Here is a 144,179-nt window from a genome sequence, read left to right as displayed (position 1 = left end):
CCTCTGGGGGTATGGTATTGTCCCTAACTGAAGCAGAGTCATTGATACAGTGCAAATTTGAGACATTCCAAACTCTCTCCTTCTCCTCTCTATATCTCTCCCAATGAATTATAGGAGTCATACAGGGCTTCCCTGGTGGCTCAGATGGTAAAGAATCTGCCTGCAATGCGTAAGATCTGGGTTTGATCCTCGGGTCGGGAAGATCCCCTGAAGAAGGGAATGTCTACCCACTCCAGTATTCTTGCCTGAAGAATTCCATGGACCGAAGAACCTGGTGGGCTATGGTCCATAAGGATCACAAAGGGTCAGATACGACTGAGCGGTTAATACTTTCCCTTTTCACTTTCAGAGGGCATCTCACTTGCGCACATGAAATTGACCTCTCCTCTGCCACATGGCCGGAGAAGGCAATGCACCCCACTCCAGTACTCTTGCCTGGAAAATCCCATGGACTGAGGAGCCTGGTAGGCTGCAGTCCATAGGGTTGCAAAGAGTCGGACACGACTGAGCGACTTCACTTTCACTTTTCACTTTCATGCCTTGGAGAAGGAAATGGCAACCCACTCCAGTGTTCTTACCTGGAGAATCCCAGGGACGGGGGAGCCTGGTGGGCTGCCGTCTATGGGGTCACACAGAGTCGGACATGACTAAAGTGACTTAGCTTAGCTGCCACATGGCAGCAGCTAATTTCCTTCTTCCTGCTCCAGCTTTCTGCAGTGATGTCCATCACATCATTACTGGTACTTTTTCCTGTGACAGTTCTTTCCATTTATACACTGGTACTGCTTGCTTCCTCCTGTTAGTCGTGAACTACACTGTTGCGTAAGCTAAGAATGTTGCCGCGATCAAGTCACCACATTACAGCCATCCTGACAGTGAGCCCTGAGGGCATTCAGGTTGGAGGCTGAATTTGCCTGCCATCTAGCAGTCAGCTTCTGCAGCACCCCTCCCAGTGCACCCCGCGGAGACTCAGGATGAGAAAGCACAAGATACTGGCCCCAGAGAGTGAGGTGCATGTCAAAGGAAACGTCAGTGAGCCCAGACTCTTTCATCTTCTGATACATGGAAAAGCGCTAAAATATTTCTTAACTTGAGATCTCTGGTTTTAATTCACAGTAATCTTTTGATGTTCGTCTACCTGGTCTTTTGTTACAAAAGCTCTTATACATTCTGGCTCCCCACTTGCCTCTTTGGAACAGTTTCTCAGCATTATCTGAGATGCTGTCTCCAGGTTTGAAGTCCTCAGAATGCCCACCTAATAAAACATAATTCTCAATTTTTTAGGTTACCTTTTTTTTTTTCATTTAATATAGTATAAAGTGGGTTGAGTGCTATATGCCACCGTTAGTCTCAGGGTGAGGAGGATGAAGCTGAGAGTTCTAGCCTCTCATCCCAGAACCTGTGTTCAACACTCTCCTCCCTGAGAATGAGTTACTTTCCCAAGAATATCTCAGCACCTACCAGATTGTGGATTTAATGAGAGCAGGGACTTCTGGGAACAAAACCTGGATCGTTGCTGGTGTCAGATATTTAGAGCTCAGATTCATCTTGAATTCATGTAGTAAGTTTCCTGAACTAAGCCGCAGTCTCTGCCAGACCTCTAGATAGACTTAAAAGTGTCTCATCCAAGGAGTCCTATTTAAACTCCCAGGTTGAGGGACCCCTCTATAATTTTATCTTTTACAAACTCAGTTAAAATCTTAACTGTGTGCTCATCTCCTGTTTCCAATTGCTTATATTTTTTCTGTAGTCCCAAACTCCTTATGTTATCTTTCCTGTCAAGTGTGCCAGAAAGTGTTTCCAACTTCTTTAAATTTGTGGAGGAGGGGAAAGGAATCAGTATTATAATCATACTTCCTGAGAAGCTTTGAGGTAATTTTTGACTCTTCTACTTCCACGTGTGTGTGTGTGTGCGCGTGCGTGCACGTGTGCACACGCACTCAGTGGCTCAATTGTGTCTGACTCCATGCAGTGTCATGGGCTGTCAGGCTCCTTTGTCCATGGAGATTTCCAGGCAAGAATACTGGAGTGGTTGCCATTTCCTACCAGGGACTGAACCCTCATCTCTTGTGTCTCCTGCATTGGCAGGTGGATTTTTTACCACTGCACCACTGGGAAGCTATTCTTATTTTTATTAGATACTAACTATGCTGTTAATAATTCTTTTTTAGTCATCTAATATGTCACTTATTTCAGAGGTCTTTATAAATATTTTCTTAATTCATCTATTTATGTTCTTTTCACATTGCCATAACACTTTTTTCAGATGTTTATTGCCTTTGAACTAGATTAATCAACTACTTTGTGATTCAGTTTCTCCTGATTCATTCTTTTTATTTTTCTTTTTGGCCACATCACACAGCATGCAGGGTCTTAGATCCCACAGGGATCAAACCTGTGCCCCCTTTAGTGGAAGCTCAGAGTCTTGACCACTGGGCTGCCAGGGAAGTCTTTCTCCTTGATTCATTCTGCTTTCTAACCTATAAAAGTTATATACCTCTGTATCTACTTGGTCAAATATGCCTTGATGTTACTCATTTTACAAATATTTATTAGATGCTTATTATGTACCAGATTGTGCTCTTCCTTCCTTTATTAAAAAAAAAAAAACTACTTATTTAATGTAAAATTTATCCTGGTTACTTCAATCTACATAGTTCTTTCCTTTCCCTTACCCTACAAGAGCTCATAGTCAGAACTACAAAGTTGGAATTTTATTGAAAATCAATTGTCTTCACAATCACTTATAAATCCTTGGAAGACCTAAATCATAGTTTATTTCATTTGCATATCTTTATATTATCTATTACAGGGGCTAGGTACATTACAATTGCTTGTGAATAAATACTTGTTCCTATTTTTACTGAAAGCTTAGATTTTCCCAAGATAGGCCTGATTCAAAAATGAGCTGGCTGGGATACAGCGTATAAAATCCACATTCATTGATCTTGGCTGGTTTCCTACAAGCTGTGATATTTCGTGTTTTTAAACAAAATAAAATTGTGCTAATTAAATTTTTTTAGGATAGATGTTACAGAGTTAACTCATTCCTTAATCTTCTACCAATCCTTTGAAATAATTTAATAATGTTTTGTGCAGACTCAATGTTATAGAAAAATTATAATTAAAGAAAGTACACCTGCAGAAAAATTTTATTAAATTGCTTTTGTGAAATGTGTTAAGTGAATTTAAAATTTACACAAGGGACTTCCCTGGTGGTCCAGTGGTAAGGAATCCACCTTCCAATGTAGTGCTTAGTCCCTCAGTTGTGTCCAACTCTTTGCAACCCCATGGGCTGTAGCCTACTAGGCTCCTCTGTCCATGGGATTCTCCAGGCAAGAATACTGGACTGGGTTGCCATGCCCTCCTCCAGGAGATCTTCCCAACCCAGGGATCGAACCCAGGTCTCCCGCATTGCAGGCAGATTCTTTACCGTCTAAGCCACCAGGGAAGCCCCCTTCCAGCGTAGAGGACAGGGATTTGATCCCTAGTCAGGGAACTAAAACCCCACATGCCACAGGGCAACTAGAGAAGCCTGCACATCACAAGTAGAGAAAGCCCATGCACCACAATGAAGACCTAGTGCAACCAAAATAATAATAATAATAATTAAAAAAAATAAAATTATACAAAAGAGCAAAACAGCGAGAATAGCCAGGGAGAAAAAAAGAACAGCCAATGTACTGTTGAAGAAAAAATGTGCCATAGGGAAATGAAGAGAATATACTCACCAGACTTTGAGGATTCTTTAGTTTCACCAGTGTGTTAGTAGGGCAGAGATAGACCAATATACTACTGCAACAAAAATAGGAACCACACCTCAGAGAGAGATCTTCCCATATGAATAAGACAGAAGCCAGAGCTGCAGTTTTAGAGCAGTATGGAAGGAACAGATGTAATAAATAATGCCTAGAGAGTTTGTTTTCTATATGGATCCACATAATACTTAACCAAAAAATAAATTCTTGGTGGATTAGATACATATAGATTTCTAAACTTTCTGAAGAAAATATAGATTATCTTTGCAAACTTCTGTCACAGAAAGGATTTCTTTTTAAAAAGGCAGAATTCATAAACTAAAAGAGACAAACGGAAGTCTGCCAAAATAAGAACGTCTGTGTATTGGGAGACACTATTTTTAAAATGTAAAAACACAAGATATAAACCAGGGTAATATAGTTCCAACATATATTAGTTAGAATAAAGTATTAGAATCATATACATCTATGAAACTTCAATTAAAAAAGTGTGGACCAATTTTAAAAATGGGCAAAAAAGATAGATACCCATTACATAGAAAAGGAAAAGCCAATAATGAGTACACATATAAAAACATGTCCAACTTCACTTGTAATCAGGAAAAGGCGGAAATACCCTTTTGCACACAAAATATTGGCCACAGTTTTAAAGACTGACAGATCAATGTGCTTATGAGGATGAAGGAAAACAGAAATTCTTAAATATTGCTCTTGAGAGGATAAATGTGTCCACCCTCCTTTGATAATAATTTGACATTATCTAGTAAAGATGCACCCACCTAATAGCTAGTGATTCCAACTCAAGCTAAATATCCCAGACTAGAGAAACTGTCATATTTGATCAACTGTCATATTTGATCAACAGAACACTAAAATATTAAAATATTTACTGGTACTAAAATATTATAGGTACTAAAATATTCTCTGCAGTACTGGTTTTAATAGTAAAACTGGAACCAGTTCACAGGACCATTGACAGGAAACTGGATAAATAAATTGTGGCAGGTACATAAAGTGGAATGCTTAATTTATAGCAGTGAAAACAAATCGACTAGAGTTTTATGCATCCGCATGAATGAAATGATACTGATGCAGAAAGAAAGTGACAGATTACATATAGTTCCATTTATAAAAAATGTATATAGAAACACATACAAAACCTCACAAACATGTTATTTAGTGATGCATAAGTTTTTTGAGGGCTTCCCTGATAGCTCAGTTGGTAAAGAATCCGTCTGCAATGCAGGAGACCTCGGTTTGATTCCTGGGTTTGGAAGATCCACTGGAGAAGGTATAGGCTACCCACTCCAATATTCTTGGGCTTCCCTTGTGGCTCAGCTGGTAAAGAATCCATCCGCCTGCAATGCGGGAGACCTGGGTTTGACCCCTGGGTTGAAAAGATCCCCTGCAGAAGGGAAAGGCTACCCATTCCAGTATTCTGGCCTGGAGAATTCCATGGACTGTATAGTCTATAGGGTCACAAAGGGTCGGACATGACAGAATGACTTTCATTTTCAAGTTTTTTGAAACTAGAAAGAAAAATAAAAGAAATGACAACCCATAATTCAAGATAATGATTACCTAGGAAGCCAGGAGTAGAGTAAATTGACAGGCTCGTGATGCTTGGTGATGCCAGGATCAAAAATATGTAATGATTTTCATTCTTAAGCTGAGTGGTGGATAGAGGCATGATTATTCTATTTTTCTTATTTATACTGTTCACTTCAGTTCAGATCAGTCGCTCAGTCGTATCTGACTCTTTGCGATCCCATGAATCGCAGCATGCCAGGCCTCCCTGTCCATCACCAACTCCCGGAGTTCACTCAGACTCATGTCCATTGAGTCGGTGATGCCATCCAGCCATCTCATCCTCTGTCGTCCCCTTCTCCTCCTGCCCCCAATCCCTCCCAGCAGCACAGTCTTTTCCAATGAGTCAACTCTTCGCATGAGGTGGCCAGAGTACTGGAGTTTCAGCTTTAGCATCAGTCCTTCCAAAGAAATCCCAGGGCTGATCTCCTTCAGAATGGACTGGTTGGATCTCCTTGCAGTCCAAGGGACTGTCAAGAGTCTTCTCCAACACCACAGTTCAAAAGCATCAATTGTTCAGCGCTCAGCTTTCTTCACAGTCCAACTCTCACATCCATACATGACCACTGGAAAAACCATAGCCTTGACTAGACTATTTATACTGTACATATGTATATTATACATTCTTTACATATGTGAAATAATTAAATGAGCTTGCTATCATATGTAGTGAGTGTTTACCTAAACGCCCCTAGTTTGCATCCTGATTCTAAAGTGGCTTTGTTGGCCTAAATTGTCTGGATATGCACCTTTAGTAGTTACTTTAAGCACAATTTCTGCTTTGTATGCATGGTCCCAATAACAGCGTAAAGAGAACTTGCTCTTTACAGCTCTATCTTCCTTCATCATGAGTTCACACCCAAAATCTATGGAGGAAGACTATCAATGGGAACACGAAAAAAGTCAGGGTAGGTGTAATGAAATGACGCACTGGGATTATTTGTATTCACTCTGTATAGGAATAATTTGGGAGATTTCCACTTTGCTCTACACTAAGTGGTGACAAGCTGCTCAGCACAACAATAACAATTTCGAATTCTCTACAAGTTTCAAAGTAACGTTTTCAAAAATAATCCCCTTCCCATTCTTCACAACTCTTCTCCACACTCCAAATCTTTAGGAACATATGGCAGTTCCCAGAAAAAGCCAAGTGGCTATCTGAAACATTAATACACTCTGCTGCTACGATCACAGGAATAAAGAAAACCGGGACTCCAGCAATCTCACACAACCACTGCTGCCTGCCAGCTCTTATATCAAATAAAAACCATCACTTTGGGGAAGGATGGTTGCACGGTGACTAAGCAGACAGATGGCAGGTGTGAGTCAAAACACTCTGGGGTGCTAGCTCAAATCATCCTGCACTACTCACTGCTAGAGAAAGAGGGACTCAAAAACCTATCACCCAGTGGTCAAGGAGCGAAATGTGAAAGCCCAATCGAAACAAAAGGTGGAGGAGATAACCAGGGTCTTAAGTGTCGTACATACAAATGAGTTCTCATCCGAAAAGGAGTTTTTAAGTCCAATTTGTAAGTCTCACAAAGTTAGCATAGGTACCCAACTAACACAGTCTGCTATATAGTATAGTTCTATGCTATAATAGGAGAAGGCAATGGCACCCCACTCCAGTACTCTTGCCTGGAAAATCCCATGGGTGGAGGAGCCTGGTAGGCTGCAGTCCATGGGGTCGCTAAGAGTCAGACACAACTGAGCGACTTCACTTTCACTTTTCACTTTCATGCCTTGGAGAAGGAAATGGCAACCCACTCCAGTGTTCTTGCCTGGAGAATCCCAGGGACGGTGGAGCCTGGTGGGCTGCCGTCTATGGGGTCGCACAGAGTTGGACACAACTGAAGCGACTTAGCAGCAGCAGCAGCAGCATGCTATGATAGGTTTATAACAGTTTTCACACAAATAATGTATTAGAAACACACACACAAAACCAAATATTTTTAATCTTGCAATCCAGTACACAAAAGCACAACCTCTCATAGAGGATGCACTCACATGACAATACACTCCAGATGCATGAACTAACTTACATGATTGGACAGGGGAACGCACGTTCGCATCTTTGAAAGTTCTCAACTTGAAGGTTCGTGTGTAGGGGACTCCTTGTAACTTCTAACCAAATTCTTCAGGCCTGCCCTTTGATCTTTGTCTGCTTTGTCTGACTGAAGTTTCTCCCACCTTCCTTGCTGGTGTTCCCTGTGAAGCACAAGGAGGTTGTTTCTCCACTTGACTACTGCCCCAGAACCACCACCAACCCCCCGCCCCGTTACCCCCCTGCCTACACCCGCCCCGGCCTACTCCCCCACCCCCAGACTGGACCACCTGTTACACAGAGGTTAGCCAGCTGCATTCCCAGAGGGCACCTTCCCAAGGCCAAAGGTAAGATGCTAACCACTTCCTCACCTGGGCAACATCTTGTGGCCATCAGAGCCTCGGCCTTCACTTCCTGGGAGCACACGGGGAGCGTGGGGCAAAAGGAAACCAAATCTAATCTGTCTGTGCTGGATGCTCAGAACAAAACAAAGACTCAACCACTCTCTAATTTGCATAATTGTTTTCACTAGTGCCATCCTGAAGATTAGCGTTCATGAATATGGATGTAATTACACAAAAGGGCCCTAGGTGGAGCCTCAGTACTGGTGGCTACAAATGCAAGAACAAACGGAAAACAACATAAATCAAAGTCCTCTAAAAATGCGACAAGGAATGATGTGACGGCATCTTTATCCCCGCATTTGTGTGTTGCTGATGTTGTGTTTCTGGCATAGGAAAAACATGAATATAGAAGCGCATGTTTTGCTTAAGAATAACTCTCAAAAGAGTGTGTTCCCTAATAAAGAATGAAAGCATATTATTGTGCGGTTAGTAGATGTAAGCTATCATATACAGAATGGATAGACAAACAAGGTCTTACTGTATAGCACAGGGAACTATATTCAACATTCCATGAAAAGCTGTAATAGAAAAGACTATGAAAAGTAATATATATAAATGGACCTCCCTGGTGGCTCAGATGGCAAAGAGTCTGCCTGCAATGCAGAAGTGCTTAGTCACTCAGTCATATCCGACTCTTTGAGACCCCATAAACTGTTGCCCGCCAGGCTCCTCTGTCCATGGGGATTCTCCAGGCAGGAATACTAGAGTGGGTTGCCATGCCCTCCTCCAGGGGATTTTCCCAACCCAGGGATCGAACACCTGGTCTCTGGCACTGCAGGCAGACTCGTTGCCATCTGAGCCATCAGGGAAGCCCAACGCGGGAACCTAAGCAGGAGACCTGGGTTCAGTCTCTGGGTTGGGAAGATCCCCTGTAGAAGGGAATGGCTATCCACTCCAATATGCTTGCTTGGAGAATTCCATGGACAGAAGACCCTGGCGGACTACAGTCCATGGGATCACAAAGGGTTGGACACGCCTGAGGGACTAACACACAGATATGCATATATATGCATAACTAAGTCACTTTGCTGTACAGCAGATATTAACACAATACTGTAAATCAACCATACTTCAGTTAAAAGAAAAGTGTATTAACACCGCTGTGGGTATTCTGTCTCTGAGATAGTTTGGGTAGGAAGGACTGTCCCTAACCTCTTAGAACACTCTCCTCATCATTTCTCTTCTCTTCTTAGAGGGATACCACCACTAACTTACCTATTTTAAGTGTAAAAAGTCTAACATTATAAGAGAAATAATTAGAATTATTTTTTAATGATTTGCTGTTATTAGATTACAAACAGAAACCACATGATGTCAAAATTAACTTTTTAAAAAAATATTTGTCACTATCGTCAAAGAATGAAGATAGACTTATTCAATTTTGAAACTTTTTATTTTAAGGGATCTACGTAGCGCTTTTAAAAATGTATTAATATTTGTTGTCACATGTCAAGATTATTAATGCAATAGTGAAATTTGGAAGACTGCCAACCAGTGACAAATAAGTGGTGGAAAAGAGGCAAAGTGAGAGTGTGTGTGTGTGTGCGCACGTGTGTGTATGCACATGTGTGTCCAACTTGCGCATGTCCAACTCTTTGTGACCCCATGGATTGTAACACACAAGGCTTCTCTATCCTTGGGATTTTCCAGGCAAGAACAATGGAGTGGGTTGCCATTTCCTCCTCCAGTGGATCTTTCCAACCCAAGGATCAAACCCATGTTTCCTGCGTCTCCTGCCTTGCAGGTAGATTCTTACTGCGGAGCCAGGAGGAAGCCCCAAATGAGAATGCCTGCCCATAATGCATGAATTCTGTATTCTGGGTAGAATTCTTGCAGTTGAAATCCAGGACATTCATACTGATCCTCTCTTAATTTAAACTCTTGATATTTTGCTCATCATTATTCTTTTTACCTTAATTTTTATTAAAAAAAAGTAAAAAAAAATTTTTTTTTTATTTATTAGGGACTTCCCTGGTGGTCCAGTGGCTAAGACTCCATGCTCCCAGTGCAGGGGGCATGGGTTCACTCCCTGGTCAGAGAACTGGATCCCACATGCTGCAACTAAGACCCGGCTCAGCTAAATAAACAAATAAAATATTTAAACAATTTTTTGGATTTATTAAATATATTAAAGATTTGTTAAATAGCTTGATAGTGGAGTTCTTTGGTGCTCCTTAAATTTCACAGTTGAGGCAATGGCTTTACTCACCTCACCCTGGTTGTAGACCTGATCTATACAGGTTTATTATTTTCACAAACTTCTAATTGAAACTTAGCATTTTCTTTTTTAAAGCATTTCCTTTAACTATAAGCTTAGGCAACAAGCTGTAAAAGTATGAGTATTATCTGTGACTTGAGGCCCGTAGAAATTACTGGTATTTTCATGCGACATTATGACTGCCGCAAATATCACCAAATATTTCTGTTCATCACAACTTTCAAATTATGGTATTTACATCTGCAGTATATATTGTTATTCAATGCCTTAATAAAGAAGCACACATTAATATGCCACAAATTTCTTTTTAATAATGTATAGCTATAGTTTAATATAATTGCTTTATTTTATAATCTTATGAAATTTCTTTTATTCATTAATGAGTTATTCTGAAAAGGGATCCACAACCTCACCAGACTGTCAAAGGATCCTAAGTACAATAAAGGTTAAAAACTCCATATAGGATAGCTACCTGGCTAGCTAATAATCTCCTGGCCAAATTATCTCTCAGCTGGGACTACTCATTAATTCAGGTAACCTATAAATCATATATATATATACATTCATACTCACATAAAGTATACATAGGTAGGTAGGTAGATAGACATAGCTAGATTATATATAGTGAGAGATATAGATAGATAGATAAAACAAGTTTTTAAAAAATTAATTCACTCTGAAGTAAACCAGATCTGTCTAATAGTATAAGGACATGCTGTTGTTCAATTGCTAAGTCTTGTCTGACTCCTTGTGACCCCATGGACAGCAGCACTCAAGACTTCTCTGTCCTTCACCACCTCCTGGAGCATGCTCAAACTCACAGCCATTGAGTTGGTGATGCCATCCAACAATCTTATCCTCTGTCATCCCCTTCTCCTCCTGCCTTCACTCTTTCCCAGCATCAGCGTCTGTTCCAACGAGTTGGTTCCTCGCATCAGGTGGTCCAAGTATTGGAGCTTCGGCTTCAGCATCAGTCCTTCCAATGAATATTCACGGTTGATTTCCTTTAGGATGGACCGGTTTGATCTCCTTGCTGTCCAAGAGTCTCCTCCAACACTGCAAGGACATAAGGACACTTAGTATGATACAAGTTCAAGTTCTGGAGCTCAAATCTTAGGTTGAAATCAAATCTCTTGGAGTCTTGGACCTAGAATCAAACTTTCACATGAGCTTCTTTGAACTTCTGATTCAGATGGCTGTTGTCCTAAATATGCCTCAAACTCCAAACCTTAAAGGTTACTACAAGAAGTTGTTAAAACCAGTTCTCAATGAGACTTCCAAACCATTCAGAAAAAACTTTCATTTTAAAACTCTCTGTATTTAGAATTGCTTCTCTCCTTTCAACCTTCTCTTTCTTTTTCCCTCCTTCCCTTCCTTGCTTCTTTACTTTTAGAGAAATTGGCTTTTTATTTTGAAATATTTCAAATAATTTAAAGGAAGAATTTTTTTTAACAAAATCTGTGTGTGTATACACTATCCAGCTTAAGAAATTAAACACTGCAAATAAGGTTTAAATTCTGTTATTAATTTCTGATCATATGATACTCCCTCACCGTCAAGAAATAATTAATATTCATAATTTGGTATTTATTATTCAGATATACGGAGAAGGCAATGGCACCCCACTCCAGTACTCTTGCCTGGAAAATCCCATGGATGGAGGAGCCTGGTAGGCTGCAGTCCATGGGGTCGCTAAGAGTCAGACACAACTGAGCGACTTCACTTTCACTTTTCCCTTTCATGCATTGGAGAAGGAAATGGTAACCCACTGCAGTTTTCTTGCCTGGAGAATCCCAGGGACGGGGGAGCCTGGTGGGCTGTGGTCTATGGGGTCGCACAGAGTCGGAGACGACTGAAGTGACTTAGCAGCAGCAGTAGCATTCAGATATATGTGTTGAAAATTACAGTACATATGAATGTATCATTAAATGACAATATTATACTAAATACTTTTACATTTGTATATTTGGTTACATACTATGCTTCATCTTGAACTTGATATTTTCTCAGCACTATGTTTGTGAGATTTATCTATAATGATACAAGTAACTCTAGTCATTTTTTTAAAATAATAATAAACTTTTTATTTTGAAATAATTTTAAACTCACAGAAAAGTTAGAGGGTACAGAGACAACTCACACATCACCTCCTCAACTTTCCCCAGGGTCAACATCCCACACAACAATGGTACTTTCGTTCAAACTAAGAAATGAACATTCATACATTACAAACAACTAAACTACAGACTTTATTTAGAGATCACCAGTTATTCTACTAATACTCATTTTCTGTTCCAGAATCTAATCTGGGATATCATATTGCATTCAGTATTCACTCTTCTTTTTCTACTGTATTATTATACTAAAATTTATTTTTCTATTCTTCTATTTATAGGCAAGTTGCTTCCAGTTTTTCATCAATATACCTGATGATATCTTTGGGGACACACATGTTATCCTTGTGCACGTACATGTAACATGTATTCTTCAAAGCAGTTATAACAACATGTATCTCACAAATAAGTTAAAGTTCCCAGTGCTTCAAATTCTTCCCAACATGTGGTATCATCAGACTACATTGTTACCAATTTTACGGGTATAATATAGCATCCACTTTTTCTTAAATTTACATTTCCTTTACTACTAGTGAAACTGAGCATTTTTCTTGCATTTCCTATTTTGTGAAGGGTTTGTTCACATCCATTGCTATTTGATTTTTTTGATATTGATTTGTAGATACTTATATTTATACATACATACTCTACGGCTCATGAAACTGAAAATATAATTTACTAAAATTGATACATATTTCAGTACAAGAAATAATCTTTAACCATGAAGGAAACTGAAGCAGTAATTTAAAATTTTTCCCTGAAAAAAATGCTAAGACCCATAAAGTTTACAGGTGAATTTTATCATATAATTCCATCTTTATGCAAACTCTTCTGCTCATGAACATAGCTGCAAAATCTTGCCAAAGTATTAATGAACTGGATCTAAGTAAGTATTATATTTATGATATATTATGACCCCAAGTCAACTGAAGATGAATTGGGGGATATATGATAAAATTAAAAATGAGTGGTATTCAATTCTAAAAGACACAGGTACGCCAGTGTCCACTGCAGCACCTGCTACAATAGCCAGGACTTGGAAGCAACCTAGATGTCCATCCACAGATGAATGGATAAACATGATGTGGTACATATATGCAATGGAATATTACTCAAGCATAAAAAGGAATGAATTTGAATCAGTTCTGGTGAGGTGGATGAACCTAGAGCCTGTTTGTTATACACAGTGAAGTATGTCAGAAAGAGAAAAGCAAATATTGTATATTAGCGCATATATATGGAACCTAGAAAAATGGTATTGCTGAACCTATTTGAAGGGAAAGAATGGAGACACAGATGTAGAAAATGGACTTGTGGACACAGTGGGGGAGGGAGAAAGTGAGACGAATGGAGAAAGTAGCATCAACATATGTACATTATCATGTGTAGAATGGATAGCTGTGTAACACAGGGAGCCCAGTCTGGCACTCTGATGACCTAGCTCAGTGGGATGGGTGGTGGGGGGAGGCTCAAGAGGGAGGGGGCAAGTGTGCAGTTGCGGCTGATTCATGTTGTTGTGCAGCAGAAGCCTACACAGCATTGTAAAAATTTTTTTTCAATAAATAAATAAAGCTGATGACCACAAACCACCAAAAAAAAAAAAAAAGAGTGGTATCAGTAGAGCTACACAATAGATCAATGGAACAAAATATACACTTTTGAAACAGGTACATTCAGAGAACCCTGATTTATGATATAACAGGCATTGCAGGTAAGTGAGTAAAGGAAAGTCTAAGATAATTATCTTATCCTGGTTTTCTAGAAACCAGAGCCTAGGGAAAAGCTTAAGGTCTTTTATGTTACTGGGAGATCTAATTTCTGGGGGGCAAAAAGTGATTAAAAAGGGAAGGGGGCATTGAGACTATGAAGGAGGGGAAACATATTTTTGAGCTAGCCACAGCTTCACATAAGGACACAGTTGGCTGCTCACTGCTCAGTCATGCTGGACGTTTTAAGACAGGGTGTTCAGATGCATCATGTTTCAGGTGGGGGGATGGGCAAAGACTTGATCTGCTGGTTCACTCCTGTTTTCTGTTCCTCTTTGGGTCAAAGTTTGTCTCCGAAAGCATGACCCCCAGCACAGTTTCAGGCAGTCTCTCTTTGGGCCACCTCTAGGTAGTATTGGATTTTGTCCAGAATGGGCAGAGGCAGGAGGAGCCAGAGACTCCATGGGTCCATTCAGTTTGAGCCCATGTTGGGCTGCACCCAGCAGGCCTGCAAGCACTGTACCTGTCCAGCCTCACAACTGAAGGAAGAGCTCAGAGTCAGGAAGCATCAGAGACATTAATGGTTTAACGGATGGGGGACCTTACATGTCTAAAACAAGATCCTGGAGCAACACCCCACCATGTGCAGCACATGGCAGGCAGGACGTGGTGATGGTCTTTGCCATGGGGGTGGGGACAGGGGTGTGTATAGAGGGAACTGACATCCCGTTTGTTCATCTGTTACCAAGGAAACCAGCAGAGGTGCATGCCCTTCACCATCCCTTTGATAAAGCTATCGTGGTGAAGATGCTCTGATCAAAGTTTAGAACAATCACTATCTGGGATGGGGCAAGTATGTACTAAGAGGGAAGGTCGGTCATGTGAGTAGGATATAGGTGGAGCAAGGACCAGTCCATCAGGGGATGTACAGAGAACAAGAGAACAGCCATCTTGACTGACCTGACCATACAGCCTGGATTCCAGACCCATTGAGGTTCCCACAGCACTAGACATGATGGGGGCAATGCTGGACTTGCTGCTTTCCATGGGCAAGGTCAAGACAGTGGCAGCGCTATAGATGAGTGCCGGGGTCCAGCCCCAGCTGATCCAGGGTATTCGAAGGAGAGACGGCGTAGGCGAGGGTCAGGAAACAACTGCTTAATTAAACGTTAATTAAGGATATAAAGAGTAATAGAATGAGGATAGCTCAGTAGGAAAATTCAGTGGAGAAAAGAGGCTGAGTAGCTTGGTTTACGCGGGAGACCAATAAAACTTCAAGACAAGAAGTTTGCACCACTTACATAGGCCGCAGGCGTCCTTCCATTCTCCCGAAGGAGAGGAGACACTGAGGCCTCCCCGGTTGGATCTTAGAAGCCCAGGCATAATTAGCAAGCATGGCGGGTTCTGCGCTCCAGATGGAGACTCAGCCAGAATTTGAGAGAGAGAGAGACATGGGGAGACCAAGTTTCAGTGAACAAGGCCCGCACTTTATTTTCCAAAGTAGTTTTTATACCTTAAGTTGTGCATAGAGGATAATGGGGGAAGGGGTGGAGTCATGCAAGGACAGCAGTTCCTGGTCCTAATCGAAGCCAGGCTTTCAAACTTATCATATGCAAAAGTTCAGGTGAATTACATCATCTTCTGGCCAGGAGGCCTGTTAACATTTTAAGACACTTATTTTTCTCTAAAGGTGATTATTCCAAAGTCAGGCACCAGCCTCCAAAAAAGCATTGGACAAAGCTGCATTTTACATTTCTATACACCCTATACATTATATCAATCAATACACTGCCAAGGACACAGTAGGTAAGGAGTATGGAGACTTAGCAGCAAACATTGGCTCAATAAGTGAAAAACCCTTCACCAATACAATTTCTAATCAATCTTTTAACTACTAAAAAGAATCTGTGTTTAGACAGTTTAGAACATCTCCTGCCTCTCACAGTTGGGAGGCTCTGAACAATCACATGTGGCCGGAAAAACCTATTCAGGCAGGCTAGAGGATTTCCAAAAGAGTTTGTAGGTTAAACACTGTCACACCCAGGAATTATTAACTGGAGCTGTAAGCTAATTCTTTTTTCAGAGAGAGGTAGTGGGGGACAGCCCCCCGTAAAGTCAGAGGTGTAGGTGAAAGCACAAAGCAGAAAGTAGGCAGACTCTGGTTTTGGGGGTAGATGCTCGAGAATTTCCAGGGGGACTCCTGAGGCTCGATCCCGCCTTTGCGTATGCCGAGCCTCCTTCCTCATGACCTTTGCCATGGGCGGAGCTCCTGCTCCCGGTAGTGATAAAATTCCAGTTGAGCTATTCCAGATCCTGAAAGATGATGCTGTGGAAAGTGCTGCACTCAATATGCAATATGCAATATGCACTCAATATGCAATATGCCAGCTCCCGGCAGATGAGGCATTAGCAACAGCAGCCACGGAGCCATCAGGAGCTCATCAAGAGTAATCAGCAGAGGACCCTGAGCAAGGTGAGGCTGAGTGAATCTGAGGAGCCACATTAACTGTGTCCAAAACAACTGGACATCCACATGGGAAAATACAACATCTGATCCTACCTCACATGTTAAAAAAAAAAAAAAAAGCCCTAGTTGGGAGTCAAGATCTAACTGTGACTGGCAAGACATTTCAGGAGAATACACTCATTTCCTGAAGAAAAGGAATTTTAAAACAGATCTCCAATACAATGGACACAAACTATAAAGGTTTTTAAATTGTATAACATGGTTAAGAATCTACTGTTCATCAAAAGACTTCATAAAAAGAAAAGACAAAAAATTTGGAGAAAATTTTTGCTAAATTATAACTGATAAAGATATTTAGGCTATATAAAAAAGTATTAAAAGTGGTATGAAAAGGACAAGCAACCAGCAGAAAAAAAGGCAAGTGCTATGAATAGTATTTAACAGAACACAAATGGCCTGTAAGCATATTTTAAATGCTCAAACTTAACATCAGAAATCAATCAGTGTAACACATCAAGCAAAAGAATAAAGGACAAAAACCACACGAACATTGCAATAGATGCAGAAAAAGTATTTGACAGAATTTTAACCTTCATGATAAAAACACTCAATAAACTAGAAATAGGAGGGAAATTCCTCAATTTGATTAATGGTATCTATGAAAAGCTTCTACCAGATGATGAAAGACTATATACTTTCTCCTAAAGAGCAAGAACAAGAAAAGGATGTCTGCACCTATCACTGGCTGTTTTAAGCCAGGGCAACTAGGCAAGAAAATAAATAGAGGACTAGATTGGTAAAGAAAAAAAAATTAGCTGTATTTGCAGATGATATGATCATTCCTATATACAGAAAATCCTTAGAATTCTACTAAAAAACTATTAGAACTAATAAATTAATTCAGTTGGGTTGTAGGACACAGATTTATATACTACAGAAGTCAACTGTACTAATTGTACATTGGTAGCAATGAACAAACCATAAATGAAATTAAGAAAATAATTCAATTTACAATAACATCAAAAAGAATAAAATATTAAAGAACAAATTTAATAGAAGTATAAAAATTATACTCTGAAAACTAAAAATCATGGTTGAAAGAAATTAAAGAGGACCTAAAATAAATGGAAAGACATCATGTGCTCATGGGTGGTGGTGGTTTAGTCACTAAGCCGTGTTTAGCTCTTGTAACCACATGGGTGGTAGCCCTCCAGGCTCCTCGGTCCATGGGACAATACTTCTCCAGGCAAGAAATTCTTCTCCAGGCAGGAATACTGGAGTGTGTTGTCATTTCCTTTTCCAGGGGATCTTCCTGACCCAGAGATCAAACCCGGGTCTCCTGCATTGCAGGCAGATTCTTTACCAACTGAGCTACGAAGGAAGATTGGAAGACTTAATACTGTATAGATGGAAATACTCTCCTAATTGAGCTACAGATTCAATGCAATCCCTATTAAAATCATAGTCGGCTCTTTGCAGAAACTGACAAGCTGAATCTGAAATTCATATGGAAATACAAGAAACCTAGAATAGCCAAAGAAATGTTTAAAAAGATCAGAGTTGGAGGGCTCACACTTCCTAATTACAAACTTACTACAGTCCTGCAGTAATCAAGAGAGGTGATATTCGAATATAGTCAGAATCAATTGATTTTTAGTAGGGCACCAAGAAAATTCAATGGGAAAAGAGTGGTCTTCTTAAGAAACAGTGCTGGGATAACTGGGTATCCACAGCAAAACAATAAACTTGGAGCCCAACGGTATTTGTTGTTCAGTCCCTAAGTTGTGTCCAACAGTTTGCAACCCCATGGACTGTAGCACGCCAGGATTCCCCATCCTTCACTATCTCCTGGATTTTGCAGAAACTCATGTCCATTGAGTAATGATGCCATCCAACCATCTCATCCTCTGTCACCCCCTTCTCCTCCTGCCTTCATTCTTTCCCAACATCAGGGTCTTTTCCAAAGAGTCATCTCTTCGCATCAGGTGGCCAAAGTATTGGAGCTTCAGCATCAGTCCTTCCAATGAATATTCAGGTTGATTTCCTTTAGGATTGACTGGTTTGATCTCCTTGGAGTCCAAAGGACTCTCAAGAGTCTTCTCCAGCATCATAATTTGAAAGCATCAATTCTTCAGCCCTCAGCCGTCTTTATGGTCCAACTCTCACATCCATACATGACTATGGGAAAAACCATAGCTTTGACTATACAGACCTTTGTCAGCAGAGCGATGTCTCTGCTTTTAAATATGCTGTCTAGGTTTTTCATAGCTTTCCTTCCAAGTAGCACATGTCTTTTAATCTATCAAACATCATTCTATCAAACTCCTAAAAAACAATGCATCCTATTATTAGGCCAGCATGAGCCCAGAGTCATAGAAATAATGAAGGTAGAGAAAATGAGGGCTTTGTCCACGGAGTGTTTTCAAAGAGTCAAGATAGGACTCTATGCAGGTGATGGCCACCCTCTGTCTTGCTACGAATAGAGGAACAGTAACAGTAGGTAGAAGGCAGCACTCTCTCCCTTTGTCCCCTGGCTACACTCCCCTGCCCCAGAGAATCAGGATCAGAGGAAGCCACTGGCCCTTCTTTCCATTCTTGAGTTCGTTCAGTTCAGTTCAGTCACTCAGTCGTGTCCGACTCTGTGCGATCCCACGGACTGCAGCACGCCAGGCTTTCCTGTCCATCACCAACTCCCGGAGCTTACTCAAGCTCCTGTCCAGAACCTGCAGTAGCCACACTCACCACCCACACCCCCATGCCAGGGAGAAAAGCCACACTGACCCGTTCCTATCCCCTGAGGCACAGAAGCAGATGCTATCTGTCTTCTTGTTGCTGAGGAAAGTTATTCTTCCTTTCACCTGAAATGGGTTCCCAGCTTCTCTTGCCACAAATCATTTGTTTTCTAAGTGTGACATTTTCCCAGTTGTCCTTTCTATTAATAGATCCTTACTTGTCACACCACCTCCCAGGTGACACTGATGTCATTGATTTGCTCCGTCATCACAGCTTCCTCTTCTGACCACAGACACTGAAAAGCATCTCAGGAGACTCCTAAAGCTCAGTCTCTTCCCCTCCACCAGCTGTAAACAGATCTCAGTGTCAGCTGAAGGTTTTTACGCCCTGAATCTGCAAACTTCGATCATCTGGCAACCCTATTTACCCAAGGTGGTAAAACCCATGAATCATGATTTTAAGGCAAATTTTTCTTCCCTAAAAAAAGGTGGCAGGGAACCCAATGGGCCACAGAGACAAGGAATTTTAAATGGGTCTGCAAGGAAAAAAAAAAAAATATATATATGAACTTTAATAAAGTATTGCCTCAGCAATGCAAGTGGATTTTATCCTTAAAAATTCAACTCTTTCACAGATAAAAGTGATCATTTTTTTAAATGAAATGTTTACTTATTCTCACTCAATACTCTTTGGCATAGCTTAAGAGTAAAAAGGCCTTTTCAATTTTCTACCAATATATTCAGATTCTTTGGTCACTGCTCATGTCAACATTTAAGGGCTAACCATTCACACTATGCAATATTCTCTCTGTGAGATTCCTGAAAAGTCATTCTGCTCTGAAGACCCCTATCCTTATTTATTTATGATTATATGGTACTTGCCTTCAAGAAGATTTTTGAGGTGGCTTAAAATAGAAAATATAAAAACAATATATTTTTTACTATGCAACTATAATTATAATAAATAAATAAAAGCCATGAAAAAGAAAGGAAATAAATATATACAGAAGGAAGTACATACAGCTACACCAATTGAGCCTTACCTTGAGCTTCCTAGCAGCCAAAGGAAAAGGGAAATGGAAGTCATGCCAATACGTCAAATTAGAAAAACGGGTTTGGTTTCATTTTACAACCAAATCTAAAAGGAGTTCACCCAAAAGGAAACATTCATTCATTTATTTGGAAAGTATTTAATACTTAAAATGAGCCAACTCCTACATGAGATAATAGGAAAACATTATTAAACAGTTCAAACATGGCCTCTTCTCTCAAGAACCATAGAGCCTATTGGGAGACAGACAATAAGCAAGTATAATCAAGCAAGTCAAAATAAATCACAACTAAAGATGTATACAGGGAACTAAGAATAGCCAAGATTCTGTCAGGAAAGCCTCCCTGAGGGGTGGCAGGTGAAAAACAAGAAAGAGGTAAAATGTAGTCTCTGCACAGAGATAAGTTTCAAGGCAGAAAAGACCCTAAAGTAATCTCACAGAGGACCTAATTTTTGAGAGGCAGAAACTCAATGTGTGCTTGTCGACTAATCCTGCTTAGTGATGTTACAGAGGGGCAAGCTGAAAGGCTCCAGATTTTTAATTAATATACCAAAATATATTTTACTTAACATACCTAAACCAGGTAGTTCTCAATTATGTTGATAGAGATGAGTGGAGAAGGAAATGGCAACCCACTCCAGTGTTCCTGCCTGGAGAATCCCAGGGACAGGGGAGCCTGGTGGGCTGCCGTCTCTGGGCTCGCACAGAGTCGGACATGACTGAAGCGACTTAGCAGCAGCAGCAGCAGAGATGAGTGAAGTTATTGTCAATGCTTTCTAAAGGGGCCAATAAAGCAAATGTTTAGTAATCATTATAATAAATAATGAAAGTTGTGAATAATTGTTAAACTATCTAGATATGACTGAATACATAAAATAATCATGTTAAATGTGCTCTACAATATACAATGTTGAATAAAAATGTCTTGAATTATGAAAAAATATACCTAAATATCCGAGAAGGCAATGGCACCCTATTCCAGTACTTTTGCCTAGAAAATCCCATGGACAGAGGAGCCTGGTAGGCTGCAGTCCATGGGGTCACTAGAGTTGGACACGACTGAACGACTTCACTTTGACTTTTCACTTCCATGCATTGGAGAAGGAAATGGCAACCCACTCCAGTGTTCTTGCCTGGAGAATCCCAGGGACGGGAAGCCTGGTGGGCTGCCATCTAGGGAGTCGCACAGAGTCGGACACGACTGAAGTGACTTAGCAGCAGCAGCGTACCTAAATATATTTTAATTAGTATATCTAATCTTTAATGAATATACCTAAAAATGGGATGGAGAGTTCAGGGAGACTTTTAATGGAAGGATGGCTGGAAGTTAGATTTACCTAAAGAAGACACAGAATCCACTTCTGAGAGTCCTGAGGGGACATGTTTGCCTATTTGGACTTGGGTGATTTTTGCCTGAACTCAAAGGTTAAGAAAAATGGTTTCATTTCAGTAGCTTCTCTTCTTATAATTGCTTTTCTTGCCTTATCTCCTATTTAAGTAAAAGAGAGATAAGTAAGAAATGCAGTCTTAGGATGGAAACATTACAATTCAGATTCATATTTAAGGTTTGAATAGAGATGGAAAAACTAAGAGGAAGCAGTATAAAATGTCTTCATCGTTTTTTAGGCTGCTGAGAGAGCTGGGTCAGAGGCAGAGAGTGCAGAGGAGAGGAGAAAAGGAGGGAAGTGTGTGTGTGAGAGAGCGAGCCTCTGCTTTAGAAGGAACATGATGCTGAAAAGAGCTGACAGGCAGAAAAGAAGCCTAAGTGGCGTTGCTATGGTTACCGTACCATCTGTGTTCCTGCCTACCCCACACCAAAGGGTTATATAACCTTGTAACGAGATAAATATGAAAATGGACTTCACAGTGAAAACCCGTTATTTCTGTTATTTTTTAAAAGCGTGGTTCTAAATCAAAATGAAACACGGCACAACTGTTTTTTAGGTCTACTTCCGCACGAAACACTCCAGGGGGCAAGCACAATTCCCCTGAAGGCATCATGGATCTCTGAAGTATTGCCGTCCTCCCGGTTTTCCAGTCTTTGAGAGGCTATTGTGCTTATTTAATTTATAATTAGGTGATGTCCCAGCAGTTGATATATTTACATGTTTTCAATTGCAGTTGATTTACAAATAAACCAGTGGTAAACTAAAACACAAGAACTGTTCTCCACAAGGAAATGAGGCTCTCCATGGACCCCAAATCCAATTTTCCTCAAATGTGGGAGCGTGCAAAGAATACACTCTCCTGGACACAGAGAGGAGAATATTCTAAATTCATATCTCTGACTAGAAACAGCTTTCTTGTGCAAGTTTACAGGAACTGAGATCCAAATTATTGTATCACAACGGGCAGAAAACTGAGCCCTGACCCACCCACCCCCTTACCCATAGCCCATAACATGATATATTAGAAACACCAGCCACAGAGGAGCAACTTGCAACCATAACGAGCAAGAACTGGGCAGCTGTTGAATTTTGCCCACTTCATCCCCAAGCTGCTTTTCTGGGAAGACTCGTGTTAGGGTCCCATGAAGGCCAATGATTCCTAAGTCTGTGTTTCTAACCTTCAGCTCTTCCCCACTGATATCTTGCAGGGACCTCAACATTCATACATCCAAGGATTAATTCAACTTTTCCATCTCCTATCCCTTGTTCTGCTTTTGCTATTCTGGTTAATATCCAAACCAGAAAGTTCAAAGCCACCTTCAACTTTCCCACCTTTAAATACTTTAGCCATAGAGCTTAGGTAAGTTATCTCACCTGTCACGACTGAGCCTCGATTCCCAAAAAGGTACCTTTTTTCTCAAGTTAGCGAAGAAGGTTGAATGAGAAAGTGTGTGGAGACTGCTCAGAACAGTGCCTGGCCCTAGTTAGCGCTCAGGAGATGGTGGTGGTTTCACAACTACGACCAGATGACTGCGCACGATTCTAAGCCATCAGCCTGAACACAGAACTTCCCCACTTTTTCCACATTTACTCTCTGCTCTCTTCAGGGGCCAGGAGAGGCAAAGTATATAATCATTTACCTATTTGCAACTTTCCTGTCTTTGTGTCATTACTGTGTGTTGAGTATAGAGGGAGGAGAACACTTGTCTTCTATTTTAAATTAATTTTTATTGGAGTATAGTTGATTTACAATGTTGTATTAGTTTCTGGTATACAGCGTATTGATTCAGATATTTATATCTATATATTCTTTTTCAGATTCTTTCCTATTAGAGTTTATAACAAGATATTGAATACCATTCCCTGTACAAATAAACAGTAGGAACTTGTCTATTTTATATCGTGTATATCTGCTTTTTTTTTTTTTTTTTTTTGCCACACACAATATACTAAATGAAAAAGGACAGGTTATAAAACAGTATGAACAGTATAATCCATTTTTTAAGTTTGCAAATAAACATGCATACAGGAAATCTGAAAGGATATATGCCAAATGTAAAGCGGTTATTGCTCATGGAATGGACTGTGGGAGATATTTTTCCCTAATTCGCTGTGATTTCCTAAAAAGTCAGTGTGGTAGTGTCCCTGGGCTGCTGCAGAGGAGAGAAAAGAGGCTCTGCCTCTTGGGGAGAGTGGCAGAGTCACCTTGAAGAAAGCTGCTCACCCAGGTCCTGCTCACCCGAGTCCAAGTCAGGCTGAGGCCACCGGGCACCCAGCCCCGGGAGACCCAGGCCGGGGTCTCCTAGACCCCCTCTGAAGCTTCCCTCCCCTTCTTCTAATTGATCCCTCCCCACCCGTTGGTAACCAGAAGTTTGTTTTTTTATGCCTGTGAGTCTCTTTCTGTTTTGTAAATAAGTTCATTTGTATCTTTTTTTAGATTTCACATATAAGTGTTATCATATGATATTTGTCTTTCTCTGACTTACTTCACCTGTATGATCATCTCTAGGTCCGTCTGTGTTGCTGCAAAAGGCATTCAGTTTTTTCTATGGCTGAGTGATGAGCCATGGAGAAAGGTGGTGATGAGTGTATTTGGTGTGTGGCCAGAATGTGAACTGTGTTAGGAGGTAGAGTAAACAGTTTCCCAAAATGCCAGCATCAGTGTCTCCCATCGCACAAGCTTTCTTCAAGGTGACCCTGCCACTCCTCTCCCCAAGAGGCAGAGCCTCTTCTCTCTCCTCGTGGAGCTGAGCTGGCTTCACGACTTGCTTTGACCAGTAAAATGTGACACCAGTAGGTCTTATAGCTTCATTTAAAAGCTGTAGTAGGGGCTTCCCTGGCTGTCCAGGGTGGAAGGCTTTGCCTTCCAGTGCAGGGGGCGCAGGTTCGATTGCTGGCCAGGGAGCTAAAATCCCGCATGCCTCTCCAAAAAACCAAAACACAGAAGAGAAGCGATATTGGAACGAACTCCAAAAAGACTAAAAATGGTCCACATTAAAAAAAAAAAAAATCTTAAAAAAAAATGTATAAGCAAAAAAAAAAAAGATTTTACAGCTCTTTTCCCACTCTTAGCAACTTTCTTCTGAGAATGTTGCCTAGAGCCCCTCACGATGGCAGCAACATGGAGAGGCTACCTGCGGTTAAGATCAATGTGCCTTGGCCGACAGCCCCCGCTGAGCCCAGGCCCCAGCCAATCTGTCACATAGATGCAGTCCTATGAATGATGCTGGGAGAGATGAGTGGAATCACCCAGGCAACCCATGGAATCACGAGACAAAAAATAAGCTGTTGAACTATTAATCGTGTGAATGAATACCTCCATAATCTTGTTCCCCTCTTCTTACAGGTTAATTTCCTATTCCCTGCCCTTGACACGGCATGAGGAATTATTGATACTTAGACAAATATTAAGATCATAAGTGTCTTTACAGAGTATTATCCAAAGCCACCTTGAATTCTCCATGTTTTGGTAAAGCTGTAATATTCAAAGCGAATTTTCAAATGTGGGGAATTGAATCAATGAGTACCCAGATTCAAATATGAAGTGCCGTGATGAAATCTGTGGTGTGGGAATGCAAGCAGCTGAACAAGCAGAGTTCTCATCCATTGACTGCTGGCACCCAGGAGAGTCAAAATGCAAGTTGCGTAAAGAAAACTATGAACACGTGTGGTTGATTACAGTCAGTTTGATTAAACACACTCAAAAGAGAGATGATTCCTGCTGAGCCAATCACGAAATGAAGACAAGTGTCTGAAAGCGTGATGACAGAGTTGGTGACAAGGAAGCAAATTTCACCTTGAGATATGATCTTGGTGGAAAATTTTATTTTGGTTACTTCTTCTCCTGGACATCAAATTGCTGACTTAATCATGTTCATCCCCAGTGGAAAGAAACCAGAGGCTTCTCCTTTAAAATAAATAATAAGGTCATGAAACTGTAGAGTACTATTCAATTGGTCTTCTGAAGCTGACTTTCCAAGGGGAGAAATTGATGCTGCAGGGCCTTTCCAGAGGTGTGAGCTGAGCGGGCAGGCAGACTGGCTGAGGAACTGCTCACAAATCCCTAGGGCATCCTGTAGATCCTGGGTGGGGATTGTAAAGTGTCCCTTTTGCCCTTGGAGAGGGCAAATCTGCCCTGCTTAGCTCTCCAGGGATCCATCCCAGAAGCCTTAGGACAACCTTCACACAAGATTTTTAGCTTGTTTTGCTTGTGTGTTTTTTGGCTGTGCTAGGTCTTCACTGCAGTGTGCAGGCTTTCTCTAGTTGCAGAGCAGGGGCTCTAGCATGTGAGATCTTAGTTACTTGACCAGGGATCAAACCCACGTCCCCTGCATTGGAAGGAAGATTCTTAACCACTGGACCCCCAGGGAAGTCCCAGCGTTTTCAGGTTTTAGCTGGTGGGCCATATATTTTGTTTTTCTAACTCTTCTTAGCCATATACTCACCTACGTGTGTGCTCAGTTGCTCAGTCGTGTCTGACTTCTTGCGCCCCATGGACTGTAGCCTGCCAGACTTCTCTGTCCATGAGATTTTTCAGGCAAGAATACTGAAGTGGGTTGCCACTTCCTCTTCCAGGGGATCTTCCCCACCCATGGATCAAACTCACATCTCCTGCCTTGCAGGCAGATAGATTCTTTCCTGCTGAGCCACCAGGGAAGCCCATATACACACATATAGCTACCTTCTTTCCTATTCTCAGGTCTCTGAAAACGTATTTTCTTCATGTTGAGCATTAGACACCCTTGTTGGAAGAACTCAGACTTTCTGCTATCACGCTAAGGCTTACACTGCATTTCCTTGCCATGCTGAGCGCTGCTGAGTAGTTATAGCTGAGACGGACATCAGTGCATCAGAAAAACAGTCTGACACTAGGTGTCTGGCTGGCAGACCCTTTAGAGGTCATTTGCTTTCTGGTTAAAACATCACAAGTTACTGTGTCAAGGATATTTGATCTTTGACTTTTTAGAAATCAGAAACCCATGTTCTCCCTTCTTTTTTTTTTTTTTTTTTTTTACACTAAATGCCATATTTTGGGGCCATTCAAGCTCCGGAAAAGTCCCTTTTTCAGATCAGTGTACATAAATGAATGTCTCTTGTCATTGACTTACACACTAAAATCTGGATGGAAAGTTCTGCTAGGGTTAGGGTTAGGGTTAGGGTTAGAATTCTCCCTGCCGGTTCAGAATTCACACGCCAAGGCAGGGACACGGGTTCCATTCCTGATCCGGGAAGATTCCACATGCCGCGGGACAACTAACTTCATGTGCCACAACTATTGAGCTGCAGCAAGAGAAGCCACCACAATGAGCAGCCCTCACACCCCAACTAGAGAGTAGCCTCCGCTCTCCACACCTAGAGAAAGCCCATGCAGCAGCAAAGACCCAGTGCAGCCAAAAATAGTTAGTTCTGCTAATAGTGAGCATTGTATAAGAAATGCCATTACCTACTATGAACTTAGTGGCATTACCTACTATCACATTCTTTTAAAAAAATGAAAAACTATTTATGTTTTGGACATTCATTATTTTCAGAATCAATCTTTGGGCTCCAGTTTTGAGATAAACATAAATATATTTTTTTCTAGTTGTTTAAAAGGAAAACACACGTTGCTTCTTTATTGAAATAACCAGCACCACTCCATAGTACATCTCTAGAATTCTTCAAATCTTTAAAAGAGACTTAGCTACTGAACTTACTCCAGGATCCCATCCACATTTCCCCAGCACTCATTTTACAAGAATGTAAATAAACAGGGGCCTACTGTACAGCACAGGGAACTATACTCAATATCTTACAATAATCTCTAAAACAAAGTCTGAGAAAGAATACATATATATACACACACACACACCTGAATCACTCTGATGTACACCTAAAATTAACACAACATTGTAAACTAACTATACTTCAATTTTGAAAACATGGTTAAAAATAAGTAAATAAAAAAGAAAATAAAACAAGAATGCAAATAATCTTGTTTCACAGACACGCCCTTCTGCATAGAAGCCCGGGTTACTCCCCGACTCACTGTGGTCTCCAATGATACAGTTTGGTTCTGTTGGTCTTAAAATTTTCTGCAGTTTGGGGCTGCCCTCCTGCCCCACCCTGCCCACCCCCCAGCCTCCCACCCCCGAGATGATTCCGTGCAGTTTCATAACCACAGGGAGAGGGTGGGAAGATTTGGGAGAATGGCATTGAAACATGTAAAATATCATGTATGAAACGAGTTGCCAGTCCAGGTTCGATGCATGATACTGGATGCTTGGGGCTGGTGCACTTGGACGACCCAGAGGGATGGTGTGGGGAGGGAGGAGGGAGGAGGGTTCAGGATGGGGAACACATGTATACCTGTGGCGGATTCATTTTGATATTTGGCAAAACTAATACAATTATGTAAAGTTTAAAAATAAAATAAAATTTAAATAAATAAATAAAATAAAATAAAATAAAGCTACTTATAGTAAAAGAAAAAAACAAAACAAAACAAAAAAACCACAGCAGTAGACCTCTAGCCTTGCAACAGACCATGCATAAACAAGAAAACCAGCAACCTGACGGAGAGACCCCAGGACGGAAAGCTGAGGGTTGGATCCTTAGGCTCAGAACTCACAGCTGGGCAAACAGCACGTGCTGGGTTCCCAGTGTACCTGGCAGAAGGCAGAATTCCTGGCTCTTCTGATTCCTTTCTCTCTTTATTAGCATCATCTCTCTTTTTTTAAACCCATAGCCTCATTGAGCACTTCTCCCATGGATCTATGGACAGACCGGCTATTCCAGCCTTTCTTCAATTCTTTCCTTAGAGGCTGGGAGGTGCTTCCATTCAGCTCAGTCCTACGCTTTTTGGGACAGCTGTACTCAGCATGCAGACACTGCATCCTTGAGCATTCCATCCATTATGAGAAAGAAAAGCAGCAGGCGACTGGAAAAGAGTCCTCCCTGGCCTCTGAGCTTCCCCGATGGCTCAGTGGGTAAAGAATCTGCTTGCAATGCAGGAGACGCAGGAGACATGGGTTCAATCCCTGGATCGGGACGATCCCCTGGTGAAGGAGAAGGAAAGGGCAACCCACTCCAGTATTCTTGCCTGGAAAAATCCCATGGACAGAGGAGCCTGGTGGGCTATAGTCCATGGGGTCACAAAGAGTCATACACGACTAAGGAGGCACGGCTCACTGGCCTCCTAGGAAGATCGTGAGCAGCATCACCAGGATCAAAGTGAGCCAGGACCAGCTCCTCAGTACCTCTGGCTCTTCTGATCTGCAGCTTATCATCTGATGAGTCATGTATAAGAGTCTCATCTTCCACAGTCTAGATTCAGTGTCAGCTTCCTGTGAACAGTAAATAGGTCTGACCCACTGAGTTGCCCAAAGGGCTTGGCACATGGTAACTGTTCAAAATGTTTGACTTAACAGGATCCAAAGCCTCCTTCAAAAAGATCACAGTATAAATTGAGGGCAGGACCATAATTGAACAGGGCATCATAACAATAGATTTTATAAAGATTCCTAAAGTGTCTCAGCAGTTATTATTCAGGGGGGAAAATCTTATGACTTACAATATTTCTCCTTTTTTTTTTTCTTGGCTGTACTGTGCAGCATGTGGGGATCTTAGTTCCACCACCAGGGATCGAACTTGTACTCCTTGCACCGGGCATGTAGAGTTTTAACCACAGGACTGCCAAGGAAGTCCCCCAAATCTTTTTATTTTACTTTTTTTTGGTCCTTTTTTTAAATTTTTTAATTTTTTTTTAATTTTATTTTATTTTTAAACTTAACATAACTGTATTAGATTTGCCAAATATCAAAATGAATCCACCACAGGTATACATGTGTTCCCCATCCTGAACCCTCCTCCCTCCTCCCTCCCCATTCCATCCCTCTGGGTCGTCCCAGTGCACCAGCCCCAAGCATCCAGTATCGTGCATCGAACCTGGACTGGCAACTCATTTCATACATGATATTTTACATGTTTCAATGCCATTCTCCCAAATCTTCCCACCCTCTCCCTCTCCCACAGAGTCCATAAGACTGTTCTATACATCAGTGTCTCCTTTGCTGTCTCGTACACAGGGTTATTGTTACCATCTTTTTTTTTAAAGAAAAAACTGAAGTATAGTTGATTTACAGTGCTGTATAAATTTCAGGTGTATAGCAAAGTGATTCAGTGTTATATATATTCTTTTTCAGATTCTTTTCCATTATAGGTTATCACAAAATATTGACTACAGTTTATTGTGCTACACAGCAGGCTCTTGTTGGTTATCTATTTTATGTATCTTTCTTTTTATTTTTTCCCCCAGAATTCAACCTCGGAATGTCTTCCCACCCTGGCTGTAGATCAGAACCACCTGGAGTGCCCCCTGACCCTACAGCTGCCCCGTTTCAACCCTACTCCTCTCACCACCAATTTTGAGGCTTTAGACGTGGCATGCATTTGGAAAACATGCATTTATTTTAAGTTGCCCAGGTAACTGTCTCACGCCTGGCAAGGTTTTGGTCCACTCCTCCCAGAGAACGCTGAAATGCAAGCCTTGTATTAAACTTTCCACACCCTGCAAAATTGCTGGGCGGGCTGGGGTGTAGCACTCTTAACCATTAGCTTCTTATCAGGGCTGGAAGATGCAGCGGTGGAGATTTAGGTTGAGCATTTACACTAAATACACATTTACTGTTGGCCCTTGAGGTGCATCCTCACTGGTAAGCAACAGAACTGTCTCGTGTAACAGGCACCTTTCGAGCTCATGATGTTGGACATTAGGATGTATTTGAAGCTGCTGTGCTGAAAGTCAAAGGAATGACGTCGTGTTGGCAGCAAAACAAAAGTTCTATGAGGAGAAAATGTATATAAAGGGCAGGAAGCATGTACTATTTGAAAAGTCTTTGTTTGCCCAAGGTCATTGCTTAGGCACATCCAGATAAATTTGACTAGGAGACAAAGAATGGCCGTACCCCATACTGCCTTTGCTTTCACAATATGCCTGCAGTTCCAGGCCCACAGTCCTGACCCACAACCCTGCTCTCTCCCTGCTGACAGGTATCTCTTCCAGTTAGAGGAGATACCTGTCTTTCTTTCCTTCTTCATGTTTCTGTCCATCCCCAGCCCCATAGCATGGTTAAGTCAACAGAGCCATCAGAGATGGGGCAATGCATTTTCTATGGTGATTATTAACCATTCATTCATTTGCAGTTGATCCAATATATTGATCTAAGCAGTCATATAGCTGTATTTCTATTAGCAGTTAGGATTCTCAAACACTGAATCAATTTTGCCTCAGCCTGGTAGCCTTTATTATAAAGACAATCTTATTTTCCACTAACGCAGCAAATATGCTTGTGAACACACAGTTAGAAAAGTCTAGGGAGAATCTTATTATCCATTTATCCAACCAAAAACGGCAGGCCAATCAAGTCTCATTTCTCCTGTGGCCCAGGAAGTGGAATTGCATTTCTGCACAGGAAGGCACATTTCCAATGTCAAATTGGAGAAATTTAGAAATGTCATTATGCAACCTGTTATAATTTGAGATATGCTGCCTGAGCTAATGCCTGCCTTTCTAAACCCTAATTTTACATCTGCTTCCTCAAGGATTGCAAGACGTTCTGCTGACGTTCTTACTCTGGAGCAAAGGAGGGCACAATATCACTACTCTTTTTTATAGTGTTGAAAGAGTCCAAAGAAGCTAACTGGTAGAATGAAAGAGAAATTGGATGGAAGCCTCCAGTCCAAGTGTTACCAAGGCCAAGCTCATACTGCTTACAGTATGACAGGCCAATAAATCAGTGTGTCAGGTCAAGGGATAGCGACTTTATTTGCAAACTGGATACACTGAGAAGACAATGGATTAGTGTCCCAAAGAACCATTCTGCCTGAGTTAGAATTCAGACTTGTTTTATACTAAAAGGGAGGGAGTAAAGTCAAACATTTCCTGGTTCTGGTCAGTTTCTAGATGGGATATGTTAATTTCTTCCTTCCTGCAGGCATTCACAGGTGAGCCTGGTCATTATGTTTCCTAAGAGCTAAACAAGGGTATATTAGCCTCATACTCATTACCTGGGAGGCAGGATTACCTGGGAGGCAGGGTTTACACTGATGGGCCATTAAGTATAATCTAAGCTTACAGGCAACATTCCTTTAGTGATTAACTTGTAGTAGAATACAAAGGTTCTTCCCTATTATACAAGTTTGCTGCTAACTAGTTATTTAACTTTGGATAGTTACTTGATTCTTTGACTCCTGACTTTTTCAGTCATGCATAGTTTTCATTCAATACAGATTTCTTAAATTATGAGCAAATATTTAGAGCCAAAAGATCTCATAAATAAAGTGGTTCAAAGGTTCACACTTTCAGCTTGAAAAGACACAGAGGATCTCATGCACTTGAGGTCAATGAGGAGACTGCACCCTTGGCCTGCCTTGTGCCTGGTGAAAGTGAAACTGTTAGTCGCTCAGTCATGTCTGACTCTGCAACTCCATGGACTGTAGCCCACCAAGCTCCTCTGTCCATGGAATTCTCCAGGCAAGGATACTGGAGTGGGTTTCCATTCCCTTCTCCAGGGGATCTTTCTGACCCAGGGATTGAACCCAGGTCTCCTGCATTGCTGTCAGATTCTTTACTGTCTGAGCCACCAGAAAAGCCCTTGATGGGGCCACTCCTACCTTCAAAAATGTTCCCAGCAGTTTACAAGTCATGAACTTGATGACTATGGCCTGCTGTTATTAAAAAAAAAAAAAGATGCTTTTCTTTATTAACTGCATTGAAATACATCATCCAATGAACTTCCAGTCAAAATGCTTGGACTTCAGTTTGTGGAGGACAAGTAACTCTAAAAATGTCACTGGGAATGGTATTTTTGACATTCAGTCTTAGGATCAAGTGATACTTGATGCTGCAGCTTCTCTCTGGCTTCACAGCAGGTTGAAAATTTTTCTCACCAATTATGTCTCAGTCCCATGACTTGGAGTTCATGTCTTGGCCACACACAACCTTCTTATACAATTCTGACACATCCTATCTTCTACACAAGGTCTGACAGCGTCCAGGAGTTATGTGCACGTCTGTCATACTTCATAGTTCAAGAAAGGACTGGTCCCCAGTATACAAGTAGGTCCCCAACAGGGTGGATAGTATGAAGGAGTGGATGAATGAATGAATGGACACAGTTCCTGCTTCAACCCATCATCACTTGTTTCTTTCCTCTGCAGGTCACAGGATCCTCCCCTGCAGAAGGAGGGGTGAGCTTCACGATGTTGGGCCCCATGTCCTGCTTCCACACAAGGTCTGACAGAAAGGTCCTGGATCTGGGAGATGGGAGACCTGGCCATGCATAGCACATAGTAGGCATGCACATCAAAATGAATTCACTGAATGGAGCCTGCATTCTTGTCTTGAATTTGTAACTAACTAGATCAAATGGTGGGAGTAAGGATCTAAACCTAAGTTTTCCCATATGTGAAATAGAGGAGTTAGACAAGGTCACCATGACTCTATCTTTTGGTTCTCAGATTCTATCATTTTATTATTTTATATCCTATCTACCCAGAGCTTGATCTTCCTGTATGAGGCCTGATTGTTAGTAAACTGATCCATGAAAGGGTGCTGGGGAACCTGAGTATCATTGTTATCTACAAAGGCAGACAATATATCCTAGGGCTGTTTTGTGATTTGAATGAAAGAAAGGAATGAAGTTCCTAAAAATATTAACGACACATGCCCCCAAAACGATAGTTGTTGCTATTTTCATCATTAAATAACAACTTTTCCTCTTTTAGTTAATAGAGCTTTGCTAAATTGTTTGTGTGTGTGTGCGTGTGTGTACGTGTTCAGTCATTCGAGTCATGTCCAGATCTTTTCGACCCTGTGGCTCCTCTGTCTATGGGATTTTCCAGGCAAGAATACTGGAGTGGGTTGCCATGCCCTCCTCCGGGGGATCTTCCCAACCCAGGGATCAAACCCCATGTTTCTTATGTCTCCTGCGTTGCCAGGTGGATTCTTTACCACTAGAATCACTTGGGAAGCCCTTGCTAAATTAACTGGCCTTAAATTAACTAGGGTATGTAGCTCTGCTGCTGCTAAGTCACTTCAGTCGTGTCCAACTTTATGTGACCCCATGGACTGCAGCCTACCAGGCTCCTCCATCCATGGGATTTTCCAGGCAAGAGTACTGGAGTGGGTTGCTATTGCCTTCTCTCGTATGTAGCTCTAGTCTCTACCTTAAAACAGTCTGTCATGGAGACTTCCCTAGTGGTTCAGTGGCTAAGACTCCACACTCGCAATGCAGGAGGCCTGGGTTCGATTCTTGGTCATGAAACTAGATCCCACATGCTGCAACTAAGATCTAAAGCAGCCAAATAATGTTTTTAAAAAATAGTCAGTCATGGACTCCAGTGTTGGGCAAATCCAGATTCTTACTAGAATTAGCCACTTATTAGCTCTGTAACCTTAAACAGGTCACTTAACCACTCAGAACCTCAGTCTCCTGTAAAATATGGATCATTATGCTTCTTTTGAAGGTTTTCTGTGAGGATTAACTGTATGTAAAAAATCTGGCATAGGAGTGGCTCAAAAATACCAGCTATAATTACAAGTCTATGGTGTTAGGCGAGACAGGGCTGGGTTTTTTTTTTAATAACTTTATCATCCATGGGAGAAAATAAGTGTAGTCTGTTAAATTCCATTCTTCCTGCTGCAGCCTGCAATGATTTCTGCCAGCATTCCCCATGGTGGTTTTAGTCCTCTCACCCCACCTTATCTGGAAACTTCCAGATTATTGTCAAGGATCTGATAATAAGTAGGTGACAAAATTTAACCAATTCCAACAATAAGGATAGTTAGTGCCACCTACTCCCTGTTACAGGGCTACTAAAATACCAGCCCAGAAAACATAAGTAACCCAAACAGTGAGTAATACAAAATATAATCTTGATTTGACCTTGACATGAAGCTTGGATGTTATGGCAACAAACTTCCTCTCTCATTAAGTTCTGCTGGGGATAAAATCAACAGCCATTTCCTGAGTTCACAGCAACTGAAACAAGCAGTTCAAAAACCTACTTGGTTTCAGAGAAGCCCAGCTTGTTCCATGTTAAATATTTGCTACAGAAATCCTCCAGCAATCCACAAAAATGCATAGAACCAAAAACTGTCTATTCATCAAGTGGGAAATGCATGGAGAATTGACTCTATGAGTTCCGCCAGCACTGGCCAGTCCCACTAACTTGCATGTGTTCTTCCTGGTTATCTAGGGGCCTTGGCCAGCCCTCCAGGACATCTGACTGCAGCCCTTGCTGTTAGTGGCGTTACCCAGGGTATCTAAGGCACTCTGCTGACAAAGGCCAGACTTAGTGGGACTTTCTTTAGTGGCTCAGTTGGTAAAGAAGCTGCCTTCAATGCAGGAGACTGGGGTTCGATTCCCACGTCAGGAAGATCCCCTGGAGAAGGAAATGGCTACCCACTCCAGTATTCTGGCCTGGAAAAGCCCATGGACAGTGGAGTCTGGCAGGCCACAGTCCATGGGGTCCCAAAGAGTTGGACACGACTGAGCGACTAACACTTTCACTTTCTTTATCTGAGAGGCAGGTGTGGGGACACCTCTGCAGGGCTGTTAACCCAAAGCCAAGCAGAGCGCTGTTTAGCCCACAGCTAATAAAAGATCAACCAGACTGTCTTCTTTTAGAATCAGAAATGGAAAGAATTGAGGACATCTCTCTCCATTCTTATTCCAGCATCAAAACCCATATTAAAACCCAGCAGTTCAAGTGCCAGAGGAAGGCCTTCAGTCCCCAAAGTGCCTGAACTAGATAGAAAAAGAAAGAAAGAGCCTAGAGAAAGAAAGAGCCACATTGCCTGCAGTGAGTGAAACTGATTCTTTTAAAAAGAGTACGGGGACGGAGGAGGGAGGAGGGTTCAGGATGGGGAACACGTGTATACCTGTGGCGGATTCATGTTGATATATGGCAAAACCAATACAGTATTGTAAAGTTAAAAAATAAAATGATGTATAGAACAGTCTTTTGGACTCTGTGGGAGAGGGAGAGGGTGGGATGATGTGGGAGAATGGCATTGAAATATGTATAATATCATATATGAAACAAGTCGCCAGTCCAGGTTCGATGCACGATACTGGATGCTTGGGGCTGGTGCAATGGGACGACCCAGAGGGATGGTATGGGGAGGGAGGAGGGAGGAGGGTTCAGGATGGGGAACACATGTATACCTGTGGCGGATTCATTTTGATATATGGCAAAACCAATACAATGTTGTAAAGTTAAAAAATAAAATTAAAAAAAAATAAAGAGTATGTTTTTAAAAAATAAAGTTTTAGTTTATAGTATATTAAATTATAATCCATGATTTCTGGGGATATTGGAGGGAAATAATGTAGAGAAGGAGTTATACTATTTTTTTCTTTTTTTTTTTTACCACCTGACAGTATTTGTATTCTAGAGATAAAGTGAAAGTGAAAGGCGCTCAGCCGTGTCCGACACTTTGCGACCCCATGGACTATACAGGCCAGAACACTGGAGCAGGTAGTTTTTCCCTTCTCCAGGGGATCTTCCCAACCCAGGGATCAAACCCAGGTCTCCCGCATTGCATGCGGATTCTTTACCAACTGAGCTATCAGGGAAGCCCTATTTTAGAGATGAAGCTTTCGTGTAAACTTCAGAAACAATATTTGCATGAACCTTGGCGTCACCAGCTGTAGATCATTCTACTTCAGTGACTCCTGGAAAGCAAGTTATTTTGACCTGATTCGTTTCATGATGTTATTGCACCTTCCCTCAGGAAGATGGGTTTGAAGCATTACCTGATGTGAGACAGGGCAGCTGGAACCTGGGCATCTGACCGCAGTCCCAAGCCAGGGCAGTGAGAAAGGAGAAGCCACGTGTGCCACCTCAGGGTCCAGAAGACACTCCATGCATGATTCTCAAGCCACTGTGGTGGGTGACAGTCTGTGCTGTTCACTCAGTTTTTTGTTTTTTTTTTTTCTTCACTAACATTCTCCGTTCTCTCCTTCTGCCCACGTTTCTCTGACACTGGGCGAGATGGGAAACACAAAGTCCAGGGTTTGTTTTTCAAAAGCCAAACACACAGGAGACAAGGTTTGAGGGAGAGGCAGAGCCCTGGAGGACATCAGAGGGAGGCAACTGGGCTTCCCAGGTGGCACTAGTGGTAAAGAACCCACCTGCCAATGCAGGAGGCATAAGAGACGCGGGTTGGATCCCTGAGTTGGAAAGATCCCCTGGAGGAGGACATGGCCACCCCCTCCAGTATTCTTGCCTGGAGAATCCAGTGGACAGAGGAGCCTGGTGGGTTACGGTCTATAGAGTTGCAAAGAGTCAGACATGATTGAAGTGACTTACCAAACATGCGGGTGGTGAGTTGGAGCTCTCCTAATGGGACTAATGCCCTTTTAAGAACAGGAAGAGAGGCCATAGACAGGACCAGCGCTCCCATAAAAGAGTCGCCCCCATCCCCATCCCAGAGCTCCCTAGCCCCTTCCACCACGTGTGGACACAGTGGGACGTCTGTGACCCAGAAGAGGGTTCTCACCTGACCTTGCTGACACCTGATCTCAGACTAACAGCTTCTAGCACTGTGAGAAAGAAATTTCTGTTGTTTGTGAGCTACCCAGACTATGGGAATTTGTTACAGCAGTACAAACAGACTAAGTGACTTTCTATTTTCAAACCATCCTGAATTTTAATTTTGAGAGTCCTATGATTTTCACTGACCAGAAGTAATAATAAATGGGATTCTACCCTATCTTTTGTATTTTACTGAAAAAAAAGTCACATTCACCTGCAGCCAGTGCTCCAGCACTTTACTGCTTTTTGTTTTTGCCTTTTAAAAGACATACAAGGTCTAGCAGTTTATTTAACCTGGACGGAGGAGCCTGGTAGGCTGCAGTCCATGGGGTTGCTAAGAGTCGGACACGACTGAGCGACTTCACTTTCACTTTTCCCTTTCATGCATTGGAGAAGGAAATGGCAACCCACTCCAGTGTTCTTGCCTGGAGAATCCCAGGAACAGCAGAGCCTGGTGGGCTGCCATCTATGGGGTCACACAGAGTCAGAAACGACTGAAGCGACTTACCAGCAGTAGCAGCAGCAACCCTCTAGGGGTCTTCATATATGTCTATATGAACCCTATATGTGTCTTGATCTGCAATACTGAGAAGACACTGATTGAACTGACAAAGAACCATGCACAAAGTGAGGTGCTGATCTCCCATCTCTGGCTATTTCACACCTGGTCTCCATGGCTTTGCCACCATAAATTATTTTCTTTACCCATGTTTAGTCAACGCTGAGTGAACGATGGGTACTTGGCAAATAAAGTGTGATAAAGAAACTCCTTCGTGATAATCATGTCCTTGAGCATGTGTCAAGTGTTTCACGGTTCACAAGGCAGGTCCACATATTCAACGGGGTTTGATCCTTTCAGCAATTCTGTGAAGTAGGTATTGCTCTGTGCTTCTGGCACAGGGAAGAACAAACCTGACTCCATAACAGAACTGCTTTTTTCACTCTAACCTTTGTGCTCTGTTACCTGTGCTTAGTCTTGCTGACTCTACCTTTCGTAAAAGAATGTTACCTATAGCCTGAAACATACAAGATAGCCTATTCTGAAGGCGCTGACCTTTAAGAAGATAACATTTTTCCAGTCACATAGAGATACAAAGTTACAGAATGGAGAAAAACATTTCTTTTGTTGGAAATATACAGAAACACCCTGAACTGACCTACATGGACAGCTGCAACAACAAAGGAGTTGCACATCAACAAACCATGCCCTTCCCTCACCTTGCCTTCAAAAGTGCTGTGCTGAAACCCTTTGAAAAGTTTGGGATTCAGGGGGCATGAGTCACCCATCTCCTTGAATGGACCTGTAACAGACCTTCCTCTGCTCCAGACTCTGACATTTCAGTTTGTTTGGCCTCACTGTATATACAGACTGGGTTTGGTGACACTTCTTATAGAAAAAGAAATGCAGGACTTTCCTGGTGGTCCAGTGGTTAAGAATCCATCTTCCAATGCATGGGATGTGAGTACAATCCTTGGTCCGGGAACTAAGATCCTACATGCCACGGAGCAACTAAGCCCATGTCTCTCACCTGGAGGAAGTCCACCCGCTGCAACGAAGACCCAGTGCAGACAAAAGAAAAACCAAAGCAGAGAGCTAGAGCAACAGGGCGTGGTGAAGGGCCCAGATCATGGCCTGTCATCTTGCACAAGTTCCATAAAAGTCTGGGTTGTTTCCACAGTGATGCAGAGCTTGTTTCAGGGCCCATCTTCATACTCTATGAGTTCTGAATTCTTCCTTGATGACAGAGGCACTTCTTTTAACCAGAAATTGGAAATGGAAATGGAAATGTTGTGTTCCTCATTTTGCTTCATAATAAACATTACATAAATGTGTCTGGTTCTTCGAACTCTCTCAAGAAGGCTCTTGATAGAAAACGCTAAGATAAAAGGATATTTGTAGTCAGTAGCCCCAGGCTTCCTTCTCAGACTCATTTCTTGCTCTTTGTCCTGTCTTCCTTCTTCCTTGTTCTCTTGTGCTACTGCTGCTGCTGCTGCTAAGTCACTTCAGTCATGTCCGACTCTGTGCCACCCCATAGACGACAGCCCACCAGGCTCCCCTGTCCCTGGATTCTCCAGGCAAGAACACTGGAGTGGGTTGCCATTTCCTTCTCTAATGCATGAAAGTGAAAAGTGAAAGGGAAGTCGCTCAGTCATGTCTGACTCTTCATGACCCCATAGACTGCAGCCCACGAGGCTCCTCCGTCCATGGGATTTTCCAGGCAAGGGTACTGGAGTGGGGTGCCATCACCTTCTCCGTCTCTTGTGCTACTTGGCTTCTTTTCTTGGGCAAGGAACAGGTTGTTGCTGGTGGGGACAGTGGAATCACACTGCCTGGTTCAAGGCTTTGCTGCTTACACGCCGCACAACCTCAGTAAGTTCCTCAACCTCAGACTTGTCACTTTTATAACATGGAGACGTGGAGTCATTCACTTTGTAACCTGACTGCAATGAAACGGGCCCACATAAAGAACCTAGCATAGCACCTGGCCGTTAGAAAGTGTGCTGTACGTGTCAGGTGCTGTGGTCTCTCAGGAAGGCCCTTTCATCAGCTCATCTGGACTGAAGTGTATCAGACTTTTTGTTGTTGTAGGCTTCTGTCCATTTTTGTTTAATGATATGATCCTTGGAAGAAAAGCTATGACCAACCTAGACAGCATACTAAAAAGCAGAGACATTTCTTTGCCGACAAAGGTCCGTCTAGTCAAGGCTATGGTTTTTCCAGTGGTCATGTATGGATGTGAGAGTTGGACTGTAAAGAAAGCTGAGCACCAAAAAATTGATGCTTATGATCTGAAGTGTTGGAGAAGACTCTTGGGAGTGCCTTGGACTGCAAGGAGATCCAACCAGTCCATCCTAAAGGAACTCAGTCCTGAATATTCATTGGAAGGACTGATGCTGAAGCTGAAGCTCCAATACTTTGGCCACCCGATGCGAAGAACTGACTCAGTTGTAAAGACCCTGATGCTGGGAAAGATGGAAGATGGGAGGAGAATGGATGACAGAGGATGAGATGGTTGGGTGGCATCACCAACGTGATGGATATGAGTTTGAGTAAGCTCTGGAAGCTGGTGATGGACAAGGAGGCCTGGCATGCTGCAGTCCATGGGATTGCAAGACTCGGACATGACTGAGCGACTGAACTGAACTGATGGTCCTCAAACATGGAGACTAAACCAGAACGGCCCCGGAAGCTAACCACCCTGCTGGGTTCTGAGTCAACAAGCCTGGATGGGGCCGGGATGCTGACCTCCAAGCAGGCCCGAGGGGGCAGGTGTTCAGACACCAGAAGTGTAACGGGAAGAGCAGAGGCTTTGGAGGCGGAGACCAGAGTGGGTTTCAAGTCATGTGACCTGGGACCTATCACTCAACACTTCACACCACATCCAAAAACTCGGCATAAAAACACCTCTGCCGGGCTTTCCTGATAGCTTAGTGGTAAAGAATCCACCTGCCAATTCAGGGGACGCAGGTTTGATCCCTGGTTCAGGCAGATCCCACATGCCGCAGAGCAACTAAGCACCAGGCCACAGCTGCTGAGCCTGTGCTCTAGCGCCCTTAAACCACAACTACTGAGCCCACATGGCCTAGAGCCCATCCTTCCAACAAGAGGGGCTATCACGACGAGGAGCCCATGTGCCCGCCGAGATCTGAGAGTAGCCTCTATTTGCCACAACTAGAGAAAAGCTTGGGCAACAACAAGATACGGCACAGCCAAAAAAATAAAAAATAAATACGTAAAAGTTTTCAAAAATTAAGAAAATATGTCTGTCATGGGGTTACCATGCGGGAAAAAACAGTAGAAAATGTATAAAGCCTCTAGCACAGTGGGATCTCAGTGCCGGAAGGTAGTGTATACAGAAGGAACCTCAGAGAAGTTCTAATTAAGCCTCTTTATATTAGGAAAGAAAAAACAGATTTATGCAGTTAATAGATGCTCAGAAGATACAGAAAGGAGACCAGACCTGGAACGTCAGTGCTGGAATCTGAATTTGTCTTTCCTGTGAGAGTCAAACTCAAGACCTTAACAAGACTCCAGGCTCTGCGGAGCTCACACTCACGTGTCATGTTATGAGTTCCGTAACCCTCTCAGGAGGGATCTCTAGGAGGAGGAGTGGTGACCACACAGCACTAGATTGGTAATGGTGGAATTTTATGCACCAGGGAGCGAACCAGTGAACCAGTGAAGTTGCTCAGTCGTGTCCGACTCTTTGCGACCCCATGGACTAGAGCCTACCAGGCTCCTCCATCCATGGAATTTTCCAGGCAAGAATACCGGAGTGGGTTGCCATTTCCTTTGAAGTCTTACTTAAATGTAGCATGATATGGGAGAAGGAAGTATGAACCCCTCCTCCCGTTTCTCCTCCTCTTCCTGCCCTTCTCCTGCCTTTCATCCTTTGGCAGATACTCGGTGTTCAACGCAGAACTGTGGCCTAAGGGGAAGCAGAGGGCTTCCTCCTTACCCCTCAGGGTGACATTCTGAGCTAGATACTATGTTACCCTAGCAATCTGGTGCCTGCAGTCCCATTATCACCAACAGTTTCTTGAATAGAAGAAGCAGAGGATAACTGCCTTGTCATCCAGCACAACTGGAAGCTGCGGACTGTTGTCATGAGCACTTCTTCCTTAAAAACTGAAATTCTTCTTCTCATTTCCAACCCTCAAAGTTGCATAGGAAGGTTGGAAATACATGTTTCGAATTTCAAAGTGGAAAGGGATGTAAAGAATCATGCTTTCAATATTTTTTGACCGTAACACATAGTAAGAAACACATTTACACATGACTCAGGACACACACACACACACACACATACGCATTCTATTCTATTTCACATTTTAACATCTCGTTGACCTATTAAATTGGTTTCTTGACCCGTGAATGGGTCACGATGTGAAGTTTTAAAAATACTGCGGTAGAGATCACAGTTCAACTTCTCCATGTTGTGTGGAGAAAAAAAAATCAAAGGCCCAGAAGAATGAAGTGACTCGTCCTAGGTCAAATAGCCAATAGATACAGAGAATAACAAGTTCTGAGGCAAAGAGGGCTGAAATAGGATGTAGGGGAGATTGGCGAGATAAGGGAGTAGGTAGAGGTCAGTAAGCCAATGAGTCAGCATGAAGCTTTGTGTGTGCTCACAAATACGTCCTCACACGTACAAACGCCACGAGCTATGGGGGCTTGGGCAGGATTCTGAACAGGCAGCCTGCCAACCAGGGCCATGCTTTTAAACTTCTGGTGGCCAGGGCACTCAGGATGTAGTGGGGGTGAGGCAATCCTTCTCCTTATGCCATACCTTCTCTTGTCCTTTGCAATAGCATCTTTCCAAACCTTGGGCACATTCCCATCTGCTGCAAGGATCTCACCCCTGGGACTCCTGTCTTCATGTCCTGATACCAGCCCTGGTGATTTCAAAACATACCCAGATGCCTCTAACATCAGGATTCATAGTTCTATGCTTCCTTGACTCTGATGATGCCATTCTACCTTCATCATTTGAAACAAGACTTCACCTTAGACCATACTGTCCCTGGACACTGTTCTCAGATCTTATCCTATGGAACTGCCCAGATTCATCTCCATCCACCCACCTTCAATTCCAGCAAGCATTTATTTAATGCTACTAATGTTCCAGGAAATTCAGGAAGGGTGGAAAATACCAAGGCATGTAATACACAATCCTGTGCTCAGGAAGACCCTAATCTGGAGATAGAAAGACAGACTTACAATCCAGGGTGGGTATACTCCACGCTGCTGGTGGTGGCAATAATGGTAGTAGTTAACGATCATAACTAACACTTGTTTGGTGCTTCTTATGACCAGGCATTATTCTAAGTGCTATGTGGATACGAATTCAGTTGTCTTAAATAAGTAAAGGTAATTTGGCTGGCAGGTGTCAGAGCCAGGATTCACAGTCAGATAGTCTAGTTCTAGAAGCCATGCTAAAAACCATCAATGATGAAGACAGACACATGCTGCTGTGGGAGTCTACTGGGAGGACCTCACAGAGCATATCCCAGAGAAGGCGACCCCTGACATGAGTCTTGAAAGGTGATTAGATTTAGCCAGTTGGAGGTTGTGGATTGGAAGGAGGCGATCCATGTAGAAAAAGTAATGAATTGGAGGTGAAAAATGATGGACAACATTATGGGTAAAGCAATCAGTTTAGCTTGTCTGGAATGTAGGATGCATGTGTGGGGATGGCAAGAGATAAGGTAGGTGAGATACAAGTTTCATTTCTTTCTGTTCCCTGGCACACAATGTTTGGGGCTCCAAAATGTTGGAAGATGGTATGGCCTCTTTGAAATCTTTCTTTATGCCTGAGGCCCAGAGGTTTTCCTTCTCCTACTGTTTGTCTACGCTTGTTCCTACAGCATCTGCATTGGGCCTCACACCGTCTCGGCATCTGCCTTGTCTTGCCCTCTGCGGGCTCTTAAGCAACAGAGCTCTGCATGTAGTAGATACTTACTTCCTCATCCAACTAGTTCCAGGAAGGATTCAGGGGAGCTTTCAAGCACCTATTTGACACACACAAAAACGCCTCTGATTCTCACTGAGACAAAGCCTGACTCAGGTCTGGTGATGGAGACGAAGTATGGGTTTCTTGGAGGTCAGTGGTCACAGGAGAGGGAAAGGGGGTTTTAGGAAGGGCTAGGCTATAATCCGTGACAGATAGCAGGCCAGTCCATGGAGCAGAGCAGGCTAAAGTCACTTCCTGATGTGGTGGAACTCTAGGAGCAGAAACAGAAAGAGCCACAGAAGTGACCCAAGATGACCTGGAAGTTTATTCCCTTGGTTTCAGTCCAAGAAAGCCACTCCTGGTCCCCTCTCAGGGCTCAGCCTAAAGACTGCCTGGACAGGGACTGGCAGGGGCAGTAACATCACCGGGGGACGGTGGGCTCAGCACCAGTGCTCAGACATTCTTGGGTTGGCTGGGCACAGCCTCTGCTTGGGAGGCCATGAGGCCCACGGATGCCATAGGTTTAGGAGCCTCACAGTGGGGATCACATGCTCCTGGCCTGAGAGAGAGGGGCTCAAGCACAGCTGCAGTTTCAGACAACAAGTCAACAGGGGTGGACCAATTAAGTGATGAGTTGACTCCCGGATTATACTGCCTGACTGATGTAGTTAGAAAAAAAACAGCGGTGAAGAGTCCAGTCAAATGGATCTTATCACCACAGTGACCTCCATGAGGCTACTTTGGGGCAGGATAACTCTGCAGCTGGTGTAGTTTATTGGTGAATAAAAGTACCGGCTTTGGAGCCGGGCCTGGATGCAAATGAGGCTCTGCAGCTTATGAGACAAAGCACTTAACCTCTCTGAGACTCCATGTCCTCGTCTGTAAAAGAAGAAGAACATCTCTCTTAAAGAGTTGCCACGAGGATTAAGTGTAAGCATACTTATAAAATGTCAAGTGCAGTAACTGATACTTATTAAAAATTCCATGCTGCTAAGTCACTTTAGTCATGTCCGACTCTGTGCGACCCATAGACGGCAGCCCAACAGGCTCCTCTGTCCCTGGGATTCTCTAAGCAAGAATACTGGGGTGGGTTGCCATTTCCTTCTCCAGTGCATAAGTTGTGGTTATTATTATTTTTTTTTGGAGTATAATTGCCTTAAATGTTGTGTTAATTTCTGCTGTACAACAACATGAATCAGTCATATGCACACATCTGTCCCCTCCCTCTTGAGCCTCATCCACCCTTTTAGGTCGTCACAGAGCACCAAGCTGAGCTCCCTGTGCTATACAGCAGCTTCCCATTAGCTATCTGTTTTATACATGATAGTGTATATATGTCAATCCTAATCTCCTGATTTGTCCCACCTTCCCCCTCACCCACTGAGTCCACATGCCCATTCTCTACGTCTGTGTCTCTATTCCTGCCCTGCAAAGAGCTTCATCTGCACCATTTTTCCAGATTCCACATACATGCATTAACATACGATATTTGTTTTTCTCTTTCTGATTTACTTCCCTCTGAACGACAGCCTCTAAGTCCATCCACATCTCTACAAATGACTGTATTTCACTCACTGCAGCACTATTTACAATAGCCAGAGCACTGAAACAAGCTAAATGTTCAATGACAGATGGCTGGATAAAGAAGATGCTGCTGCTGCTAAGTCACTTCAGTCGTGTCCGATTCTGTGCGACCCCATAGACGGCAGCCCACCAGGCTCCCCCGTCCCTGGGATTCTCCAGGCAAGAACACTGGAGTGGGTTGCCATTTCCTTCTCCAATGCATGAAAATGAAAAGTGAAAGTGAAGTCACTCAGTCCTGTCCGACCCTCAGCGACTCCATGGACTGCAGCCTACCAGGCTCCTCCATCCATAGGATTTTCCAGGCAAGAGTCCTGGAGTGGGGTGCCATTTCCTTCTCCAAAGAAGATGTGGTACGTATTAATATATACAATGGAATATTACTCGGCCACTAAAAGGAATGAAATGGTTATTTTTACTTCAAGACTCATTGTCTTTAAAAAAAAAATCTGGGTTGGGTGATTGTAATCAGGTGGCAGGTAACTTAACTTTGTCAGCAAAAAGTTTGTTGTTTTGTTCTTGTCTTGGGTGGTAGGACAATTTTGCTTCAATGATAATAGCCTTTCTGTTGTGTGGATTTAATTGGGGATGCTTCCAAACATGGTAATTATCTTGCTAAATAAGAGACAGGAGGGTTCCATTCACATTTCTTCAAAGCACATACTTACCAGGATGTGCATTTGCAAAGCATTTCTTGAGAATGACATGAAAGTAAATATCATAAGATATCATAAGTCAATACCATGAGCATTTTGAAAAGTCTGGCATGCTTTGGCATTATAAATTTTTTATAAATTTAAAAATAGATATGTCAATGCTATTTCTGACTGTATACATATGTACTTTCTTTACAATAAATAGAAAACTGAATGCTCTCTGCTCTGTGTTCTACTCTTTAGAAGAATTATGAATGACTGAAGGGAAAGAGTAGCGTTTTAATAAACATACCCAAAAATCAATCATGAAGAGTCAAGATAATTTTTTTCAAAAGCCATTGTCTCCTCCTGTCTATGAGTTGAGGCACACAACAAACTGTCCTCGTCAAAGGGTTTCTGATTTATATTTTTATTCATATTTTATATTTCTTTGTATAAAATCTGTTTAAAGCCACCCTTGATTTCATCACAGTTTTATTTTATAAGAAAGTGGGCTGGAGCCACCTTGTTTGGCCAGGTTTGTGGGCAGGAGGCCCTAAGGGCTTCAAGACAGTTCCTTAACACAGATGGGGGCACGCACAGCCAAAGCAACACACAGAAGCCCACTTGTACCGTGACCCTGCACCTGGCCTTGCTTGTAAGAGCCCAAAGAGATGGGTGCTGAAGGGGCTGACTGTAGGAAAGGCCAAGGGAAGGAGAAACAGAGAGGGTGCTGAGGAGTTGGGGGCAGGAGTAATAAAAACCAGCGTTTCCTGGCATTCTTGGCTCCGTGGCAGTTCTGCCTGAGGCTCTGCGCATATTTTTCTCACTTCATCCTCTAATGACTATGTGAGATGAGATGATTATCCTGTTAGGAGGATGTGGGAGGCAGATAAATCTCAAGGACATCAAGTGATCCCTGCCTGAGATCACACAGGGGCTTTGCATCCCGTCTTCCTGATTCCAGGGCTCATTCTCTCACTGGAAGAACAACAAAGCCTCAGGGAGGCTGGTCTTAAATGTGCACCGATCTCTGAGCTCAGGGACTCCTGGTAGTCACATTAAGGGGTTGGACAGGTGATCTCCATAGTCCTTTCCACCTCTCACATGCTGCCCCTGTCACTTTGGGAAGCTCTGCTCAGTGATCCAGGGAAGCAAAGAGAAAATGCACGGAGTATCTATTTATTAAGTGCCAGATATTGTCTCTCTGTTTAATTTGTATATAAATTATGAAAACTATCAAAATCTTGGGACTTCCTTGGTGGTCCTATAGTTAAAAATCTGCCTTGCAATGCAGGGGACAGGCGTTCGAGCCTTGGTCAGGGAACTAAGATCACACATGCTGCAGGGCAACAAAGCTCACAAGCCACAACCACTGAGCCGGAGCACTCCGGAGCCCATGCTCCGTGGCTAGTGAGTCCGTGGACTGCAGAGAAGATCTCACATGCTGCAACTAAGGCCCGATGCAGTCAAATAGAAAAATAAATATTTAAAAAATATCAAAACCATTAAAATTTTGCCACCTTTGGTTCTTCCATACCTATCTATCTACCATCTATTGAAGGAAAGTTACTTGGCTCAAAATAGCCTGGAGTTAAAACTCCCCTCCAGGTCCTCCCTACCATTCTATGCAAAACAAAGAACTCTCTCACCCAAAGGTGGAAAAAAAAAGGACATTAGGTTGATTACTCCCAGCTCCCAGCCGGTCCAGCCTCTGGCCGATCTCTAGAATTCCTTGCCCCAGCCTTTTGCTGCTGGGCTGCTGCCTATGGGATCACACAGATCGGACACGACTGAAGTGACTTAGCAGCAGCGCCCCAGCCTTGTAAGAGAGAACTAATCCGAAACAATCTTGGAGAAGAACATGCCCCCTTAAAACATTAGCTTTCCACATATATGCCTATATATACTTACTCTTTTCTTGGGTTAGTGCAGCAGATCACTAATCTGACTGCTGCCCCTTCTCACCTCATGAGAGGTGATCTGTTCCCGTAAACTGCCAATCTTGTTCTTTTTCCGAACCTCGCCTTCTCTAACTCCCTTACCCTACATCTATAATCTATCATCTATAAGAATTTTTGAAACAAAGTAACAGGTGAACATCTCAAGATTTTGCCCCCAAATATTTCATTCTGTATCTCCTTAAGAATAGGGATATTTTCTTACGTAAGCATAAAGCACCGTTATCACACCTCAGAAAATTAACAACAGTTTCCTATTTATACCCAAGTTTAACAGACAGTCCAGATTAAAATTTCCTTGTGCCCAATTGCATTTGTAGATTTTACTTGCGTTTTTGAACCAATATTCAATCAAGCTTGACTCACAGTATTTGGCTAAACAAGGTAAACAAAAACAGCTCCTCAAACTCTGCGGTTTGTTTTGTTTTATGATGTTGACTTTTAGAAGAGCACAGGTCAAAGTTTGGTAGAATAACCCCTATTCTGGATTTCTCTGATTGTTTCCTTGTGCTGTTACTTAACTTTTCCTTCTGATTTTTCCTATAAACGGGAGGTTAGGTCTAAAGACTGGATTGGAATTATGTTAAACACGTTAGATGGGGATACTTCAAAGGTGATTGTACTTCACATTACCTCAGTCAGGAGATACAATGCCGGGATGTTAAATGAAGTTAAATATGATTACTTGGTCTTTCCATTGTAAAGGTGGGATTCTCTTGAAAATCTCTATGGCAGAGTGTGGATCATCCATTCTGTACTCGATAGTAAACACACCCTTTGTTATTTAATTGTATATATTGTTTAACTGATAGTTACAAAATGGTGATTTTCTAAATTTTCATTTCTTCTTCCTTTATTTGCAGGCATATCTTTGTAAAAGAAAAAAAAAAAGAGCTTTTCCTTACCTACTGGGAATGAATTACAGTTTCTTTTTAAAAGGCAGGGTAAGTGCCCCCTTTTCTTTGCTAACTTTCAGAATAAGAAATAGCCATAGTTACTTTCAATGCTGGTAAATTGGGTTTTTTTCTGTCTCTCTTTAACAGTGATATGGACTTGTGGCTTTTTATTGATTCAATTTTTATAGTCAATTGCAATCATTTTTGGTTCAAACCACCCCAAATTTGGCCAGAGGGAGCTCCTTCAATTAGGCTGGATCCTGTGTCCTTTGAGATGTCCCCATGATTCTTCGAGCACTTCCTTGCTTTTTAGCACAAGAAAATGTCCTGGACTCACCTTGCATTTTCCACATCCCAGGTCCAGAATAAGGAGCCTTGAGATCTTTTACTAGAGAATAGTATCTAAAATCCCAAATCTCTGAACTCGGAGAGTTCATTGTCATTGGAGTGTTATTGCCTGTAAGCTCTCTTCGTGGTTAAAGCTAAGACATGTATTTAAATCATGAGTTCAACTTTAAAAATTTTATATTGTACCTCCTCCCTCATATCAGTTTCTGTGTGTGTGTATGCAGTTTCTAATGACATTAAAATATTTACCAATTTCCTTTAGTTTATAAAAGATATATAGAATGGCAGAAGTTTAGATTTTTTTAAGAGCATATTTCTTTTTGTCCTTAGAATATACTCAATTAAAGATGAATAGTAAGGGTTTCCCTAGCAGTCCAGTGGTTAAGAATCCACCTGGCAATGCAGGGGACACAGGTTCAATCCCTGGTCCAGTAAGATTCCACATTCCAAGAGCCACAACTACTGAGCCCACGTGCAGCAACTACTGAAGCCCACTCACCCTATAGCCTGGGCTCCAAACCAAGAGAAGCCACCACAACAAGAAGGCTGTGCACCTCAAGAAGAGCAGTCCCTGCTCGCTGAAACTAGAGAAAGCTTGCCCGCAACAATGAAGACCAGCATAGCAAAAAAAGAAAAAAGATGAACAGTAAGAGTATTGTATTCCAAAATCACTTGAAAGAACTATTTTCTATATTTACTATGTTATCCGTATGTAACCGGGAAGGGTTAATTATGACTCCATGACAAATCTGTTCCTCTTGCTTTAAGTTTTGCTGCTTTTGTTGTTATAAGCAAATATAATGGTTTGCCTTAGGGAACCGTGCCCTCCTCTGCCTGTTAAACTAAAGTGCCTTTGTTCATAACCTTGTCCACCTGCAGATGGCAGGAAGAAAGAAATTAACGCATCCCCCTGCCTGACTGAGTGACTTCACTTTCGCTTTTCACTTTCATGCACTGGAGAAGGAAATGGCAACCCACTCCAGTACTCTTGCCTGGAGAATCCCAGGGACGGGGGAGCCTGGTGGGCTGCCGTCTATGGGGTCACACAGAGTCGGACACAACTGAAGCGCCTTAGCAGCAGCAGAAGCTGCTGCCTGAACGTGCCATTCTAGGAGTTATTTGCAACAATTAAATGGTCTTTATACCTTGTTTCCTTACCTTCCTCCATCTCTGATTAATAAAAGAACCTGGCATCCATGCCCCAACATGATGGTTATTTTGAGACATTAGTCTGCCATCTTCTCAGTCAGCCAGCTTTCCAAACAGTCATATTCCTTGCCTCAACACCTGTCTCCTAGATTTATTGGCCTATTGTGCAGGGAGCAGAAGGAGCTTGGACTTGGTAAATAGAGTAACTTGTTTTGATTTCAAATTTGGTTTGCTTTTGTTTTCTTTGTAAGTTTTAGTTTTGAACAGGTAAAACGCATTTGAGCCTTTCTGTGGCTCAAATTCAAACTTACATAAAAATATAGTTAAAGAAATCAACTTTTTTCATCCATATCCCCCTCCACCTGCCCCTCCTCTTCCTCCCTACCTCCAGGTAACTAATACTTTCATTTCTGTTGGTTTGATACTTTGTATGTGTATGTGTGATTTCCTCTCCCCTTTACACAAAGGAAAGCAATCTACATTTACTGCTCTGTGCCTTGTTTTCTTCCTAACAATATTAACAATGCATGCTGAGAATCCATCTAGTTCCTACATACCTTCCTCATTGCTTTTTGTTACTGCATCCTTTATTGTGGTCCTACATTTTTGTTGCTATTTGGTCTGAAGCAGTTTTGCTTGTACTGTTACTTAGTGGCTCTTTTTGCCTTTGTTCATGCTCTTCTGGTCCTCACAGGCATTTGAGGTCTTGACCTCTGCTAAAGTTTTCCAGTGGGACAGAAGCAGGGAACACAAGTCCAGTCAATTCCCAGATTTATCCCATTAATTGCCTTTGGTGGAGATAAGGGTAATGAGGAACCTAACTTGGCTGTTTTCCCTCAGAAACAGCCCCAGGCACCCTGGGCTTTTTTCTGTTTCCATGGAGGGCTGGGGGTTAATGACCAAGGGGAGGGTGCTGATTTAATACAGCTTGGAATTAACTTCCATGGTTTCTTTTTTTTTTTTTTTCCCCCTTCCCTTTCCCTTCTCTGCTATGTACAAATTGGAATCATTTTCCTCTTGTGCTAACTTACAGGCAATTAAAAAAAGAAAGAAAACAGAACACAAGATTTTACTAACATTCAAAAGACACATCATTAGATTGAAGAAAGATTTTACTGCACACTGGAGTTGGAGCTTTCATCTTCAAAATTCATGTCTTGGATTTCTCAGAATAACTTTAAATATTCAGTATGTGAGTTTTCTTAATGCAGACTTTTTTCTGTGCTCATCTCCAAAGCTCGTAACACACACATTCTCTTATTTTCTTTTTGCTGGGTAATTCTTTCGCAGGTACATTCTTTCAACATTCATTTCTTAAGTCATTTGTTTCATTTCTGCCCCACTCATTAAAAAAAAAAAAAAAAGATGGAAAGGCCATTTTGGTGAAATTAAAAGCTTTTTGCCTTTCCCTGCAATGATTTTCTTCTGATCTTTGAGTAATATGGCAAAAAGAAACTAATGCAATACAGCGTGCTTCTCATCTAATCCACCCATGCTAGATGCATGACTGTCGCCTGGCTTGTGAATTACTCTAGCACACACAGAATAAATTAATCAAGCTCTGAAGAGATCACCTATTAGTCCTTGAAGGATAACTGTCTCATAGGAATCTGAAGCCCTGGCTGAGGGTCAACATCCTTTTCAGCCTTGCAGTCAGGAGCAGGGGCAAAGCAATGATTACTTCCTGGCCTGAAAGGAAGAGAAGGGAGAAAAGGGCGTGAGTGGGAAAACATGGAAGAGTAGATGTGAGGCAAGGAAGGAAGAAAGAGGGAGGGAAAGGAGAAAAGAAGAGAAATGGGGGTTACTGCAGGCAAGAACACAAAGCTCTAAATTATTGGGCTGGCTAAAAAGTTTGAGGTTTTCTGAAACAATGTACCGAAAAACATAAATGAACTTCTGGGCCAACCTAACAGGGCCAACTTTTTGGCCAACAGACATATTTCTGGTGGAAAGAATTCTCTGAGGGTTGGAAACCATGTTTTCCAGTTCAGTATCTTCTGCACATGGTGCTATCCAAAGAATCTGAGGAACTGGCTTGTACACAGAGCATTTGGGGAAATACAGCACCTCTTCTTTTTAGTAGCTAATATTTACAAGTGAGTTGGTGATGGACAGGGAGGCCTGGCGTGCTGCAATTCATGGGGTTGCAAAGAGTCAGACATAACTGAGCGACTGAACTGAACTGAACCACGTACTTATTCAAGCACTTAGCATGGGTTATGCCATTTAATCCTTACCTCAAGCCTAGGATTTAGGCTTTATAATTACCTCAATTTTACTAGTGAGGAAACTGAGGCAAGGATGCTAATTAACTTACCCAAGGTCACACTGAGCAAATGACAGTCACTGTCATGCCCCCCTCCCACCTCCACTGTCTTCTTTGCTAGCAGAACCCCAGGAGTTTAGGTTGACTGTAGGCCCACACTCCACCCCAGTCCCTGGAGAAAAAGACCTACACCCACCTTGCCTCTGGCATGCTCCTTCCTGATACACACTTTCCCAGTCTCCCTTGTAGTTCGCCATGTGACCCAGTTCTGATCAAATAGGTTTAGACAGAAGTCCACTGGAGGGCTTCTGAGAAAGCTTTTCCTCTGTGATGTGCGTGCATGCTGCGTCACTTCAGTTGTGTCAGACTCCTAGTGACCCTATGGACTGTAGGCCACTAGGCTCCTCTGGACATGGGATTCTCCAGGCAAAAATACTGGAGTGGATTGCATATCCTCCTCCAGGGAATCCTCCCAACCCAGGGATTGAGCCCGCGACACTTAGGTCTCCTATTTTGGCAGGCAGGTTCTATACCCCTAGAGCCACCTGGGAAGCCCTCCTCTGTGATAAAAGAAAGCATTTTTTCTGCCTGCCTTCTTCCTCCTTAGGATGATAATCAATGACAATGTCATCCTTTTGGCTCAGGCAGCCACCCTGCAATGATGAGGCAACAAGCCCAAGGATAGGCATGGCTACACTGAGGATGGTAGATTGAAAAGTGGAATGTGTCATGCATTTTGAGGATACTGCTAGATGTTATGATAAACCTGGATTCACCTCCCTATCCTCTTCTTCTTATGTGATATTTCACATCAAATGTAAACTATTGCTGCTGGAAATTTGTTGTTACATTTAGCCAAACCTACAGCTGCATGTATGTCAACTATAGTTATGGGAACAGAAGTGGATTTTGGACATAGGAAGCCTGTTTCTATTTTAGGCTGATAGTTTGCTATTCAGTATCCCAGAATTTCGTCTCCAACAGCACTTCCTACCCTCAACCTTGACCTCACATCAGTTCAGTTCAGTTCAGTTCAGTCGCTCAGTCGTGTCTGACTCTTTGCGACCCCATGAATCGCGGCACGCCAGGCCTCCCTGTCCATCAACAACTCCCAGAGTTCACTCAGACTCACGTCCATCGAGTCAGTGATGCCATCCAGCCATCTCATCCTCTGTCGTCCCCTTGTTATTCCTAAGTGAGGAACAAAGGCAAAATGTAGCAAATTGTAGGAAACTACATACTGATGAGATTTTTAACTACTGAAAATTTACTCTACTAAAACCAGAACACTAATGATACATATTGCAAGTAAACATCAGTTCAACTACAGACATTCTTCCCAAGGACCCATAGTCTTTGTCCCTGCATTGTTCACACAGAGTCACATGCTTACCCATGCTCACAGCTGTGCTTCTATCTAGGACTTTGTTGTTTAGTTGCTAACTTGTATCCAACTCTTTCACAACCCTGTGAACTGTAGCCCACTCGGCTCCTCTGTCCATGAGATTTGCCAGGCAAGAAGACTGGAGTGGGTTGCCATTTCCTTCTTCAGTGGATTTTCGTGACCCAGGGATCAAACCTGAGTATCCTGCACTAGCAGGTGGATTCTTTACCACTGAGCCATCTAGGACTTTAGTTTGTGCTAAAACTGTTTCTTTCTGTCCCCAACACACATGCTTTGTTTTAGGAATCTTCATATTCCCAGCATCTAGTAGAGTGCCTGATGTCTACCAGGATTTTGATAAATACCAGTGGTATGGAAGTAAAATTGCATTATATCCTCTCTATTAAACAGTTATCAAAGTCACATGCATCTCAGGAATTACAAATATATTAATATTTTCCAGATCCTGAGAGATGATTTATTTAATTTTGAAACATTTAAAGAAATGCAAATTGCTGAGGAGAGGAAGTTTGATAAGTTGCTAATAGACAGCCAATGCTCAAGTGCTCAACAAACTAAACAGATTGGCTTTTAAAAAGCTACATGTTAACCATATGATCCAGCAATTATTCCTGGGCATATATCTGGAGAAAACTATAATTCAAAAAGATACAGGCACCCCAATGTTCATTGCAACACTATTTACAATAACCAAGACATGAAATGTCCACCAGCAGAGAAATGAATAAAGAAGAATACTACATACATACGATGGATTACTTGGCCATATAAAAGAACAAAATAATGCCATTTGCAGCAACACAGATAGACCTAGAGATTATCAAACTGTAAGTAAAGCAAGTCAGACAGAGAAAGATAAATATATCACTCACATGTGGAATCTAATTTTTTTTAAATGATACAAATGACATTATTTACAAAACAGAAACAGACTCACAGATATCACAAACAAACTTACCAAAGGGGAATAAAATGGGGGGGATAAATCCGGAGCTTGAGATTGACATATACACACTATTATATATAAAATAGATAATAAGGACCTACTGTATATGACAAGCACCTCTACTCAATATTCTTTAATAACCTATATGGAAAAGAAATCTCGAAAAGAATGAATATATGTATATGTATAACTGAATCACTTTGCTGTATACCTTGAAACTAACACAACATTGTAAATCAATTATACCCCAATAAAAATTTTTTTAATAAAAAAATAAAAAGCTACCTGCTCTGGGAAGTGTAAATTTGGTTCAAGTAAAATCAGGCATTTCCACCACATTGTTCTCAGGGCAAGAAGAATTTAATGGATTTTTCAAATAAGTTTAGCTTATAACCAGAAAGCAATTAACACTAGAAGGACTAGAGCTTCATTACATTATTAAGTGCTTCATTTTGTCATAAAGTTAGTGATACCTGGACCAGATCACAGCTCCCCAGTACAGTGACTACATTCACAGGGAAGTCTAGTTCCCTGACCTCGTTGTTAAATGGAATTCCACTTAATGCAAAAAAATGCCTTCCCTCTCAAAGATGCTATTTAAATCCAACGGCTCTCATTGCAGTGGAGACCAAGGTAGAGTGATGCCTGCAACTTAAATTGCTTCTAAATAAACTAACTTGAGAAGGATGCAAAGAACTGAGGAAAAGAAATGGTAACCTAATAAAGTACTCTATATTTTTTTGTTGCTCTTTAATTTTACTTTCAGGAAAGAGTTGCAAAATTTAAAGGTAAAGACCTCATCATTCTTTTTAAAATCATTATGGCTCAAGGTATTTAAAAGTACTATAAACAAATGTTAATCATTTCCATTCAGTAGACCCTTCAGAATCCTAGGGAAAGTAATAATAAAAAATAACAATTGCTACAATACCACTTTATATTTGTTTAAGCTGACTTTTTCATTTTCTCTAATTATAGCTATATATAAACATTTTCTTATACTTGCTCTGTTGCAATTATTCTAAATGGCCTTTATGCCTAGCATAATGAGAAATTATAATGAACTGAAAACTCATTAGCAATGTATTCATAAGGAATCAAAATAATTTCAGAATTCAACAACAACCTACATGTAAATTTTTGTTTATTACCATATGGTATTCATTTATAAAGTAGCGAGCTAATAACCAAAACACTAGTGTATTGGGAGTTCCTCTAATAGTGCTGCCTAGAATTACTCAAGCAATATCAACTTTAACCTTTATTTTGTTATGGTGATATTGTCTCCTGATCTAGAATGTAATCTTGAGGGGTGGGGTGGGGTTGGGGTGTGTGTGTATATCTATCTATCTATCTATCTATATGAAAGTGAAAGTGTTAATCACACAGTGGTGCCCGACTCTTTGTGACTCCATGGACTATAGCCCGCCAGACTCCTCTATCCATGGAATTCTCTAGGCAAGAAAACTGGAGTGAGTAGCCATTCCCTTCTCCAGGGGATCTTCCCAGCCCAGGAATCTAACCCAAGTCTCCTGCATCGCTGGCAGATTTTTTCCCATCTGAGCCACCAAGAAAGCCATATCATTTTAAAAAGTTGATTAGGAGAGTCTTATAAGATTATATAACAAAACAACACAATGAAAAGATTCTTTTCATCAAGTACCTAGCATACTCTTTTCATCTTCCTGATTAGCCATAATCTCCATGAGGGTAGGGATTGTGTTTGATCCACTGCTGAATCCTTAGCAGCTAGCATAGCATCTGACACAGAAACGAACTGCACGTAGGTTTTTAGTCCTTCCTGTGGTTACCAGCAGACCTAAAGCTTCCTTGGTATAGTTCTAATAGTGCTCCAAGATGCTGCCTTGTGCCATTCACCTCTCTTCTAACTTTTTTCAGATTCTAGTGGGAATAAGGTATTGGGGAAATGAAAGTGTTTTCTCCTGTTAGAGAGGCTGGGGAACCCTATTCATGTGGTTGAATATTAACTGATTCAAGAATAAGTCCTGGTGTGGAGGAAAAGGAATACTCTAATACTGTTGGTGGGAAAGTGAATTAGAATAGCCAACATGAAGGACAGTATGGAGGTTCCTTAAAAAACTAAAACTAGAATTACTATCAGTTCAGTTCAGTTCAGTCACTCAGTCATGTCCGACTCTTTGCGACCCCATGAATCACAGCACGCCAGGCCTCCCTGTCCATCACCAACTCCCGGAGTTTACTCAGACTCACGTCCATCGAGTCAGTGATGCCATCCAGCCATCTCATCCTCTGTCGTCCCCTTCTCCTCCTGCCCCCAATCCCTCCCAGCAGCACAGTCTTTTCCAATGAGTCAACTCTTTGCATGAGGTGGCCAAAGTACTGGAGTTTCAGCTTTAGCATCATTCCTTCCAAAGAAATCCCAGGGCTGATCTCCTTCAGAATGGACTGGTTGGATCTCCTTGCACTCCAAGGGACTCTCAAGAGTCTTCTCCAACACCACACTTCAAAAGCATCAATTCTTCAGGGCTCAGCTTTCTTCACAGTCCAACTCTCACATCCATACATGACCACTAGAAAAACCATAGCCTTGACTAGACAGACCTTTGTTGGCAAAGTAATGTCTCTGCTTTTGAATATGCTATCTAGGTTGGTCATAACTTTCCTTCCAAGGAGTAAGCGTCTTTTAATTTCATGGCTGCAGTCACCATCTGCAGTGATTTTGGAGCCCCCAAAAATAAAGTCTGACACTGTTTCCACTGTTTCCCCATCTATTTCCCATGAAGTGATGGGACCAGATGCCATGATCTTCGTTTTCTGAATGTTGAGCTTTAAGCCAGCTTTTCACTCTCCACTTTCACTTTCATCAAGAGGCTTTTTAGTTCCTCTTCACTTTCCTATATGACCTAGCAATACAGCTCCTGGGCATATACCTGGAGAAAACTATGATTCAAAAAGATACATGCACCCTAATTTTTATAGCAGCACTATTTATAACAGCCGGGACATGGAGGCAAACTAAATGTCCATTGACAGATGAGTGGATAAAGAAGATACGGTGCACACATGCACACACACACACACACACACACACACACATATATATATATATTTATGGGATGGAATATTACTCAGTCATAAAAAAGAATGAAATAATGCCATTTGCAGCAACATGGATGGACCCAGAGATTATCATACTAAGTGAAGTAAGCCAGAAGAGACAGACAAATATCATATGATATCATTTATATGTGGAATCTAAAAAAAAAAAAAAAAACTAAAGCATACAAACAAACTTATTCACAAAACAGAAAGAGACTCATAGACATAGTAAACAAACTTATGGTTACCAAAGGGGAAAGAGGTGGAGGAGGGATAAATTAGGAGGTTGGGATTAACATATACCCACTATTACATATATATATATATATATAAAACAGATAAACCTACAAGGACCTACTGTATAGCACAGGGAACTATACTCAATATTTTGTAATAGCCTCTAACAGAAGAGAATCTGAAAAAGAATATATGTGTATATGTATATATATATAAGTATAAAAGTTATATATATAAATAACAGAATCACTGTGCTGTACACCTGAAACTAGCACATTGTAAATCAACTGTACTTTAATTAAAAAAAAAAAAAAGAATATGTCCTAAATGTTGGTTTCAAGCCTAATTCCTTGCTTTGTGATTTACCTCCCATTCCTAAACATGAGGGCTGAAACTTTCATCCAATTCAGGGATTGCTCAGTATGACTCTGTTAATTAAGATTTTATTTTATTAAGAATAGACAGAATGGTCCTGATGAAGCCACATAAAAGCACCGGCTGAATTCTCTCATGAAATCCAAGCTGCCTGATTTGACTTTATGCCTGCTTCATTTCTCTAATATTCCTTTTATCTTAAGCATGGCCTCTAAACTTCATTAACATCAAAAAGATTTTGTTAAGCACTTTAATGGAACATGGCACTGTACAAAGAGTCTTATAAGAACCAGATTCTTGTTATTTAGCAAGTTCAAATCACACACTTAAGACAGAAGTATTTATAGGACTCACACGCTTTATGCAAATACAGGCCATTCCTTGATTTACTTTGCATGATTCATAACAGCTAATACTTCCTGAGTCCTAACTATGTCCCAGGCATTATGTGAAAAGCACTTTCCTTAATCTTCTCCATGAAGTCCCCTAAAAACAATGAAGAAGGGGAGACACTGGCAAGTTACATAAACCTTCCTCAGTTAGTTATTAGTGACTCGGTCATGTCTGACTCTTTGCAACCCTATGGACTGTAGCCCCCAGGCTTCCCTGTCCATGGAATTCTCCAGGCAAGGATCCAACCCAGGTCTCCTGCATTAGGAAGGTCCTTAGGAAGGTCATATAGCTGTGACACCAATCCAGGTAGGACTCAGAGGCCAGGCCGGTTCTTTAACCACTCTGACCTGCTCCTGCCCTTTGGCTTATAACCTCCTCTCCCACAAATCTATTGCCTACTAACAGCCAAATACGCTCACTCAGCATTCACGGCAGCTACTGCCTGCAGCGGGGGCACGGATTGTGGTAGGCATGGTGTGGTGACCGACTTTCCTTGAAAAGTGAAATTCTTGGGTAGCCAGATAGTATTGGATTAAGTATTGGATTAAGTATTGTTAAAACCAGGGCAATCCTTGACTTCCCTGGCGATCCAGTGGTTAAGATTCTGTGCTTCTAATGCAGAGGACGTGGATTTGATCCTTGGTCAGGGAACTAAGATCCCACATGCCTGCCACATGGTTCACCAAAAAAAAAAAAAGAAAAGGACAGGGCAGCCCTGACAACACAGAATTATCAATCAAACGCAATTCTACTCTAAAAATAAAATCTGGACAGTTGGGACTCCAGACTGTTTCAAAGAGCTCTTCATTTAATCTGTAAGGAAACCTTAATGAAGAGTGTTTCTGCTCCCTGGCTCCCCTGCAAGCTTCTGTCCTCACTCATCCCCTATTACTCTTCATCCTCCAATTAGGATAGACTAGATTGCTGCCTCTACTGCCTCATTAACCATCAGGGCTCCGGACTCTGCCATTTGACTTCTGCCTCCACCCTTCTGCTGGAAGTGCTCTCCCAAAGGTCAGCAATGATAACAGACCACCATTATAATAATACCCAGTGGTTCCCGTGGATTTACTGGGCTCCAAACCCCATGGTTGGAGCTTTCTTTACACTGGAAAAACCAGGAGAACCTTAGGGTTGTACTGGATTTGCAGATGGTTTTGGCTTGGTTGGCTCGATTTTTAAAAATCAAGTCAGTATTAAAAGATCAGAATATCTTAGACAAAAGTCTGTATTTTGAGCGGTGCTGCCCAGTGTGCTATGGTCCTCACGGTGAATATATGTACATGTGGAGCTATCCGACCTCTCTCATTTATGTCACCTGCCTGACTCCCTATACGAGCAGTATTTACTCTCAGTGCTTTGCATGGATATTCTGGTCGGGACTGTGTAGCTGCCAGGAAAAGGGATATTATACACCTTAAACTTACAGAATGTTATATGTCAATCATGTCAATAAAACTAAGGAAAAACCCACATTCGCCAGATGGTCTATCATGACTTGTAAAAACCATCAAGTCCTAGACAATGCATGAGCACCTTCTGTGATGTCCAGTGGCCTACTCCATTTTCTGAGCTGTCTTTATGTTTCAGCCACCTGCTCTATTTGCAGACCTGCCTTGTCAGATCAGCAGTGTATCCTCTCTGTGCTAGGATACCCTGGGGCTGATCTTGGACACTTAAATTATATCCCAGATTGCTTTTTACTCTCTCTGTCACTCTCTGGGCCTCAGCTCCATCCTGGCTACTGTGGGTTGCTGGACTGCTGACACTTTGTCCTGCATACAAGCTTTGGAGACAATCTTCTTCATCGAGGGTATTTAAAAACAGAGTGAGCCGGGACCAGAATAACCTTCTCAAAGTATAGTTCTGATCGTATCCTTCTCTGCCTCAGAATGCTTGCAAATTAAGTATAAACTTCTCAGTTAAGGCAGCTAGGATTGTAAAAAAAAACAGAACCCTACTTGGGGTGACTGAGGTCAGATTTATGACATGGATACAGGAATATTACACAGGCCTCCAGAGCAAAGATCAGGAACAGGCTGAACCATAAAGAGACTGGCAAACTTTCTCTGTAAAGGACTACAGAGTAAACATACTAGGCTTTGCAAGTTATCTGGTTCCTGGCACTCTGCCAGAGACAATAGGAAAAGTAATGTGCTCTAATAAAACTTTATTTACAAAATCGACACCCAGCTGGATTTGACACACAGGCCAGAGTTTTAGGGTCCCTGGGCTTAAGCATTATCAGAGCTCACTGAAACATCTCTGTCATCCTCCACACACCTGCTTTGTTGTTCTCTTCCTGCCAACTACCATCCTTAGCATCTCTGGTGCTCATGTTGGAAAATGGCTTCTGAAAGCACTGACCTTTCAGGTCACAAGCTAAAGTTCAAGTGTTCTCATTGTCTTTCTTAGTCCTCATTCTAAATTCTTCGGGCAGAGATGTGGCCAGGCCTTTCTTGAGTCAGATACTTACCCTGAGACTAATCAGCTGTGGCCAGGAGTTTGGGTCTTGCTTTATGAACCAGAAGGGTGTTGGCACCCCCACCCCCAAAATCTCTTAGATCAAAGCAGAAGAACAGATTCCAGAAAAGGGCAAGGAGTTGGGCATACAAGTCAGTGAGAGTCCCTGTCTGCATTCATCCAAAGCTGTATTTTCAGCATTGTCCCCTATTAGAACCCTGATATTTCTTCTTGAAATAAAACGAACCCCTTGCTGTTCCTATGGACCCTGCATATTCCATCCTGGATGTGTGAACTCAGTCGCCTCCTACTCTTTGTGACCCCGTAGACTGCAGTTGGCCAGGCTCCCCAGTCCACAGGATTTTCCAAGCAAGAATACTAGAGGGAGTTGCCATTTCCTTCTCCAATATTCCATCCTGTATCCCTTCCATTTGCTAGCAGAAATTCTACTCATCTTTAAAGTCTCTTCTAGAAGGCCATCTTTGCCCTCGCTTTCCTCTTTATATCCACACAACTCTATTGGTACAGTGTGTCTTGTCTCATTGCTATTTCTGTATCTGACTTTTTTGTTTTGCAGTCAATAGATGCTCTGCTGACTGAGGAAAGGACTTACTCAGCATTTCATGCACTCTGGTACCTGTCAGAGCACAGGCTTGGAGTTCTCATTTGTTGAGTTTAACTACATCCTCAAAGCTGAATAATTCCAAATGGAAGAAATTTAGATTTTATAAAATTGCATCAATACAGGAAATACGGTATCTACGTTTAAGAAAATATTTTCCAAGATATAAACATTCATTTCTACATTTAGGGTAGCCAAATTAAAGTACATGTGGAGACAGAGATTATTTACAGCCAGCAAAATATATGTTTAAAAATGGCTAATAATAAGAAGAAATAAAGTCCCATTAGGATTGTCTTTTCTGTTACCGTAATAAATTAAAAAATGGAATACTACAGACATGACGTCTGATAAATAATAGGGAGGGTTATACACGTGAAGTAATCAAAATCGCTCTAAAAAACAAATGCTCCGAAACCAAAATGCTCCAATGATTATGCAAGAATTTTACCAAAGAGCCAGAGACCTCATCATCTAATCTCTTTCTTCCTAGAACTATTAATTAACATTGTTCCCAGAACTCTGCTAAAACTCCCCTGCTGAAAGGAAGAAAGTAAATACAGTACTGCAGAGAAAACTGGTTCATTCTACAGGAACTGTGAGAGGCTTGCGCTTTTGCGAAACAGAAAACACTTGCTGAAGAACTATTCCTAAACTATTAGAAACTACCTAAAAGCTTTTTTATTGTAACAGCATCCTCCTTGGAGACTGCGCTGGAATGTGCAGCAGGTCTTAAAACAGCACAGATTTGGCTCAAATCTGTAAATATTAGATGCACAGAGCCGAAGCCATTGTGTAGGGAATCGGGGTGGAGCGGGCGGGGTCCTGATTCTCGATGTTGATTAGTAGAATTCTAATTCCGTTTAGAATTTTTTTTTCCCCTACAACAATTATTACAGTTTCGCTAGAAAAATAAAATATCGGTTGTGCTCTCACCTGGGTTTCTAATTTTCAGCGTCTACCGGAGGAAAAAAAAAAAAAAAAAAAACAACCACCTCGTATTTATTCCCCAAGAATCACCCTTCTGCAATCTGCTGAGCCGCTGAGAAAACAGGAGCGCACAGCCCCACCGCGCCCCCCGACCCCGTTCCCACCGCGGCCACCTCCCAGCCGCCCAGCCCACCCCGCGAGTCACCCGGAGACGATGGGTCTCCGAGGCATCACTGTTGTCTGTTGACGTTTCTGGGTGTGGGGAATGCTTCAAACCAGTAAACCACTACACACAGAATCCCAGCTCGGACACCGAACCAAGCTATCCTCGCCTAGCTTTCTTTTCTCCCCGGCCTCGTCTCGCCAGGATCCTCGCCACCCCGGCATAGCGTCTCCCCGCGGCCTCGGGTGGCCCTCGAGGCACCTGCGCGCGCCCAGGACTCAGTCTCAGGGACGAGGCGGCGGGAAGGAGCCCGGCGGCGGCCACTCCGGGAGCGGCCCGGACTACAACTCCCATCACACCCCGCATCCGACTCCCTCCCCGGCCCGGCCCCGCCTCCCTACCTCGGCCGGCGGTCGGGCAGCGCCGAGCTTTTATCTGCAGACCGGGCGGCCGGGCGGACTCCGGGTCCTTGCCGACTACCCCCTAGACGCGAGCGCTTTGCCGGGCAGCAGCAGCGGCGGCGGCGGCTCCCAGCCGAGTTGTGCCTCCGCGTCCCCGCCAGCCCGGAGCCCGCGGGGGGCGCAGAAGGTCCGTCCCGACCCGGCGAGAGGATGGTCATCCGCGTGTTCCTCGCCTCCTCCTCGGGCTTCGTGGCGGTAAGCACGCAGGGGACCGGCCGCGGGCCGGGGTCGGGTCCCGCGGGGAAAGGGGACGCGGGTCCCGCGGGGCGCGGGCGGCGCTCGCCCCTATGCGTCTCGGCGCGGCGGGCGGCGGGAGCCAGCGCCCGGCAGGTGATCCATCTCCCTCGGACGACAATGAACGGGGCGGGGAGCCAGGGTGTGTGTGTGTTGTGGGGGGGGACCCCGGACTCACCCCACATGTCCACCCTGCACGGTCCGAGAGGGAGACCGGAAAATTGATTCGGCGGGAAGCCCCCGGCTCTAGTTGCGAGGCTCGGGGATTTGGAGAGGAGTGGTCAGAGAGCTTCGGTCGGGGGGCGGGGGGGGGGTCCCACTTTCCTTGATGAGCTTGACCGATTTGGGACATTCAGCCTGATTCCATTTGGTACGGGAACTTGTTAAACTGCTTGGTTTGCTCACCTAGCTCCTGAATGGAACAAGTTTAAGTGGAACTTGTTCTCCACCCTCTGTGCCCCGGCGCCAAGCACTTTACTTCAGTTTTATACCTGCGCAGAGAGATTCGTAAACCAGGTTTGTCCTGTTGTGCCAGGGGTTTTTGTTTTTTCTTTTTTGCATAAGGTGCTATAAATATGTTTACATCTATATGTAAATATGGTGTGTTTGGTTCATCTTCCTCTATGTGCTTAATTTCATCTTGGGGGTATGTAAATTGTGGTCTCTTTAATTATTTTAAGCTATTTTGTTTGGTCCGATGTTCTCGAATTTTTTTTTTTAGGGAGAAGTTACATAGCTAGATGTCAGACTTTAAGGAAAAATTCAGTAATAATAGCTCACTGAGTAAGACATGTAGCAGTATGTTTTACATGATTATTAAGATTTGGTTACCTTTAGCTGATTTAAACTGTAGATTTCAGGGGCTCTCTAGTGAGATATAGAGTTAAATACATCAAAAACTACGGTATTGATTGTTTCAAATTTAGCCCGGCCAGTTGATTGCCCGCCCGGAGACTCAACTAGGTTTTCCCCAAATTGGTTTCAGAAGGCAGGTTCGATGGAGAATCGAAGAAAATGTCGTTTGCAACATAACTCTGAAGTTTTTTATTTTAAAAAGAATTAACTTGTGGTAGAAAAAAGGCCCCCTTTTGTATTAGTAACAGGAGGTGGGAAACTCCAGTTTATCTTTATATGCAGGGATGTTCCTGGTCCCCAGACTCCTGATAGTTTTAGTGTTGCTTGCTCTCTGGGGCTGCTTAGTCATACCTGCCTTTTATAGATCCCTCCACCGCTCCACCGAAGCTACACTTCATGTGTTTGGGAACCCATAGAGTTTGTGGATAGATTTGTTTCACAGTCACTCCTTCATAAGTTCTACAAAGCTTTTGGTTTCACCGTCAACTTCCATAATTATTGCAATAGTATTTCATTGACTGGGAAGGGATGCTTTATAGTATTGATATTAAGAAACCTATGTTATCTATGTTGGACAAGTCAGAGTCAAAATTCTGAGGTCATCACGTGGCTTACCCTTCAGTAGGTAGTATATCAAGAGAGTTCTGGAACCCTGCATCTCTGTTTACTTATTTCCATTAACAGATATTATTGCCTGTCTGCTATGTGCCTTTTTAATTTTTAAATTTAATGATGGGTGTTTTGCACATGAAGCTAGACCTGAGAGAACCCAGGCAGGCTCTGATGAGCGGAATGAGCTTGGTTGAAGTACCTCATCTCTGCCTAAGTTTCTCATCGACAGAATGAAGAGTTGTGATGAAAAAGTTAGCATTCCACTCTAGCTTTAAAGTACTTTGGCTTAATTAGTTGGATAAATGCAGATAAATCCTCATAACAGCTTCTTTCACATTGACAATATACATGCTAGTATCAAAGTGAATTTTTTTTCCCTTTGGTGTTTCACTGGGATTCCCTCCCTGCCCCACCCAGTTTGTGTTCTAACAAGATAAGGTTTGAGCTGGAAGACATACTCTGTTATCATGTACCATATGTACAGCCCATGAACACTATTTTAGTGTACCTGATCTTTTTGGGTCTCAGACAATCCTCAGTCACTGAATCTCTCCACTTGTAATATCTCCTGTATCCCTGCACAGTTTTTCTGTAATTAATATATCATTGATACTTTTGGTAATGATAAGTTTCTGCTTGTATGCAAGAATAGTGATTTCTAAGAGATAATGAAGTTGTTTAGGTCAGCTACTGAGCAGTAGAGGCTCCCTGCTGGCATTATGCTGTGTTGAACTGTGAGGGCATAGCAGGGTTTTCTCTCCAGCAGTGTGGTACTGGCCATTGGCTCTGTTTTATCCAGTGGCCAACCATGACCAGCAAGTGCAAGGGAGAAAGAATATTCCTAAGTCAGTTTGGTTTTAGCTGAAGTTGATTAAACCACACGGAAGTAATGTGACTGGAAGTAGACTTGGCTAAGTAAGTCCCAGAAATTTCAAAAAAGATGCTCTGCCCCAATCCACAATAGATTTAAATAAACTGTTTAGGGAAAACCCTCATATCTTGTTCTGATTTCCCTGAACTCTCCAGCTTCAACACCTAACAGTGGTAATTGTAATAATTAACACCAAAAGGTGATTGCCCTTTTCTCTTCCTCAGCTCTGTGTAAAATCTGCTTTTATAAGAAATAAATGCAATGCCACGTTATTATGCTGTGGCTACCTGATAATAAGATTTCTTATCCAGCTGTCATCCATCTCATAGCAAAGGGCATTTTATTTCAGTCCTAAGAAAATACTGTAGTCATAGAAGTGCTGTTTTAAGACGTCTTGATTTATTTTGGTTGTATACCCAGCAGGGGTGATCTTGGTAACTTTATCCAGGAAATGTATTATTAATATGACTTTTTAAAAAACTCTATTTTGTATTGGAGTATAGACAGTTAACAGGGCCGTGATAGTTTCAGGCGGATGGCAAAGGGACTCAGCCATACATATACATGTGTCTTCTATTGAAAAACATTGAAATCAGCCCGTTATTTCATAGTCATTATTTTATTCATTCAGCAAGCATTTTATTCATTCATCTAAGTGTCTGCTGCTTGCCCAGCTCTGTAAGGACACGAATTGCCTGGGCAAGGCAATTCTTATGGGAATTGGAGGAGCGCAGAGGGTGTGGTTTCTGTGTTCTCAAAGAATTCCGGTGGGGATCATGCCGGGAGATAAGATAGGAAAGGTGAAACCACCAGTAATAAAGTACAACCCAAGGACACTTGCCTCTTTCAGGAACATTCTTAACAGAGATAGAAATAATATAGGCGGCAGAGGGATGCGTTGCAGGATGTCAGATAAGGAGATGTGCCAGAAGTCATAAAATATGCATGTGGGAGCCTCAGGCAGATGGAGGAGAGAGGGACTGACTTGGATTTGGAAACGAGGGGAGAGTGCCCAAGCCCACCTTGTTCAGGCTGGAAAGGGGGCGCCTTAGATGGGAGGGGGCAGGCTGCAGGGTTCCCTGTGGACATCTCTTGAGGACAGGGCAAACTCTGAGTCCATGAAGTGTTCGCTGCTCAGTCGTGTCTGACTCTGTGACCCCAAGGACTGTGGCCCACCAGCCTCCTCTGTCCATGGGATTCTCCAGGCAAGAATACTGGAGTGGGTAGCCATTCCTTTCTCCAGGGGATCTTCCTACCCTGGGATTGAACCTGGGTGCATTGCAGGCAGATTCTTTATGCCTAAGCCACCAGGGAAGCCCATGATAACAACGTCCAGAGTGCTTAGCGTCTCAGAGATGTCTTCAAAATCTGCAGCTGATGTGCTGTCTGGACCTTTGGCCCCAGGGAGGAAGGTGTGGTCTGATGGGGAGGGACCCCTGGGATGTGATTTCAGAAGAGTCTTTACCTTCCTGCCTGTCTTGACTGAAATTTCTCCAAAAGGAAGGAAAGCTTTTCACTCTTTGTTAAAGTCCTTGGGCTCCAGTGTTGGGGCTGGCAGAATACCGAGAGAGATTTTCTCGTGAAGTCCAACCGCCTCATGTCACAGAGAAGGAAATACGGCTGAGAGAATAAGTGACCTGTTCTGAGGTCATTTATGTCAGTCAGTGCTGAGCTGAGGGTTAAATGGAGTCCCGGTCACCTGACTCCTGAATGTGTTCATTCCTGTGTTCATTCGGCCCCGTGTGTATTCGTGCCTTGATGGACTCATTCATACATTAATCATTGAAAACCAACTGAGTACCAGGCTCTGTCCAACAAAGGTCTGTATAGTTTTTCCAGTAGTCATGTATGGATGTGAGAATTGGACCATAAAGAAGGCTGAGTGCTAAAGAATTGATGCTTTCCAACTGTGGTGTTGGAGAAGACTCTTGACAGTCCCTTGGACTGCATGGAGATCAAATCAGTCAATTTTAAAGGAAATCAACCCTGAATATTCATTGGAAGGACTGATGATGAAGCTCCAATACTTTGGCCACCTGATGCAAAGAGCCAACTCATTGGAAAAGACCCTGATGCTGGGAAAGATTGAAGGCAGGAGGAGAAGGGGACTACAGAGGATGAGATGGTTGGATGGCATGACTGACTTGATGGACATGAGTTTGAGCAAACTCTGGGAGATGGTGAAGGACAGGAAAGCCTGGCATGCTGCAGTCCATAGGGTCGCAGAGTCAGACATGACTGAGCGACTGAACAACAACCAGGCTCTGTGAGGTGCTATTATGTACTGGGTATATACCATGGTCAGGAGAACAGACACAGACTGCCTTCACGGCATAAATCAGTGCTGAAGCCCCACAGCTCAGACTTGGACTGTAAACCATTTCACCAAAGAGAATACAGAGCTGATGCTGGCCTGGGGGATGTTTCCATGGGACAAGGTGAAATGAGCCAGACAGCAGTAGTTTGGATGTTGGAGGGGACAGTCACTGGGAGGAAAAGATACAGAGAAATGGGAAGCAGAGTTGGAAGACGTGGACCTTTGCCCACAGCTGCAACGCTGTTTTCAAGAGAGGTTGGGAGTGGAGAGGAAACGGAACTGTGCTCAGAGTTGTCTTGCTCTTTTGAGCTTAGAAAGGCATTTTATTTTGCCTGATTTATAACTATTTGAAACATGCAGAGATCTGTTCCATCTCCACAGAATGTATCGTGAAGCTTTATTTGTGTAAGGCAACCTCCGAAAGGAATTCCAATGTAAATCAGAATGTGACCATGTAAAACAGACTGAGCATGAATTCTTAAGTGACTCTAATCCCAGAAAAAGCTGGTGAGGGTAAGCCTGGACTTGCTAGGATCTTTAATTCAATCCTGAGCCACATGGCAGGGTTGATTGCCATCTTGCAAGTGCAGAGGCTGAAGGTAACTGACCTGATTGAGATCATTTGCAGTTGAGGGTGAGACCTTGAGTCAGAGTCTGGCTGGCAGGTGGCTCTAAAGCTTCTGGAGCCAAGTTTCTGCACTGTGGGCACTGTCATGTCCTTGATGGAATGGAAGTGCCAGGGATGCTCGACATCCTGCAGTGTCCTGGACAGTCGCCCAAAAGAGCTGCTCCATGCAAAATGCCAGTGGTGCCCGACAAAAAATACTGCTGAAGGCCTTTGGTGGCGGGAGGTGTGGAATGACTTTAGGGAATTGGTGGGAGCATATAAGAAGATTAGAAGATAAAAGAATAAGGCTTCCCTCATAGCTAAGATGGTAAAGAATCTACCTGCAGTGCAGGAGACCTTGGTTTGATCTCTGAGTCAGGAAGATCCCCTGGAGAAGGAAATGGTAACCCACTCCAGTATCCTTGCCTGGAAAATCCCATGGACAGAGGAGCCTGGTGGGCTGCAGTCCGTGGGGTTGCAAAGAGTCGGGCGTGACTGAGCAACTAACAGACTAACATGGGGACAAAGTTGAAAGAGAATGTCAGGCTGGGAAGACTTGTGTGTTGTTTTTCTATGGCTGCCATTACCAAAGTACCAAAACTGTGGGGCTTAGGCAACAGACATTTGTCTCAAAGTGCTGGAACCTGAAAGTCAAGATCAGAGTGTTGGTCTGATTGCTTCCTTCCAAGGGCTGTGAAGGAGACTGCGCCATGGTTCTCGCCTACCTTCTGAGGGTTTGCTGGAAGTCTTTGGTGTTCTTTGGTGTGTAGATTATCTCTTATATCTGTCTTCATGTCCGCATGGCATTCCCCTTGGTGTATGTCTTTGTCTACCTTTCCTCTTTTTATATTGAACTTCAGCCTACCCTTTCACCTAATTTTGACTTGATCATTTGCAGAGGTCCTATTTCCAAATAAGGTCACATCACAGGTACTATGGGCTAGGACTTCAGCATCTTTTGGGGGAGACACAATCCAGTTCCCATAACAGCATGCAGGTTGAGAGTTGAACTAGAAGTACTAATTGATGGCACTTCCAGCCTTTAATTGGAAAGACTACGGGCAAATTTCCTGAATCCTAAAGTCAGCATCAGGGTATGAAATTTTAGTCATTGTATACACTAAGGTCCATCACTAGCGAGGGAGATTCTTCATCATCCCAAGTGAAGACCTGACCTCAGTTTTTCTAGTTCATTCTAATTTTTCCCAAATTTGACATCTTTTTTCCATTCTGTGATATTTTAAATTTGTAAATATAATCAAGGGCATGGACCCCTTTACAAAATTAGGGACTTTTAAAAATCTGTTTGCATTAGGACACTTTAAATAAATATTCCATTCTATTTGAGGAAACTAAATTTTGACAGCTGTTTATAAAAGTATGAGGTGGTTTCCACGTTGCAGGAATGTAAGTCTAGTTGTCTTGCCTTTTTCTGTGTTTTTCAATTTTTTGATCAAAACCAGAGAATAATGGAGAAGGCAGTGGCAACCCACTGCAGTACTCTTGCCTGGAAAATCCCATGGATGGAGGAGCCTGGTAGGCTGCAGTCCATGGGGTCTCGAAGAGTTGGACACGACTGAGCGACTTCACTTTCACTTTTCACTTTCATTCTTCGGAGAAGGAAATGGCAACCCACTCCAACGTTCTTGCCTGGAGAATCCCAGGGATGGGGGAGCCTGGTGGGCTGCCGTCTGTAGGGTCACAGAGTCAGACATGTCTGAAGAGACTTAGCAGCAGCAGCAGAGAATAACTGTTGTGAAACTAACCCCAAAAGTTGTGCAGGAAGCAGTGAGATACTACCACTAAAGAACATTTCTTCCTCAGATTTTTTTTCATGTTTAAAAAGTTGCAAAATGAATTACATGCTTTTTTTTTGTCAGTAAAGTTATAAATGGGTAACAGAGTAGAAAAAATCTAGATTAGCTGTGACAAACCTAGAGAGTATATTAAAAAGCAGAGATGTCACTTTGCCAACAAAGGTCCGTATAGTCAAAGCTGTGGTTTTTCCAGCAGTCATATACAGATGTGAGTTGGACCATAAAGAAGGCTGAGTACCGAAGAATTAATGCATTTGAACTGTGGTGCTGGAGAAGGGTCTTGAGAGTCCTTTGAACAGCAAGGAGCTGAAACCACTCAATCCTAAAGGAAATCAACCCTGAATATGTTCATTGGAAGGAGTGATGCTGAAGTAGAAGTTCCAGTATTTTGGCCACTTGATGCAAAAAGCCGTCTCATTGGAAAAGACCCTGATGCTGGGAAAGACTGAGGGCAGAAAGAGAAGGGTTTGACAGAGGATGAGATGGTTGGATGGCATCATCAAGTCAATGGACATGAGTTTGAACAAGCTTTGGGAGATAGTGAAGGACAGGGAAGCCTGGCATGCTGCAATCCATGGGGTCTCAAAGAGCCAGACATAACTGAGTGACTGAACAACAAGATTCTTAGTGAATGTGTCATTTTAAGAAAAAAATTATTTTTTGCTGCACTGGGTCTTTGTTGCTTTTGCATAGCTCTCTTTAGTTGCAGTAAGCAGGAGCTACTCTTCGTTGAGGTGGGTGGGCTTCTAATTCCTATCCACTGTGCCCCTTTTAACATAAAAATTTATTATGATTTAATGATTTTATGTGAAAGTTTAGAACACTTTTTTGAAATGTGGGTTTGGAAAAAAATGGGATCAAGAAATTATTAGTTTAGCTGCCAAATGTTAATTTTTTAAAAATTTGTGCCCCCAACTCTAAACTCAGAAGGAGACCCTTTTAGGTTTCATATGTTTTTCAGTACAGACTGCTTTAATAGGTGTTAGTTTAGCTGCAGGGTTAGTTAGAAACTTAAGTTATCATTTAAATCACATTCCTGTATTTGTTATTTTTCTGTGGTCAACTTTATATTCTTTTGTTTATCCATTTTGCAGGGAAGGAGCTTAGCTTTCCAAATTAGAAATTTATTGAAAATTTATTCTTTCTGTAAAATGGTGAATGTTTGTTAACCTGTGAGGGAAATCCTCCCCTTCTGATGATGTACACTTGTCTTTTGGGGTCCTCTTGTAACAAGAAGTCATCGAACTCTTCTGTTTGGTGTTTTTAAACCAATAGGGATCAGTTCTTACCATTGCCAAGTTTCTGATTGGTGGTTGGGATGGCTGGGGTGGGGCAAGGGTGGGGGGAGTCCGAGATTGGAAATTGACACCTGCAGCAGCTAAGCGGCTAGGTTAAAGCACTGGTTTCCCTTCTGTCCTCTTCAGAGGCTTGTCTGGGTTTTCCTGCCAGTACAGGCTAGTCCCTCAGGACCGGGATTGTGGCAAATATTTTCTCTTTTTTTGGCCATGCAGCAAACCTTAGTTCCCCAACTGAGGAGGGTCATACCCACTCCCCCTACAGTAGAAACACAAAGTCTTAACCACTGGACCCTCATAGAAGTCCCAAGACTATAGCAATTTAAAGTTAGTGCTGTTATTTCTTTTACGTTTGATTTTTTTTTTTCCCCGCAAATGCTAAAAGAGAAATCAACCCAGGAAAAGTACTTCATTGAATGTTTCCGTTCCAGACTCATGACAGCTTTGCTGTAAACTGACAGCTGAACTAGGTGCTGGCAGAGGGGGCCCCCCACCTATAACCCCAGGGCCCTTTAGGCTGGTATGGCCCCTGGGAGGTGCTGGAGCAGTTTGATTGGTCTCCTACATCTGATCCCTTGTGTTAGCTTTGACAACTTATTTATTCCTGAGAGGACCTGACTCCTTTGTAACTGGCAAAACCCCAAAGGGAGTTTCCTGGAACTGACCCCTGACAGTGGAAGGATAGGAGTGGAAGGATAGGAGCGGTCTGCCTTGTTGTGGGACCTTTGTGAGCTCCATGCCAGCATTACAGCCTGGCTCTTGAAACCGGAAATGGAGCTTGGCTCTGACTATGGGCAGAGAGTTCTACTGCTTCAGGATGCGTTTTCCACTTCCTACTAGTAGTCCAGGGGGTCGCTAGGAGTCGGACACAACTGAGCGACTTCACTTTCACTTTTCACTTTCATGCATTGGAGAAGGAAATGGCAACCCACTCCAGTGTTCTTGCCTGGGGAATCCCAGGGACGGGGAGCCTGGAGGGTTGCCGTCTCTGGGGTTGCAGAGTTGGACACGACTGAAGTGACTTAGCAGCAGCAGCAGCAGCAGCAGCAGCAGCAGCAGCGGTGATTAGCCCATATCTGGAAATGGCTTGTTATCAGCTTGGCTCTAGTGCCTTTGGGAGTGGAAGGCTAAGCGTGAGAGGTGACTTGCCTGACAGGTCAGTTCAGTGGTGTTTAGTAAATGGAAATACATGGAGTTAAAGTCAGTAGCTGTTGCTACATACCGATCTAGTATTAAAAACAAAGCAACCAACAAGGTTGCTTGTATAGTTCCCTGTATAGCACAGGGAACTATATCAGTGTCTTGTGATAACCTATAAGGGAAAAGAATCTGAAAAAGAATAGAGATATATGTATGTATGTATAACTGAATCACTTTGCTTTACATCTGAAACTAACACAGCATTGTAAATCAACTATACTTCAATTAAAGAGAAAAAAAGTAAATTAAAAAAATACACCACCTGTTGTGCATGTTAAGTTGGGAAACAATTTGTGGCTATATCTGATTTAAATCGGTTTATGAATACCATCTGATTTCAAATAGAACACGTTCAAATGAAAAACAAGACAACAAAGCAAAACAAAAACCCTCAAAGCAACGCAACCAACATAACTTTTGAGTCAGTTTGTTTTCCTTCTGTGGGTTGCCCGAGGAATGGAAGTATGTCTCCATTCATGACATCCCCACGTAGATTGACGCTTCCAGCTTCTCTGCTTTAGTAATCATGTTCCTTAGGACAGATCCTTTGCCTAAGAATTGGCCATTTCCATAAGCGTGGATTCCCCCCTTGACAGGAGGTTTGGGTTGCACTATCCCTTTATGACAAAACAACATATTTGCCAAAGTAGATCTTTGCATTGAATATCTGCTGATTTATTTAATTTATTTAATTTAAATTAAATTTATTTAATTCTCCAGAATTAAATACATTCAACTCAAGAGTCTACTTCTGCCTCGTCTTTGGATTATCTACCCTTGGGTAGATATCACCAGTGCAAGCACATTGGCTACATTGATGTAGCCTCATGGTTAAGGCGGGACTTGGGCCAAATCCTAGTCTGCGATTGGTGAGGGATGTGGCATTAGGCAAGGAGTCTCTGCCTCTTCATTTGTAAAAATGGGACTGGAGTGGTACCTTCTGTATAGGATTGCTGTGAGCATCAAAGATTTCTTCAATGAAGTATTCCATATAGAGTGCCAGGTACACAGAAAGTATTCAGTACCTGTTATCTATTATTTTCATTGTATCATCATTAACAGCAGCAGTAGTAATAACAGCAGTAATAAAAACATGAGAAATTATAACCCTGGATCGTACAAAATCTTTAATCATAAAAATATTGTGTTCAGTACATAGTACTTTACTAAACCAAGGGTACACACTGGTATAATTTTTAGAGAGCTTTTAGTAAATTTAAGTTCAGTTTTTGACTGAAATTTAAATTAAGAGCATTATTATTTGAGGTCAGTCCCCAAGCAAATCACTTAATTAGAGTTCTTCTGTAATGTGTGAGCACCATATAGGGACACAGCAGGCTGTGTGCGAGTCATTAAGCCATGTTTATTCACAGCCCACGAAGTGCTTACTGTGATGCAAATGGGCACTGTCCTTTGCTGTACATGGTATGTGATTTTAGAGTCCTCATCTGATTTAAGGCTTCCTAAACTTCACAAGTAGGTTTCATCCCAAATGGCAGCCCTGCCCGATGGATGGTGGCTGTCTGGAGAGCTGGGAGAGGGTTTGGGAGCCTTGTCTGGGATGAGCTGGGAACCACACAGTGTGATTGATTGTTGATGTCTGCTCTGGCACCAGAGAAGGCGGCCTGTACCGGGGCTCGTCCCCGTACTTGGCAGCCCTGTCTCTGCCTCTGTGCACATTTCAGATTCATGTAACTGAATGTAGAATGTTTTCAGTCTGTGAGTAGGAGGGAATAGAAATATTCGACAGTGGATCGAATTGATGGATTGTATCCTTTGCAAACATCTACTCTTAAATAAGGGGGTGGCAGCAGAGAAAGGTCAGGATCTCCGTGTTTAATGAAGATGAGTGATACTTTCCAGAAAAGACCATCATGATTCTTCTGACTGTGAAACTGAACACCAAACCTTGATGTGGTGAAAGATAGGCAGGGTTCTTTCACATCTGGCAGATGGGCAGAGGGATGGTGGTCAAAGAGAGCAGGGGCTTTGTGGAACAAGGTGGTGGAGACAGGAGAGGGAGAAAAGCACTGGAATAGATGAGGATCAGCCTGCGCGCCCTGCTGAGCCTTGAACATTGAAAGATTGGGTGAGTGATGAGTGTTTACCCATGCCTAGCAGTCTTGGACAGTTTTTTCCTGCAGGTAATTCAGTCCTTACAGTCACTCTACAGACTACAGGCTATATACCCATTTTGCAGATGAGAATATTGGGGGCACAAGAGTGGTTAAGTCACATGCCCAGCATCATTTAGCTCAGTGAAACCCATGTCTTCTGGTTTTGTGTCTAGTCCATTTTTTGTTACCCCACGTTGCCTACCAGAAAAGCCCCTGATTGGAGGCCAGTGAGAACCTGGCCATGCTGACCCAGAAAACTTGCTAGGATAACAGTGTGTGAGCCCAAGCTAACAAAGCAGGAGGGGCAAGACTCCACAGAGCCATTCCAGGGGCCTCCACTCAGCTGTGGAGCAGGTCATTTTAGGGACAGTGTCCTCAGGGCTTGTTTAAACAATGGCTTTGCTTCTTTAGAGACTGATGAAAGCTATCAGGAATGCTATAGATTGAGGGACCTCCCTGATGGTCCAGTGGTAAAGAATCTGCCTTCTAATTTAGGAGACGCGGGTTTGATACCTGGTCAGGGGACTAAGATCCCACATGCCACAGGGCAACTCAGCCCTTGCACCACAATGAAGGCCCAGCACAGCCAATATAAAAATAAGTAAGGTTTTAAAATAAAAAAAAATTTTTAAGTACTGTTGACATGGAAAGCTAGTCTTTCATAATAATAACTGTCATTCACAGCATGTGCAGGAAGTACTCAGGGCTTTGTGTTTGTTATTTGTATTCCTTAAAGGAACTTGGCCTGGTAGCCATTGGAAGCGGAGAGAATGGATTTTCAGCGCAGAAAGACCTGGGTTCAGATTATGCTTCTGGTTCCCCAACTGGCAGTAGAGTTTAGCAGGATAGTTTAGCAAGTCTTTTTATTCCTCTGGACCTCAGCGTTCCCATTTGTAAAGTTGTTGGGAGTTTCAAGAAATGGCAGCTGTCAATAATATTATGAGTTCATTTAAATTTAAGTTAACAGTAATTCTGTGGTCTTTGGTAAATTTTCAACTTCAAGTGAAACTATTAAGATTTAAAGAAAAGAAATTGTTCTTATAACCAAACAATAAGTCCTATATTCGATGGAACACATTCCTAGGAGGACCTGAATTTGACATTGCTTATTGTGGTTAACATGTGCTACCTCATGGCCTGTTTGCAGAGGCTGGAACCCCCTTTTTAAAAAATTTTTTAATTGGAGGATAATTGCTTTACAATATTGTTGGTTTCTGTCACACATCAACATGAATCAGCCATAAGTATACACATGTCCCCTGGCTCTTAAACCTTCCTCCCACCTACCACACCTCTAGGTTGTCACACAGTACCCGATTTGAGCTCCCTGTGTCAAAAAGCAAATTGCCACTGGCTATGTATTTTGAATACGGTAATTTGTAGATTGCTGTGCTACCGTCTGGATTTATCCCACTCTGCTTCCCCAGCGTGTCCCCAAGTCTGTCCTCTGTCCACATGTCTGTGTCTTCATCACTGCCCTGCAAATAAGGTCCATCAGTACTATCTTTATAGATTCCATGTATATATGCGTTAATATACAATATATGTTTTTCATTTTCTGACTGACTTCACTCTATATAACAGGCTCTAAAAACTAGGAATAGAACTACCACGTTGTTGCTGTTGCTCAGTTGCTCAGTCATGAGCGACTCAGTCATCTCTTTGTTGACTTCATTGAATGCAGCACTCCAGGCTTCCCTGTCCTTCACCATCTCCTGGAGCTTGCTCAAACTCATGTCCATTGAGTCGGTGATGCCACCAACCATCTCATCCTCTGTCGTCCCCTTCTCCTCCCGCCTTCAATCTTTCCCAGCATCAGGGTCTTTTCCAGTGAGTCAGCTCTTCGCATCAGGTGGCCAAAGGACTGGAGCCTCAGCTTCACCATCAGTCCTTCTAATGAATATTCAGGGTTGATTTCCTTTAGGATTGACTGGTTTAATCTCCTTGCAGTCCACGGGGCTCTCAAGAGTCTTCTCCAACATCACAGTTCAAAAGCATCAGTTCTTCGGCCTTTAGCCTTCTTTATGGTCCAAGTCTCACATCTATACGTGACTACTGAAAAAACCATAGCTTTGACTGTACAGACCTTTGTTAGGAAAGTAATGTCTCTGCTTTTTAATATGCTGTTTAGGTTTGTCCTAACTTTTCTCCCAAGGAGCAAGTGTCTTTTAATTTCATGACTGCAGTTAACATCTGCAGTGGATTTTGGAGCCCAAGAAAATAAAGTCTGTCACTGTTTCCATTGTTTCCCTATCTGGGAAGTGATGGGACTGGATGCCATGATCTTAGTTTTCTGAATGTTGAGTTTTAAGCCAACTTTTTCACTCTCCTCTTTCACCTTCAGTTCTTCAGTCTTTCACCTTCATCAAGAGGCTCTTTAGTTCCTGTTTGCTTTCTGCCATAAGGGTAGTGTCATCTGCATATCTGAGGCTCTTGATATTTCTCCCGGCAATCTTGATTCCAGCTTGTGCTCATCCAACTGGGCATTTCGCTCATGTACTTAACCTATAAGTTAAATAAGCAGGGTGACAATATACAGCTTTGACGTACTCCTTTCTGAATTTTGAAGCAGTCCTTTGTTCCATGTCCAGTTCTAATTGTTGCTTCTCGACCTGCATACAGGTTTCTCAGGAGGCAGGTCAGGTGGTCTGGTATTCCCATCTCTTTCAGAATTTTCCACAGTTTGTTGTGATGCACACAGTCAAAAGGCCTTGGCATAGTCAATAAAGCAGAAGTAGATGTTTTTCTGGAACTCTCTTGCTTTTTCGATGATCCAGCGGATGTTGGCAATTTGATCTCTGGTTCCTCTGCCTTTTCAACATCCAGCTTGAACATCTGGAAGTTCTTTGTTTACATACTGTTGAAGCCTGGCTTTGAGAATTTTGAGCATTACTTTGCTAGTGTTTGAAATGAGTGCGATTGTGTGGTAGTCTGAACATTCTTTGGCATTGCCTTTCTTTGGGATTGGAATGAAAACTGACCTTTTCCAGTCCTGTGGCCACTGCTGAGTTTTCCAAATTTGCTGACATACTGAGTGCAGCACTTTCACAGCATCATCTTTTAGGATTTGAGATAGCTCAGATGGCATTCCATTACCTCTACTAGAAGTGAAATACCACATGACTCAACAATCCCACTACTGGACATGTACCCTGAGAAAACCATAATTGAAAGAGATACATGTACCCCAGTATTCATTGCAACACTATTTACAATAGTTGGGACATGGAAGCAACCTAGATATCCATCAACAGATGAATGGATAAAAAGTTGTGGTGTGTATATACAGTAATATTACTCAGCCATAAAAAGAACCCCTTTGTTTTTATCTTAACAGTTTAAATTTTTTTGAGCAAAGATTTTAAATCCTGGGGGATGTCTTTCTCACTCCGACACATGATCTGGATTTCCCATTCTTGAGACATCAGAAGATTTTTTGGCCTCCATCAAGGCAAAGATTCACTGAAGATGGCTAGTGGTGGCCCCTTCTTCATCAGGGCATATACCCCTGGGGTCTCCAAAGCTCCCCATCATTCCTGCCATCTTTCCAACTCTGAGCCATTTGTTCTTGAGCTCATGCTGTTCTTTTTTATATTTATTGTTGTTCAGTCCCCAAGTCATGTCCAACTCTCTGCAAACCCCAAGGACTGCAGCACGCCAGGACTCCCTGTCCCTCACCATCTACTGGATTTTGCCCAAGTTCATGTTCATTGAATTGGTGATGCCATCCAACCATCTCTTTTTCTTACACTAGAACCTATTTCTTGGCATCCATGACTATCAAAGTAGGTAAAGCTGAGAGTCTGTGAGAAGGTTAGATATGTTTCATGAAGAATGGATCTAGTGAAAGTCTTTTTTGTGGAAGGAAGGACGTAATAGTCCTAAATGGTTATTAGGTGTTTGCGGGCAGTGGGTATGTGATGGAGTCTCACTATGGTTTTGATTTGCACGTCCCTTTCAACCAATACTGTTGCTATTATTTCTTAAGAACTGGTTCAGATCTTTTTTTTCCCAGAGCTAACTCTAACTTTTTAATTCAGATGTTAAAGAATCTGTCTGCAATGCTGGAGACCCGGGATCAATCCCTGGATTGAAAAGATCCCCTGGGGAGGGGAATGGCTACCTACTCCAGTATTGTTGCCTAGAGAATTCTGTGGACAGAGGAGCCTGGCTAGTCTGCCCTCTGTCCATGGGGTTGCAGAGAATCGAACGTGACTAAGCAAGTAACACTTTCACTTTTTTTTTCTTTTATTCCACACTTAGACCAATATGACAGAATTGAGTCATTAAAGGATCTCTCTCTCTCTCTCTCTACTTATATATATTAGGCTTCCTGGTGACGCTAGTGATAAAGAACCCACCTGCCAATGTAGGAGACACCAGAGATGTGCTTCTGATCCATGGGCAAGGAAGGTATAGATTTAAAATTAATTGAGTTAATCCTTTCCCATATGTTCATGAGTACTTTTTGTTGCCCAGTGTTCACCCATGTTCAGGACACAACATGAATACATGGCATGATCCTTTCCTCCAGATAGCTAGTCATCTGATTGAGCAGAAAAGATGAGCACAGAAAACAGAGTCCTAGGGAATATAATGCTAGAATGATCTGTCCTGTTAGTAAGCCTCCAGGACAGGTAGATTTATCTGGATGAGGGCAAAGAAAGCCATATTCTGAACTAGCCAGAAAGATAGCGTCTCTTCAACTGGGAAGATGACTATTTTTAAGATTCTAGAAAGTGTTACTTAAATAAAAGGCTTTAGAGGAAAACTGAGAGACTTTTTTTTTCCAAAATATTTTGTACGAGCTTGTGAACTGGAACAGATATCACCTTTCCTATTCTCTTTTTGTCAAAGAGATGGATTGGATTGTGTGCCATGCTGCCTGGTGTCTTAGCCTAGATGATTCCTTTTCCACTGGCATGCGTTTCGCACTTGTAGAGTGAGAGCATGACACACACATAAGCTGTTGTGAGTTCCACAGTAATATTTAAGTGGTGAGCTTGGTTCTAAGCGATGATTAAGAGAGATGAGATTAGTACTTCACCTTTTAAAATTCCTTTTCCATTAAAAATGGGAAACTAAGCATCTTCCTTATAACAAGATGAAGTCTGTGTTCAGTTCAGAGAATGTAGGAAAATCTCATTGTCTGCTGACACCTGCTCCCTTCAGGGCCTCACTTCTTGGGCTGGCACCTTGGGCCCTCTGATCCAATCCTGACCTACCTCTGCAGCATTTTCTCTACTGTATATATCAGTTCAGTTCAGTTCAGTCGCCAGCCATGTCCGACTCTTTGCAACCCCATGGACTGCAGCACGCCAGGCTTCCCTGTTCATCACCTATTCCCGGAGTTTACTCAAGCTCATGTCCAGCCAGTCAGCGATGCCATCCAACCATCTCATCCTTTGTCATCTCCTTCTCCTCCCGCCTTCAATCTTTCCCAGCATCAGGGTCTTTTCAAATGAGTTAGTTCTTCGCAACAGGTGGCCAAAGTATTGGAGTTTCAGCTTCAGCATCAGTCCTTCCAATGAATATTCAGGACTAATTTCCTTTAGGATGGAGTAGTTGGATCTTGCTGTCCAAGGGACTCTTAAGAGTCTTCTCCAACACCACAGTTCAAAAGCATCAATTCTTTGGCACTCAGCTTTCTTTCGGAGAAGGCAATGGCAACTCACTCCAGTACTCTTGCCTGGAGGATTCCATGGATGGAGGAGCCTGGTGGGCTGCAGTCCATGAGGTTGCTATGAGTCGGACACGACTGAGCGACTTCACTTTCACTTTTCACTTTCATGCATTGGAGAAGGAAATGGCAACCCACTCCAGCATTCTTGCCTGGAGAATCCCAGGGACAGGGGAGCCTGGTGGGCTGCCGTCTATGGGGTCGCACAGAGTTGGACACGACTGAAGCCACTTAGCAGCAGCAGCAGCTTTCTTTATAGTCCAACTCTCACATTCAGACATGACTACTGGAAAAACCATAACTTTTGACTAGATGGACCTTTGTTGGCATGCGTATGTGCTAAGCAGCTTCAGTTGTGTCTGACTCTTTACAACCCTGTAAACTGTAGCCCTAAAGGCTCCTCTGTCCAAGGGATCCTCCAGGCAAGAATACTGGAGTAGATTGCCATATCCTTCTCCAACTATATACACATACAGGCTTTTCTCTTTATTAGAGGCTACACAGGCTCTTAGTTGTGGCATGTGAGATCTAGTTCCCTGGCCAGGGATCAAACCTAGGCCCCCTGTGTTAGGAATAGGAATCTTAGCCACTGGACTACCAGGAAAGTCCCCACACCAGGCTTTTTTAATCCTTTCACTCTGGGCCTTTTCTCACGGCGCTTTCTTTCCCTTGATTGTGCTGACCTTGCACTGGGACTAGGCCTCCTCCTTCTTTGAAGCCCGTGCCAGTAACATTTCCCAGTACATCTGCCTCACAACCCAACCTGTCTCCCTCTTTCACCTTCTAAATCAGGAGGACTCTGTTTCCCCAGCCCCGCAAAGTCCAACCTGGGGAACTGCTCTCCAGCGGCCTCAACACATGTAAGCCTTGTGCGTGTGTGCTCAGTCTTGGCTGACTCTTTGTGGCCCCAAGGACTGTGGCCCGCCAGGCTCCTCTGTCCACGGGATTTTCTGGGCACGAATACTAGAGCCGATACTAGTAGCCATTTCCTACTCCAGGGGATCTTCCCAACCCAGGGATTGAACCGGAGACTCTTGCATCTCCTATATTGGCAGGCATATTCTTTACTGCTTGCGCCACCTGGGAAGCCCATTTCACACTTGGTTACAGTGATTTTGTACCCAGGTGATTTGAACTCTTAAGTTCTAAATTCACTGAGGTCAGGTTCTGTTCATTTTTTTTTTTTTTTAAGGAAAATATTTATGTTTTACAAGTGCTTTTATAGCGTTATTTTCTCAAGAGCAATTTTAGGTTGGCAGCAAAAGTGAATAGAAAGTAGAGATTTCCCATATGTCTCCTTCCTCCTCATATGCAGTTTTCTAGTCATCCTTTTATTCACCCCACGCTTCCTGTCATAGCTTCCCAGGTAGCGCTAGTGGTAAAGAACTCACCTGCCAATGCAGGAGACTTAAGAGACTCAGGTTCAATCCCGGGATCAGGTAGATTCCCTGGAGGAGGGTATGGCTACCCGCTCCAGCATTCTTGTCTTATAGTCCATGGGGTCGCAGTGTTGGACATGACTGAGTGTGCACGCACACATTTCCTGTCAGAGAACTTGGCATGTTGTATTTATTGAACAACATGGAAAAGAAATATTGTTTCTGTAGCTTCCACATCAGAAAGGAAAGCTAATAAGAGTTTGTGACCTTGCCAGGGGGTGGCTGGCGTGGAGTAGGTAGATTGAAGTCTGGTTGGAAAACAGAAAGGCTGCGAGGGGCGTGATTCATTTCACTGCTTCTTAAACAGATGGCGTGAAGAATCCACGTCATTAGGGATAATTTTATTACAGTATTACTTCTCTTATCCTGATACCAGGATTCTAGAATCTTCATTTGGAAGGAAGCAGGGAGACCTCTGAGAGGCAGTTGGCTGGTCTCCATTCAGCCAGTCGAGGGGCAGCCCTCTTCCAGACGACTGGGAATGCAGTGGGGTTCTGCAGTCCTGGCCCCATGGGGTGGGGATCGGGGTCACCAGGGGAAGCTCTGAGAAGGGGAGTTGCCTTCTGAAGGCAGACATGGAGCATTCCAGAAGCACAGCTTTGGTCTGTTTGGTATAAAATAAGCCAGCAGCCTCTGACATGTAAGTGGGCTCTGAGAATGTCAGCATACCACATCAAAGGACAAAAATGGGTCAGCAGGATAACGCTCAGTCCAGGAGAGATCAAATCGGAGTTGGGATATTTTGGCTTGATGTACACTGCTGAACAAGGCAGGAACACGTGTGGTGCATTTCAGAAAGGTGTCTAAAATAAAAGTGGCTTAAAATAAGATAGTAATAAATTTGTGCTTAAAGAGCCGGGTTTCAGTTATACAGAAACCCTCAGGTTCCAATCCCAGGAGAAAGTAACTTTGGTTGTTGTTAGTTAGTTGAAAAGTCGTGTCTGACTCTTTGCGACCCAATGGACTGTATAGCCTGGCAGGCTCCTCTGTCCATGGTTATTACCAGGTAAGAATCCTGGAGTGGATTGCTATTTCCTTTTCCAGGGGATCTTCCTGCCCAGGGACTGAACTTGCATTTCCTGCATCGCAGATGGATTCTTTTCTAGCTTCCCTTGTAGCCCAGGGGCTTCCCAGGTGGCTCAGTGGTAAAGAATCCGCCTGCCAATGCAGGAAACATAAGAGATGTGAGTTTGATTCCTGGATCAGGAAGATCCTGACTCTGACTCTGATGCTGGGAGGGATTGGGGGCAAGAGGAGAAGGGGACGACAGAGGATGAGATGGCTGGATGGCATCACTGACTCGATGGACGTGAGTCTCAGTGAACTCCGGGAGTTGGTGATGGACAGGGAGGCCTGGCGTGCTGCGATTCATGGGGTTGCAAAGAGTCGGACACGACTGAGCAACTGATCTCTGATCTCTCTCTTGTAGCTCAAATGGTAAAGAATCTGCCTGCAATGCAGGAGACCCGGGTTTGATCCATGGGTCAGGAAGATCCCCTGAAGCAGGAAATGGCTAACCACTCCGGTATGCTTGCCTGGAGAATCCCATGGACAGTGGAGCCTGGCGGGTTACAGTGCACGGGGTCTCAAAGAGTCACACACTTCTGAAGCAACTTAGCACTTGCACACTTGGAAAAAGATAGTAATAAATTTGTGCTTAAGGGGCTGAGTTTCACTTATACAGAAAACCTCACTCTCCAATCCCAAGAGAAATTGACTTGCTTACTCTTAACTCTGTACCCATATGGCACCTGCTATTCACTTCCCACTTTTCTGTCTGTCTTTCAACATTATAGATGTTGACTCTTTTTCCTTATCATTCTCAGAGTCATTTGTTTTATATTCCTTCTTTCTGTAGCTCTCATGCTGTGCTTCTGTTCCCATGCACACATTAGCTGTAGTGTGATAGTTCATCTCCAGTGCCCTACAGAACACCTGCCTTTGGGCTGTCCTGAGCCTGTGGGCACTCCTGTGTTACTGCCAGTTTCATAAGGAAGTTGCTTGTTGACAAGCCCTGACTCTGTCCTCTCGCCCCAGTGACTATGCACCGCCTCAAATTGGAGGCCTTGTTTTGTCACCTGTGCTCTCCTAGTTCCCATGGCAACGTTTACAACCTTTCACGGTCCGCACAAGGGCTTGTAAAGCCTGTTGAGTGAACCATGGCTCCTTGACCTTTTAAAGAATTTGGTTTTCCTTTGTACTGCCACCCCCTCTCACTGAATTTTTTTTTTTTTCAGTTATAATATTTTTTTTTTTACTTGAGCTTCCTTGATGGCTCAGATGGAAAGAATCTGCCCATAATGCGGGAGATCTGGATTCGATCCCTGAGTCAGGAAGATCCCCTGGAGAAAGGAATGGCAACCCACCCCAGTGTTCTTGCCTGGGAAATTCCATGGACAGAGGAGACTGGTGGGGTACAGTCCGTGGGGTTGCAAAGAGTTGGACATCACTAAGCGGCTAACACTTTGACTTTTCACTTTCCTAGTTGATTTACGGGGTTGTATTAACTTCTAGTTCTTTGTTAATTTCTTCCACTGACTCTTTGAAGTCAAGACGGAATTCAGAAATGACACGGTTGAAGATAGAAATTTGAGGACGTTTTTCAAGAATTTGGAGACATTCTTCCAGACAGACTTTATCTCATCTGGGCTGCAGGAATCAGGGTCATCTGAGGGAAGGGTGAGTGCCTCCGGAGATATGAGTAGACTTTGAAAGCTCCTCATGGTGGTTTTTTGGGGATCTAAACAGAACAGAGTGTCCAACTGAATGAAGTTGGTGGTGGTTTAATTGCTAAAGTCATGTCCAACTCTTTCGACCCCATGGACTGTAGCCTGCCAGGCTCCACTGTCCATGGGATTCTCCAGGCAAGAATACTGGAGTGGGTTGTCATTTCCTTCTCCAGGGGATCTTCCTGACCCAGGGATCGAACCCGGGTATCCCATATTGCAAGCCAGTTGTTTACTGATTGAGCCACCCACCCAGGAAGCCCGTGAATGAAGTTTGATAGTTGGAATTTTCAGCAGAGAGGGCGCCCTAGCCTGGCTTTGTAGCCCACCGAGGGAGGAGAGAGCTGATGGGACCTGGCCATGGGATGTGGGTGAGAATGCCCAGAATGTCTCTGGGGCATCAGTGTGTGCCCACTGTGGAAAGGTGAACTCATTGTGTGATCTCCCATGAAATGTAATTGTGAGAACAGTCTACTGTCCCCATACTCTTTTGTCAAATGTGAATAGTTATCATTTCTAGATTACCTCTTAGGATCTCTTTATGCACATCTGAGAATGGACTGGCATAGAAATGGGAAGACTGTGTTGCAAAAACACTGTTGCAGTGTAGCACCCTGGCCATTGATAAAGGCTTGGCTTTTGGCTGCAGTCCTGTCATATTTGGTGGAAAATACCCATCGTCAGCATGATTTCCTCCTTACTGCAGAGGATTTGGACTATTGTAGTGAGTTCTGCTGGAGCAGCTTTTTCTACAAAGTATCCTCCAATTAACAGGAAACGTGTGTGAGAACAGTAGTATATAATTTTTGTAGATAGTCTTGTAAAATAGTGGCATTCTAAGTTGGTATTTTATACTTGGCTGACTTTTTCCTTTGAGGAAATAAACATGTAATCTTGACAGAGAATGTAAAACAATAGCATCAAACCACCCACATCTTTCATTCCAGGTTTTTGCTAATGTTTTTTATGGCTTCACATTGCTAAGTAACACAAGTTTGGTGGTTTTTTTTTTTTTTTTTTTTTTGCTAAAGTGCAGAGTAAAAGTAGTTTAATGCATGAGTTGATAGAGAATTAGTTAGAGCCGTATATATTGCATAAAGCAGGTGGGAAAGGAGACAGATCAGCTAACAGGTATGTGAGAAACAGTCCTCAGAGTAACCCTCCCACGTCCTAGGGGGACTCAGAGTGATACACACATGGTCTTCATCCTCCAGAGGAATTTACAGTTAAATTGGGGAAAGAGACACACACACACGACTGTTAATAAACAGTGCCAGGCTGTATATCATTAAATTCTAGGTTGCTGGTGACCGTGGGTATAATGGGAGTTTGGTTAGGAGACAATCTGGGAGGGCAGTGGTTGGCATAAGTCAGGATTCCTCAGAGTCATCACTGTTGATATCCTGGGGGTCTGTCCTGTACATCAGAGGATGTGTAGTAGCACCCCTGGCCTTTGCCTCCCAAATGCCAATTGTATCCCTTAATTGTGACATTCAAAAACGTCTGCAGATATTGACCACTGTTTCCTAGGGGGAACAAAGTTGCCCCGGCTTTGAACCACTGGGTAGGCATAGTTGAGCTCAGTGTAGGTTTAGGGCTGAATCTTGAAGAATAAGTAGAACTTGGATAGGAAATGTGGACTATTTGGAGATGATTTAGTTACCAGGCGCCATTATGTAAAGACCCAGTCAAGTTTTTGTTTTGATTTTTGATTTATTTATTTGAGTATAGTGAATTTACAGTATTGTGTTAGTTTCAAGTGTACAGCAAAATGATTCGGTTATATATATATATATTCTTTTTTTTAGATCCTTTTCCATTATAGATTATTACAAGATACTGAGGATAGTTTCTCATGCTATACAGTAGGTCCTTGTTTAATCTGTTTTGTATGTAACAGTGTGTATATGTTAATCCCAAACTCCTAATTTATTCTTCCCCCCAACCCCATCTCCCCACCCCCAGACCCAGTCAATCTTGGAGCAACCTGCCCACAGTAGCATCTGTGGACTGGACCTTGTTGCTGATATAAGTACTGCAATCGAGGGTAAATATTTAGCAACTTCTGTGGTAGGTTTCCAACCGGTCCATTCTGAAGGAGATCAGCCCTGGGATTTCTTTGGAGGGAATGATGCTAAAGCTGAAACTCCAGTACTTTGGCCAACTCATTCGAAGAGTTGACTCATTGGAAAAGACTCTGATGCTGGGAGGGATTGGGGGCAGGAAGAGAAGGGGACGACAGAGGATGACATGGCTGGATGGCATCACTGACTCGTTGGACGTGAGTCTCAGTGAACTCTGGGAGTTGGTGATGGACAGGGATGCCTGGCGTGCTGCGATTCATGGGGTCGCAAAGAGCTGGACACGACTGAGCGACTGATCTGATCTGATCTGATCTGTGGCAGGTTTACAGAATTAACTTTATGGTTTTCTGACTACAATCACGAAAACTTTAGGCTTCTGTTTTGTATGTTTTTAATCATTTCATTTTTCTAGAAATTCATTTTCTGACAGTCTCTCAGAACATTAAAGACCACTGGAAGGTTGAAGTATGAGAACAGTAAAACAGTAAGAACAATAGCAGAGTGGTCCTTTACCACTGACGCTCTAGAAGCATCGCGACTCTGGCCAGACTGGACTTAGGACGCACAGTGTTAATTAAGATGGGCTAGGTTTGGCCCGTGTGGACCATGGAGTTGGACTGGATTCTGAGCCCTCACTGGGTGCTTGCCACGTCTTAGACCTGATGACTCAGTATTTTCAGGATGACTGAATGAATGCATGCCTGGAAAGCCTCCACCCCAAGCGCAGTGGATCTCGGCGGGGGGACACAGTGGATATTTTTGAGACAGGAGTGATGTTTAGGAGGGTGTTTGTCATTTGGCCCGTCTCTGGTTTTAGTCTTCAGTCATCTGATTATTCCCGCTTAGAAACCTTTTCTAGTTGCTTGCCCTGGGACCATGATTTTGAAACTTTCATTGATATATTTTATACTTGGTGTTCACCTTTTGTGTGTCTTTCCCTCTTGGGATCTGTAAACAATTTAGTATCTTAGGCAGAAAGTAATATTTGTGATTATTTGCCAGTGCTTAAGGCCATTCCGTAAGGAAAGAAAGGAGAATGTGTTTTGTGAATTTGCATTTTCTGTGAGTGGAGAAAGGTCTGTGCTCTTGGCACTGTTTTTATAGTGGCGTTGGTGGGTATGTGCCTCTCTAGTTGTAATTTGGATTCCTGTTTGGACGTGTGGATGGTGTGGGTGTGGGGTTGTGAAGGCCGATTGCTTAGCCTAAGGCTGTGGTCCTTTGCTTATGTCTTCCCAAGAAGCTTTGAAGAACTTTGAAAGTTTGCTTTGAAATTCCACCTGCTGCTTGAACTTTTTTTCTTCTTAAGTTTTATTGAAGTATAGTTGATTTACAATGTGTTAATTACTGCTGTACAGCAAAGTGATTGTTTTATATATATATATATTCTTTTTCATATTCTTTTCCATTATGGTTAATCATAGGATATTCAATATGGTTTGCTGTGCTATACAGTAGTACCTTGTTGTTTATCCAGAGTCTATATATAATATAGTTTGCATTTGCTAATCCGACTCCCAATTCTTCCTTCCCCCAACCCACCCCCTTCTGCCACTTACTTTTAAATTACCCCTCTTTTCTTTCTTTGAACATATTGCACTTACTTATATTCCATATCTGATAATTTTAAGATCTAAAGTGTTCATGGTTTTTTTTTCTTCCCTTCTTTATTTTGCGTCCCTGACTCGTGGTGCATTGTGTGTTTCTAGAACGGTTCAATTTTGAATATTAACTGCTTCCTTGCTTGAAACTAGTTGCTTGAAATCATGCATAGAGCTCAAGGCTTTGTATTTTCATTTGGGATAATAGTCTGGGACAGGAATTCTCAGTTTCCCAATTCCTGAATGTAAATTACTTGGCAGGACTTCCCTGGTGGCTCAGCGGGGAAGAATCCACCTGCAGTGTGGGAGACGGGGGTTTGATCTACGGGTTGGGTAGATCCCCTGGAGAAAAAAATGGCAACCCACTCCAGTATTCTTGCCTGGAGAATTCCATGGACAGAGGAATCCAGCAGGCTGCAGTCCATGGGGCCGCAAAAGACTCAGACACAACTTGGCAACTACACAGCAAAAATCACTTGGCAGAGTGGGGAAGCGGATGTGGGGCTGCTTATTAGGAGATGTGGATTCCAGCCCTGTCTACTGGGTAAATTACTTAACTAACCTGTGTTTCTGTTTTATTATTTTGTCAAAAGCGTAGGTTGACGGATCATTGAATAGATGTAGAATAAATGACTCATTTCAAGATCACAGTCATCTAGGCATTGGCAATTTCACGTCCATTGTTGCCACAACTTCATCATTTGCCGAGGCAGCATGCAAGGTACTTTAAAGTCAAAGAGATATAGCATAAGTTCCCTGCCCTCCAGGATCGAAGGTTCCTTGACTCGACAGGACCCAGTAACTCTTAGACATTCAATGAATGTGGGTCATGTTCTCTGGAAGTTCAGGGGAGGTAAGTGGAAAATATTCTGGACTGGGGTGGTCCTGTGTGACAGAGGTAGGCTTGAAGTAGAGCTTTGTAGGGGGTAGGAATTCACTGTTGAGAAGGCAAGAGGGCATTCCAGGTATGGAAAGCAAGGGTTATCAGTGTGGTGAGGACGTAAGTGTAGGAAAGAAGAGGTGGTTGACTGCATGGAGAAGTTGAGACCACGAATGCCAATCCCACACCCCTTACCCACACCTGCCATCCTCCCTACTCCAGCCCTGCACAACCACTCATCTGCTTTCTGTCCATAGATTCATCTATTCTCTGGACATTTTATTTAAATGGAATTATACAATAGATGATCCTTTATGACTAGCTTTTTTTCACTTTAGCGTAATGTTTTCAAGGTTCTTCCATATTGTGGTGAGTATCCATACTTCGTTCATTGATGGGTATGAAGTGCAAATTCTTTTTTAAAAATATTTATTTCTTTGGCTCTGCTGTTACTGCTGCTAAGTCACTTCAGTCGTGTCCGACTCTGTGCAACCCCATAGATGGCAGCCCACCAGGCTCCCCCGTCCCTGGGATTCTCCAGGCAAGAACACTGGAGTGGGTTGCCATTTCCTTCTCCAATGCATGAAAGTGAAAAGTGAAAGTGAAGTCGCTCAGCCGTGTCCGACTCTTAGCGACCCCATGGACTGTAGGCTACCAGGCTCCTCCACCCATGGGATTTTCCAGGTAAAAGTACTGGAGTGGGGTGCCATTGCCTTCTCCTACTGGGTCTTAATCGCAGTATGCGGGATCTTAGTTGCAGCATGTGGAATTGAATTCCCTGACCAGGATTTGGAACTCCGGGCTTCCTGCATTGGGAGTACAGAATCTTAGCCAATGGATCATCAGGGAGGTCTCTGAAATGCAAATTATTGAGCCCCACCCAAGTCTTACCAAACCAGAAACTTTGGAGTCCTTCAGGACAAGCCCTCCAGGTGACTCAAGTGTACTTAGGGGTGGAGAGCCAGGGCTCCCGAGGGATGGGGGAGCTGGAAAGGTGGGTTTTGTGGGCGTGGGCAGGGATTTCTACCTTCATCTCAAGGCTAATGGGAGGTTTCTGGAAGGTTCTTAAACAAAGGTATAAAACCCTTAGGTTTATGCTTTTAAAAAATTTCATTTTAAAGAGGATGTTTGGCAACATTCTTGTGGAGAATTCCATGGACAGAGGAGCCTAGCATGTTGTAGTCCATGGAGTTGCAGAGTCAGACACAACTGAGCAACTAACTCTATACACTGTACAAAATGGGCAATATAGCCAATATTTTGTAATAACTGTAAATGGAAAGTAACCTTTTAAATTATATAAAAATAAAAAATTTTTTTCAATAAATAAAAAAATTTAAAGTCTCGTTTTAGCTCCTGTGTAAAAAGTAGCTTCAGGGGAAATCTAGCTAAAAGAAGATATAGGAAGACCAGAGATGATAGCTTGGCATGGACAAGTCAGGGTGAAAATGGAGAAACATGGATGGATTCAAGAAAAAATTTGAAAGCAGAAACTTGATGATTAATTGTATCACTGGGGTAGAGTCAATGATAGAATCCAGGTTTCTGGGTTGGGCAGATGTGTGGGTGTTGGTACCCTCACTAGATGTTCTGAATTTTCTAGTTTTCTAATATGTGGGTAAATCGTAGTCTCCTTTCCTCTCCCTGGAATCTACGCTTTCAAGCAACCCCTGGGGACAGTGTATCAGATGACATCTGAGTACATACTATGCAGAGAATACTCTCGGGAGACACACCTACACATCTAGAACCATAATATTAATACTATTGTGTATATATAAAAATAATATCTGAGAAGTTAGAAAATAAAGGTGTAACCAAGGTGTTTGGACTCAGGTGTGTGTCTTTGCAAGCACATGAGGTGAATTTCCATAGTTTAGAGAGAAGAGATGGGAGTGTTTGATGAGTGGAAAGAAGAGATCTGAAGTTCTGGTCAATTCTGGAAGGGCCTCCGGGGTGAGGTGAGGTGCTTGGCTGTTAGGGATGTGATCCAGGATTCTGAAGGTGAGATGGAGACAGGGCATGGCTGCTGAGAGGCCTGGGAATCTAGGGGCAGGAGACTGTAGAACTGTCTGAAAATTTTTTTCAAAGTCAAGAGCCAGTGAGGAATTGTGAAAGTCTGGAAAGGTGAGTAATGTGTGCTTGAGAAGAACATTCTCATGGGCTTTTGGAGGGGCGTGGGTAAGATAATAAAACCACTAGGGGTAAGGCTGAGAGCAGCATAATCACTGTGGAAATGGGGGGAAAATCAACAAGATGAAGGGAGTGGTAGAATTTTCAGCAGCTATAAGAAAAAGCAAAGGAACAAAGAGAAGAAGGAGGTGACTTCATGGTTTCTAGGAAGCTGAATGATCTTATGCCCATCATAACTTGTGATGGAGGACTTAGGAAGGCTGAGACAGACATTGATTGTCTTTTAACATGAGTGAGTGCTCACATGGAATTAAATATATTTAAGTGTGGTTTTGAAAAATAAAATCTTTAAAAGTTGAGGTAGCAGATTTTATTGACTCTTTTATCTTTTCCATTATAATTTGGTTTTCATATGGTCCTACTAGCCTATCTTTTAAAATTATACCAAGAATTAGAAGCAGATGTTGTTTCAGTAACCTATGATGTAGAATGTGAAAGGACTTGCCCAAGCTATTCTGAAATGCCAACCCACTCCACTATTCTTGCCTGGGAAATCCCATGGACAGAGGAGCCTGGTGGGCCACAGTCCCCGGGGTCACAAAGAGTTGGACACAGCTTAGCAACTAAACAACAACAAAGCTATTCTGAGAATACCAGTTCCCAATCAGAAAATACATAAGTTTTCATTAGTGACAGATTAGATTCAAGTTCATGGGAACAGTCATTTTGCCAGCCTCAGGGCAGCAGGAACCTCCCTTTGAAATATTTCTTTAAACTCAAGAACTGTAGACCATAAACTCCAACACCCACCAAAGCTTCAGTCAGGGAACTAAATGAAGTGATTGGATTTAATTCCATCTTAACTTTTTGATCTTAATCTTCGTTTCTAAAACTGAGTCTGACTCCAAATAAGCAGGTGTTTAAATTGATCTTGGTTATCAGTTTAAAAATATGCCAGGATGGACTTTTAGTCTTAGAGGACAGCTCTGGAGACATTTGTTAATTACTCTTTGGTGGCTAAGTTGCTAAGTCGTGTCTGACTCTTGCAATCCCATGGACTGTAGTCTTCCAGGCTCCTCTGTCCATGGGATTCTCCAAGCAAGAATACTAGAGTGGGTTGCAATTTCCTTCTCCAGGGGATCTTCTCGACCCAGGGATTGAACCCTGGTCTCCTGCTGCAGGCAGATTCTTTACTAACTGAGCTACAAGGGAAGCCCTTAATTACTCTTTACTTGTCTGATATTTGTGGTTCTCTCCGTTCCACTTTCCAGTTTTGTTTTTTTTTTGAAGTCTAGTTAATTTACAGTGTTGTGGTAATTTCTGCTATACAGCCAATTGATTCATTTATACTACTTAAACATTCTTCTTTATATTCTTTTCTATTCATTCCACAGGATATTGAATATGGTTCTACGTAGTAGGACCTTGTTGTTAATCCACTCTCTATATAATAGTTTGCATTTCCTGACCCCAAATTCCCAATCCTTCCCTCTCCTCCCGCCCCCACTTTCTTGTTTTAACTCTAGCATTCTTTTTTCTCAGTCCCTGTATGCAGCAGAGGTAGGGAAGTCTAAAAGGTTATTCCTGTGAACAGACAACGAGGGACAGCACCTGCCTGTTCCCGGGTTTGGTGAGTCTGGCCAGGGCAGCTGAGCTGCATTCTGCTGTGACAAGCTCTTTGCAGGGACGCCCAAAGGAGACCCCTTCCTGCCCTCATCGCCTTCACGCTGCCCTAGCCTGCTTCCCGGGATGGGAACATGGCAGTGTTAGCATGAGAATACAGCCTCACAGAATCTAGGCTAGTGTGACAGCAATCACGCTTGCGTCTAAAGAGAAACCTATTTTTACCAATGGGTATATTCAGTGCAGGAGACCCAGGTTCGATCCCTGGGTTGGGAAGATCCCCTGGAGAAGGAAATGGCAACCCACGCCAGTACTCTTGCCTGGAAAATCCCATGGATGGAGGAGCCTTGTAGGCTACAGTCCGTGGGGTCTCCAAGAGTCGAACACAACTGAGTGACTTCACTTCACTTCATATTCCCAGGGAGTGGATCCTGTTGACAGAAATAATGAATATAACTGTCAGCTATAAGAATAGAAAGCAGCTTTATTTGAGCCAAACTGGGGACTAGCCTAGAAGCCTGCTTCCCAGGCAATTCTGATAAACTGCTCCGGAGAAGCAGGGTTTTCAGCGCAGTTTTATTTCCTGTTAGAACAAAGAACATTAAACAAGTCAGGAATACATTTCTTCAAGGCTTCAAAAAAAGAACAGTCCAACAAGTTCACAGCAAGTCAGCATGGCCTTGGTCCCTGAGAAGGGAGTCTTATCCTCAAAGGAGGACCAGCATTGGTGTCCCAGGAAGAGAGGCATTTAATCTTTATTTTTAACATGGGCAGTCTTTACTTTTGGTCAGTGTCCTCTTCTCTAATAATTAGAGCAGATGTACAATGTATATTTGATAGACCATAAACAGGCTGTTTCAGATAGCATGAAATTCAAGTTAACTCGTGGATACGCCACAGTGACTTTCCTGTCTCTCAGACATGAACATTCCTGTCATCAGTCCCTTCTGCATTATCTAGTTTTACAGTTCAGGCACTGTCGGTGCTCTGACTGGTGACCCCCTGTAACTCCCAGCTTTCTTGGGGGGGCGAGCTGAAGGAAGGCAGGTGCATCCCCCTAAGCCTAGTACAGTGCCTTGCACCTGCTCAACCCTCAGAATGCCCTTCTGGAAAGAACAGATGAGGAGCTCACTGAATGAACGGTGTTGCGTCCTCAGTGACTAGTGAGAGCGGACACTTACCGAAGAACAGAACAGCTAATGAGGTTTGTGGCCTTGGCCCTAGCAGTTCAGTGGTTGAGACTGCGCTGCCCATGCAGGGAGCACGGGTTCGATCCCTGGTCAGGGAGCTAAGATCGCACCTGCCACAGGGCACGGCCAAAATAAATAGATACAGCAAAATAGCCTTAAAAAAAGAGTAGCAGTAGTAGTTAACTAAGTGTGCTGAGCTTTTTCAGGGGGTGCCTGCTATGGCTTAACTGTGAGTATTGATTGCGTCATTTAAAATTTCATTGCCACTGTCTGCCCTACGTTTTGATCTGCATTTTACCAATAAGGAAACTGAGGCTTTGATAGAAGAAGTAATTTGCTCAAGCTGACACAGATCCATCCCTTGCTGGTTATCCAGAACTAGAACATAAATCAAAGTTAAGTGGCCCAAGTGAGGATCAGGCCACTGCCCTTGACATCATCATCAAATGTTCTAACCATCAAGGAAAAAGTCATAGATGAACCAGGACCCCTCAGAGGCACTCTTCCAGTACCTTTTCTACACCATTCCTATTCTATTACTGCCACATTGAGCTTGGAGACAGTCTTCCCAGAAAGAGAAAAACAAATATTGTGTAATGTCATTTGTATGTGGAATCTAGAAAAATAGTACATATGAACCTATTTGCAAAACAGAAATGGAGGCATAGATGTTGAAAACAAACTTATGGATACCAAGGGGAGAAGGGGGATGATGGGGTGAATTGGGAGATTGTGTTAGACATACATACACTGCTGTGTATTAATGTAAAATAGAAAACTGTTGAGAACCAACTGTGCAGCACAGAGCACTCTGCTCAGTGCGCTATGGTGACCTAAATGGGAAGGAAATCTAAAAAAGGGGCTATATGTATATATATAATGGATTCACTTTGCTGCAGAGCAGAAAATAACACAATGTTGTAAAGCAACTATATTTCAATGAAAATAAAAAAAAGGGGAGAGAGTGTGAGAAAGCGAAGGCTGTCATTTAGGTAGATTGTTAACGATAAGTGTTGGACTGATAGGCAGGTCTGTGGTCGTGCTGAGTCGTATCCTAAACAGAGAGACAAGTTAGGAGGAGGTAGATTGGTAGGTAAATCTTGTGATAACAAGGCTTTATCATTTTTGTTGTTTCGTTTTAGCAGTCAAGTTTGAGATGATGGTGGGACATATGAGCATACACTTTGAGAAAGGCTTTGGAACTGTGGGTTGGCCATTTGTGAAAGAGGCTGATTTTGAAATGCAGATTTTAGATGTAGTTTCCATAGAGGGGCTAGTTGAAGTTGTGGAAGTGTTTGATGTCTTCAAAATAGTAGTGTGAAGAGCAAGCAGATTATAAAGGACATTGTAAGATGTTGGGATGATTCGAGCATGTATTGCCTGATTCAGCTATATTAGTATGTGCTTATATTCCTGTCTTTCCTGCCTCTAGATTTATTACCATGTCTCAGTTATGTTAACTCAACATAAAATATATTAGCAGGATAGTATATTTATATATTTACAGTGAAACTCTGGTTAGTTTTTTGAACTTTTAGAGAATATGGTGGGATTCATCTCCCTCCATTTTTGCTGGTTTTGCAAGATAGGAATTTATAAGTTGACCTTCAAACATAGTCTAAGAAATAAGACACTAAAAGATTAGAATAATAGAATTTAATGTTTATCGAATGTCTGAAAAAGAGATTTGCCTTCTGACTTGGAAGCTGTTTAGACATGTTATTTTATATTATAAAAAAAAATAATGTAAAGTCCTCTGATTTGCACGTTCACGTTTCTCGTGGTCTGCAAAGTTTTTGATCACATATCCCAATGATAAAAAATTCTTTGAGCATATTTCCCCAATATGTATGTATTTTAAATGAATTTTATGTATACATTACTATACTAATAAAGTACATGCATTTTTAAATGTCAGTTAAAGCAATTATAGAATAATGGGATACAGTTAAAACTGCATTCTTAATTTTATTTTTAATGATAAAAATCTTTCATCAAAAATTTTTTTCTTAATGAGAACAATGAGAGCTAAAGATCAGTACTACAATTTGAAAGTCTGCTTTTAACAGTGGTCATTTTTTTTTAATTAACTAATTTATTTTTGGCTGAGTCTTCATTCCCGTGCAAGGGCTTTGCTGGTTGTGGTGCATGGGCCCCTCATTGCAGTGGCTTCTCTTGCTGCGGAGCAAGCTCTAGAGCGCCAGCTCAGTAGTTGTGGTTCGTGGGCTTAGTCGCCCCGAGACATGTGGAATCTCCCCTAACCAGGGATCAAACTCACGTCCCCTGCATTGGCAAGTGAATTCTTAACCACTGGACCACCAGGGAATTCCAGCCATTGTAACTCCTAAAAATATGTCAATGCAAATGGAGGATAAGCATCATTAGAATTAAAGGGCAGTGATAATCATTTTTCTGATCCCATTCATCAATAGTGCAGAAGTGGTAAACATGTTGTCATTAAAATCATACTGTCTTCCCTGATATCTTTTCGTTGTTCCTGAAAACTAATTGAAAGATGTTGTTAGATTTCTACACTTAAAAAAAGGCACTGAGATTTTTCATTTGAAAGACTTAGTAGATTAGAAAATTATGTTTCTAGGTTTTCATAGTGACAGTTTTTATAGATGACGAGCTCTGTTTACAGTAACAGAATAAAAATATCAAACATTTCCTAAAATCCATTTTGTGAGACACTTACTTGACAAAAGTATCATCTTTAGTTTGAAGGAACAAATAAAGAAAGAATAGGGTCTGTGTGTACGTGTGAGTGACTCTTGTGTTTTAATATCTGTTAGGTGGCTTACTGTTGATATCATTTGTCACCATGAAAAATGTCAGCCCATTTAGAACTTTTTTTTTATATAAAAGAAAAATATCTCTAGTATATACTTAAATTTCCAGTGGTAGGATAGTGTTCTAAATATTAGAGTAAATAAGAGAATGCATCATATGGTAAGATAACTGTGAAGATTCTAAAAGCACAAAATTTTTGTAATACATCTGGAACATTCTATCCCAGGTATATATGTTATTGTGGCAGCATATAAAATCTATTTATGAATGTTGAATCCTTGGAAAGTAACATGAAAAATAATTACTTCAGGATGATACTATGGGGTTTTTTTTTTTATTAAAAAGATGACTTAACATTATAAACATGGGGGAAAGAAGCCAATGCAAGGAAACAGGATCCAAAATATTTACCGGTTAAAAAGAAAGTATGTTAATAGTATTTATTCAAGCTCAGTAATGTTTATTTGTTTAATGCAAACATATGGAGTGCTTCATAAGTACCAGGGAGTTTGCTAATGATACACAGATGAAAAAGCATGATCTTTTCCATCACTGAAAATGTGTTGCTTTAATTCACAACATAGAATAGTGATTCTTTCAAACATTGCCCTGTGGTTCACAATTCCCCTTTCTGACACTCTGATTCGCTGAAACTCAAGTTTCAGTCTCTTGCAGGACAGCCTCTCTCGTTATCTCTGGCGTGGTGACCTGGTGTTTGCTTTCTAGTAAGACAGACTGAAATAGACACCGGAGACACAGCCATTTGTGTGTAATCGCATGTGGAGTTAGACAGCGTTTGAATGTTGCCAGTGAGTTGATGGCTTGTTGGGGTGTAGTCTGCACCCCTGCCCTGCTCTCCAGAAAGGAGACATACCAATGGCTGTTTCAGGAAGGAGTATGTCTCTCTGAAGGTAAAACCTGAGTAACCCGAGCTTAAATGAGCAGGTGTTTTGGTCTCTGTTGGTAAATCAGGAAACTGATTTGTTCAGACCTGTGTTTCTGGGATTCTCTTGACATTTTCCTGACGCCTGCTGCCCAGCAGTGGAAAGGTGGCCCCTGCACTTCCAGCCCTCATGCGTGGTGTTGAGCAAAAAGAGGAAGGAAGGGCAGCTACAGCAGGGAAGCAGAGCCTTGTTCAGAAGCCCTGCCCCGTGGACTTCAGCCCCTGCTCAGCTGTGGCCTCTGGGTCCTATGGCTGCCCAGCTGCAAGGATGGCTGGGAACTCGGGGCTTTCACTTTCCAGGCTTCACGGGAGAAGTAGAGAATAGCTTTGGGCTAACTAGCATCTGCCATTTGCATCCTCTTTACGAGAATATAATGCCTAGTGAGTCCCACAGTGTGGTATTAGTTAAAGAATTTGCCACGAAATGATTGATCTTTGAGGCACCCTACTTAATCCCGGGAAAGTTCCTGGGTCTCTGACCAGGGAAGGGTCATGAGCCCATTCCTACCTTTTTGATTGGAAGGAGGAGTTGGCCTCACGCCCCCTCCGCTTCCTAGTTTAGTCCAGCTCCTTCTCTGTAGGTCTCATCAAGTTACAAGAAAATATGTCTTCTCTGCCCTTCCTCTGCCTTTGACTGTTTCCTCATGAGAGACATAAAAGGCCCTAACCAGCCTTACATCTGCCTCAAGTCAAAAGAAAGAAATCTGTGTATTTGAAGTGCAGAAGGAGGTGAAATGAAGAACTATGGCATCCAATTCCTAAAGCCTTTGAAAATTCTCAGAAGTTACTTTGTATTTTTTGCCAAAGGCTGTATGTAGGGTAAAGGAAGAAAAGTTAATATGCTTGAATGAATGAAATAATTGAGCAATACCCCTTACTGTTTGCATGCATGATAAGTTGCCATAGGCCTGTCCCACTCTTTGCGACCCTGTGGACCATCACCCACCAGGCTTCCCTGTCCATGGGATGTCTCAGGCAAAAATACTGTTTAGCTCTTTTCTTACTTACTCCTCCCAATAAACCTATGAAAAAAGATACTGAGTCTATTTCACAGATATGAAAACTAGGGCTGAAAGAGAAGCTTAATAATATCAGGAAGGCTCCTCAACTGACAGGGGCAGGGTTAAAACCAGGACAGTCTAACTCTAAAATACTTATTTTTCCTCTAGTTTTTCCTTGTCTTCCATCTGTGCTTTGTCTTTTTTCTTTTTTAATTTCTTCATTGAAGTAGATTTGATTTACAGTGTTGTGTTAGTTTCAAGCGTACTGCAAAGTGTTTCAGATGTGTACAAATACATATGTTCTTTTTCGGATTCCTTTCCTGTATGTGTATATGTATGTTAGTTGCTCATTTGTGTCCAGCTCTTTGTGAGCCCATGGACCTGTAGCCCATAGGCTCCTCTGTCCATGGAATTCTCCAGGCAAGGGTACTGGAATGGATTGACATTCCCTTCTCCGGGGGATCTTCCCGACCCAGGGATCGAACCCAGGTCTCCTGCATTGCAGGCAGATTCTTTACTGTCTGAGCCACCAGAGAAGCCCTTTTTCCCATATTGATTATTACAAAATATTGAGTATTCCCTGTGCTCTAGGTATTTGTTGTTTATGTATTTTATGTATAGTAGTGTGTCTGTGTTCCTTCCAAATTCCTAGTTTATCTCCCTCCCTCTTCCCCTTTGGTAATCATGTTGGTTTTCTACGTCTGTGACTCTTTCTGTTTTATAAGTCAGCTCATTTGTATCTTTTTTTTTTTTTTTTTTTTTTAGATTCTGCATGTAAGTGTTATATTTGTTTCTGTCTGACTTACTTCACTTAGTATGACACTCTAGATCCATCCATGTTGCTGCAGATGGCATTATTTCATTCTTCTTGTGTTTCTGTGCTTTTTCTGTAAACTTGCTTTCCCACAATTGCTCACATTAAATCTTAGTTAAAAAGCAAAAAAAAAAAAAAAGCCCTCTCTTGTTCTAAATGATAATATTTTTATTTACTAGTAGACTCCCAAGATCCCAGGATATAGCCTTGGCTGTGTTCAGCCTGGAATTCAAACATGACTAGACACGTCTGGAAGGAATCTGGCAGGCGCTGCTTAATTATGTAAGTTAACTGGCAGCCTTCTGGGAGAGAACTAATCCTACACAAAGAGAGAGTGGAGGAGTGCAAGTTTACTTATAAGCCAGTGCCTCAGAATAGGAGTAAGTATAAGTCAAGTGCAGTGTCATTTATTTAGCCTGGGTTCCTGGAGTCAGGAGGTTGCCAGTGGAAGCTACCAGCATCTTCACTAGGGTGTCCGCGAGTCATTGAGGGTTCATGCCACGTCAGCAGATCGAGCAGCCCCAGCCCAGACACCTTATCACCAGGGGTGGGTCGTCAGGACTTGAGAGCTTGAGATCTGGGTCCTGCGGGGCTCCCCGGAGTTGAAAGGGGAAAAGGTTTCTTGTCTTAGTCCATCCAGGCTGCTAAAAGAAAATGCCACAGACTGTGTGGCTCCTCAGCAACAGAAGTTTCTCACTGTTCTAGAGGCTGGACGTCTAAGAACAGGGTGTCAGCATGGCTGGGTGTTGGGGAAATCCCAATTCCAGGGAGCAGACTGTCGTCTTGGCTGTGTTCCCACATTTGGCCGGGGGCAGGAGAGCTCCAGGCCTCCTTGATAAGAGCACTCCATCCTCATCACTTGATTACCTCCCGTTAACCTCATCTTCCAATGCTGTCATCTTAGGGGTGAGGTTTCAACATAGGAGTTCGGGGGTGACACCTTCAGGGCGTGGCACTTACCAATGCAGTGGCCAAGAAGGCTGCTTTGAAACACGTGTGAGGAGCTTGCTTCAGAGTTCTGGGAGACATGTCGGGGAAAGGGGTTGGGAGGGTTGGTGGGGTTAGAGGTGGTGTTGATAGAATTCTATGGTAGCAGTTGGAAGCAGGGTCAGGGAAATACTGACGTATTTGCTTAATTTTCAGTTGCCATCAGTTAGCAGATATATCAACAAACCTTTTTAAAAATGTTCTCCTGAGCTCCAGATATGTTTCTAATGAGCATCATGTTTAAAAACAATTGGACTATATGATGATGTTTTACTTTCATCTAGTTTGTTTCACTTTTTCTATTTCTGTTCAGGGCTCCCATTTCATTTAGTTTATGTTTTCCAATTGCTCCATCTCTTCATTTTTTTTTTAATGTTTTTTCTCAAGCCTTTATCAACCACAGTAGAAAAGCTTTTGTATACATATATATAAATAATATGTATAGTATATATATATTTTAAAACTTAAAAAATTTTTGCCTAACTAAAAAATTTATGACATTTTAATTCACTTGTTTGACTTAATATGAATACTAAATTTTTAATTAAAAAAATAGATACGTGACAAGCAGCAAAGGTTTATTGTATAGCACAGGGAACTACAGTCAATGTCTTGTAATAACCGATGATGGAAAATAATTTCAAAAATAATATATATGTATTTGTATAACTGAATCACCTAGCTGTGCACCTGAAACATTGTAAGTCAACTATACTTCAATAAAATACATATATATATATGTGTGTGTGTATATTAAGAAAAAATGTATTTATTTTTGGCTGCACTAGGTCTTCGTTGCTGTGCATGGACTTTCTCTAGTTGTGTCAAGCGGGAGCTGCTGTCTCGCTTCAGCGTGCAGGCTTCTCACTGTAGAGACTTCTTTTGCTATGGAGTGTAGGCTCTAGGCGTGCCGGCTTCAGCAGTTGCAGCACGTGGGCTCAGTAGTTGTGGTGCCTGGACTTAGCTGCTCAGCAGCATATGCAGTCTTCCCGGCTCAGGGATCGAACCTGTATCCCCTGCATTGGCAGGTGTATTCTTAACCACTGGACCACCAGGGAAAAATCTATCAACAATCTTACTGAAAAAAAAAAAAAAAAAAAAAACCATTTGGGTGAAACAAAATACTATGATACATAATGCACTTGCAGTTTTTAAAATTAACTGACTGTAGCATTTATTTCCGAGAAGGCAATGGCACCCCACTCCAGTACTCTTGCCTCGAAAATCCCACGGACGGAGGAGCCTAGAAGGCTGCAGTCCATGGGATCGCTGAGGGTTGGACACGACTGAGCGACTTCACTTTCACTTTTCACTGTCATGCATTGGAGAAGGAAATGGCAACCCACTCCAGTGTTCTTGCCTGGAGAATCCCAGGGACGGGGGAGCCTGGTGGGCTGCCGTCTATGGCGTCGCACAGAGTCGGACACGACTGAAGCGACTTAGCAGCAGCAGCAGCAGCATTTATTTAAACATAGAATCACATCCAACTTCCTTCTTCAAGGTCAGTGGCAACGTTAGAAGGGATGCCTTTTTCACATTCAGGGTCCAGAGATTCTTCTGAATTATTTAGGCTGTTTCCAGTTCCAAGTAGCATGGTAGACCTTTTTAAAGTCATGCAGCTGTAGCATTCATTGAAAAATATTGGTGTTTGATCTACATTCCTGTTTGGCTAAACTTCAATTCCATTTGTTCCTAAATTAAATTATCAATTCAGTGTGATCTCTTGAATGTCACCTGGAAAGCTTTGATGTTCAGCACTGGGGCGATAACTCTTTAATCATCAGTTAATATTCTCTGAGCGCCTCCTGTGCACCAGGCCCTGTGCTTAAAGAGAGCTGACACTGTGGAGGGAGACATGAGCATAAAAACAAGTAAACAGATAAATAAAACTGTAATAAATGTAACTAATAAAACTTCAGCTGAGAAAGCTAGAGAGGGCTCTCCAAGAAGGGTGGTACCTGAGGTGTCTTGTCCTCATGATGAATCAATCAGTGAAAGTCCTGGCTGTCCATTAACCACTTACTGAGTGTCTCCTCTGTGCCGGATAACATTCTAGACCCAGGGATACAGCAGAGAACACAACAGCAGACAAAACACCCTGCCCTAGTGGAATTTGTATTCTGATGGGAAGAGGTGGACAAACACATGTGTAAAACGGACCTATACGTCAGATGCTAAGCGCTATGGTGAAAAAGCATTGAAGGAAGAGGGGGGGGTTGTGGGGTTGGTGGGGGCAAGGTGGTGGCTGGGGAAAATACAAAATCACGTGATCAGGGAAGGCCTCCCCGAGAAAGTGAGCTTTGAACCGGAAATAAGGATCTGTGACCTAGTGCAGAGCTGGCAAACTTTTTCTGAAAAGGGCAGCTGGGAAATACCTTAGGCTTTGGGAACCACGTAGTGCGCCTGCGTGCTCAGCCGTGTCTGACTCTCTGTGACCCTAGTGGACAGTAGCTCACTAAGCGCTTCTGTCCATGGAATTTTCCAGGCAAAAATACTGGAGAGCATTGCCATTTCCTTCACTGGGGATCTTTCCGACCCAGGGATCGAACTCGCATTTCCTGCATTGGCAGTGGTTTCTTTACCACCTAGCCACCTGGGAACCACACAACCTCTGTTTTAATGGCTCAACAATGCTAATTTTTCTAGGGTGGAAGCAGCCGTGGAGAGTGTGTAAATGAATGGATATAGTTGTCTTCAGATACAACTTTTTTTTTTACTTCTTTTTTTGGTCACACTGCAGGCCGTGTAAGATCTTAGCTCCCAACCAGGGATCAAACCTGCGGCCCCTGATGTGGAAATGTGGAGTTTTAACCACCGGACCCCCAGGAAGTTGCCTACAACTGTATTTATAGACACTGAAATTGGTATCTCGTAGAATTTTCACATGTCATGAAATACTATTATTCTTTTGGCTTTTTTTCAACCACTTAAAAGATAAAGACTGTTTTTGTGGGCTAGAATTGGTCTGAGGGCCTCCCTGTGTTAAAGCCTGAGAGATTTAACAGTGTACTTTGCCCACCTGATATGAAGAGCCAACTCATTAGAAAAGACCCTGATTCTGGGAAAGATTGAGGCAGGAGGAGAAGGGGACAACAGAGGATAAGATGGTTGGATGGCATTACCGACTAAATGAACACGCGTTTGAGCAGGCTCCAGGAGTTGGTGATGGACAGGGAAGCCTGGTGTACTGCAGTCCATGGGGTCGCAAAGTGTCGGACACGACTGAGTTGCTGAACAAGAGCAACAACTTCCCTTGAATTGCTTTGGATGACATGTAATGGTGTTTGGTTAATGATAAGGTGAAATGAAACTTTCATGCTTCTGTAGATACCTTGCTATTTGAGGTCCAACATCTTTGTTGTTGCTTTACGAAGAAAAGGAAAATTCATCCGTTCATCTAGTGACAGATACTCATTTCACTTATGTGAAATTTATGCCTTACAGCTGTCATTTCTAGACTCTGCTGTGCAATAGTAACTTTTATTTTCAACCCATCATACCACAGTATCGCTGAAGACATTTTATGTAGCAATTAGGAGTTTTACTAAATAGCATTGCATTGGGATGCAAGCTGTAGAAGAGTTGTTATAGAGTGGCCTAACTAATTATGGATGTATTTGTCTAATAGGGAAATGTTAGCTTGGGCTGCATAAGACGAGTGTGGCAGCTGTAAAATACCAAGGGCTCAGGTTTCTGTCACCATTTTTGCATAAGGCATTGGTTTTCACATTTTCCAAATAGTTTGTGTACCTCCAGGCATCACAGGTGCATTTCTGCAAGAGAGAAAGAATTTGTTGTTGTTGCTCAGTCACTAAATCGTCCAACTCTTTGCGACCCTATGGACGGTAGCTCTACAGGTTCCTCTGTCCTCCGGGATTTCCCGGAGCTTGCTCATATTCATGTCCACTGAGCCAGGGATGCTATGTAACCATCTCATCCTCTGCCACCCCCTCTCCTTTTGCCTTCAGTCTTTCCCAGCATCAGGGTCTCTTCCAGTGAGTTGGTTTGCATCAGGTGGCCAAAGTATTGGAGCTTCTGCTTCAGCAACAGTCCTTCCAATGAATAGGTGGAAAATGGGCTTCGTCTTTGCATTCATCAAGTGGAGGCGGCCGCCTCGCATCTCACTGGGCAGCACTGTGTTCTGTGATCGCCCCTAGCTACGGAGGAGTTTGAGTCAACAAGTTTTTGTAGCTGAGCACATTGCTTTCTTAAATAAAATCAGCCTTTGGTTATTAAGAAAGAATGGGAGATTAGCTACTGGGTAAATAACTAGCATTAGCTGCCATGGCTTGTAAGTGTTTTTGTTAAAACAAAAAAACAAAAACAGCTACAAGGCTAAATTGACATGGGGGTGAAGGAAGCGACAGACGCCCCACCTTGTTCTCTTTCACAAGTTTCTCTCCCCGAGTTCCTTTAATATTCATTGTAAGGTGTGTTTTGTTCCAGGACAGTTGAAATAAAGAATAAAGCTCTTTGTCAAGGAAGTGATGTGTGTTGTTATCTGAACCCTGGGTTTATGCCAGTATGTGCAGTGCCCTTGATGGCTTCCTCTTGCCTTGTATTACCTGGTACCCCAGCCTCTCCCGGGTCCTCCCCGTCCCTGCCGCTCATCCCTGGCCTCCCACTGTTCCAACCACATTCACCTGATAAGTCTCAAAATCAGCCCTAGTGCCATGACTCATCTTCCTTCCTGAGGCTAATGTTGTAAGCAAACATCCCCTTGAAACTTCCTTCTCTGGGGTAAATCTCTCCCTTTTGTTTATTTGGTTGATTTGCTATCATATCAATTTTCTGTGACCTTAGTTCTTTTTTTTTTTTTTATTAATTTTGCTGTCTCTAAATTTCAACAAGAGTAAAGCAAAATAGATTTCGATTCACCTTGTCTCAAAAAAGTGAACTTTTTTAAAACTGATACTGCATTGTAAACGATTTTTTTTTAATGTGCTGTCAAATAGCAAACTCAACAATAATAATTGGAAACATTAGACATTATGTGCCAGGCAGTATTGTAAGCTAGACATAATTTAAGTGTAACCCTTACAGTGATCCAATGAGGTAGGTAATACTATTGTTCCCATTTTAAAGATGGAAAAACCAAGGCATGGAGAGGTAACTTGGCTCAAACTCACCCAGTAAATAAATGAAGAAACCAGGATTTAGAGCTCTCTTTTTTTTTTTTCCCTTTTTCTTATACGTATAGAGAGTCAAGGAGGCCAGCAAGCAGTAAAATGCTCAGAGTCCAGCTTCACACCCTGTTAGGAAGCATGATTTATATAAAATGCCCCAGTTCTCTCTGGACATGGACTACCATCCCCCTCCAGGTTGTCTTCTATGGGACGTTCTTTCTCTTTCAAATTAATTTCTTGTATTTAATCTTGTGGATATAAATGCCTTCACATTTTTCAAAAAAGTGTACAGCCATAGAGTGCTGACTCTTGCTCCCACTGTGTCTCCCTCCTCTATGCGCCGCCCCCTGGGCCAGCACTTTTGTTAGTTTCTTATATAACCTTCAGCCATTTTTCTAAGAAAATACAAGTAAATATAGATATGTTACTATTTTTTTCTATTTTTTAAAAAAAGTGCTTAGTGTACACACAAATTTTTTTTTTCAGTTGTAAACCTTAGGAACCTTTTCATAGCAGTGTCAACAGTACATACGGAATTTCTCCTTTTTTATTTTTTTATTGATTAAAAAAATTGTTTAGAAAGTATCCAGGTGTTTTATTTTATTTTTTGGTGGCACCATATGGCATGCAGGATCTTAGTTCCCTAATCAGGGATAGAACGCATGCCCCCCACATCGGGAGCATGGAGTCTTAACCACTAGACTGCCAGGGAAGTCCCTCCTCCTTTCTTTCTAAGATGCATAGTATTAAAGTGGTCTCTTTGCACATAAACTTGGTCATGCCTCTTCTGATTTTCTCTTAAAATACAGATAGAATTGCATTAGCTCCTGATGCTCCCATCAGCCATTGCCAGTGTGAGTGATGGCCTGCTTCCTGAAAGTTGATAGGGTATAATGATACATCTGAATTTTCTTCTTAGAGTAATGACCATTTTTCTACCAGTTTTTTTAAGGTATAATTGACATAGAACACTGTATAAGCTTAAGGTGTATAGCATAATGGTTTGATGTATGTATACACTGATTTGTTCACCACAATAAGTTTAGTTAACATCCATCACCCCAGGCCATCTGAATTCTAATATTCTGCAATACAGCTTGCAGATGTGGTTTTAAGGAAGAGGGATGTCGAGACATGGACACTCCTAGACATTGCTAACGTAAATTGAGGAATGTAATTTGAGGAATGTAAATTGAGGTGGCCATGTTGAAAGACATTTTTAGCTTGAGTCCTTCAGGAGTCTGAAAAATGTCTTTGCCCTTTCATCTGGCTTTCATTCATAGGGCTTTGTCCTAAAATAGTATTGAGGTGGTGGTGGCGGCTTAGTTGCTAAGTTGTGTCTGACTCTTGTGATCCCATGGACTATAGCCCACTAGGCTCCTTTGTCCATGGGATTCTCCAGGTGAGAATACTGGAGTGGGTTGCCATTTCCTTCTCCAGAGGATTTTCCCAACCCAGGAATCAAACCTGGGTCTCCTGCCTTGCTGGTAGATTCTTTACTGACTGAACTATGAGGGAAGCAAAATAGTATTGAGAGATACCATCAAAAATTTACAGGGACTTCCCTGGTGGGCCAGTGGTTAAGAATCCTTCCAATCCAAGGGATGCAGGTTCAAGCCCTGGTCGGGGAACTAAAATCCCACATGCTGCAGAGCAACCAGGCTTATGAGCCACAACTAGAGAGCTGCAACTAAGTCCTAACACAGCCAAAAATAAATAAATAAAATACTTTTAAAAGATTTATAAAGATGTTCACGTGATATGGTTTCTAGTGGTGAAACTTAGAAGGGTGCTGAGTATTAAACAATAGAGTAATAGTTTTATACATCTACATGATGAAATTTCCAGGAAGATATTAAAATTAGTGCTTTTGAAAAAAGTTTTAAATGACAGGGGGCAGTGCTCATGATATATTTTTGAATGAAATGGGTGGGTGCAGCTATTTTTACTGACTGTGATCCTGTGAAAGAAATGATCAGGTGGGCTGTAGGGAATTATAGTCCAGCAGTAAATACTGTGTGTGTGTGTGTGTGTGTGTGTGTGTGTGTGTGTGTCTGTCTGTCTATGTGCCTCTATGTTTAGGGTCAGGAGGCTGGGGAGTAAAGAAGTTGTGTATATGTCTCTATATATCCTCATACTGAAAATGTTTGACCCTTTACCCACATTTTGGGGTAGTGGTGGATGTTATTATATGTCTATACCTTACACGTGACAAGTGAAAGTGTTAGTCACTCAGTTGTGTCCGACTCTTTCTGTCCATGGAATTCTCCAGGCAGGGATACTGGAATGAGTAGCCATTCCCTTCTCCGGGGGACCTTCCCAACCCAGGGATCAAACCCAGGTCTCTCACATTGCAGGCAGTTTCTTTACCATCTGAGCCACCAGGGAAGCCTGTACCTTATATATGGAAAACCAAGATAAGTTTCATTTTTGATCACACTCACGAGTGATTGAAATGTGCTGGGTACGTAGAGCTCCAAACAGGGACATTAAATCCAGACCCTTTTCTCTGTTTAGATTTTGGCAGTGGCTGTTGGATAGTAGAATTGTAGGTAACTTTTTGTTCATTCTTCAGTGGGGGTCCACTGAACAAGGATTTTAGGACAATGACATGATTGTCTTGAGAGGAACACCCACTAGGACTTTGATCAAAATAGGTGAACACTTTCAACCTCAGGGATGATGAACTCTACCTGGTAGGGTTGTAAGGGAAAATTAAGTAGGATGGCTGATAACGTTTTGCACATTGGAGTTACAAAATAACATATTCTGAAATAGTATGAATGAGGAGAAAAAGTTAACTTTTTCAGGCATGAGAAATGGCTTAATTCAACTTGGAAATGGCTTAATTCAACTTGGATTTACAACCACACGGCAATTCTCTCTTTTTATAATATTGAGCTTAAAGATGTCATATTTTGCCAGCCTTTTATTTCTGTCTGTACTAATTATGCCATCTCCTTATTCATTCATAGACTTGAACCCAGTGATCTGGGTTTCCATATATAATGTATGGGTTTCCTGGCATTTAACAGACTTCCACCTCAGAGAAACATGTCACTGAAGCTTTGGGGGAGGAGTTGGATTGGGGGTGGGGCTGGGGCTGGGAGGGATTGGTTGGGGCTATGGTATGTGAAGGTTGGTTCTTCAGCATTTTATTTTCTGTGTCGGGAGGTCTTTCTGGCTGCTTCATTTCTCAAATTATTCTTTCCTTTGGCCATTATAGCATTTACTTCACCTCTTAAGTTTTTTTGTTTGATTTTTTTAATGGCTGCACGTCGGCTTTGCAGGATCTTCCCTGGTGGCTCAGACGGTAAAACATCTGCCTACAACGCAGGAGACCTGGGTTTGATACCTGGTTTGGGAAGAACTCCTGGAGAAGGAAATGGCAACCCACTCCAGTACTCTTGCCTGGAAAATTCCATGGACGGAGGAGCCTGGTAGGCTACAGTCCACAGGGCTGCAAAGAGTCGGACACAACTGAGCGACTTCAATGTCATGTTCAATGTCTGTGTCATTAGTTACCCAACCAGAGATCAAACCTGCATTGTCAGCAGTGAGAACATGGAATCCTAACCACCGGACCACTTGAGAATTCCCTTGTTTGGCATATTTCCCAGAATCATTTAGAAAAAGCACACCTGTTTACTCATATGTTTTATATGCTGTGTTGAAGATACTGAATATTGTCACCCCATCTTGGTTTGTTAATACATACCTTAAAAGACAAAGATTTTTTACAGTTGGAAAACCTACACAGGTGTTTGCAGCTCTTCAAGAGCACACCTGACCCCTAGTGACTGGAAGGAAACATAAAGATCAGAGAAACAAGAAGGGTTAAGAAAGGGAGTTCAAAGTAAGGTGGTGCTTGTTGTTCACTCTCACCTTAGAAGTGGAGAACATTTTCCTCTTGTGAGTTGATGAAAGGATGCTTTCATGACAGTGGCTACAGCTGTGGAATATCTGAAAGAGGCACTGAGGCAAATAAAAATGTGGCCACTCCCAGGAATCAATGAAGTGTCAACATCTCAGATGGGCTATATGTGGTTTTCAAATGGTTGGGGGCACAGGGGGTCTTTGTGACTGTACCTGTCAACTTCGAGGGGTGGGAGGGGGAGTGGTTATGGCTCCCAGAAAGCTAAGTGAATCTCCCACCTTAGACCTGGTCTGTCCCTCCCAGACTGTCTGAGATGTGCCCTAGAATTCTGTGCAGAAATCAGTGTATCAGGGCTTTCTTAGCCATCTGCTTGATAACCAGGGAGTGGGTGGTGTGTGGGGTCTGCAAAAATCACCTGTTTTTGGGGGGGATGTAGTTCAGTGGCGTTTGACAATGAGCAATCAAATCTAGTTCATGTGGGAAACTTGCACATATGGTTTCAGAGGAGCATTTCTCCTTATGTATTTGTCTTCTCTCTGCAGATAAAGAAGAAACAGCAGGATGTGGTTAGATTTCTGGAAGCCAACAAGATAGAGTTTGAGGAGGTGGACATCACAATGTCAGAAGAGCAGAGGCAATGGATGTATAAGAACATCCCCCCAGAGAAGAAGCCTGCTCAGGGCAACCCTCTGCCACCTCAGATATTTAATGATGACCAATACTGTGGAGTAAGTAGCTAGATTATTACTACATCATTTCTTTGCCTGGAGTGCAGTTGGGGTTTTTCAGTGCAGACTGTGACCTCCTCACCTAGTACCTATTCAGGTCCACAGATCTAACAGAGAGTGAAGTTATGTGGGCGTGTGTGTCCAAGGTCACAGACTATGTCTTCCTGTTTGCTTTGAGACAAAGGGATGGGAAGAGAAGCTGTGCATATGCGTGTTTATTGTGTTCTACATTTTAAAGCATATTTTTTGATTCATACATTTTGGGGGACAGAATGGAAAGGGTATGTTCTTAAATATTTATTTCTCTAAAACTGCTAATACCTGATTATAAGTCAGCGTTTTGCTTTTTGATGGTCATGAACCAGATGGATCATTGGTGGTGGTGGTTTAATCGCTAAGTCATGTCCGACTCTTGCACTCCAAGAGCCTGCCAGGCTCTTCTGGGTCATTATGAACAGCTAAAATATATCAGATGCCTTCTCGCTATTTGTGGCATTGAGAAAATGAAGGCATTTTTGACTAATTATCTATTTTCCTTCTTATTGCTTAAGTTAAAAAAAAAATGAGAAATTTCTCTAATGAGTAGTTAGGATTTGCTTTCTGCCAGTGCTCTAAGTATGTAAGTCAGTGTTTATTTTGAGACCTGCATTGCAGTTCTTTAAGGATGGTGTGGAAAGGGGGAAGCGCTACAGTGTGGAGGTACTTAAGGTGAAATAAAGAACTGGGTTGTCACTAGAATGGAGAAACGGGGTAACAGTGCCTTTGGTGGCTCAAAAGGAAACAGGTCTCCGTGAACATGAGAGAGAATGAGATGTTGAGACATAAAGCCGTAAAGATTGTGCCCAGCATCTTTGCACGTCATGAAGAGAAAATTGAACCTGGTCTAGACCCTGATTTGCGTTCTAGCACCGCTTTGTGTTGGCTTGACCCCTTTGGAAAGTCACTTATCTCTTTATTCCTTAATTTTCTCATCTTTACACAAAGGATGATAGTGTCTATGTTACTTCCCAGGATATTTGTGACTGTCTCTAAAGTGCTCCTGAAATTCTATACCCAGCCAAATTACCACTCAATTACAAGAGCAGAATAAAGGCATTTTCACAGCTGCAGAATCTGAGTAACAGAATCCAACAAAACCGCTGGATTTTTACATTTTCTTGCACTGTTTAACTAATAGCTTTCTTTTATTTTGTAATATTTACTTATTCATGTGGCTCACCGGGTCTTAGTTGCCGCATGCGGGATCTTCCATCTTCGTTGGTATGTGTGGCATGTGGAAACTCTCTTAGTTGTGGCGTGTATGTGGGATCTAGTTCCCTGACCGAGGATCAAACCTGGGCCCCCTGCATCGGAGTATGAGTCTTAGCCACTGCACTACCAGGGAAGTCCCTAGCAGCTTTATTTTGAATTGTACAGTTTACACAAATTTTCAACTATTATCTCATTTTGGCCTGCAGGCATGAAAGTATTGATACCTTTTCTAGACTCTGTGATCATGAGTGGGATACACCCTTGGTTACCATATATTTTCCTTGATAAAATATGTGATCATGACTCAAAAAAATCCACAAAAATAGTAACCTTTATTCTTATATAATAATGCAGCTTATTTCTTGTTGATGCTGCCTCTTCAGACACTGAAGTGTGACCATCCTCTGCTCTTGTCTATTTCTCTACCCATTTGCTGCTTATGTGGTTCAGGACTATCGGTGTCTCCTAGTTTTATTTTAAAATTGGAGTTGTTTTTAATCCTTATTGTTTCATAGCCCTATTAAGAGGAGGCAGGTAGAGACATCTTTGCTTTGTCACCATAAAAGCCAAAGTCTTTAGGGCCCTTTTGAGTAGAGGAATGTATTTAAAGAATAAAAAGGAATGTGATGTGGAATAAAGTTAATTCCTTTTCTTTATTTTCACTTCTTTATGACTTTCAAAATCTCTGTATATCTTTGTCCTATGGAGTCTATGGAATTTTTTTCAGGTAGACTGGCAGCTGGCTAGAGGCTTCCATATTTATCAACTGTGCCAGATAAATGGCGTCTTCTATTGGAAGGACTGATACTGAGGCTGAAACTCCAGTACTTTGGCCACCTCATGCGAAGAGTTGACTCATTGGAAAAGACCCTGATGCTGGGAGGGATTGAGGGCAGGAGGAGAAGGGGACGACAGAGGATGGGATGGTTGGATGGCATCACTGACTCGATGGACATGAGTCTGAGTGAACTCCGGGAGTTGGTGATAGACAGGGAGGCCTGGCGTGCTGCAGTTCATGGGGTTGCAGAGTCGGACACGACTGAGCGGCTGAACTGAACTGAACTGAACTGGTAGAGCAGTCAGTCCCACGGCGGTGGTGGCAGCAGCATTGTGTGTGCATCTGTCTTTATAGTCTGTTCTGGCAGCAGTTTTGAAGACAGTGTCTGCTTTTATCAAGGCCCAATAAATTCGACTTTGAGAAAAACAAAAGAATTAGAGGGCAGTGAACCATGGCTTCATTCAAACCACCTGCTCCTGTGCACCTTTCTTTGCGCAGTGACAGTTTATGAGCAGGCTTATCTGGCTGGATAACCTGTGGAAACCTGCCGTATTGCAAATGACAGGATCTAGTAAGCACGAAGATTCTCCTATTTCCTAAATTGGCTGGAAATTTTACTACTTTGTTTTAAACTGGATGAGCTAGGCATGTGAGACATTCATAGCTGCTAAGCTATTTGCTAACCAGTGTGGACAATTGCCCTCTCTCTCCTTTAACACTTGAAAATCCTGCCTTTAGCATTTGAAATTTCCCCCCAAATGAAAGCATCCTGGCATGGCTTCTTCCCACCCTAGATGTGGACATAGAGGAAATGATGCAGAAATAGCATCAGTTGGAGATGGCTCAGTGAGCATCAGGGAGTGGTGGGGCCAGGTGTAACCTGGTGGCTGGACACCGTATGTTTGGCGCCTTGAGGAAGCTGATCCTGGGGTTTGGCCTGGATGTGTTCTTGGCTTCCCAGACATGGAAATTCCTCTTGTTTTCTAAACTGGATCTCCAGCCCTAATATGGATTCTGTGAGTTCCCCCCATACCTTTATATATTTCTTTCAAGTTTCCAGTGTCTATTTCAGTTTGTGAGCAAGAGCACTTGTTGCTCAGACTGGTTGCTCTTGCTGTTTCCCTGAAGTGTCCTACCATGAGCAAGATTCTTCTCTGGAAAGGAAGTCCTAAAGGTCAGCATCCCAACATGTAGGCTTTCCTCCTTTTAGAAAGCTCAGATCCTCATGTTCAAGGTTTAAACTCTGTTCTCTGTCTGTGGAACTGGCATGTGTGGAATGCACCAGAAATGAAAATGCACACATCTGCACAAAATGAAAACATTTCCTCCCATTTCTTTTCTCCCTCCCTATTTAGAAGGAAGAAAAAAAAAAAAAGAAAAGATTTGGATTTCTTTATATATTTTTTTTTCTTAAAAATATTTATCATTAAATTTACTTTCTTTTTTTTTTTTTGGTTGCACCACTCAGCATGTGGGATTTTAGTTCCTCAACCAGGGACTGAAGCTTTGCCTCCTGCAGTGGATGCACAGTCTTCCCCACTGGACCGTCAGGAAGGCCCCCAAATTTACTGTCTTAACCACTTTTAAGTGTACAATTGAGTAATGTTATGTATATTCACAATGCTGTAAAACAGGTTCCCCAGGATTTTTCATCTGGCAGAACTGAGATTCTTATACTCATTAAATACACCTGTTTGTCCTCTCCCCCAGCCCCTGATAACCATCATTCTACTTTCTATATCTATTGAATTCAACTAGTTTAGAGACCTCCTAGAAGTGAAATCATACAGTCTTTGTCCTTTGTGCTATGTCAGAGGACATAGCACAATGTCCTTAAGGTTAAAGAACATACATGATGTCATCCATCATGTATGTCTTCATCCATTAAGACTGCTGTAACAAAATACAACAGACTGGGTAGCTTACAAACAATAGAAATTTGTTTCTCAGAGTTTTGGAGGTTGGAAGATCAGGGTTACACTAGGGCTGGGTTCTGGTGAAGGCCCGCTTCTGGGTTGCAGATTGCCAACTTACTGTACTATCCTCTTGTAGTGAAGGGGTTAATGGAGCTGTAATCTCATCCAAGAGGGCTCTGCAGACCTAATTGCCTCCTTTGGGCATTGGCGTTGCAATGTATGAATTTTGAGGGGCTTCTATTGTCTGTGTGTGTCACATTTTGGTTTTCTACTCATCCATGATGAACATTGGGTTGCTTCTACCTCTTGGCTATTGTGAATAGTGCTGCTATGAACATGGGTTTGCAATATCTCTTCAAGGTACTGTTTTCAGTTCTTTGGGATACATACATAAAAGTGGAATTGCTGCATATCATATACCAATTCTGTTTTTAATTTTTGAGGAACTGCCAAACTGTTTTTCACAGTGGTTGAACCATTTTATAATCCCATCAATAGTGCACAAAAGTTCTAACTTCTCCGTATCCCCACCAACACTTGCTATTTTCTGTTCTTTGGGGGGTTTTTTGTTGTTGTTGTTGTTGTTTTTTAGAGTGCCTATCCTAATGAGATCCAACCAGTCCATTCTGAAGGAGATCAGCCCTGGGATTTCTTTGGAAGAAATGATGCTAACGCTGAAACTCCAGTACTTTGGCCACCTGATGCGAAGAGTTGACTCATTGGAAAAGACTGTGCTGCTGGGAGGGATTGGGGGCAGGAGGAGAAGGGGACGACAGAGGATGAGATGGCTGGATGGCATCACTGACTCGATGGACGTGAGTCTCAGTGAACTCCGGGAGATGGTGATGGATAGGGAGGCCTGGCATGCTGCGATTCATGGGGTTGCAAAGAGTCAGACACGACTGAGCAACTGATCTGATCTGATCCTAATGGGTATAAGGATATCTCATTGTGGTTTTGATTTGCATTTCTTTCATGATTAGTGATATTGAACATCTCCTATACTTTGTTTTCTATTAGTATATTGTCTTTGGAGAAATGTCTGTTCAAGTCCTTTGCCCTGTTTTTAATTGGGTTATTTGACTTTTTGTCACTGTGTAAAAATTCTTTGTATATTCTGAATATTAACCTCCTATCAGATAATGTAATCTGCAAATATTTTCTCCCATTCTTAGGTTGCCTTTCACTTTTCTTGATTGTGTCTTTTGATGAACAAACTTTGTAAGTTTGATATTGACTCCTTTGGCTGTTTTTGTTTTTGTTGCCTGGGCTTTTGGAGTCACACTCAGGAAATCATTACTTGCCAAATGCAGTGTTATGAAGCTTTTCCCCTATGTTGTCTTCTAGAAATTTTGCAGTTTGGGGGTCTTATGTTTAGGTCTGTAATTCATTTTTTTTATGCTGATTTTTTTATATGGTATAAGATAAGGGTCCAGCTTCATTCTTTTGCGTGTCATTATCTAGTTTTCCTATTACCATTTGTTGATGACACTGTGCTTTTCCCATGGAGTGATCTTGACGCTTTTGTTCAAGATCATTCGACTGTATGTGTGAGGGCTTCTTTATTTATTTATATTTTGGACTCTATTCTGTTTCACTCATCTATATGCCTGTCTTTATGCAAGTACCACACTGTTTTGATTACTGTAACTTTGTAATATGTCTTGAAATTGGGACATGTGATTTCTTTAACTTTGTCTTTCTTCAAACTTGTTTTGGCTTGAGATTCTGTATGAATTTTAGAATTTTTCCTTATTTCTGCAAAAAAAATGCCATTAGAATTTTGATATGGAAATGTTGGGTCTTTAGATTGCTTTGGGCAGCATTGACATCTTGACAATATTAAGTCTTTCAATCTATGCACATGGGATTCTTTTCATTTTACGTCTCTGTTCATTTCTTTAAGCATTGTTTTGTGGTTTTTAGTGTTCAAGTCTCTTACCTCTTGGTTAGGTTATTTCCTAAGTGGATTTTTTTTTTAATGCTATTATAAATAGAATTATTTTCTTAACATCCTTTTCCAATTGTTGATTATTAGTGTGTAGAGACACAAGTGAATTTTATATGTTGTTTTCTTTTTGTCCTGCAACTTTGCTAAATAAGTTTATTAATTCTTTCATTTTATTAAAAAGTTGGGAGTTTGAAATGGGAATGCAGCCAAATTTTATTTAACTTGGGATCATGTTAACCAGTTTGTGGATTCGCCATCTAGAGGAGAAAGACACAATGAGCATTCACGTAATTGAGATGAGCAGGTATGTGTTTGGCTAAGGATGCCAATACTTAGAATTGGGTTATGAGTGAAGTAGAGGAGAGAGATGAAGTGACGTGGAAACTGTGGCTAGAACTACTCATGTAGCATCCTGTCTAATGAAGAGAGGGCAGTTCAGCTAAGAGACAGATGGCAGACTTTTATAGAAAAACAACCTTTTGATTAGTTTCCATGAGGCAACCTATGAAATTATCTATTATTTTAAAACTATTGAATTACTTTTTTTTGCAGTTTTAGATCTTACTTGCAAAATATTAAATTTGTACCTAGGCATTGGGTGTATTGGTCACCAAATAAGATTACATTAATGCTATTGACTAGTTTTAAGTAATGATTTGAGGGACAGCTCTGACTGCCTTTCCCCATATTACCTTGGTTACTTGGAGTCTGAAAGCAGATGACAGATAGGGTAGACTTCAGGAGGCACAGAAATGCTAAATGACCAGCAGTGGTTCTTTGTGGAGTCTCCTCCCCTTTTCTTTGTTAGGTATGAAAGGAAATGAGATATGTCAGCATTTTATAACTATGGGTAGAGGCTCAGAAGCACACTAGAATACCTAAATATATGCAGTTGTATTATTCCCAAGTGCAGTGTTTTATGTAACTTTTGAAAAGATTGTCTCTGGGTGATATATTTTAAGTGTGTTTTAGAATCTTTTCTGAAACTGAAGAACCAACTCCTTTAATTATTAGTTTTACAAATCCCTACCTCATACATGTAATTTTATTTTAAAAATGATTACACATACACGTACATATATATAGTCATCCCTGACCAACCTAGACAGCATATTAAAAAGCAGAGACATTACTTTGCCAACAAAGCTAGACAGCATATTAAAAAGCAGAGAATTGACTTTATCAACAAAGGTCCATCTAGTCAAACCTATGGTTTTTCGAGTAGTCATGTATGGATGTGAGAGTTGGACTATAAAGAAAGCTGAGTGCAGAAGAATTGATGCTTTTGAACTGTGGTGTTGGAGAAGACTCTTGAGAGTTCCTTGGACTGCAAGGAGATCCAACCAGTCCATCCTAAAGGAAATCAGTCCTGAGTGTTCATTGGAAGGACTGATGTTGAAGCTGAAACTGCAATACTTTGGCCACCTGATGCGAAGAACTGACTCATCTGAAAAGACCCTGATGCTGGGAAAGATTGAGGGCAGGAGGAGAAGGGGACGACAGAGGATGAGATGGTTGGGTGGCATCACTGACTCAATGGACATGAGTTTGGGTAAACTCCTTGAGTTGGTGATGGACAGGAAGGCCTTGTGTGCTGCAGTCCAAGGGGTCACAGAGTCAGACACAACTGAGAGACTGAACTGAACTGGTATCTGCAGGGGAGTGGTTCCAGGACCATGAATGAGCATACTGTATCTACCATTTTGTGCCCTGCTTTGTTTCGCCAACAAAAATAGCTTCCATGTCATTGCAAACTTAATTTTTAAAAATTTTTAGACATTGTGTATTATTTCCTTGGATGGATTATTAGAGGGCTTCACTGGTGGCTCAGACGATAAAGAATCTGCCTATAATGCAAGAGACCGAGGTTCTATCCCTGGGTTGGGAAGATTATTAGAAGGGTTATTAGAACTTAGTTAATCATCACCTGTCCTCCCACCTGCCATGGGCTGTTTGGTTTGTTTTCAGCCATTTGAAACAATAGTTTGTAACTGGCAAACCATTCTAATCTCCTAGCTCATGGGCCCCTTCATGACCCACTCACATTTCCCTGTGCTTCCTAGAGTTCAGTCGAAGTCTCATTGGAGAAACATGGGATTAGCTCTTCAAGTCTTCTTCAGGAAAATTAAGCATGTTGTCTGGCAGAATGACGTAGAACATAGTGATGAGAGCAGCTTAGCCCCTGTTGAAGTCCAGTTGTCTGCAGTAATTATGAGTTAATAGGATTTTTGTTAGAGTCAAGAAAAATAAAAAGGAAAGTTAAAGTCCAGTTTTCATCATCCACAAGAGATGTGGTCTGTCTCTATAAAGTATGGATGTTGTTTATATAGGTTCAGGGCTACAACATCCATGGATGTTATTTATCTAGGTCCCAGGCAAAGCCCTGAAAGTCACCCCACACCCACTTTCCTCATCTGCATACTCCCTTGATTAACAAGTCCTGTGATTTTTACCTCCTACAAAATTCTGCCTGCTTCTCTTTCAAAGCTCAGTTCAGATGGGCCTTGTTGTTGACCCTCTCTAATTCACTAGGACGCTAGTTATTCCCCATCCCCCGCATCGTGCCCAAAACCTGTCTCATTACTCTCAACGTGACCTTTAGCTCTTAGGATTTGTTTTCATGACTTTGCTTTCAACCAGTCTCTGAGTTGCTTGTGCTCACACTCAGCAGACTCCATGGCATATTTATCTTAGTACCTGTTACCTACGAGAACACTAGGAACATAGGACATATTAACAAAAATTGCTTCTAGGAATGGGTGAATAGCTCCACAGATGTTTTCACTCAAGCAGCTAGCTAACCCATTCTGTTGGATCTTGCCCTGTCAAGGTCTTGAGCATTTTGCATTCCTGTTTATTAATAAAGCTCAAAGCCAAATATCTCAAAAGCAAGCATATTGAACTATCTTCTAAATTTTACAATGAAATCTATTGGGGAAATCACCTCTGTTAGAAGCTCACCTGCACTGCAGGTAGAATTTTCTTAGGAACCTTTCGATCTGAATTTGAAAATCTGTATTCCAAGGTTTTCTGTCTAAAAGATCAGAGATCTAATCAAGGGGAATCTTCTTCTTCTTCAAATGTTCTACTGTAAATGATCTAATGCAACATCCTCACAGATACTAGAGGGTGGTGGGGAAGGGTGATATCAGTCCCTCTTTATTACTGGATGCCCAGAAGCATAGCATTTTAATTAGATATTCTTTGCAGTTTTCTCTCTTCTGTATAACCCTGTTTTTTATTCTCCTCTCTATAAATGTTTAATCTCCCATTTTCACCTCGCTGAGATGTTTGTCTCAATATTCTGCAGTGACACATCCCTGGGACGTGTCTTTCATGAAAACGATGGCTTGTGCTCTGAATGTTGAACATCTCCATCCACTCAGGGCACCCCGGTTGTATGCTTAGCAGTGTATCTTAATAGATATCCAAACTGGCAGTTTTCCTTTTGTTAAATTTTTTCCTCTTTTCTGAGCCTACGCAGTTAAGGAAAAGACAACAAAACTGTAAAGCGCTAAGACCGTGTTAATATCAGTGTTAAGATAATAAAGTCTGTCGACAGGAGGGTCCATAGTGAAAGGTCAGTCTCCCCCAGATTCCCAAGATACAGCCTCTTTTATGAGGTATGCTGCTTTGTGATTTGAAGTTATCACCTCTCTGAAAACATAGAGGTATAGAGAAACACGAAGATATGTTTCTCTCATCTGTTTCTCTCTATGTTCTAGATACTAGAGATACTAGTATCTCTATTCCTTGATTTTAAATTGGACAGTATTTGCTTTTTTCTTTAGAGAATGAGAAATTGGAATTCATATAGCTTCTCTCATTTCTCCCCCATTTTGATTTACAAACGCATGCACACACATCCTGTGGGTACACACATATGGCATTGCTAAAGTTTAGAACAGTGACTTGTCTTCTGTACCTGTAATAACTATTCTATACTATGTAAATATGTCACATTTATATTGTTTTAGACATATTATTCTCTACAGAACTGTTTAGTTGTGTGAGCAGTTGTAGCGGAGGGTATAATCCTATTTTATTAAATTCCTGTGACTTAAAGGAGAATGACTTTATTAATGAGAGATTCTCGTAACTGACTTTAGCCTTTGCACTTACTCCTCTGGGTATTTATTAAACTTTTATTGCTGGTTGCCTTTGCTATGTTTAGCACAAAGTTTTTTCCCAACCACTTTCAATGGGCGCTTAGGTAGATGTGTTTGCTTGCTCTGCCCCCTTGTATCAGAGCAGTCAGAAATGTTAAACGTAAGTTAGGAATCTTAAATCTTCAGCTTTGGGCTTATTCATATTTTTGGTATTTGGCCTAAAAGTTGTTGAATAAAGCTATCTTAGACAATTGCATCTTGCCTGTCCTACCGGGATTGGAGCCGTCAACTATTTTTTCCTTCTATATCAAGATTTCGCAAAATAGACTATAGCATTAATGGTCCTTAACCACTGAAGACATTCTGCTCAGAGGCTACTCTCAGACTTGAAAGAAACTTCAGGAAGGAGTCTGTGTGCATTTGCAGCAGCAGTAACTCTTGTAGTCTTAGCAAGCATGTTTTAAAAGAATTTCTTCTTTGGGGTAAACCACATTCTCTTTGGCTCATTTAGAGGTGGTTGCTGCCACTGTTTCCTTATGGGCCACGTGTTGTTTGTGTTCCCTGTGGTCTTCTGTTTGGAAAGGCCCTCGGCGTGTAGAAATAATATGGGTTTGTCACATAATTGTCATCGACTTAGCGTGGGAAGCGATACCGCTTTTCAGAGTGGCTGCTGTGGGTTTTCCTGGCCATTCTCTTAGGGAACGCTTAAAGGGCAAAGAACTTTAAAGCCTTTGTCTCAAATGCTTGTCCAGTCCATAATAGTCTAACCATGGTGAACGGGTAATGTTCTTAAGTAAGCTCTGTGGATGAATGAAACTATTGTGAGCACTACCTGTTGTAGATTTTATCATGAGCTTATAAAAGTCTCTAACATTGGTTTTCACTTGAAAAGCAAACCCAAGTATAGGTAATGGAAGCTTTTTTCCCCCCTTTTTCTTAACAGCTGTTTAAGCTCTATTCTTAAAATTGCAGCATTTAGATAAATATCCTATTTGTAACAGTGCTCAGTTATGCTGATGTCTTTATAGCCCAGAATTTTTTTTTTCCTGAGTAGTTGGCACTAGAAGCAGAGTGAATTTTTCAGCCTTTGTTTTAAATGTACCAGCTTCTGAAACTGAATGTTTTTTTTTTTTTCTTGTATATGCTTTATGTACGTGTACTTTTCTCCAAAGGTGATATTAACTGATTATTATATTCTGTAGTCACAGGAATTGTCTTACAATGTGCAGTTTGCAGATGTGTATTTACAAACACTTTATAGAGAGTGTTTTTGAGTATAAGAAATTCAGCAAGCCCATTTAGAAGCTTTATAGTGAGTTTTAAAAATGCAGTGCTTTTAACTTTTGCAGTATATGCCCTAGTGTGTTTTCTTTTAAATAGAAATGAATTTTGTTAAGAAAGCCAATCTTTCTCTTACTGGGGAATGCCTAAGGCCATAATATAAGAACTTCTATCTTAATAGGAGGTGATTTTAAAATTTCTAATACTGTTTTACTCAAATTAGATCATACTGTTTAGTTTATTATCTCTAAAAGAAGGTATTAAGAAGGTCTAGATTTTAAATTATCAATCACTTACTCTTTGTCTCAACATGACAAAGAAAATAACTTCTTACAATTTGAGATTCATCAGAGCACTCAAAAGCTTTTATATGTCAGAGGGTACATTTTTTACATGATGATTTAAAATCTATAAGTAACTTAGAGTAGAAATAGAACTTACTCAAATTACATTACTAGCATGAGATTACCTAAAACATGATCTGTTGGTCATTTATTAACAGACACAGCTCATCAGCTTCTTTGCCTGGTGTGTGTCAGGTAATGTTCTCACATTGACTTTTAAAAATAGTTTCCTTTGAATTATTTTGCTTTTAAAGTTAATTGCCAAATTTTGTATTCATCACTCCAGAAGGAATTAATTACCTTAGGTGACAATTTCTAAACTGTTGGCAGCATTCGATTTAATATTCAGGTCAGAAGCCCTCTGGCCAGAGTGTAATATGTTAAAGGTTCATAAACTAAAAGTAATGGTTATAACTTTTATAACAAAAATACAGTTTAAGAGAATTTTTTATATAAATAAGTAATGTTGCCGTTCTGAGATTTCTAAATGTCTGACATTTCTAAATAACTTTGATTGATGACTGATCTAATTTTTAAGAGTAAAATAGTATTAGAAATTTTAAAATCACCTCCTATTAAGAATAGTTTCGGTTCAGTGTGGTTAAATGGATCGTTTATAATGTTACATATTTTTCTCTATGTGTATATAGTCTGTCTTGTTTTATATGTATGAAACTCGCTTGTGAGAGTTGACTTTATTTCTAGTTTTGTGATGTGGAGAACTGTAATCATTTTAAGATTAAGGTTTTGAACATAGACACTGAAACCTGAATTAAACATATTAAGTCTTGTTGTAACTTGCCTTTTAATCTTTTGCATGCACTATATTTTCATGTTAGCACTTTGGTCTTTAAAGAAAATTTACACTACATCTGTAGAAATCGAGTCAGGTAACTGTTTCTCATTTTTCATTTTTTATATTATTAGTTTTTTTTCCATTCCTCTGTTTTCACACTGACATCAGAGATTATTCATTAGGTAGAAACAGGTAAAAAGGTCTTTCTGAATTCAAGAGCAGTGATAACATTTTGATAACAAAGTCACTAGTCCTCAATTTTTTTTTCTCTCACTTTTGGCCCTTCCCTTACCTGTTCTATTAAATCTGTTTCCTGTTGAGAGGGGTGTAAACTCTTCAAACAAGTATCTCTAGGAACTGGAATACATGGACTAGACTTGACATCTGGACAACAGCCAACAGCCCTTTTAAGAGCAACTTCACTGAATGCACCATCATTTTATCGAGTTCTGGAGCTTCAAGGGGCTTTGGTCGTGTCTGATACAGAAGTAAGACGCTGTCTGAGGACGTTAAATGAGTTGGTCATGGTCGTGACTTAGATAGTAGGTTGTCTGATTGTATGTACCACTCAATTTCCCAGAAATGAAGGTGTGACAGACATTGGTTTGGTTCAGGTAGAACCAGGGCCGTTGTAATGAAGACAGGAATGGACAGACTAGAGATATAGTTTGGAGGAAGAGTTGATCATGCTCAATTGTGGAACTGATGTAGAAGGTTAGGGAGAGTTAAGAATTAAAACAGCTGTCACATAACTCTCATACAAGCCCCTCTTCTCCCCAAGGAACAATAAGTCTTGAAGGAGAGGACTTAAAGTGGAGGGTGATATGATCAAATTTGCATTTGCTTGTTTGTTTGGGGTTTTGCCCTTTTAATCAGAGGTATAGTTGCTTTACAATAGTGTGTTGGTTTCTGTTGTACAGTGAAGTGAATCAGCTCTATGTCTACATATATGCCCTCCCTCATGAACCTCCCTCCCACCCCCCACCCCATCACAACCCGCTAGGTTACCACAGAGCCCTGAGCTGAGCTCTGATTTACAGCTTTAAAGGATAAGTACATCCTCAGTTGAGAATGACTGGGGGGATAGGTTAGACTGGAAGGTGGTTGGTGTGTTGAGGTGCTATTGCAGATGTCTAGCTTGACTTAGGGCAATGAGACTGATGTAGAAAAATAGAGAGGTTGAAAGGATATGTAAGATAGTTATTGGTTGAGGGAAGAGCGGAGCTCTCTGACGCCTTGGTTTCTGACTAGTAGAGCCTGTTAGATGGCGATGCCACTCTTCTGAGAGGTCTGGCTTGTGGGATAGAAGGAGGACCATGAATTGTCATTTAGAACTATTACATTTAAGAGGCTATGAACAGGGCTTCCCTGCTGATCCAGTGGTTAAGAATCTGCCTTGCAATGCAGGGAACACCAGTTTGATTCATGGTTTGGGAAGACAACACATGCCACAGTGCGGCTAAGCCCACGAGCCACAACTATTCAAACCTGCGCTTTGGAGTCCAGGCTCTGTAACAAGAGAAGCCACCGCAATGAGAAGCTTACACGCTACAACTAGAGCCCACACAACAACAAAGACCCCCAGATAAATACATAGCAGATTCAGGTTTTGAGCACAGCTGGACTTAATTCCTGTTGTCCACTGCAGTTGTCCCACAGGGTAAAGGAAAACTGTCATCAGACAGTGATGAGAGTGACCAGTACTGAGGCTCAGGGAATGGGTGAGAGTTGAGCTGTCCTTGAAGACCTTCTCAGTTCCCACAAAATTAAAAAAAAAAAAAATTTTTTGTTTATAAATATAAACAATATTTTTTGTTTATTAAAATAAATATTTATTAAAGTAATCATTGTTTATTAAAATAAACAATATTTATTTATTAAAAACAAACACCTGAATTTATTTTATAAAGTAAATTATTTATAATAAATAAATAATTAAATAAATTTTAAATTAAAAAATATATATTTTTAACAAGTCTATAAACAGATGCTTACTTGGAATCAGAGTTGATAGGAGAATCAGAGCTAGGGATCTGAATTTAATTAGAACCATGGCTTTGAGTGAGATTCCATAAGCGAAAGAATTTAGATCAAGTAGTGGCAGAACATGGTGTGGAGAGAAACAAGTCCACCAATTTTCACATGGTAGATATCTAAAAGGATGAGATAAGCTGGATGTAGTTTATTTAGCACTCGTCCTCCTGTTACCACACTGAATATAAGCAGCAAATGATCAGGTAGAGAAAGTATGTGTCAAGGATTATTTCCTGAACCAAGGCCAGTAAAATGCTACTCAACTATTTAGATCTACCTTTGTTACAAAGAATATCAGTAACAACATTTTCAGTTCATGGAATTTTGCCTAAATTCTACATCAAATTGAGATATAATTTTTATTAAAAGTTTTCTGTGAAAAAAAATTCTATGAAATCTATAATACCTAGAGTCATTTGAAACTTGCAGGTGCTCCATTGAGATCTTCTTCACTCAGTATCTCATAGTTGCTCAGATTTAACATTTTGAAAGTCAACTTCAACCTTATCCTCAAACCTGCTTTTTTCCCCTGGTCTTTCCCCTTAAGTCACAAAGCTCAGACCTTCTTTAATTTTTTTTTTCCAAAAAAAATTTTTTTTTATTGAGCTATAGTTTTTACAATATTGTATGTTTCAGGCATACAACAGTGATTCACAATTTTTAAAGGTTCTACTCCATTTATCAGTTCAGTCAATTCAGTCGCTCAGTTGTATCCAACTCTGCAACCCCATGGACTGCAGCCAGGCCTCCCTGTCCATCACCAACTCCCAGAGTTCACCCAAAGTCATGTCCATTGAGTTGGTGATGCCATCCAACCATCTCATCCTCTGTCATCCCCTTCTCCTCCTGCCCTCAATCTTTCCCAGCATCAGGGTCTTTTCAAATGAGTCAGCCCTTTGCATCAGGTGGCCAAAATATTGGAGTTTCAGCATCAACATCAGTCCTTCCAGTGAACACCCAGGACTGATTTCCTTTAGGATGGACTGGTTGCAGTCCAAGGGACTTTCCAGAGTCTTCTCGAACACCACAGTTCAAAAGCATCAATTCTTCAGCACTCAGCTTTCTTTATAGTCCAACTCATACATCTGTACATGACTATTGGAAAAACCGTAGCCTTGACCAGATGGACCTTTGTTGGCAAAGTTTGCTGCTGCTACTGCTGCTAAGTCGCTTCAGTCGTGTCCGACTCTGTGCGACCCCATAGACAGCAGCCCACCAGGCTCCCCCGTCCCTGGGATTCTCCAGGCAAGAACACTGGAGTGGGTTGCCATTTCCTTCTCCAATGCATGAAAGTGAAAAGTGAAAGAGAAGTTGCTCAGTGGTGTCTGACTCTTCGAAACCCCATGGACTGCAGCCTACCAGGCTCCTCTGTCCATGGGATTTTCCAGGCAAGAGTACTGGAGTGGGGTGCCATCGCCTTCTCCGGTCGTGTCCCCTGCATACAAACAAGTTCTGTTCTGAGAGCACGATCATAAGTCCAATTTGTTCATGAGTCCAATGAAGTTAGCCTAGGTACCCCACTAACACAATCAGCTTTGTACTGCTGCTTTTATGCTTGCTTCCAGACATCCTGTGCTTGGAATAAAGATACTGTACTTATTGTACTCTATACACAAAAGCACATATAAGTACACAAAAGCACAGCCAGTTGTAGAGGATGCACACTCAGGACAGTGTATACCAGACATGTGAACTTACGTGATTGGACATGGAAGCATACATTTGCATCTTTGAAAGTTCACAACTTGAAGGTTCGTATGTAGGGAGCTTACTATATAGATCATTCTGCTTGCTCCCCTACTCAGAACCCGCACATGATTTCCTTTTGTGCTTAAGGTAAAATTCAAAATCTTTCTCTTGCTTTCTCAAGTCTGGCACATGCTGATCCCAGTCATATCTGCCAGCTTTGCTCTTCCTTGGTGTTATTTCTTGTCCCAAAGGCTCCTATCCCAGCCCCTCACTTATCTAATTCTGTTCATTCTAAAAAAATTCAGCTTAAAACTCCCATTTTCCAAGGAAGTATTTGCTGAAGAGTCTCCCTCTTTAGAGGTGTTTCTCCTTCTTGGCATGGTCAGGGAAGGCCGCTCTTTGGGGTGACTAGCCTCAGGGCTGATCTGAAATGACAGCAGGAGTGATTGCTCCAAGAACTACAGAAGGAGCTGTGCACGCATCCCTGGGGCTGGGATGACTGGGCACAAAAAATCAAGCTGCCTTCAAGCCAGACGAGACTCAACTTACTAAAACACTTGGACAACAGAGTCTCTACGCAAAGGCAAATCATTAAAAGATTTTTCATCCACCGGGGCCTGCTTTGCAAGAAGCAGATCTCCACTCTGAGTCATCGACTCTCATTTAGATTCCTAGACAAGTTTCAAAAGTATTTGTAATGCCACTGACCCAGCTCAGCAGCGACTTCATTAGGGCTCACTGACTCATGTACAGGGTGCCCTTGGGCAAGAAGCATCGTAGAATACAAAAAGCATTGATTTCAACACCGATGAAACTTGGGCCCAAATCTCAGTCCTCTTAGGCATCGGCTGTTGACCTTGGGTACCATAATTCTTTGCTCTGAGCCAGTTTCTAACCTGGTGGTGGGGATTAAATAATATGCTGGACTTCCCTGGTGGTCCAGTGGTTAAGAACCCTCCTCGCCAATGTGGGATGGGGTGGGGGGTGGGGCTGGGGATGGGATGGAGGAGGTAGGGGGACGAGTTCCCTCCCCATTCCCGGAAGAGTCCACATGGCGTGGAGCAGCTAAGCGCATGCACCACAGCTACTGAAGTCCACGCGACCTAGAGCCTGTGCTCTGCAATGAGAGAAGCTGCTGCAATGAGAAAGCTTGTGCGCCGCGACAAAGAGGAGCCCTCGCACACTGCTACTAGAGGAAGAAGCCCGTGTACAGCAGTGAAGACCCAGCATAATCAAAAATTAAATTAATAATTTTGCCAAAACCTCTCCCATTAAAAATTATGAAATAACCTTTGAATGATGTTCGGTGTCTGATGATAAGACACCGAACCCAAAGCAAATGCCTACCACTCATGTTGATCATTGTCTGCTTGCAATGTTTATCCTCTGCATAAAGTGACCCAGGGGACTTATGTCAGATTTTAAGACCCACCCCCCCACCCCCAACCTTCACATCAGCTCAGCAACTGTGTAGTATTATACAGGCAGACTTTGGAAAAGAAAACAAGTGATGAAAACATTGGCCAGAACCCCCTTGATGGCTTCTCTCTCGAAAGTAGGAAGAGAAAAGTGATTCTGTGTCTGAGGCAAAGATAAATGTTAGAATATTTCCTCCTTGAGGTTTTACTTGATCTTGTTTTTTTCTCTCTCTGAAGACATAGTCTCAAAGAATGTGGAGAAACTTCAAAAGCAGAATAGAAGCACGCACATTGACACATGGAAACCTTTACAACTTTTCTGTTTACACAGTGATTTTTTTTTTTAAGCCCTACATAACAAAATATCAAGAGTGGAATTGGGAGGCTGCCTTCCAGATTGAAATGCTTAGGTAAAAATCTTGGGTCAGAGTGATTCCACACAAATAAATGTTAGTTTGACACGCGAGTGAGCATGTTCTGACTTCCTTTCTGTTGTTGATGGTTTACATTTTAATTCCTGTCACAGGCTTTGGATTAAAAATGTGTTGCCTTCATCATCATGCTCACATGTTGAGACTCAAACAGCAAATCCAGTAGATTTATGTAGCTTTTCCCGGCCTGGATGGAACAGCGGTACATTTTTTATTGACATAAAGACTTTGTCAAAAGCACCAAGTACAAAGATGGTTGTTTGCTTTTGTTTATTTTCTGTTTCTCCTTTTTCTAGGATTATGACAGTTTTTTTGAATCCAAGGAGAGCAACACGGTCTTTTCATTCTTAGGCCTGAAATCACAGTTGGCGTCAAAGGTAGGTTAATCTTTTCTTGTTTTAAACGTGTCTTTCTTGAGTTGTTCTTAGGGATTGAGGTAAAAGGAGTGTATGCTAGTCTTCCAGGTTTTCAGCTTTTGCTTTCTCAGGTGCAGTTAGGACTGCCCAGGGTGAAGCCACATAAAGATGCCATTTTTTTTTTTTTTTCTTTCTTTCTCATTTTTAACTGTTGCTGTATATTAGAATTTATCTTTATTTAAAATTCAATTTATTCATAATTTGGACTTCCTTCTTCCAAGAAAAATTGAAGGTAGCAAAAAATCATAGGTGCTTCTTACTTTAAAGTGCAAGCTCACATTACTTTACCTTTTTTGAAAAAGAATCAAAGCCATGCTTTTAAGGTCTTCTCCTATTTAAGTCATTTACATTGGAAGGGACATGATTTGCAATAACAAATGGTCAGCCTGGAAAAAAGGGTAATTCCTAAACTAGTCCCAAGTGTTTTTGAAGCCACTTTATTGTGTCAGATGTCTTTTAGAAAATGTAAAAGCCTCAACCTTTTCTAATATTTAGAACTATAGATGATATATATTATTGTAACTTTGTAAAGCAAATAAATTCATTTTCAAAATAAAAAATACCATTTCTTTGTTAAATAAGGTAATATTTTTAGTGTTATTTTTCCCTTCAGAAAATACTTTTTTTTTCTGATAATGAAAATAGCCTAGACTCATTTTTAAAAATTGGGAAAACTCAAAATGTATAAAATAGAAACTAAAAAGTCACCAGAGAAGACCACATAAACATTTTTGATGTATTTCCTTGCAGTCTTTATGTACATGGCAATGGAGGTTTTGACTGTATTTCAAATTGAGACTGAATTCTAAAGCATCTATTTTTAACACTGAGTTGAAATGAAACAGCATTACTGGGAAACTTTGATGTCTATAAGTAATAGGTCTTTTGAGGCCACCCGGGATCTGTACCATTTCTGGAACACCTGTGGGAGGAAGGCAGAGACTATCAATAATATAAATTACACCCCAGCACCTGTAGTTCCTCGCCAGTGTGAAATTGTGCTTTGTTATACATCAGTAAGTCCACAGATGGTGGTGGGTGGTTTCTGTGCACATGTTTTAAACAGAGGCAAAACCCACACATAAAATATTTAAAGGCTCTTAAAGCTATTTTTATAAAGATGGAACATTGGAATACTTGGGAAAATGAAAGTATTTTTATAACGTGTTTCATACAAAGATATTAAACAATCCAGATTTATCTTCAAAGAACTGGAAAAAACTGGGATAAGAGCAGTCTAATGGATGCATAAATCCAGTGGACAGTGTCTGTGCAAACATCTTTGAAAAATACTGTGTGCTTGCCATCTTTGTTCTCATTTTCCCCGAAGATGTAGATTCCTTTGAGATTCTGTGGGCTGACTTTTTTTACTCTTTGAAAATCTTTATATTCTCAGAAAGATTTTAGGAAACCTATGATCTGTAAAATATGCATTCTCCCATAACTTGTGGTCATGGGATTAAAGTTGGTCTTATGTTTTAATGGATTTATAATTTACATACCGTACATTTCCCTTGTTTTTACAATTCAGCGATTTTTGGTATATTTCCAGGGCCGTGTAACTATCACCACAGGCAGAGAGTTCATTTATTTGTTTTTGGCCGCTCCACATGTGGGATCTCTGTTCCTAACTAGGGATCAAACCCGTGCCCCCTGCATTGGGAGCATGGCGTCTTACCCACTGGACCACTAGGGAAGTCCCAAGGTTGGTTTTGATGGCATTGAGGTTTGCTTGATTTCAGGAGACCATCCCATCAGCAGTGAGGGCTCCGGGCATCCCCACCCATTCCGACCCCCATTTTCAGACTCCTGAGTGAATCATAACGTGAGCAGGAGCCCATGGAGCCCAGGCGGAGGGCTGTGGCGCAGTGTACGTGCTACTCTCATGAACCATTCAAGGCCTTAAGCGTTAATAGCAACTCATACTTCAGTCCCGTAGGAGAGAAGGGCAAGTATCTTTTAGAGCAAATTAGCATCTCCCCCCTTTCTAGTTATTTATTTTGTGCTCAGTCATGTCCCTCTCTGCCATCCCAAGGACTGAAGCCCTCCAGGCTCCTGCCCTTGGGATTTTTCTGGCAAGAATACTGGAGTGGGTTGCCATTTTCTCCTCCAGGGGATCTTCCTGACCCAGGATCAAACCCGTGTCTCCTGCATTGGCAGGCGGATTGTTTACTACTGAGCCACCTGGAAATCTCTATTTATTTTGTACCTTGGTAGTAATTCATTATACAGTCTACACTCTTAAGGCCTAGATGGAGCCTTCATGGGTGTAATATACTATACAATGGAGCCTCCTTTCCTGTCTTCTTTCCTACGCTCTCTGCAGCACAAGCACATGAAAGACAGAGCTAGCCCACCAGGGGACATAAAGACTGCATTAGCATCTGAGTGCTCCGTGCAACAGTGAGGGGAGAGAAGCTCAATAGGAAAAGAACATTCAGCACCCAGGTGTAGACACTGGCCAGAGTTCAGAGTGGACGGGACACAGGACGGTAGAAGGTCACAGAATGGTGGCCTGCAGGGCCACCATCCCATATAATATGTGTGTGTGTGTGTGTGTGTGTGTGTGTATAATGGGATGATATATAGTCATGCTTCAGAATAAAATTTAATTACATTAAAGAAAAAACGTCCATGCAGGACAGACACATCCGGAGCCAATGTGCCCTGCATAATAATGAATATGTTGAACACCAAGTTTGCTTCCAACTTTTTGCATTCTTAGTAGTGCCCAGAAACATCCTTGTAGCTACTAACACTCTGCTGCATGTACCTTTTTAAAGAATTCAAGTGAGTTGCTGATACTTAAAATACTAATTTCCCACATTTCTCTATTCCTTGAATTGTACAAACCCTGGTTGGGAGTCAGGGAGCAGAGGCACACCCTCCTATCTGGATGTCTGGAGCTCACTGTGGTATCTACCTACGAGAAAAAGACCTTTTCATGAATAACTGTCAAAGGAAATCATCAACCTCATTCTCATAATAGACTCAAAACAGAGCCTGAAATGGAAGTTTCTGCTTTCGGATCACCCCCATTCAGGGCTGATATTGAAAACATGTAGCCACCAGTAAACCCTGAGCACTAAACCAATAGGGGGCTCCTCTCAGAGCTCCCAGCCCCCGCCCACACCAGGGGTCAGCCATCCAGCTGTTGGATCATGGTGGCTCTTGGGGGATTGGGGTATCAGCTGTTTACCAGTAGGTGTGGTGGTGTTCCCCTCGGGTTACCCTCTGCGGGGCCCCTGAGTGAGGTAACTGCCCCCACCCCACTCACCCAGGTGCAAGAGGCATTTCATCAGTGTTGGAAACAGGTGGCTTCCTTTCCCCTTTTCTATTTGGCAGGTCAGGTGGGTGTGACTTACATCTGGGCTCTGATCCTAAAACCTAGGATTCGCTCTTACCTATTACATGAGGGGAGAAGACAATGGCAACCCACTCCAGTGTTCTTGCCTGGAAAATCCCATGGATGGAGGGGCCTGGTGGGCTGCAGTCCATGGGGTCGCTAGGAGTCAGACACGACTGAGCGACTTCACTTTATTTTTTCACTTTCATGCATTGGAGAAGGAAATGGCAACCCACTCCAGTGTTCTTGCCTGGAGAATCCCAGGGACGGGGGAGCCTGGTGGGCTGCCGTCTATGGGGTTGCACAGAGTTGGACACGACTGAAGCAACTTAGCAGCAGCAGCAGCAGCATCACATGAGGGTGATTATTGTGATTCCCAACCTCTCAGTTCCCTGACGTTTCAAATATCACTGCCAGGGTCCAGTGGTTAAGACTGCATGCTCCCAGTGCAGAGGGTGGGGGTTCAATCCCTGGTTGGGGAACTAAGATCCCACGTGCCGTATGGTGCGGCCAATAAATAAATGAATAAGTAATATAGATCACTTGCCAGGGTGAATTTTCTTGTCCATGTAATGCAATAACTAGCTTTTTTTTTTTTTTTTAAATAGGCAGAATCTTAGCGAAGACAAGTGGAAGAGATGGAGATGCATTTCAGAGTCCCCTCTGGTACTCGGCGCACACCTGCTTACCTAATGCATCACTGTGACAAAGCCACATGCGTTTTCAGTAACTTTGCTTGCCATGGAAAAGGTGTTTTGGGAAGACTTGGGTCTCATGGGATTGCATGATTGCTTTAAACCAAATCAGGACTGTGGTGGGTTTTTTTCTTATTTTCAAAATTACCTGCAGTTGCCTCACTTTACCCGGAGGAACTGTGACCTGTTCCAGGTGTGCTTCCTGAATGACTGAGTGCTAAGCGGGTGGCACCATCAGAGAGAAAATACTGGGTCTGCCCTGGTTTGTCGTTGATGCCAGGATTGCTCAAACCTGCTTCTCTTCTAACTACCTAGGTGATATCCTTGAAATTAGTCTGCCAGGCTTTTAGAATATTTTGATCAGAAAGAAAAATAGCAATGTTGGTTGACAAAGGGCTGAAGGTCTTTGCTGCAGAATCACAAATATTCCAGTGCTTTGTCATAACTGTAGAAAAAGTTAGGTGCTCTAGCTTCCTTTTGTTGATGGAAATTCTTACCCCTATAAATCCTCCAAGATCCTCCTGATGTGTCCAGAAATCATAGTTGATTATAGTATATGATCAGAACCGAGTTATTGGGATGAGAAGAATTGCTATTTTGAAAAATACATGCTTCTTTATCTCTTGCAAGGGGCAAGTCTCACTTAATACATAAGATTGCATAAAAGGTATATTTCAAGAGGTGCACTGATTAGATAGTAAATTTATAGGGGATATTATCTGACTCATATCTGAAAGCATTTCAGCTCTAGCAACTTAGTATGCATAAGTGCACATATATTTTTGAATGCAGCTCCCCTAACTAGTAGCTGCTTATATATTTTGTGAAAGGATTATATTTTTTGAGAAAGGAAGATCTTGGTTATATGTATTTTGGGAACCCTTGATGAGGCATATTAAAAAAATAACTAATATTGCTATACATTTTAATTTTTTTTTTTCCTGTGTTACTTTTCACTGGTCCTCTCACTCTGCCAACTCATATTTCTGGCCAGTGCACAGTCCCAGATTTTCAGAGTAATGTAGATAACAGGTTCTTATTCCACGTATGAGCACTAGTGACTTTTCAGAACAGAGTACGTATAAGAAAGAGGCTGTCAGAGATTCACTCTGGATAGTACATGGCATGTGAAGTCTCTGCTCCCTTTGAAGTGGATGCAGACAAATACTGAACCTGTCTACTCCATTAAGGCAGAGGCTCCTTTTACTGCATCCTTGTCCCTGCTCACATTTCTTAAGAGTTTTTAGTTGCCAAACCTGGAAATAGTCTTGCATAGGATAAACTCTTAGAGGACTGTGTAAGATATTCTGCTATTCTCAGCATCCTGATGGTGGACCTGCCCTTTGGATTCTGAGCAGGAAGCTTGTATGAAAGGAAAAGAACAAAAGAATTGAGTTCCTGTCACCTGTGTTTTCTCTCCCTCCAACTTGCTAAATGTGGACTCTTCTAAAGAACTTGTTGAATGCTAAAGCTGACATCCCCAGCCTGAGGTTTGCAGTCCAGGGCTATAACCAGAAGGAAAGCATTCCACTGATTCCTACTTGACTGGAACAGACACATAATCCAGTTTTCTCTCCAAGGAAAGCTGCTGTGAAATCATGAGTATGACTGCTTAGTTGGCATTAGGTACAATCCAGGTCACATTCCACTTGATAAATCCCAGGGACTATCCAGGAAATTGTTTTTGAACTGGGTATTGTGTTAAAGTCTGATAAGACTTAGTATTTCTTTTTAAGATACAACAGTTAAAACATTAATGTTACTGTGATCTAACTTACATTTTGTCTGTTCTTGCCAGTAAGTACCAAGAAGCAACTTGGTAAGATTGAATCTTTGGGAGTTAAATTCTGGGGTCATAGGATCAATACAATACTTGCCAATACCAAGAAAGCTACTCAGACTTGTTTGTCTCAAAACCTTTGAATTACTCTGATTGTAGTAGATTCTCCTAAGCAGACTAGATGAATAGGAGAGCTAAATTATTATCACAGTTATACACCATCTACCTTCACTTGTACTTTTTTTTTTTGATCAGCAAAGAAATAGGAGAGACCAGCTTGAGCTGGTATTGTGCTTGTTACGAGTGAGCTTAGAAGTGCATTGTGTGGTATTTCCCGTGGTATCCAGGCTCTGCGAAGTCCAGAGGGTATTGCTGTCTGGGCTTACCTGAGCCACACTGTGTTCAGATAATATCATGTCCTTACTTGTGTTGTTTTACCAGCTAAATTCCAAACACGTAATGATTTTCTTCATCCCTTCTTTAACTAGCTGCCTTTAGATCTGGATAATCACCTAGGAAAGAAGTGGATGGGAATTGTAGACATAGATATTATATCAGGAGCATTTCAAGACAGAATTTTTCTTTCCTATAGCAGGCTTGTTGGAACAAAGGAAATGTGCTGCTAAAAAATCAGATTATGCCTTTTTAAAATGAGACAAAATACAGAGTGCCATCCTGCTAGGTATATGCAGACCAGAAGAAAATTTATTTGGGGAAGTACTTGTTTTTCCAGATTCTGGCATTCTATTAAAATCAAAGAGGAGAAAAGGAAGATTTTTTTTTTCTCTCAGGCTCTAATATATTTTAGATTTGTTTCTGTTTTATAGATTTATCCAGTACTCCCACGTAGATGTTTTTATATTACATCAATTTAATAATGAACTAAACTTATTTGTCCTCTGTTGTTGAAGGGTACCAAAGCCTCTTGCTGTTTTTTTTTTTTTTAATTTGATTCTGCTATATAGGGTTTTGCTTTTTCTACAGATGCTTTTCATTTAATATCTTTTCTAAAGTGTCAAGACCCACTTTGATCTGCAAAATTATTGTTTTTAGATTTCAATTTGTATGCATTTGTTTCTAAAGGCATTGGTGAAATGTCAGATTTTATATTCAGCATTAAAGAGGAATAAATTCCCGAAAACCCATAGTCTGGAAATGGAGTGTTTGTTCCCTACCGTGTCTTAGACCTGTCCTAATTTTACTTTTGTGTTTGTTTGAATCTTCCTATTTAATTGGGCTGCTCAACTCCATACCTGAAAGCTATAGATTAGTTGTAAAAATGCATATGGCTCATTGAGCACTCAAAGAGACAGTTACATATATGTGTGTGTGTGTATTGGTGGTGACTGAAGAATCATGTGTGTGTGTGTGTGTGTGTGTGTGTGTGTGTGTGTGTATTGGAGGTGACTGCAGAATCATCTCAGTGTGTGTGTGTGTGTGTGTGTGTATTGGAGGTAACTACAGAATCATCTGTGTGTGTGTGTGTGTGTGTGTGTATTGGAGGTGACTGCAGAATCATCTCAGTGTGTGTGTGTAATTGGAGGTGACTACAGAATCATCTGTGTGTGTGTGTGTGTATTGGAGGTGACTGCAGAATCATCTGTGTGTGTGTGTAATTGGAGGTGACTACAGAATCATCTGTGTGTGTGTGTGTGTATTGGAGGTGACTGCAGAATCATCTGTGTGTGTGTGTGTGTGTATTGGAGGTGACTGCAGAATCATCTGTGTGTGTGTGTGTGTGTATTGGAGGTGACTGCAGAATCATCTCTGTGTGTGTGTGTGTGTATTGGAGGTGACTGCAGAATCATCTGTGTGTGTGTGTGTGTGTGTGTGTGTGTGTGTGTGTGTGTTGGAGGTGACTGCAGAATCACCTCAGTGACCAGGACCAAGAATGGCATTAAATCACTCATCCCTTGCTTGGTTCAAATGCCTGACAGTGGTTTCCTGAGTACACTGAAGCGCTGGGCTGTGGATTCTCTTCCCTTGGTTGGTTTAGTCACTAAGTCATGTATGACTCTTGCAACCCTATGGACTGTAGCCCGCCAGGCTCCTCTGTCCAGGGATTTTCTAGGCAAGAACACTGGAGTGGGTTGCCATTCCTTCTCCATCGCTTCCCTAATTCTGTGCGAAAAAGAAAAAGAAAAAGTAGTGTAGCCGCAACCTGTCGTAGCAGGGCTCCGTTTGCTGCAGCCACCTCTGAAGGCAGAAGATATTTCTGAAGGCAGCGTCTGAAGTTAAGCGCGTCCCTGAACTGTTTCTAACTTTAGACACCAAGACGAGGGAGGCAAAGGAGGAGATAAAGAGTACAGGCTGTCAGTTTCCAGAAAAGTGCTCAATTGTGAAACCAGGGAAGCCAAGTAAATCCCCGCCTACTTGTAACCCACAGTTTCCAACTTGCTAGTTTTCTGGCAGTGCGGGCCAGGTTAGTTTGGTCACCCGGTTAATCAGTGTGTGCTGCGCCCCTAGAACATGAGGAGGACTGTCTGAGCAGGACAGTAGTCTCAGGCCTCCAGGAGGAGAGAAACAGAGAAGCAGTCACAGCAAGGACAGCGGGTGGTGATTTGAGAGACAGGTAAGTTCAGTGTTCTGGGTGATGGTTCATCTGAAACATGGTGTATAATCTTTTTGTTTGTATGTTTGAACCATTCTGGTTTTTTAAATTATCTCATACCTGCAGTGGAATCAGCATGCACGTGCGTGCGCACACACGTATATGATATATACACTGCCACATAAAGAAAAATACACACACCCGGTAGTGTCTGCCAGCAGCTTCCTGCCGTCCCTTTGTGGCACCATGTGGCCTTCCCTGATCCTACCCTGTCCCCATTTAATAGTGGGAGACCGTCCTGAACGCTGTGTTGATCGTAACCTTTCTGTCCTTTATTATTTTACCTTTGTGTAGATACTTAAATGGAGAAGGCAATGGCATCCCACTCCAGTACTCTTGCCTGGAAAATCCCATGGACGGAGGAGCCTGGTGGGCTGCAGTCCATGAGGTCGCTAGGAGTCGGACACGACTGAGCGACTTCACTTTCACTTTTCACTTTCCTGCATTGGAGAAGGAGGTGGCAGCCCACTCCAGTGTTCTTGCCTGGAGAATCCCGGGGACGGGGGAGCCTGGTGGGCTGCCGTCTATGGGGTCGCACAGAGTCGGACACGACTGAAGTAACTTAGCAGATACCTAAATGTACATATCTTGAATGAATGGAATTAAACTGTATTCTTCTGTCCCCTTCGTTTTTATGTTCACTGCTTTTGGGCATAATCATCTTGAAGCAAGTACCCTAGCTTGTTTATTTTCACTGCTAAGTATTAGTTCACTGTATAAATATATCACAGTTTTTCCCTTCTCCATATGGAAACACACCTTTCTTCGAAATAGAAAAAGGAAATGTTGCTATGAACATTCTTCTGGTGATTTCTGGGGCACATACACAAGTAGATGTAAACCTTGAATGGAATTGCTGTATCACACGTGCTATAAGGCACATCGTTAACCTAAATAGACAAGGCTAAGTTGTTTTCCAAAGTAATGGTACCTACTGACAGTCCTACTGGGGTTCTAGAATTTCTGGTACTCTCGATCTCACCAGGGTTTACGATCATCAGACTCAACATTTTGGCAAGCTGAGGAGTGTAAAATGGTATCTTGTGGTTTCATTTATTTGATCACTAACACGACAAATATGTTTTACTATGAGAATTCCTATTTCTTCTTCCTGGAAATCCCTCTTAGGTCTTCTACCATTTTTTCTATTGTGTGTGTGTGTTTTTTTTTAATTAAAATTTGAAAGTTCTTTCTAGTTTTATTGGTAAATGCTTAACTAATAAAGTAGAAACCATATTTAGAGTTAAAATTCTTCTGAAATTATTTCCAAAATTATGAAAAAAGCATGTGAAACTTTATTCTATTTGAAGGAAATAAATGCGTAAATTATGTGTTATGTGCTAATTTTCACCTTCTCAGCATCTCAGCCTAGAGAAGATGTACTTTGGAAACCTCTGTACGTCCTGGAGGAGGAAATGGTTACCCACTCCTGCATTCTTGCCTAGAAAATCCCATGGACAGAGGAGCCCGACGGGCTACAGTCTAATGGGTCGCAAAGAGTTGGACACGACTTAACAAGTGAGCACACAGACACACACACAAACTATGCTCTCAAAGTGTTCTTTCTTTGAGGTAATTTTAAGGCTCATCAATTCCAGTTATTTGGTAGGAAATTAATGTGATTTATTTTCCTGCTGCAGAATAAAACCAAAAGGAAATCTTTATGTAGACTGCATGTTTATTTATGCACAATTCCTTTGTATGTCAATATAGAATAGGCTTACAGCAATAGGCCAAAATGATGTTATACTTAAAAGGACATTTAAAAAATAATTTTTTTGTAGGGCACACAGTTTTGAGGGCATTAGCCTGTTAAGACCCCCTTTGCCCGGCAAAGGAATAAAGCTATTCTTTTCTACTTCACCCATTCTCCACCAGAATAATTTTTTTGAGTTGAAGGAGATTGCATTGAACCTATTCTCATGACTAAATAATTCTTAAACTGAATGAAATATCACCATCATGTGAATAAACCCAGTATGTCGTGACTGTTGTTCAGTCACTAAGTCGTGTCCAAGTCTGTGGCTCCATGGACGGCAGCAAGCCTGGCTTCCCTGTCCTTCACTGTCTGCCGGAGTTCGTTCATTTGTCCATTGTGTCAATGATGCCATCCAACCATCTCATTCTCTGTCGCCCCCTGCTCCTTCTGCTCAATCTTAACCCAGCATAGGGGTCTTTTCCAGTGAATCAGCTCTTCACATCAGGTGGCCAAAGTTATGGAACCTCAGCATCAATCCTTCCAATGAATATTCAGGGTTGATTTCCTTTAGGATTGACTGGTTGGATTTCTTTGCAGTCCAAAGGACTCTGAAGAGTCTTCTCCAGCACAATTCGAAAGCATCAATTCTTTTGTACTCAGCTTTCTTTATGGTCGAACTCTCACATCTATGTATGACTACTGGAAAAACCATAGCTTTGACTGTATGGACCTTCGTCAGCAAAGTGATGTGAATGTTTTCATATCTGGTTGGCAGGTAAAAAAACAAGAAACTATAATGCAGTCTTCTGAGGCTCCTGCTAATCAGGGGGCAGAGTTTTTCATGGGCCAAGGACTCTGGCATTTGCAAGCATACTAACTGAAAACTTGGTACTGCTTACAATGAATGGCACAAAGATTTAGACCTTTTTTTTTATTAAAACAGCAGTCCACACTCTTGTAATATACATCCTTTTGGGTTCTATAATCATAAACTTCACTGTCACCAGACTTTCCACTGAAAAAGCTCTAGTGCAAATATCTCTCATCATTAATGTAATGGAAATGAAAACTCAATAGTACAGAACAGCTGCTCAGTGTGGTTCCAGCAAGCCACATAGAATTATTGGGCACTTGAAATGTACTTGGCTGACTTTGTTATATGCTGTGAATTTAAAATATGGTTAATATTTTGAAGACTTATGAAAAAATAAAATATCTTAATTTTTGTATCGATTACATTTTAAATGATAATATTTTGGACCTATTGGTTTAAATGTTAAAAACTGATTTCACCTTTTTTTAATGTGGCCACTAGAAAATTTTCAGTTACATATATGGCTTATATTGTAGTTCTCTTGGACAGTACTGTTCTTTACCTGAATTTATAAGAAAGACCTTAAATGGGTTTTTGAGTTTTGGCAAAATATCTCCTTTCTTTATTTATAATACGAAAGGAAGTGTGAACATCCTCTGGAATATAATTTTCTAATATGCTGCCTAGATAAATGCTTTTCTCATTTGGTTTTTCTGTCCCTCTAGCTTGAACCATTCAAGGCAGAGGTTCTTTTTTTTTCTGGAACAAAAGAGTAATGTGTGTGTCTTGTAACACGGGACATCTCTCTGTGTCCAGCCTCTTCCTTTATTATCATATCATGTTGATGTCCCCTGTTGAATCAGTTCACACCTGTGAACTAAGTCATGGTGGCATTTGTGTGTTTTTTTTGTTAAAAGGAGGGAATTTAATGAATCACAGATCCCATCTATAATCTGCAGAATAGTGATGAATATTAATAGGATTTTCATCCTAGATTTCCTAAAATGTTCTCTGTATCTGTAAAACTTGAGCTCAGAAGAATATATGGATCATCTGCTTTTTAAAAGTTTCATTCTGATCTCATTGCCAAAGATTAAAACAAAATGTGAGTATTAAGGGAGAATAGCTTCCTTTTCATGCCCAGAATTTTTAGCCTTTTTCATTATTGTTATTACTCTCTTAGCAAAATAGTTTGGGAGAAAACATGTATTATTTTTGTCGTGAAAATAATCGATGGAAACAGTACTTACTAAGTGCAAGAATGTTTCTTCAGATTATTTCGTTTAGGACCCTTCTCTGAAATAAGAGAGAGATTGTAATATAGCCCTTGCCAGCCCAGAGATGTCAGCCATCTGTGTTGCTTGCTGCTCTGGGGCTCTTGGTTTGTCAGTCTAATGAGCTACCACACTTAGACAGGATTTAGTCTCTGGGCTCCCCTGGTGGTGAAGTGTTAAAGAACCCACCCGGCAATGCAGGAGATGCAAGAGACGCAGGATCGATCCCTGGGTGGGGAAGATCCCCTGGAGGAGAAAATGGCAACCCACTCCAGTGTTCTTACCTGGGAAGGACAGTGGAGCCTGGTGGGCTGCAGTCTGTGGGTCACAAAGAGTCGCACACGACTGAGGGACTGAGCACTAATGGGTGGAACAACTTGTCTGAGATAAATGATAGACACATTTTTCATGCTGATTTTATTTCGCATATTGGTACTATTGTCCTATCTATTCAGTTGAGATCATATTTTCCTCTTAATTTTCTCCCTGTCAATCCATTTCATGCCGTGTGTTAATAGTACCACGAGGTTGAAATGAAGATCCTGGGCTCCAGGACAGTCCACGGTTAGGCTCAGAGAGCACTCAGAGCTCAACAGCTGGGGCAGGAAGACCAGCATTTCAGCACTGACTCTCTTCCCCTTGTCCAGACTTGTCTTTTTCTCTCTCCTTGCCTGTCTTCATGGTAGACCACTCAAACAATCCGCTCCTAGCCACATCCTAAACAACAAGTACAGGGAACAGAAGTGATGACAAGAGCAATATTTTTACTCCCCAGATTGGCAGCCAGAAGGAGGGACTCAGACAGCTGCTTCCCTTCCTGTACTGTTTTACACGCCTAAGAAATATTTATTCTACTGTGTCCCAGTCATAAATGAGAAATCAGATGTGACAGGATCTCCATCCTAGTCAAAAAATGACTGGGCACAGACAATGTTATCGGTTACGTATTCACCAGGTAAAATGACTGTAGCATTCAGACTGGTGGGTAGTTTCTGAATAATGACAGCAAGCAACCTCTTTCCTGTGCATGCGTGCTCAGTCATGTCCTATTCTTTGCAACCCCATAGGCTGTACCCCGCCAGGCTCTTTGCAACCCCATAGGCTGTACCCTGCCAGGCTCCTCTGTCCATGGGATTTCTCTAGCCAAGAATACTGGAGTGGGTTGCCATGCCCTCCAGGGGGTGTTCCTGACCCAGAGATCAAACCCACATCTGCGTCTCCTGCATTGCAGACAGATTCTTTACCACTGAGCTACCAGGAAAGCCCAACCTTTTCCCTATCATGGACTCATTCAGTGAACAGGTTGCCTCTTAGTAAGACCATTCCAGAGTGACCCAGTTCTCTGCTGCTGCTGCTGCTGCTAAGTCACTTCAGCCGTGTCCAACTCTGTGCGACCCCACAGGTGGCAGCCCACCAGGCTCCCCCATCCCTAGGATTCTCCAGGCAAGAACACTGGAGTGGGTTGCCATTTCCTTCTCCAATGCATGAAAGTGAAAAGTGAAAGTGAAGTCGCTCAGTTGTGTCCGACTCTTCGCGACCCCATGGACTGTAGCCCACCAGGCTCCTCTGTCCATGGGATTTTCCAGGCAAGAGTACTGGAGTGGGGTGCCATTGCCTTCTCCGACCCAGTTCTCTAGGGACAGCTTTACTCAAGTCACAAAGTGTAAACGGTTACATCTGCAGTGAGGATAGGCAGCTATTGCTGCAGTCAGGGTAGTGCAGGCAGAATAATAAATGATGGGAATTTCAGTGGTACCAGTGTCTATCCAGGGAGAGGGCTATCTTCCTAAATATGGGTCATTTTAACAGAGAACGGATTTTGTTTTCTCTAGTGTTCCTGAAAATTGTGTATTATTCATTCTCATTGCAAATAGCCCTTTGCATGTGTGCTAAGTTGCTTCAGTCATGACTGACTCTTTGTGACCCCTATGGACTGTAGCCTGCCAGGCTCCTCTGTATCTTTTTCCTGGTAAACATCTGAGAAAGGACAGAATATGCCCTGTCCTATTTCAGAAGTGGCATAATCACCAGTCAAACTCAAACATGATGTTATTAAACCAGATCCATATCATTTATATTATCACGTGGAGTTTGTTGATAGCTACATTGGTACCTGTACAGATATTTACATTTATATGATATAGTGCTCTTTGTACCAGCTTCCCTGGTGGCTCAGCAGTAAAGAATCTGCCTGCAGTGCAGGAGATGTGGGTTTGATCCATGGGTTGGGAAGATACCCTGGAAGAGAAAGTGGCAACCCACTCCTATATTCTTGCCTGGAAAATCCTTGGACTGAGGAGCCTGGTGGGCTGTGGTCCATAGGGTCGCAGAGAATCAGACCCGATTGAGCACAGCACAGCACAGTGCTCTTTGTACCTTATCTGGGAGCACAAATGTGTACTTTTTAGTATCTCAAAAGCTTCTTTTTTTCATTTTTTTTATCATATTATTTGGCATGGGTCAGCTTTGTATTAAGAGAGTGGAATTATATATATATATATCCTCTTTTTTACTTGTATACAGTAAATTTGTTATGTAATAGTTTACAGTCAGATGAAATACATGGCTTATTAGCATGTG

The 144,179-nt window shown here is 42.0% G+C and overlaps 1 protein-coding gene and 2 long non-coding RNA genes across 3 annotated transcripts; 1 reads left to right on the top strand and 2 right to left on the bottom strand.

The window, feature by feature from the left end:
• Positions 1-7,282: 7,282 nt before the first annotated feature.
• LOC112587651 lies at positions 7,283-10,891 on the bottom strand. The gene is made up of 2 exons (XR_006542555.2): positions 10,833-10,891; positions 7,283-7,553 (listed from the first exon to the last, which is right to left on the bottom strand). It is a non-coding gene; the product is annotated as an uncharacterized LOC112587651 (long non-coding RNA).
• Positions 10,892-17,095: 6,204 nt separating this feature from the next.
• Positions 17,096-21,810, bottom strand: LOC123327786. Its single transcript, XR_006542482.2, has 4 exons — positions 21,420-21,810; positions 20,657-20,858; positions 19,080-19,378; positions 17,096-17,669 (listed from the first exon to the last, which is right to left on the bottom strand). It is a non-coding gene; the product is annotated as an uncharacterized LOC123327786 (long non-coding RNA).
• A 41,199-nt stretch (positions 21,811-63,009) lies between these two features.
• Positions 63,010-136,346, top strand: SH3BGRL2 (SH3 domain binding glutamate rich protein like 2). Its single transcript, XM_006046993.4, has 5 exons — positions 63,010-63,033; positions 63,132-63,614; positions 110,781-110,966; positions 129,261-129,341; positions 133,335-136,346. The coding sequence occupies exons 1-5, from the start codon at positions 63,010-63,012 to the stop codon at positions 133,344-133,346; spliced, it is 786 nt and encodes a 261-aa protein (XP_006047055.2). The 3' UTR covers positions 133,347-136,346.
• Positions 136,347-144,179: the final 7,833 nt, after the last annotated feature.

This window comes from Bubalus bubalis, chromosome 10 (genome assembly GCF_019923935.1).
Source record: "Bubalus bubalis isolate 160015118507 breed Murrah chromosome 10, NDDB_SH_1, whole genome shotgun sequence".
NCBI classification, from domain to species: domain Eukaryota; kingdom Metazoa; phylum Chordata; class Mammalia; order Artiodactyla; family Bovidae; genus Bubalus; species Bubalus bubalis.
The sequence above is the reverse complement of the archived record's forward strand: the minus strand, read 5'-3'. Positions and strand labels throughout refer to the sequence as shown.

Coding starts and splice junctions, on each gene's coding strand:
- SH3BGRL2 (XM_006046993.4), top strand. CDS start 63,010: ATGGGTCTCCGAGGCATCACTGTT. Junction 63,034..63,131: donor GTCTCCGAGGCATCACTGTT/GTCTGTTGACGT, acceptor ATCCTCGCCTAG/CTTTCTTTTCTCCCCGGCCT. Junction 63,615..110,780: donor CCTCCTCGGGCTTCGTGGCG/GTAAGCACGCAG, acceptor TTCTCTCTGCAG/ATAAAGAAGAAACAGCAGGA.